General features: G+C 37.8%; 1 protein-coding gene across 1 annotated transcript; it reads left to right on the top strand.

Moving 5' to 3' along the window:
- The first annotated feature begins 60,639 nt into the window (after nt 1-60,639).
- Nucleotides 60,640-139,465, top strand: LOC149822449 (uncharacterized). The gene is made up of 2 exons (XM_089980285.1): nt 60,640-61,528; nt 139,060-139,465. Exon 1 carries the CDS (start codon nt 60,640-60,642, stop codon nt 61,507-61,509), a length of 870 nt encoding a protein of 289 aa, XP_089836411.1. The 3' UTR covers nt 61,510-61,528; nt 139,060-139,465.
- Nucleotides 139,466-144,179: the final 4,714 nt, after the last annotated feature.

Below are 144,179 nucleotides of genomic sequence, written 5' to 3'. Positions count from 1 at the left end.
ATACTTGACCAGCGAGAAGCTGGAACGTTTGAAATACATAACCAACGAGTGTTGGATCTGACCAGCAAAAAGCTGGAACGTTTGAAATACCTGACCAGCAAGAAGCTGGGACATTTGGAATACATGCCCAACGAGTGTTGGATCTTTTGAAATACCTGACCAGCAGAAGCTGGGACATTTAAAATACCTGATCAGCGAGAAGCTGGAACGTTTGGAATATATGACCAACAAGTGTTGGATCTTTTCGAAAATACCTGACCAGCAGAAGCTGGGACATTTGAAATACCTGACCAGCAAGAAGCTGGAACGTTTGAAATACATGCCCAACGAGTGTTGGATCTTTTTTGAAATACCTGACCAGCAAAAGCTGGGACGTTTGAAATACCTGACCAGTGAGAAGCTGGAACGTTTGAAATACACGACCAACGACTGTTGGATCTTTTAGAAATACCTGACCAGCAAAAACTGGAATGTTTGAAATACCTGACCAGTAAAAACTGGGACGTTTGAAATACATGACCAGAAAAAACTTGGACGTTTGAAATACATCAGCTTTTGGAAGATTTTAAATCAGAACTTGAATTTTGGTAGAAGAAAGGATTTTGATCAAAAGATTGAATGTAGAAAGTTATTGGTGTGAGGATCGGATCCTCCAAATGAGCTCAATATGTGATTGAAAAATTTGAGAAATAACCAGTGCGAGGACTGGGTTGTGAAGATGAGCTAGGAAAGTAAAATTTGATGAGAAATTCTGAATTCAATGGACCATCACATCCTAACTGCATGTGGTCTGTTTTCAGGATTTATCTCCTTATCCTGAACTGGGAAGGAAGGAAAGAAATACCTCGTTAGCAGGAGGCATCAGGTTTATCCCTTAACCTGAAGGGGTAAAAGAAATGATGGATTTCCAATGCGAGGATTGAATTCAAAAGGAAGTCCTGGTTGGAACTCAGAACTTCGACTGAAAATAATAAAAGAAAACCCGAGCTGGAACTCGGATTTTCAAAGAAATGAAGGATTTCCAATGCGAGGATTGGATTCAAAAGGAAGTCCTGGTCGGAACTCAGAACTTCGACTGAAAATAATAGAAAGAAAACCCGAGATGGAACTCGGATTTCCAAAGAAATGAAGGATTTCCAATGCGAGGATTGAATTCAAAAGGAAGTCCTGGTCGGAACTCAGAACTTCGACTGAAAATAATAAAAGAAAACCCGAGCTGGAACTCGGATTTTCAAAGAAATGAAGGATTTCCAATGCAAGGATTGGATTCAAAAGGAAGTCCTGGTCGGAACTCAGAACTTCGACTGAAAATAATAGAAAGAAAACCCGAGCTGGAACTCGGATTTTCAAAGAAATGAAGGATTTCCAATGCGAGGATTGGATTCACAAGGAAGTCCTGGTCGGAACTCAGAACTTCGACTGAAAATAATAGAAGAAAAACCCGAGCTGGAACTCGGATTTCCAAAGAAATGAAGGATTTCCAATGCGAGGATTGGATTCAAAAGGAAGTCCTGGTCGGAACTCAGAACTTCGACTGAAAATAATAAAAGAAAAACCCGAGCTGGAACTCGGATTTCCAAAGAAATAAAGGATTTCCAATGCGAGGATTGGATTCACAAGGAAGTCCTGGTCGGAACTCAGAACTTCGACTGAAAATAATAGAAGAAAAACCCGAGCTGGAACTCGGATTTCCAAAGAAATGAAGGATTTCCAATGCGAGGATTGGATTCACAAGGAAGTCCTGGTCGGAACTCAGAACTTCGACTGAAAATAATAGAAGAAAAACCTGAGCTGGCACTCGGATTTTCAAAGGAATGAAGGATTTTCAATGCGAGGATTGGATTCAAAAGGAAGTCCTGGTCGGAACTCAGAACTTCGACTGAAAATAATAGAAGAAAAACCCGAGCTGGAACTCGGATTTTCAAAGAAATGAAGGATTTCCAATGCGAGGATTGGATTCAAAAGGAAGTCCTGGTCGGAACTCAGAACTTCGAACGAAAGAATAAAGGGAGAAGCCCAAGTGAAAACTCGGGTTTTTGACAAGAGATTGAGTTTTGGAAATTTGCCAGTGCGAGGACCGGACCTGGGATTGAGAATGACTGTTGAGGGGACTGAATGATCTGATTGCCCCCTTATCTTGATCGGAGAGGAAATAAAATTTAAAAGAACAAATGCGAAGAGATAGAAATTGATGAGAGATTTTGACGAAAGAGAAGAATCAAGGAAATTTTATGAAAATTATCTTTGTAAAATAATTCTCACAGGTAGCATTGTTGCTCCTATGAGGGGTTTCAGGATTATCCTTTATCTTGAATGGGAAAGAATGAAATTTAGACAAAAGTTGATGAAAAAGCTTTGATAAAGAATTGGAAGAATTAAAACTTAATTTAGAAATAAAACTGATAAAATTGAATGAAGAAAAAGATTTAGCAGAGATTAATGAAGCTTAAAAAGAGAAAGACATTCAGGACTATCCCTTATCCTGAAGAAAGAAGGTCCTCGTAGGATGAGGTTTCAGGTTTATCCCTTAACCTGAAGGGGGGGTAAAAGAAAGAAGGAAAAAAAGAAATACCTCATGGGAAAAGAGGCATCAGGTTTATCCCTTAACCTGAAAGGGTAATTTTTGAAAATAAGAATCAAGGAGAATTAATAAAATGGATAAAAAATGAATAAAAATTGATAAAACTGATAAAAATGGATAAACAAAACGTTGATAGAAGTTGAGAAAAGAATTCGATCCTGCCTGCATGTGGGATCTTTTAAAATGAGAGAAGAATATGAGAAAAATCGTCTTTGGAAAGAAAGATTTTCCGCGAGAGCTGATCTTTTGAAAGGGGATCATTCATGAAAGATCATCATGAGGGTTAATCTTTTGAAGCAATGATTTGAAAATCAATTTGTAGAAAATATGATCAACCCGAGGGTTGATATTGGAATGCAATGATTTAGAAAATATGATCAACACAGGGGTTGATCTTTGAATGCAATGGTTTGAAACCAATTTTTTAGAAAATATGATCAACACAAGGGTTGATCTTTGAATGTAATGATTCAAAGTCAATTTTTGAAAATATGATCAACACAAGGGTTGATCTTTGAAGTGCAATGATTTGAAATCAATTTTTAGGAAAATATGATCAACACAAGAGTTGATGTTTGAATGTAATGAAATCAAATTTTGGAAAATGATATCAACCCAAGGGTTGATCTTTGAATGTAGTGGTTTGAAACCAATTTTTAGAAAATATGATCAACACAAGGGTTGATCTTTGAATGTAATGATTCAAAGTCAATTTTTGAAAATATGATCAACACAAGGGTTGATCTTTGAATGAGGTTGTAATAAAATATATGAACTAAAATTTTCATGATTTTTGAAAGACCCTCATAGGTAATATCATTTCTCTCATGAACGATGTCAGGATTGTCCCGAATTTTGAAAAAGAAATTTAAATGCCCCAATATAGCAAAAGGAAGAAAATATTGAATATCAAAGATATAAAGAAAATCGACATTTCATTGATAAGCAAAAGTTGATGACAGAACTGAATATTTACAAGTATTTTAACTAGAAAGAAGTCACAAAGACTGGGCTGACTTGCCCCTACAAAGCGACTGACAGAAAGGGATGAAAGCGAAAAATTCTTGACATTCTCAATTCTCTGGTTGGTCTGAAAAAGGTCTGGCTGAAACTGCAGGCTGCTCTTCTCCTTCCTCTGGTACCAGAAGCTCTTTATCAATGTAATCCTGCATAATGTTTTTAAGGACGAAGCAGCTCTCCGTGTCATGCCCCATTGCTCGATGAAATTTGCAAAAGCGATTCTTCCATTTTCCTTTGGTGACAGAAGGATCATCCTGCTTTGGGAGCTTGATCATTTCTTTCTCGAGCAGGTATTGGAGAATTCTTCGATCGGTTGACCTAGAGGGGTAAGCTGACGATCATAACCCCAACCCTCATGCTTTGCTTTCTTCGGCTTGTTTGGCTTCTGCTGAGCACTGACCCTTGCCTGGTAACTGGACTGAGCTTGCATGGTTGGGAGATCTGGATGCTTTTCTTCTCCATTTTTGACAAAGAGATTCTTATCAAGGCAATCTTGAACTATATTCTTGAAATCAAAGCAATGCTCAGTGTCATGCCCTGTTACTCGATGATACCCACAGAACTGGTCTATATATTTTCCTATGATTGTGGAAGGGCTGACGACTTTTGGGAGCCTGAGCAATCCACTGGACAACATGTATTTGAGGACTTTGTCGAGCGGTTCATCTAAAGGAGTAAACTCTCGACCCTTGCTCCAATCCTTACGCTTTGGCTCTTCTTGCTTCTTTCCTTTTTGTTGAGGACTGTATTGAAGAGGTCTATCACGGTTTTCACAATATTTCCCAATTTGGCTTTTATGCTCTCTCAAGTTGCTGCCCTGGTTGCCTTGATTGATGCTCCTGCTGGCTTTAGAATTTCCTATATCGATATTGATGCGCTTATTCATGGGGAAAGTGACAGGTGCCTTTTCTTCTGTGGGAGCTTTTCCGCAACTAGCTTCAGCTTGCTCAGATAATATCTCCAGCATCATCTTTTTGAATAACTGATATATCGCAGGATCAATCTCACTCTTGTTGTCTTGAACTCCCTTTCTGACAGATTTTTGAGAATCCATTCCTTACTCTCTCTGCTTGTAACTGGGATGTTAGAGCAGTGTGATCTCTGAGCTTTGCCCGACTCAACTGATAGTGTTGATGCTTTCTGTGGATTATAAATGGGTCTTTTTAGAAAAGATCTAGGAAGAAATTTTAATAAAGGAGGAAATCATAATCTGAAAATGAAAACATCCCATTACGAGGGATCGAGTTGTCACCAAAATTTGCGACAACCGCACTGTTTTTTTGAAAAAGGATAGACACGTAAAAATATGAATAAAGATAAATTTTGAAAAGGACATATCCTGACAAAAGATGTTTTATTGTAAATGGATAGAATATAGAAAAGGAAAATTTTGAAGAATTGCAGGCAGGATAAAAAAGAATTTAGAAGAAATTAAGAGAAGAAAAAGAAAAATACACCTGGGTTTTAAAATAAAGAGGAAATTTTAAATAATATATACCCAGGGTTTTGGAAAATATAGGGAATATAAAATATCATACAATCATTGATATACAAACAAGGATGCACAAACAGCAATCCCTAGAGGCTGACTCTAAATGCAATATTTTGAAATGGCTTGTAGGACCTTAATCTTAACTCTAGGGTTCAAAAATCATTTGATTCCAATCAAGATACGCCGATATACTCGAGCCAAAGCTCGAAGTACGTGGCATAGAAATATTCCTCCGGTTCTAAGGTAATGGCTTCCCAACATTCTTGAGCACCTACCGATATACCTCGGACTTTGGCCCTTAGGTACGTGGTAGGGGGGCGCGAACCCAAATAAGTGGTCCAGTTGTGAGGCTCTCTCCCGAACTATGGTTCAGTGAGACAACCCAGCAACGTGAAGACCGGGACAATATAGGTAAGGGATGTTTTTGAAAACATGTTCAACATGCAAAGAAATCAGATGGCCCTAATGCAAGTCCTAAAGAGATAGATTTAGAATGAAGAGAAGCACACACTTGCATACATTGTTTTGCATTCAATCCCTAGAATTGAGGAGAGTTGTATTTAAGACCTAAGTCTAATGTGAACATGAATAATCTCCTCAATATGGTCCTACCAAACCATACTTAAATCCTATATGCAATGATGTCAGCTTAGGACAAAATCTAGGCCCCTAAGGTTTTGCATGGAAAAGAAGTTGACATATGTAGAATAAAGACTTAGATAATATCAAAGCAAAAAGAAAACGGCATTAAATTCGACCGGACGGAGACGAGTCCCATCACGGTCGCCAAAACTGTGATCATCGCAAAAATTTTCCTCTCGTAATATTCTCTCTCTTCCTTCTCTTTTCCTTTCTAATTTCTTATTTTCCTCCTTTTTGAAGGGAGAAAGATAAAAGACGGAAAGAAAGAGAGAAGAGAAAAGAAAGAAGAGAAGAGAAGAGGAACTCTTTTGCGGGTCTCACTTGACCTTAATTTTAAAAATATTTGAAATAACTCGCCTCCGTTTTTTAAAATATTTGCGGGAAAATTGGGAGACGGGATCCGCTCGTCGGTACGAGGTTCGACCGTTCCTGGCGCCTTTACCAGGGGTAATCGAACCAAGGGTCGAATTAATGCCTTTGGTTTTGCTAAGAATTTATCTAAGAAATTATTCTAAGTCTAAATGCACAATGAATCATGCTTGTGCAATATGCAAAGATGTATGCTCTTTTTTAAAATGTTTTGAAGAATTTCCAAGTGAATCTGATAAAGTGAAGAAATGTTTTCTAACTTAGAACTTAAGATTAAAGTTCTAAGTTTTTAGAATAATCAAGAGCTCGGGAAAATAAATCTGGATTTTGGAAAGTGATTTTGAAGTTTTGAGATAAAAAGAGAAGAAAGGAAATTTTCAAAGTCATAAATGGACTTTGAATGAAAAATAGAAATGGAATTGAATCAGAAGAAAAGATGGAATTGGGAAATCTGAATAACATTGAGAAATGGAATTTGATTTAAAAGTTGAAATTTCAAGATGAAATCTGAATCCAAGATCTGGATTCTGAATAGAGTTCAAAGTTAAATTTTGAATTCAGGATCTGAAATGGGAGCTTGATTTGAAATCTGGAATGAAATGGAATTGGCTTCTAAGAATTGGAATCAAAGTGGAATTTGGGTTTGAAATCTTGAATGGAATTGGATTCAAGATTTTGAATCCAAGATGGTATTTGGATCTAAAATCTGAGATCCAAGATAGGGTTGGACTCTGGATCCTAAATGGAATTGGATCTGAAGTCTGAGATCCAAAGTAGAATTGGATTCTGGATCCTAGAATGAATTTGGATCTGAAGTCTGAGATCCAAGATAGGATTGGGTTCTGGATCCTAGAATGGAATTTGGATCTGAATCTGAGATCTAAGGTAAAAGTCTGGATTTTGGATCTTAAATGGAATTGGATCTGAAGTCTGAGATCCAAAGTAGAATGGGGTTCTGGCTCCTAGAATGAAATTTGGATCCGAAGTCTGAGATCCACTGTAGGATTGGGTTCTGGATCCCAGAATGGAATTTGGATATGTAATCTGAGATCCAAGGTGAATTGGGTTCTGGATCCTAGAATGGATTTGGATCCGAAGTCTAAGATCCAATGTAGAAGTTTGGATCCTGGATCCTAGAATGGGTTCTGGATCTGAGTCTGAGATCCGAAGTAGAAGTTGGATTCATACTTGGAAATCTGGATCCAAGTTGAGATTAGAGCTTAAACTTTGGATTTGGATTCTGAAAAAGTCCAAAGTGGGACCTTTAGTGATGGATCTGGGTTTTGAAAAACCCTGATCAAATTTAAAATTTCAAGTTTTTGAGATTCAAATCCAAACCTTGATTGAAGATAAGAGGATCAGAAGATAACTTCATTGAAAGTGGTTTTTGTATGTGGATTGGAAGTTGGAATATAAAAAACGATTTTGGAATTTCAAAGTCAAATTGGACTTTGAAATTGAAATGAATATTGAAATGAGATAGAATTGGATTTGAATAAGATTTGATCTGAGAAATGAAGAAGGAGAATCACTTGGAATTTTGAAAAAGGAAATTTTGAAAACATGATGCAATTCTATTCTATATGATGAATGAATTTGAATAAGTTGAAATTGGATTTGAAAATTATATTTCATTCTTCAAATGAATTTAAATAAGACTAATGATATAATACACTCCTGACTATGGTCATTGAATGTATTATATAATAGTCATATCTAAATTCAAAATGAAGGATAAAATACCTTTTTGGTGCTTTTATAGAATTTAAAATGAAATTAACCCTCAATATACCCTGACTATGGCCATTGGTATATATTTTGAGTTGATTTTAAGTTAGATTCTAATAAAAGAAGAAAAAATTTTAGGAAAATATGATGAATTTTGAAGACGGATCCGGTGTGGATCCAATGTTATTTTGTAAAAGATAAAAAATGCTAAGTTTTGTCCACACCCTGACTATGGCCATTGATGTGGATCATCAACTTAGTATCTATTATCTTTTACGAAATGGTGCACGTGCCATTCGTGTTTTGCCATAGTGAGAATTTTTTGAGAAATAAAGAAAAATGCATGAAAACAAACAATTCATGATATTTTGCCATGCTCATTCATTCTACCTAAAACAGGAAATATAAATTCTCATTCAAATCTAGCTATTACAAGATGTGAATTTAATTTTACAACTTCAAATGATAACTTTATCCACATATTTCCTGCAAAGATTGAGTTGATACAAGGCAACAAACAACTATAGAAAGATATTGCAAATATTGAATTTAAGCGACAAAATATTCATGCATGCAGTGTATCATGCTGATGGGAAATCAGATATTTTGAGTGCATAAGTGATGCTCTAAACTAATTAGGAAATGGATACTAAAATGCATGTTTAATATCCTAAACTAATGAGAAAATGGATATTATAATATATTAAGCTAATGAGAAGATCTATACATTTATGTATATGCATGCTACTCCTTAGGCTAATAAAAATCTGCCTGAGAATGCATATGTCGTGATATCATGCCATAGATAGGATATATGTGATGTATTGCATCAAAACTGTACATTTTGCAGCGAATCAGATACTGATTTTTCTTGAATTAGCATATCAACTACTTCACGTCATATCAGAAAACTGACATATAAACCGATGAACCACAGTCTTATAACAAACTCTACTAACCTTATAGAAAGATGTGAATGAAGTGGCAATTCCGGTGGACTGTCAGCAGTTGAATCAGTTTCCGCCATCCAAAAGTTTCAGACCCCTATCTCTGTTGGCCATGGATGAGGATCCTCGCCCTGTATGGAAACAGAGTTGTTAAAGGTTGTAATGTATAGTAACGAACATAGAAGTCATCTTCATTTTGAAAGAAGATCAGAGTTTATCAAAGCCAGTTGAACTTCATTCCAGCTGGGTCAACTGGGGTCAAGACACCTATAAGGGTTTTGAGTACCCATCGAACTCTTTGGTGATTCAAACTGTAACTTGAGTTGCCAAGTCCTGGTGTGGTACTCGATCTGGTACAGATCCTTTATATTTTCAGAGAGCTGCTATATGAGAGATCCGATGATTCGGTTTGGCCCAAGCTTCTCAGAGACCTTGAATAGGGGTCACCAAGATGGTTCCTAGAGATGTTCAGTGCCATAAGGCCTTTTCGTATCTCTGTCCCTTCTAGAATTTCATCTTTGGGTGTGTCAGCTGTGTATTACATCAATCAGATCACTATCATCTATGGCAGCACATCATACATTAATATAATAAGCAATGGAAATCAGTGACAACAAAATTCTTGTATGAACCATCAATTCAAAGGATGTCTGCAGTTTGACTAGCGATGATGAAGCTTTAAGAGCATCTGTGGCCGCAGCCACTGTCTTCCTGCAGGGAAGATGTGGGGAGGTGGCAGCTGAGTCCTCGAGTGATGCATCCATCCATGTCCGATACCATCAGTGAATTTTCTAATAGAAAATATGATTTTGATGTCCTGGTTCCAGGCTAAAAATTCATTGAATCAAAATAAATAAATATGGCAACTAAATTAACAAACTATTCCAAATTGGCACACATACCTGTACGCAGATGTAAATGTGGACATGCAACTATGCCTATGTAAGCGTCTGCAGGTGTTGGGGAGCAATCTAAACACATAAATAGCTCAACCATTTCTCCAAAATGTCATTTTGCCGATTACAGAGGAAGAGATCATCAGATTTCTCTGGAGGATACAGGATCCAGCTCGGCTATCAATACCCAATGAACTATGCAAGACCCATCGATCCTTAAAACACACCATCCTGCCTAGCATAACTCTTGTTTGTATGAGATCGGGGTCTTATTACATGCATCTCTGGAATGCTGCTGGAATTGCTGGCAGATCTACTCTTTGTTTCAGCAACAGGGGTCATTTGCCATCATAGGCCAGGGCGGCCACATTGTCCACCATCGAGCCCAAAGGTATACGAATTTCTTGAACTCGACACTTATGCTGCAACAAATATGTCTCCAAAAGGGGATTCAGAATATTTTCCATCACATACTTATCTAGATTCGGCACCATCACCCAGGAAAGGTCAGGAAGCATCATTCTTGATTCATGAGTAAAACCTCAGAAGATCCGATTTTATAGGCCATCTCATATTGTAGACAATGTAAAACAATAAAACCACCAAACAAAGAATACAAATCCAGCCTTGTGAGATAGCATCAAATAAGCAAAGACTCTCAGGCTTGTGAATATATGATTAACACTTGATCGATGATGGATTTATCAAGTTCATGCAATCTTGTATACACAAATGTGAGGATATTACATCAAATATTAGGAATTATCATGTCAATTTACTCACCGTAACTGGATCTCATCATGAGATCAGCCCCTACCTGAGATCAAAATCTTAATGACTGACATTTCTATCAGGCAATGAAGACATAATGTTATGTAAACTAATAAATGGAAACAAAAGAAATGATGAATTGAATATTTATAAAACGAGAAAGGGGTGTTGCTGATAATCTGAAGGCATGGATCCTTCAAAAATGCAGATTATGGATTTATGACAGAGCAAGGGCCATTTTCAAGGTAAATCCAATTCTGCTTTCAGAGCAATGGTAAATCAACTTTTCACGATGGCTCAAAACACAGAGTCATTGACTAAAGAATCGACAAACATTTCGCAAACGAGATGAGCGACTCCCGCAAATCCGATTAATCTTCCATAGCTAAGCACATATTCGGTTTTTCATGGCTCAATAAAATACCCTTTTGCGATTCAGATGCCAACGTGAAGATATTACATCAACAGCGATTATATGATAGATCCAGATCAACACAAGCACGCAATGGGTTTTTGGCAGATAAATAACACATGACGCAGAGGTTTTGCATTGAGGCAACTCAAAGTTTCATGAAATCTAATGGGCAGGTTAATGAAAAAAAGTTTAACGGTTCCTGCTAAATGAGCTCGATTCGATCAGACCAGTGATTATTATAAGAACCATTCCCATTATACAATCTGGGCAGAATTGTCATGAGAGAAAGAAATCTGATCACACATCGTCAAAGCAAGAAATCAACTTAAAAATCAGAAAATGGGAAATCAATAAATAAAAAAAAGGGAGGGAAACACGATATTGAAATATCTTGGATAATCCTGGTTAGAAAGGCGGTACAAAAGCAATAGGAACCCACGTAAAAAATCAGAGAAAGATCAAAAATGAGGTATCTACAGATAGGGATGTAAATGATTGAAATCAATTAAACAAAACAATAATGCATTGTAAAATATTGAATAAGAGGAGATAACGAACTCAAAATTTGTAGGAATCTACATATTCCATCGATGTTGCATGGGGGTGGGTCGATTTGTTATAGACAAATCGATTTCACTTCGTTGCTTTACGAAAGAAAGAAAAAGAAAAGTAAAAAAAAATGAAGATCGAATGAAAAACAAGATGATGTTATGAGAAGGAAAAAGGGGTTTCTAGAGAGAAAAAAAAATCAAAGGGACAGGAGTTACTTACCTGTAAACGCATGTGATTCATGGTCGACCTTCTTCGATCAAATGAACTGAAACTTAGGAAATAAGGAGAAGAAGAAGAGGAGGAAGAAGCATGAAAGAGTGGTAGAGTGGAAAACGGGTGCAGAGAGGAAGAGGGTGCCGGGGTGAGAGACGGATGATGAAGAAAGGGCCCTGCGTGCCCTTTTAAGGGAGGAGAGGAAGGGTTTGTGGTTGTTAGAGATGGGTGGCTCGGGAGGAAGAATGGAGGAGTGCGATGGAGGAGAGATAGGGTTTTGGTGGCTTGTGAATGGAAGCCGAGAAGAGAGAAGCCAGAGTGAGGGGGCCCCTTTTTGCCCTCTTCCTTCCTTACAAAGGTTTGTAAAACCCTAAAAGAAATTTTGCAAAGGAGCCCCTTTGCTTTTCGAGTTTTTTACAAAAAGGGGGCTCCCGAGGTTTTTTGCGAAATTATTTTCAAAAGGCTTGAAATCGTTTTGTTTTTCTCGTGGTTTTTCCAATCTTTTGTTTTTTATGTAATTTTTCAATTTTTTTGTAGTTTTAGAATAAGATCTTAAAGTTTTACGAGAAATCAAGGGTTTGAAACTAATTTTTTTTTTGCGTTTTTGCAAAAATATTTACAAAAGGGAAATTTTTTTTTTGAGTTAAAAGCTATTTTGAGACAATTTCTTCAGAAATGGGTTTGAATCCAGATTTCGAGGAAATATAGATTTAAACACTAGGTTCAGACCCGGAGTTGAATTTGAATATATCAATGTGGAATTTTATTCAGAAAATCTGAAGAATGGTCAAAATTTAGCTTAGGTTTTCTCAGAAAATGAAACCGGGGGCAAAAGGGTAATCTTTACAAAACTTTGAAAAATTTGGGGTGTTCACAGTCGTAGATAGATCTGTGGAATAATAATCAAAAGAACCAGTTTTGGGTAGAACATTGTGGGCAAGGATTCGTCCAGCAATGCATGCACGAGTTTGAAGATTAGTATTTTTAAAAGGAGGGCAGTGAGGTGCTTCTGGAAGAAGAATTTGTTCAAAAACTCTTTCATCATTCAATTCAATAGTGTTGAAAAGAGTGTCTTAAGGTGGAATTTCAAGAATTTCTCCAAGCAATTTCGAATCAAACTCGATTTCAACATCACGAACAAGAGAAGACAAAACTCCAGTTTCATGATTCATTTGTAAATTTGTGTAAAACAAGTGAATAAGAAAATGATAGTGAAGGGTATCTGCACAAGCATCAAAAAGATGTGAAATACTAGGAAATAATTCTCTTATTTTGTAACGAGAAAACAAGTGAAATAGAACATTTCGGCCTGGTAAAATAGGTAGTGCAGAAATTGATCCAAAAGTGTCATAGAGAAGAGGGTTGCGAAGTAATCTTAGTGAAAAACCATGTCTTGAAGTAGGTGTAGGAGGAGGAGAACCTAAACCTTTTGCAGATGCAGACTTCGTGCGAGGCATGGTTACCAAAATGTCGGCTTCCAAATAACGTCCGGCAAGGGAAAAAAGCTTTCCGGCGTTCAAAAACAAAGGACGATGCAGTAGCTGACGGTGAGGAGAGGTCGGCCAAAAGGGGATTCTGGCAATGCACTGTCACGGCAAGAGAGTTCCGGCGTGTTTTTGAAGATGCGTCAGTCACTACAAGATGATTCCGGCGTTTGAAGATTACGGCCACAAGATTCCGGCGTCTGCCTGTTACGGTAAGAAAATCCCGGCGATGATGGAGTCGAACGGCACTCTGAGGGTTTTTCGGAAGAGAGAAAGAGGCAAAAGAGAAAGAGGGGTTTTTGGTTTAAGGGTTTCGAAAAAAAAACAAAAAGGTACGAAGTGAAACGATGCCTTCTTTTTTTAAAAAAACGGGTTTTAAAACAAATCCAAGGGGTGTCGGGTCCCTTCACTTAAAATTTTAAAAAAAAAAATTAGTCGACTAAAACTTTATCGGTCGACTAAAAAAGAATGCGACTTACTCTAAAAATAGCATCAGTCGACTAGAACTATATCGGTCGACTAATATGATGCGATACATTCCAAAATATAAAAACATCAGTCGACTAGAGTTTTATCGGTCGACTAATATAGTGCGATTTTGAGATTTTGTTCAAAAATCAACATTTTTATAAATCCAAAAACGAGCAAATACCTAGTTCTCTCCTAATTCTCATAAAATCTTCATTTTTAAGAGGTTTAGTGAAGATATCGGCATGTTGTTCTTTAGTGGAAATAAAATTTAACGAAATATCTCTTTTTAACACATGATCTCTTAAAAAATGATGTCTAACTTCAATATGCTTAGTTCTTGAGTGCTGAATAGGATTTTTCGAAAGATTTATAGCACTAGTGTTATCACAATAAATAGTTGTTGTGAAGTAGTTTAAACCAAAATATTTTATGGTCTGTTTCATCCAAAGTACTTGTGAACATGCTAAACTAGCCGCTATATATTTAGCTTCAGTTGTTGAGAGTGATACTGAATTTTGTTTTTACTAAACCAAGAGACTAAGGAATTTCCCAAGAAATGACAAGTTCCACTAGTACTCTTGCGATCAGATTTACTTCCTGCAAAATCTGCATCACTATATGAAACTAAATCAAAGGAAGATGATTTTGGGTAAAACAAACCGAAATCTGAAGTATCTTTCAAATAACGAAGAATTTGTTTTACTGCAGTTAAATGAGATTCCTTTGGATAAGCTTGAAATCTTGCACACATACAAACACTAAACATAATATCAGGTCGACTAGCAGTTAAGTATAATAGAGATCCGATCATACCTCTGTAGAGCTTAGTATCTACACTTTTACCATTTTCATCTTTATCAAGAGAAGTAGTTGTACTCATAGGATTCCTTTTTTATTTCGATGAGTCCATCCCAAATCTCTTGAGAAGTTCTTTTGTATACTTAGCCTGATTGATGAAGATTCCTTCTTCAGTTTGCTTTATTTGAAGTCCAAGGAAGTAGTTTAATTCGCCCATCAAGCTCATTTCAAACTCTTTCTGCATAGCCTTAGCAAATTCTTTACAAAGAGAATCATTAGTAGAACCAAATATTATGTCGTCAACATAAATTTGCACAATAAGAATATCTGAATTAAAATGTTTAATAAATAAAGTGGAGTCTACCCGACCAATGAAAAAACCATATTGTTCTAGAAAATTTTGTAGTCTTTCATACCACGCTCTTGGTGCTTGTTTGAGTCCATACAGAGCTCTTTTCAATTTGTAGACCTTTTCTGGATATTTCTCATTTTCAAAGCCTGGGGGTTGCTCTACATAAACTTCTTCATTGATGTGTCCATTTAAAAATGCACTCTTAACATCAATTTGATATAACTTGAAGTTCATGTAACTAGCAAAAGCAAGCATCATACGAATTGACTCTAATCGAGCCACTGGTGCATAGGTTTCATAAAAATCTATGCCTTCTTCTTGATTATAGCATTGTGCCACTAGCCTTGCTTTGTTACGAATGACTTCACCATTTTCATCCAACTTATTTCGGAAGACCCATCTTGTTCCAATTACTGGATGATCCTTTGGTCTATCAACTAGATCCCAAACATCATTCCTAGTAAATTGGTTAAGTTCTTCAGACATGGCTAAAAGCCAAAATTCATCATCACATGCCTCATTGATATTCTTTGGTTCTAATTTAGATATGAAAGCAACATTTGCAATATATTTTTCTAACTGCCTTCTAGTTTGGACACCACTCTTTATTTCACCAATAATTTGTTCATGTGGATGATTAGGAACTTCTTTCCAAACCGGTTGAAGAGGAATATTTTCTTGAGAAGTACTCTCTATCAAGGGTTCTTCTTGAAGTATTGCTTCTTCTTCTTCGCTTAGAGGAATAACCTGCTCACAATTCTCATCAAATGCAACATGTAAAGATTCTTCAATACAAGATGTTCTTTTATTGAAAATACGATATGCTTTACTTCTAGAAGAATATCCAAGAAATATTGATTCATCTGATTTTGAATCAAACTTATCAAGATTATCTTTGGTATTTAACAAGAAACATTTACTACCAAAAATTTTGAAATATGAGATCTTTGGTATACGGTCACAATACAATTCAAAACATGTTTTATGTAAAATTGGTCGAATAAGAACACGATTTAAGACATAACATGTTGTATTAATTGCTTCAGCCTGATGTCTTTTTGCAATCGTTGTAAATTTTGAAAAGATTTTTATATGAAAAACATGTGAAAACCAGACATCAAATAATAAAAACCGGTTCTCACTAGTGGATGAGACCGGGTCGAACTCAGGGAACGAGAATATTTCGTATTCAAGTACACAAATCTAAACTAATCTTTATTGCCGAATTATTGAAATGTAAAAATGTTCAGAAAAGGGAAAAACAACTAACTATTACAACAAATGAATACCCTTCGCAGAGGGCGTAAAGTGCAATATTTACAAACCCAATTAAATTCTAAGTCTAAACTGAAAAGTAAAAATCTTCTATCTTTATACTTCGTGTCACGTAGTCTCTTCTGCTCCAATCTCGTGCAATCCTGCACAATTCAAATGAACACGAGCAGTACAAGAGATCGAAATAGAAATTGTACTAAACAACTTATTTAAATGCTAAAAAAATATTATGACTAAGCACTTTTATGAACTAAATTTAAAATCAAAACTAACTAACAACTAACTCAATTAACTAACAAGACATTAAACTAACTATGAAAACAAAACAAGAAATCAATGAAGGAAACATGAATTAACTATGATAAAAGAACAAGAATTTGAAAACAACATTAATTCCAAGAATTAAAGAAAATAGGAAATTTAATGCATAAAAAAAACTAACTGTAATGTAAAAACATGAATTTAAAGAATGAAACAAACAGAAAATTAGAATGAAAACAAGTGGAAAATTCAGTATTACAAAAACAGAAAATGACTTGAAATAAGAAAATCAGGAAATACGAAACTAGAAACGAAAAGAATTGAAAAAACAAAGATTGAGCTAAAAACAAAACTAGAAAATGACAAGTAAAGATAAAAATTTAGAAGCAAACAAATCCAAAGCAAATGCATACACAAAATTAAATGTCAAACAAGCAAATGAACACAGAACAACAAAATCAATTAAGTGAAAAAGAGTAAACATGAACACTATTAGGAAAAACAACACATACATCAACTAGACAAAAACACAAACTCAACGAAAACAGAAATTATAGAACACGGTTAATACAAAAATTTAAAAACTGCAAAAACAGGAAATAGAAATGAAAATGGAAATCAAAACACACAATTACTGAATTAAAACAATACTGAAAATCAAATTAACGGAAGGATTGAAAAAGTAATCAGCATCCGATCTATCGATTTTTTTTTCTTTCGTTTTTATATATTTTTTTTTCTGTTTTTTTCTTTGTTTTACAGAAATAGCAACCAGAATATGATCTGAAGAAGAATTGAAGAAGAAGAAGATCAATCAGAAGAAGAAGAAAAAGAAGAGGAATTGGAAGAAGAAGAATAATCGGAGGAAGAAGAAGAAAATCTGAAGATAAAAAAAAAAAAATGAAGAAGCTGCAGAAGAAGAAGAAGATGCAGAGGATGAAGAAGAAGAACTAAAAAAATCGGAAGAAGAAGAAGAAGTAGATGAATCGGATGAAGAAGAGGAAGAAGAAGAAGAATAAGAGGATGAAGAAGAAGAACTAAAAAAATCGGAAGAAGAAGAAGTAGATGAATCGGATGAAGAAGAGGAAGAAGAAGAAGAATAAGAGGATGAAGAACACTTAGCACTCACCGTGAACCTGAGGGGTTTGGGGAGAATGTGGCGACCTCCACCACCACTGCCATCGCCGGAATGAGGAGCTTCCACCACTGCCGCCGGCTGGAAAGAAGAAGAGGAAGAGGAAGAAGGAGAAATTAGGAAAAAGGTAGCCACCGGCAATGGTGGAGGGAAGAGAGAAGAGAGGGAATAGTGGGGAAAAGGGGAAAGACGACTTCAGCCGTGAATGAGAGGAGGCGCCCTTTCTTTCCCTGTGTTTGGGGTTTTTTAAAAACAACAAACCGGCTGGAACCGGTTTGAAACAAATGCAAACCGGTTCAAGCCGGTTCGGTTATTTATTTTTTTTAAATTCAAACCGGTTCAGCCGGTTTATTTATTATTTTCTCAATTTTTTTCCAAGAAACCCAAACCGTGTAAACGGGTTGGTTATTTTATAATTTTTTTTTTTAACAAAAACTATGTAAACTAGTTTATTATAAAGTTTTCAAAAATCAAAACTTATTTATAAAGAAACTAAAAAAAAAACTATTCTACTAATTTTTCTTTTCTAAACAAAACAAACACTTAAAATGAAAAAAATATTTTTCTATTATATATTTTTTTTTATTTCATTTTTAATTGCAAACTAAAACTAAACTACTTATGAATATAACAAAAACTAAAATATGTATAAAAATGTAAAAATAAAACTATTTTTCATGCATTTTCTATTTTTAAATCATTTTAGCACATTTACTCAAAAACTAACATAAAATTGGGTTTTTGAAACATTATTTCATAAAATCATGCATATTTAAATGTTAATAAACCCTGAATTATATGCATGATCACAGCCCAAAAATATTTTCGTAAATTTTTATCTTGAAGCATGGTTCTAGCACATTCTTGCAAAGTTCTATTCTTTCTTTCAACAACTCCATTTTGTGGAGCCGCTCTAGGAAAAGCAAAGTTGTGAGATATACCATGTAAATCACAAAAATTTAGAAAAGATTCATTTTCAAATTCACCACCATGATCACTACGAATTTTAATAATAGATGTAGATTTTTCATTTGTAATTCTTCTACAAAGTTTAGAAAATTCTGAAAAAGCATCATTTTTGCTTTTTAGAAAAATCACCCATGTAAACCGAGAATAATCATCTACTATAACAAAAGCATACTTGCTACCATTCAAACTTTGAATTCTAGATGGTCCAAATAGATCTAAATGTAAAAGTTCAAGAGGACGTTTTGTTGAAACTATATCTTTAGTTTTAAAAGAACTCTTGATTTGTTTACCCCTTTGACAAGTATCACATAAGTGATCCTTTTTATATGGTATTCTAGGTAGGCCTCTTACAAGATCATTCTTGGATAATTTTGAAATAATTTTAAAATTAACATGTCCAAGTCTCTTATGCCATAACCATTGAATTTCATTTGAAACAATAAGACATTTTTCATTAAAAGAAGGTAATTCATCTAGATATAGTTCATACACATTGTTTCTTCTTTTACCTTTAAAAATGATCTTTTTAGATTGAAAATCAGAAATTAAGCATAAATCATTTTCAAAAGAAACATGAAAACCTTTATCACATAATTGACTAATAGATATTAAATTATGCTTTAAACCATCCACTAAAAGAACATTTTCTATCAAGGGAAATTTTGGATTACCAATATTACCAATACCTATCACTTTTCCCTTGTTATTGTCACCAAAGGTGACGGTTCCTCCATCCTTATTTTGGAGGGTGGAAAATAACTCCGGCCTTCCAGTCATATGTTTGGAACAGCCGCTGTCCAATATCCATTTGCTCCTTATGTTGTGTACCTACAACAAAATCAGAAAACAGAGCATTTGACCCCTTTCTATTTTCGGGTCCATGAGAGTTAGTCTTAGGAACCCATATCCATTTGGATTTTGGTTTCCTTTGATAATAAATATTCTTTCTATAAAAGGATTTAGAATAAACATTTCTAGAATAATCATTTCTAGATGCATTTCTATTAGAACTAGAAAGTTTAGTTTTATTAACAAAAGGTTGAGAATAATGTCTTTGATTTTTCACCACAAGGTTTGGTCTATTTTGAGTATCAAAGAAGCTATATCCCAATCCGGTTTTATTAACCGAGCATCTTTGAGAACCAAGAAGTTTTTCTCTTGACCATTTGTAAATTTGGTCACTATAGAAAGAAGATCTTTTGACTTTTCTTTAAGACTAAATATTTCATTTTGTAAGAGATTGGTTCTAACTCCAATTTCTTTTATCTCAAGTGCTTGGCAAGAATTTTCCTTCTTGAGATCTTCTATTTCTTGAAGTAACACTTTATTTTGAGAGTCAAGAGTTAAATTTTCAGTTTTTAACTCTTTATTTTTAGAACTAAGACTCTTAAATTTAGCATATAAATCATTAAATGCTTCAAATAACTCATCATAGTCAAATTGACCTACCGAATCTTCTTGTGCTACAAAACACATGTTGGCGACTTCTTCATTTGATTCTTCATCGGAAGAGGAGTCACTATCATCCCAACAGGCTTGAAATGCCTTTTTCTTCTTGAATTGGTCCTTGGGCTTGAATTTGAGAAGAGGACAATCTTTCTTGATATGTCCTGCCTTTTTGCAGTTAAAGCACTTTACTTCATTGGGAATGGAAGAATCTGCTTTCTTTGCCTTTCTTTGAAATCTTCCCTTTTTGATGAATCTTCTTAATTGCCTTGTGATGAGGGCAATATCTTCATCTTCATCTTCTTCAGAATCTTCTGAGTCAGAAGTAGCCTTAAAAGCAAGAGACTTCTTTTTAGGCTCTTCTTCTTGTTTGTCTTGAAGTTGGACCTCATATGCCATTAGGTAACCAACTAAGTCTTCAAGAGTGAGAGTATTGAGATCATTTGCTTCTTCAATAGCAGTGGTTTTTCTCTCCCATTCAGGAGTTAAACACCTTAGAATCTTTCTGACTAAATCCACTTGTGAATATTCTTTTCCAAGGGATTTCAAAGTGTTAGTTATATCGGTCATTCTAGTTACCATGTCCGATATAGATTCATTTTGCTTCATTTTGAACAATTCAAATTTATGAACTAAAGAAGCAATTTTAGATTCCTTTACCTTTGACGTACCTTCGTGAGTTACGAGAAGAGTATGCCAGATTTCATTAGTTGTAGAGCATTGAGAGATGCGATTGAACTCTACCTTGTCAACGCCACAATATAAGGCATTCATTGCCTTGGCATTAAGTGAAGCAGTCTTCTTTTCTTCATCGGTCCATCGACTGAAATCAGTTGATGGAGTTTGGTACTTTTCTGAAACAACTCTCCAGATATCGAGATCCATGGATTGTAGGAATATTGTCATTCTTACTTTCCAGTATCCATAGTTTGTTCCGTCGAAGAGAGGAGGACGAACAGAGGAACTTTCTTCTTTGTGCTGAGATATTGTAGTTGCCATGCTAGATGATGGTCAAATCAAAGTAATAGCAAATCTGCGCTCTGATACCAAATGAAAGTGCACTAGGATTGAGGCAACGAGCACTAAAGGGGGGTGAATAGTGCTTTTAAAAATTTCTGCGGAATATTGAATGATTTTGCAAATCTCAAAGCAAACACACAAAGAACACAAGATTTTATCCTGGTTCGGTCAAACCCGACCTACATCCAGTCCCCAAGCAAAAACCAGCTTGAGATTTTCCACTATCAACTTTGTAAACTACAAGATCACACAGACCATAACCGGTCCCACTTTCAGTAACAATCCCACTGAAAGCAAATAACTCCTTTACACCAAGGAGTCCTTCTTTTTACACAACAGAAATAACAACTTACAATACAACCTATGAGCCTTCCTTTTGAATGCAAATGAGATGCTATTGGCTTCTGAGGTTGTTGAAACACTCTACTCACGAATTCACTATCTCTCAAAGTGATTTGAGTGAAAAACTGAAGTGAAAATATCACGTGAGTGAGAAAACAAATACTTGAATGAATAGGAGTGAAAAGCAAGATTCAAATCGATTGAATTGTTGTTATTGAGTGTAAAATGCACTCATATTTATAGTTAAAAGATTCCATACGTTGAGAGTATGAAAGGGTGTCAAAACGGTCCATTTTGAACGATCAAAACGTTTGAAAAATGAAAAGACACCATTTTTGAAGTTTCAGGAAAACAGCAAAATTAGTCGACTGAAACATCAGTTAGTCGACTAATAGTTAGTTATTAGTAGACTGACAGTTATTGTCGGTCGACTGATCTGTTAATCGAGCCGTTTGAAAATCTGAACTTTTGAAACTTAGTCGACTTGAGAAAAGTTAGTCGATTGATAATATCATCAGTAGACTAAAAAACCTTTTAGTCGACTGTTGCTAAAAACTTCTGAAAAACAAACATTCTGTTCGGTCGACTGATAAAAAGCATTAGTCGACTGCTGCTAAATTTTTCAGAAAATACATGTTCTGTTCAGTCGAATGATAAAACCATTAGTCGACTGCTGCTAATTTTCCAGAAAACAGACATTCTGTCCAGTCGACTGATAAAACCTTCGGTCGACTAATTTGACAAGAATGACTTTTTAGAAAATATGGCGCGAAAGGATTAGTCGACTGATAAGTCTATTGGTCGACTAATAAACATGAAAATTTAAGAAAAGAGTTTTCTAAAAAGATTTTCAAAAGAGTTTCTTTTAGAAAAGTTTTTCTAAAGACTTTTTAGGTGAAATGCAACCTAATTATGCACTCTAAGTAAGGCTCTTACAAGAATCTAAGACTTTTAATGATTTAAACATTTGCACACTAGTCTTCAAGGATTCTTCACCGAATTCTTCAATTTCTTCATAGCCTTAGCTGAAATGCAGTTGATTCTACTTGCTCATCATCAAAACCTTGTACACGAAGTATCATGTATGGCTTCATTGTCGTAACAATTCGAACCATAGATCAATGACATCTAAATGCACCTAAGTGTGGGTTCTAAACCTATAAATGAAGCATTTATGCAATAAAAATATATTATGATTATGAGTAATTTACACATCATCAATGAACAAGTGAATCAACTGCATTTCTGCTAAGGCAGTGAAGAAAGATGACAAGAATTAAAGAATTCAATGAAGAATCTTTGAAGACATATGTGCAAATGTAAATTTCATTAAAAGTCTTAGATTCTTGTAAGAGCCTTACTTAGAGTGCATATTTCAATTGCATTTCACCTAAAAAGTCTTTAGAAAAACTTTTCTAAAAGAACCTTTCATGAAAATCGTTTAGAAAACTCTTTACTTTCATATTTATTAGTCGACCAACAGACTCACCAGTCGACCCACTTTTTCACGCCAAATTTTTCTAAGCTAAAACATGAATTTTATGAATTAGTCCACTAATCGACTCTTAGTCAACCAGACAGAATATTTGTTTTCAGAAAATTTAGCAGCAGTCGACTGAAAGGTTTTTCAGTCTACTGATGATATTATCAGTCGACCACTTTTTTTTAGTCGACTAAGTTTCAAACTTCATATTTTTAAACGGCTCTGTTAAACACATTAGTCGGCCAACAATAACTGTGAGTCTGCTAATATTTGATTTCAGTCGACTAATTACTATTCCAGTCAACTAATTTTGTTTTTTTTAACTTTTAAAAGGCGTGTCTTTTCAGTTTTCAAACGAATTGACCGTTCAAAAATGACTGTTTTGACATCCTTTCATACCCACAATGTATGGGATATTTCAATTATAAATATGAGTGCATTCCACACTCAAAATTATCGAATCCAATCAAATTACATTAAATTACAAAGATCGAATTTTTTGCTTTTCACTCCTATTCGTTCAAGTATTAGTTTTCTCACTCACTTGATATTTTCACTCTAATTTTTTACTCAAATTCCTTTGAGAGACAGTGAATTTGTGAGTTAAGTATTTCAACAACCTCAAAAGCCAATTGCATTCCATTTGCATTCATAAGAAGGGCTCGTAGGTTGATTGTAAGTTGATTATTTCATTTCTCTGTAAAAGGAAAGGACTCCTTGGTTTAAAGGAGTTGTTTGCTTTCAGTAGGGTTGTTACTGAAAGTGAGACCGGATTCAGTCTGTATGTTCTTGTGGTTACACAAGGTTGATAGTAGAAATCTCAAGCGGGTCTTGCTTGTACTACAAGAAAATAGGGGATTAGCGATGGATATTAGCAACAGAATTTTTTCGTCGTTAAATTGCGATGGATTAACGAGAGAAACAAATTCGTCGCTAAGAACCATAATATTTATGAAAATATCGATGGAATAGCTTCCGTCGCACAATCTGTCGCAAATTAGCGATGACTTAGCGACAGAATGTTTGGTCGTAATAATCGCGTATTTTAGCGACAGATTTGGCAAGGGAAAGTGTGTCGTCGCTATCTTGTGACGGATTTAGCGATGGAATAGTTTCGTCGCTACGTAGTTATATTAATTTATGATGGCTTTGCGGTGAATTTAGGCCGTCGCAAAATCCATTGTTAAATGTCGCGTAAATCCCTAATCAGAGCTCTCTTTCTCTTTTCTGTTTTGTTGTTCTCGTCGGCCGGCCTCTCCCTCCTGTCGCCCTATATCTTGCCCGTCGGCGTCTCCCCGGCCCTCACCGCCTGCCGCCCGTCGCTCCCCGACCTGTCGCCCTGCCCGTTGCCTCTGGTCCGCCGCCTCCCGATTGGCGTCTCCCAGGTTTTCCCGATAAAGGACACATTTTTCTGATAAAAGGGGCGGATGCCCCTTTTAGTTTTTCCGGCAGGGGATCGGCTCCCCTGCCTCGTTAGTATTTTTTGGCAAGGGAGGCGACCCCCTGCCGCGTGTTGTGTTTTCCGACAGAGAGGCGACCCTTCTGGCGCATTTTTTGTTTTTCGGCAGGGGGTCGGCCCCCCTACCTTGTTAGTATTTTCTGGCAGGGGGGTCGACCCCCTGTCGCGTGTTGTGTTTTCTGGCAGAGGGGCCAACCCCCTCCCGCGTGTTATGTTTTCCAGCAATGGGGCGACCCCCCTACCGCGTTTTTTGTTTTCCGGCAAGGGGGGTGCCCCCCTGCTGCATTTTTTGTTTTCCGGCAGAGGGGGCACTTCCTGTCGAAAAAAATAACTGAGGCAAGGGGGCGACCCCCTGCCGCATTTTCTGTTTTCCGGCAGGGGGCGACCTTCTTGTCTTGTTGTTTTATTCTGGCAGGGGGTCTCCCCCTGCCCCTTTTTTCCGTTTATTTTTTTTTTTCCGGCAGGGAGTTGCCCCCTGCCCCTTTTTCGGCATGTGGGGCGACCCCCTGCCTGTTTTTTTTTTCAACAGGGGGTCGCCCCCTACCCCTTTTTTTGGCTGGGGGGAGACCCCTTGCCTCTTTTTTTGGGGGCAGGGGGTCACCCCCTGCCTCATTTTTTTATTCAGACAAGGGGTCTCCCCTGTGTCTCTTTTTTTTTGCAGTAGTGGGGCGACCCCTGCCTCGTTTGTTTTCTCAGCCAGGAGGTTGCCCCCTGCCTCATTTTTTTATTCGGGCAAGGGGTCGCCTCCGTGATCCTCTGGTTAGGGGGAGCGGGGCGACCCTGCCTCTTTTTTTTGTGGCAGGTGGTCGTATCTCCGGTCTCTATTTTTTTTTGGCAGGGGGCGACGGGTCGTGGTTCAGGAACCTGACGCTCATCGAGTTCCTAAACTACGTCATCACCCTGTGCCTCCCGCTTCGGGAGATGATCACTGCCTCTGGAGTGTCTTCATTTTAACACAGTGTGATTTCATTTTAACACAATATCTCTTGCAGATTTCTCAACGTATCCCGCTTGTGCTCCGCCACCTGTGGTAAGTAATTAACAAAAATAATGCAAATCGGGTAAATACCCATGGTGAATAAGTGATGCAAGAGCTTCATATGTTATTTAATTTATTGGATGCAACACTTTATTGTTCATACACTCACTTAGTTGTTGATATCTAGGACTGCTTTGTTGGAGTTTGGAGATCATGCTGAGCAAGATTTTAATGTACGAGAATAGAAGTGTTCTTATTTTTAGAATATGGATTTCATGCTAGGCATGGTAGTAGTTAGCGAGATATTGAAGTGTGTTTACTGCAGGTACATGTTTGATATTTTTTTTATATGAATGATTTTCATGTATTGCAATATTTTATGTGATTATATTCATGCTTGCATGTAGTTAATTTCAATTTAATTATGACTTCCATGTGAAATTGTATAATGATAGTATGCTTCAAATTAATGCATAGAGTTATGAATAGTTTTGCACATGAAAATATTAAGTTATCAATGCATGCATCATAATTCTTGTGATTGTATGACATTATATATTGCATGATAAATTTGATATTTTCTTCATCATAGCATTTTGATGGTTCTCTTTTAACTGGTTAGGATACATTTCACAATATCATATGACAAAATGACTGCAAACCGTGAATGGATATACCGTAGGGTAGTTGACAATGAGTTATCGCATGAATATATGGATGGTGTTGAAAGTTTTATTGAATATGCAACTGCAAATGTCAGTACAGTGGATCCCACAGGTCGGATTAGGTGTCCCTACAAGATTTGTAAGAATAATCGATTTGTAGAACCTCATGGCGTTAGACATCACCTATACAAGAAGGGTTTTGTGAGTGATTATCAGAATTGGACGTTTCATGGAGAAGAATTTAGAAATAATTTTGATGCACGAGTGAATGTGGTGCATGATAATCCATATATGGATTTGATATTTGATGCCGCAGAAACAGAACTCGGTTCTGCTATGGGTCCTAGTGATGTAAGAAGTGCAGTAGATGAAGAATCACCAAACGATGCAGCTAGTAGATTTTATGATTTACTTAGAGATGTTGATGAACCACTTTAGAACAGTTGCAAGAGTCACACTATCTTGTCTGCAGTTCTTCAACTAATGAATTTAAAGTCCGAGTATAATTTGAGTCAATCATGTTTTGATCGTTTGTGCATGATTGTGAAGAGTATGTTGCCCAAAGATGAGAAATTGCCACAAAATTTCTATCGTGCGAAAGTTATGGTCAACGCTCTAGGTATGGGGTATAAAAAGATAGATGCTTGTCCAAATCACAGCATGTTGTATTTCAAGGATCAGGAAAACAACATATCATGCCCGTCATGTGGGCATCCTCGGTTCAAGCCAAAGACAAGAGGCAATGGTAGCACGAGATCAAAAGAAATTGCATACAAGTCACTCTGCTACTTTCCTATCACTCCTAGATTGTAACAATTGTATATGTCTTTAAAGACAGCTAAACACATGATATGGCATGCAAATAAAGTTCGACATGATGAAGACAAGATCACGCATCCTGTTGACGCCAAAACTTAGAAGCACTTTGATCATACTCATCAGAACTTCACAATGGAGGTGAGAAATGTTAGACTCGGTCTATGTACAGATGGATTTAATCCATTTGGGGGTAGATCAACTTCATACTCATGTTGGCCAGTATTTGTAACTCCATACAACCTTCTACCAAGCTTGTGTATGAAGCGTCCAAATCTTTTCTTGTCTCTATTGATCCCTGGTCCGACCTCACCTGGCCAAAATCTTAATGTATATTTAAGGCCATTGATTGATGAACTAAAAGTATTGTGGGATGATGGTGTTACCACATATGATGCCCAAAAAAAACAAAATTTCAATACGAAGGTCGTTGTTCTATTGACAATCAGTGACTTCCCTGCATATGGTATGTTATCTGGTTGGAGCACACATGGGAGGTTGGCATGTTCATACTGCATGGAGGATACAAAATCTTTTAGATTGACACATGGAAGGAAGTCGTGCTGGTTTGAGTGTCATCGTCGATTTCTACCCATCGACCATCTGTTACGATGATAAAAGAATGTGTTTCGAGCAGGCACAACTGAAATGGAAGGTCCAGCCACAAGATTGTCTGACATGGAGATTTTAAAAAGACTGTGATACTTTCCAGATATATTAACAGATGCTCGTAGTCTGACGCCCTTCCTTGGATTTGGGAAGAATCACAATTGGACAAAGAAATCTATTTTTTGGGAACTACCATATTGGCCGACCCTAATGATACGACATAATTTAGATGTGATGCATGTGGAGAAAAATGTGTTTGATAATGTATTCTATACAGTAATGAATGTTAAAGGGAAAACAAAGGATAATTCGAAGGCACGTATGAATTTAAAAGTAATATGTATAAAAAACCAGAATTGGAACTGAAAGAGTATAATGGTAAAGTACTAAAATCAAAGGCAAGGTACGTGCTTGGACCTGATCAAATAAAGCAGGTATGTCAATGGTTGAGGCAGTTCAGATTTCCAGATGGATATGTTTCTAACATTGCTCGTGCTGTGAAGATTGATGATGGACAGTTATATGGGTTGAAGAGCCATGATTGTCATATTTTTATGCAACGATTGATACCCCTAGCATTCCATGTTTATGTTTGTGTGTAGGTCCGTCATGGTGATGTTAAAGATCAAAGAATATGTGATTTACAAAATGGTCCAACCAAAGTTGTGCAATGTTACAATGGGTACATCGTAAATGGTTATCGATTTCATACAAAAGACTACGGTATAAACAAATCAATGATTAATAGTGGCGTGTGTGTCAAGGGTAGCAGCTACGGTGAAAATGAACATGATTACTATGGTGTTATAGAGGAAATAATAGAATTGACTTACTTAGGCATAAATAATAGGGTAACTTTATTCAAGTGTCATTGGTTTGATCCAACTGCAACAAGAGTCGACAAAGCCTCAGGCATTGTGGAAGTGAATCACAAATCAAGGTTTGGAACATATGAACCATTCATATTAGCTTCGCAAGCTCAACAAGTTTATTATACTTCATATCCGAGTACAAAAAAGTTAGATAGAAATGAATGGTGGGCAGTTTGCAAGGTAAAGTCCAAACTATACCCTAAGTATGATCAGTTACAAGAAGACAAGATAACTGAAGAGAGTGATTACTATCAATCAGATGATATCTATGACTTCTCTTATGGACACTATATTGCGCATGATATGCATGTCATATCACCATTGATCGATGAAACATTTTAGAAGAATGTGATCCAAATGATATACCAAGTGGATGGGCAAACAATGAAGAAGAAGATGAAGAAGAAGAAGATCATGAAGAAGATGAAGAAGAAGAAGAATATGAAAGTCAAACAAGTGATGAGGAAGAATTATCGAGCTAGTTAGAAAAATCTTGTAATATAAACATGTATTTGAATATATTATTGCAATACTAGATTTGAATGATTTGAATGTTGTGAATGTATTATTGCAATATATGATGTGAATGATTTAAATGTTTTGAATGTATTATTGCAATACTTGATGTGAATAATTTGAATGATTTGAATGTATTGCAATACTTGATTTGAATTATTTGAATATATTGAAATACTTGATGTAATTGATTTGAAACAATTTGAATGTATATTTTAACATTTTTTATTTGTTAGAATAAGGTTCGTGGAGGTTACAGTGGTCGATCACCCAGTGGTAGTAAGTCTCAGCCTTCATCTTCACGGGCTCCTTTGATAGGTATATCATTTAACTAATTAGATACTTGATTAGTTGAAATGTGCATTCTGAGAATTTCTAACGTATTTTTTTAAAGATGATGTTGCGCCTATACATGACCCACATACACCAGTTGATCATAAAAGTTAGTGTTGTCGTCGCGAAATTTTTTTCGTCTTCCCTTCCTTGCAGAAGAGAAAGAGGGAAAATGCTTCCGCGATTCAAACTTGACCGGATTTTGGAAATTGTTTTGAAATACTCGCCTCCGTTTTTTAAAATTGTGGGAAAATCCATGGGATGGGGCTCGACCTGTCGGTACGAGGTTCGACCATTCCTGCCGCCTTTAATAGGGGTAATCAAACCAAGGACCAAAATTGTGCTTGACTTAGTGAAATTATCAAAATTGTGTTCTATCCTAAATGCACAGAGAATTCAGGCATGTGCTATGAGATTTTGGAAAATGGAAGTTGGAAAAACATGATGTATGCTCAGAAAAAGGTTTTGGAGTTGGAAATAGTTCTAAGGCAAATGATGGAAATCCATTTCTCAGAAAAACTCATGTGAAAGAGGTTTTGAAATCACGAGAAAGTTCATAAAGATGTGGGAAAATCATGAATAGTTGAAAATCCTGGGAAAATAGAAGTGATTCTTGAGAAAAATGTGAACATTTGAAAAGGGAAACACTGCTCAGGAAAACTCGGACTTTGAGAACTTTCTTAGGAAAATGATGGAAAATTTATAGAAAAAACTCATTTGGAGAAGAAAAACTGAACTTGGGAAATTGAAATCCTGGGAATCTTACCTTTGAAATACTTGGAAATCGATTTTGATCTTTGAGAAAAGTGAGACTTCTTTTGAAAATCTTGAGAAAATAACCTTTTCCATGGAAAACTGTGGAAAACTTGGCTTTGGAAAACCGATTTTGGGAAATCCTCAGAGTTTCTTGAGAAATCGATTTCTTGAGAATGAAACTTTCTTAAGAAAATCACGAGAAAACCAATGATTTCATGATGCAAATGATATGAGTGAATGAATGCACTTTGAAAGATTTTCTAAGAAATTTGTTGGAAAAATGTGCATTAAGTCAAAATAAATCCTTCACATATTCTGACTGTGGCCATGAATATGTTCAGAGTTTAATTGATTTAATACACAATACTTTTAAAAATTGGAAACATGATGTGCATTTTAAGATAGCCTAAGAGTGTAGGCTCAATGTGACTAGTAGAAAGATGATGGATCTGGGTCTCGTCCATATTCCGACTAGGGCCGTAAATATGGACTCCACCGAGTTCATCAACTCCCTAAGAGTTGGTGCACGTGCCATTCGTGTACATCCATAGTGCTTTTGAAATAAAATGCATGAATCATATAAACAGGATATTGCATGAATTCAAACTATATGATATGCATCATAGTCTAAGTAGGAAATTAAATTTCTTATTCCAAAGTCTACATTATTACATCACTAAATAAATGAAATAAAAGAAATTGCAGACTTCAGCTCATTCTTTTGAATGTCTCTGCCAAATCTTGAAATGGGGTTAGCTCAAATATGTGAGTTTTTCCAAGATGTTCCAATAATATTATGAAATTATTGGACTTAATTGGATATAAACTCTATTCTCATGCTTCCTTGATATTTGAAATAATAAAAATGCAAGAAATTCAGTAGAAAATAGTTTGAAATTCGAAATGGTGGTCAAAATGACCAAAATACCCCTAATTATAAAGTTATACCTTTAAAATCAGGGGTTTTTTTTTAAGGAAAACTTTGTAAAATTGAGATTTCGAAATTCGAATTGAAACAAATGATGATGAAATGCAGTATGAGACATTATGAAATGCTGCTAAACACATTAGGACTGTAAAATCAGAATTTGGCATTTTGCAATTTATCCAAAATAACGAATTTCGCTTGTTTTTCGCTTGGATCCGGGTCCCGCGGGGCCCTGTTTTGATGATTTGGCTAAATCAAGCCTCAAATGAATTCCAAGTTACACCAAATTCGGTATGAAGCATCTACCTACTCTGATAAACAGCCTAGAATGCTAAAAATCAAGAAATGATATGATTTGAATACTAAAATTTAAAGAAAGTCCTAAAAATGGTGGATTTCGCCTACGGACCCGAACCAAATGCAATGCTTAATATGATGATTCAACATTTACACCATAAAAACTTCTGATATTTTGCAGACTGCTAAAGGACCCGAAATAAAACATTTTTGGTTTTTATAGCCTCGGGATTTGAGCCATGGTGAGTTCGGTAGCAGGGATATGGTTCTGACGAAGGTAAAATCAACCTAATCTAATATAAAATACTAAACAAATATAAAACAGCCATGGAAATTTCTGATATTTAACAGCGCTACTCACGACACCTACAGGGACAACTTTCATGTTCATGACTTTGGCAATTGATCAACATAAACACAGATAAAAATATAACTTTTTCTGCCTAAATCAACAGAACAGAGAAATGTGACAAAAGAGAGGACTGTCAAAACAAAATCCAAAACAGATATCACAACTGTCCTAAAAATCACCAGCTTTCAGATGAAAATAGAGGACATCTCGGACATAATATTCATTTTTTACATATTTGGATTTGGATCAATACCCAAAGAGAACCCATCGACCTAAGTCGATCCAAAGTTTCAGAGGCCCAAATCAGGCTCTGACACGTGTCCCAAACTCTCGGATTTTTCTCAGACATTAAAAAACATCATAAAAATCTGAGAAAATCGTGTTAAAAACTAGCCATCCTCTCGAGTTCATAACATATTTCGTATCTAAAATCGGATCTCCCATGAGGGCGATCATGATTTTACAAGTCGGAAATGAAATTTTAAAATGCATCCCGAGTAACAAAACCCGACTTACCATTTTGAAGGTTTACTGCAGTAAACAAACTCAAATGCTTTCGAATTTTTGGCACATTTCTAGGGACACCTAAGGGCGCATTCCATGATTTTTTTAGAATTTTTAACGAAATATATATGCATGAAATGACGTGTGGACTGACTGACAAAAATAGAGAGCTACCGAAATTGAGCAGAATTGAAATAAATGTTTAATTAAACCTAATTAACCTATAAAACATGCTAAATTAATGAAATAAAATGCAAATTAAATTTAGCTAAATGCATGACTGCTAAAAATCATCAAGGAAGCATAATTGAATATTTTTATATATGTCGTTTTATGAGAATAGCTCGATCCATCCCTCGGATGAGCTCTTTCTTCAAACGACAACACGAATCAAATCATAATGAAATCGATTGGAATAGGGGCTTACCTTGTGTTCTCCTGCGGTTTTGGAACTCCCGAAATGAACGACTACCTTGACAATGGGCTCCAGAGGGGCGTGAATCCAGAGGAAACCAAGAAAGAAAGAAAATGGAATTCTGAAGTTCAATTCTCAAACAGGGCTCTCTCTGAGCTGGGCATGGGCTAGGGTATTTGTAGAAATTTTGGAGATTTTCAAAATTCAAAGACAGTGAATCTAGACCTTCCATGTGGCGACATCTCAGGGCATGCCATTTTGATTTTTTGAGAAAATAAAAATGAGAATTTTGTGAGTGAGACACCTCGGCAGGGGAATTTGGAATTTTTCAAAAAGCTTGCTTGATTTTCTCTGTAGGAGTCTCCCAAATGGTGCCACCTCAGAGGATGTCCTCTTGGAGTTTGAAATTCAAAGCTTGGTTTTCCTGGAAGAAGGAGAGATTGCCATGTGGCGCCACCTTAGGGTGGCTCCACACTGCCATGTGTCAGAAGGTAGGAGCAGAGGAAGCAGAAGATGCCACCTGAGAGGGGTCTGAATTCTACTTTTTCTGATGAAAGGAGAGACTGACATGTGGCGCTACCTCAGGGTGGCTCCTATAGTGACATGTGGCAAGAGGGAGGAAAATGAGGGAAAGGGACATGGAGCACCATCTCAAAAATTGAATTTAGGGAGGAGACTTCAGGATTTGTGCCACCTCAGCCTGGAGTTTGAATATTTGAATTGTTGCTTTTTCTGAAGAAAGCCAAGAGTGACACGTGTCCTCTACTTTTTCTGAAGGAAGCTAGACATGACATATGTCATCTACTTTTCTGAGAAATGGTAGGGGGAAGACATGTGTCATCCTACTTTTCCTGGAAGAAGCAGAGATTGACACATGGCAGAGGGAAGAGAAGGAGGTCCAAGCCATGTGGCGCCATCTTAGACAGACTGAAAAAGGTGAAGTTCAGGATTTGTGCCACCTCTAGAAAAATTTGAATATTTGAATTCTAGTTTTTTCTGAAGAGAGCAGGAAATGACACGTGGCATCTACTTTTTTTTAGAAGAGCAGAGAATGACACATGTCACCTGCTTTTTCTGAAAAGAGTAGAGGATGTCATGTGTCCTCTGCAACAGACAAACTTCAAATGGCGCCACCTCAGAGGAGACAAGCCTACCTTTTCTGAACAGGACAACACATGACACTTGGCATCTCAGGGTGATCTTTGGAATGACACATGGCGCAGGGTGAAGATGGTGGATGCTGACACATGGCATGGAATGAAGAGGGGGTCTAATGACATGTGGCGGCTTCTTAAGGTAGCCCCACGCTGACACTTGGCAGATAGATGAGAGGAGAGAGAAAAGACAAGTGGCACCAATCCAGGGGACAAGGCTCCTATATTTTTTGGGTTTTTTCAAAATTCAGGTTTTTCAAAAGAAAAGCTTGTGTGACACCACCTCAGTGTGGGTCCCACATTGCTTCTTTATTGACATAAGGACAAGACAGTAAAACCTCTTTTTGGAATTTTTAGAAAATCTGGACTAATTGGTAAAACAGAAATTTTGAAAAGAGTTAGCCCCTGTAGGGCGATTTTGTAAAAGGAAGATAGTTAAAATAGCTGACAAAAGGCAAAATCTGAGTTGAAGTGGCTGAAATCCATATTGAAAACTATCCAGATCATTTTCTTGAGGAAATATTTTGAAATTCAGAGCCGTGGGGGTAAAATGGGAAGAATTGATAATTTTGAAGACCCAGGGTTTTGAAATCAGTTTTGAAAAGAGTTGAAACTCAAATCTGGATTGAAAATTTTGAAATCAAGAGTTCTGAACCTCGAAATGACATGTTGTGCAGTGCAGTGCTATGAAATGCTCATGCAATGATATGCAATGCTATGTCTTATGCAATGGAATCTTGAACCAAGACTTGGAGATGCCTGTCTCCTGTCAGGAATAAAATTTTGAACATCTGAGCTAAAATAGAGAAATTTTGAGAGTTGCAGATGAAATTTAGACTTTTGCAAGGTCCGGGCTCAGAAAATGACCATTTTGCCCTCCGACGATTTCAGAGGCTGGATGATGGTGTTTGGTGGAAATGTTGGAGAGGTGAATGAAAATTTGGGGTGTTTACAGATGCCCCTCTTTGCTACTAAGTCAGTTTGTGGCCGAGCTTAGTGGCAAAGAAAAACACACCAAATTTGGGCTATATAAAAAAAAATGCCACAGTTAGAAGGATCTAACTGAGTATGAAGAAATTAGCTTGAGGAAGATGGTAGATATGAAGCGAAGAATGAAGAGAAAAGATTTGCTCTATGAGAGCAAAGTTCAGGTTTTTGCCCTTAACCTGGATGGGACAGAAATACCTCGCTTGGAACGAAGCTCAGGTTTGACCCTTAACCTGATTGGGGGATGGAATATCTCATCGAAATGAGACTCAGGTTTATACCCTTAACCTGATCGAGCGAAAAATGAAATACCTCTTTGATTGAGGCTCAGGTTTATACCCTTATCCTGATCGGGCGAAAAATGAAATACCTCTTTGATTGAGGCTCAGGTTTGTACCCTTATTCTGATCGGGCAGAAAATGGAGTACCTCTTTGAATGAGGCTCAGGTTTATACCCTTATCCTGATTGGGCGGAAACCGGAATACGTCTTTGAATGAGGCTCACGTTTGTACCCTTAACCTGATCGGGTGGATGGAATATCTCATAGAAATGAGACTCAGGTTTGTACCCTTATCTTGATCGGGCAGAAAATTGAAATACCTCATCAAATGAGGCTCAGGTTTATACCCTTATCCTGATCGGGCGAAAAATGGATGGAATCTTCAAAGGAAGAGACCATGATGGAACCTTCGGATTTTGCACAGTAAATCCGACAGGGGTTTTGCAAAAGGAAGGAAAATGGGGTCCCTAAAGCTTGAAAAGGGGTTGATCTTGGGCGTCTCATTGCTGAGACTAAAATCAACTTTTGAAATTGCCTTTTGCGAGAAAATGATTGGTGGTTCGACCTCGAACCAAAATGGGACTGTCTATGGTTGGACAGTGGGGACACAGGGAAGTGTGCAAATCTGAGAGCTCATGCTCTCAAAGAAGGGAAGGAATCAAGTCCTTAGGAGGGATTTAAAATTGGTGTCAGGATGCATCGAAAACGAACATCAAGCTCTCACTTCACGTCAAGATAGCTAGAAAATATTGTCAAAATGTTGGAAATTTTGTTGTTGATTCAAAATTTTTGAAAATGTTGCACATGGTTGCAAAGATATTCTTTCTTTTCTACCCAAAGCATTACCTCCAAACAAGGTTCACTTCGTAGAATCGAAATTGGAAATTCAAATTGCTTGCGATTGACCTTCTTCAAGGAAGCTATCAATTTCCTTGATATGAACAGGAAAGCGAATTTGATATTGTGAAAGCAGTTGATGAAAGAGTATTGATAATAGAATTTTACAAGATTAAAGAGGATTCTTGATAGATTTGGCAGTTTGATATCCTGAGAGCTTCTCTCATGATAATCTTTCTGCACTCTTTTGGCTCTCTTGAGTTTTTTGCTACATTCTTCTTCATTTTGGAGATGTTCTTACTTTTTCTCTCTTTCTCTTCTCTCTTTATCTCTTTTGGGAGGGTATGTCACAAACTCCTTTAACTTGGAGATGTTTCGATCCTTCTTGGACGATGGGTTTGGAGATCTTTGGATGATAGCTGAAATTAAATATCTTTTAGGGATTGTCGAAAGGTTCATCGTATCTGCCTTCATCTCGACAGTGCTTTGGACTTTCCCTTGAAGGATCCGTCACAAACTCCGTCATCTTGGAGATGTTTCAAATCTTCTTTGGCCCCGAGGGTCTACTCGCTTAATTCTCCTTCATCTTGACGACAATTGAGAGATCCCTTTTGCGGATATTTAATTGCAGCTTGAGGAGACAGGTCTTGGGTAAATGCTCTCTTTTTCTAGCGCTCAGGATATTTTCACTGCCTCGTCTTTACAAGAATAGCCTTTAAAGATGCGCCATTGACTGCGATCAATATCAATCATCTACGACTTTTCAATAACATTGAATCTTCTTTTCTGGCCATATCGAGGACTTATCCTTCATCCTTTTGGTTGGCCAATAGAAAGAATTTGAGTTTTGAATCTCTTTTCGCAGAAGCTTCACTCTTTTGGAAGTAATGCTGAAGGTAAACTGAAATAAAGATTTGTGCAATAAAGATTCTGAAATCAACAATTGAATGACAAATTGACAAAATTTTCTTGAAATCCTTGGTGAAAGTGAGTATTTGAAGTCCGGCTCAATACATCCGTGACGAAAATTCTCCTCTCTTTTACCCAAAGGAGGCGACTATTAGTTCACTGGGAACAATATCAGTTCAATTAAGAACGACCATCGGTGAGAATAATATCAGTTCAATTAAGAACGACCATCGGTTTATTTGGAACACTATCAGTTCAATGAAGAACGACTATCAGTTCACTGGGAACACTATCAGTTCGATGAAGAACGACTATCAGTTCGCTTGGAACACTATCAGTTCAATGAAGAACGACTATCAGTTCGCTTGGAACACTATCAGTTCAATAAAGAACGACTATCAGTTCACTTGGAACACTATCAGTTCGATAAAGAACGACTATCAGTTCACTTGGAACACTATCAGTTCGATAACGAACGACTATCAGTTCACTTAAAACACTATCAGTTCGATAAAGAACGACTATCAGTTCACTTGGAACACTATCAGTTCGATAAAGAACGACTATCAGTTCGATGAAGAACGAGAACCATTATAGAGAGTTGGATCGCTTCTATGAATGGTTTCAGGATTATCCCCTTATCCTGAACGGGGAATAGAAATGGGATGACCTGGCGGTCGAATTTGAGAATTTGAAAATTGGAAATTGGGTGATCCGGAGGTCGAAATCGAAGAATTGAATGACTCAAGGATTTGAATTGGAATTGGTGGGCAAAATATCAAATTTGAGAAATCGAGTGACCCTTGGATCAATGCAGAAGAATGAATGGCTCAAGTCAGAGCTCGAATAAAGTAAAGAGATCACGAGTCGGAACCCGGATCAACAAAGGAAAATAAAGAGCTCGGATCAGAGCTTGAAAAAATAAAGAGATCTCGAGTCGGAACCCGAATCAACAAAAGAAAAATGAAGAGCTCGAGTTAGAGCTTGAATAAGGTAAAGAGATCACGAGTCGGAACTCTGATCAACAGAGAAAATGAAGAGCTTGGATCAGAGCTCGAATAAGATAAAGAGATCTCAAGTCGGAACCCGGATCAACAAAAGAAAATGAACAGCTCAAATCAGAGCTCGAATAAGATAAAGAGATCTAGAGTCGGAACTCGGATCAACAAAAGAAAAATATGGACCATCTTGAAAGTTGGAGTTTGAAAGAAAAAGAAGCCTGAATCGGAATTCAGATTTTCAGAGGAGAACCCGGTTAGGGGATCAAAATTTTGCAAATCACCATTGTAGGGACTGGATTTTTGAAAAGAGGATTCTATCTGAAGAATTTTGAGGGAAAATCAACAGAGATTGTAAACTGGAGATTGATGATTAAGATAGGAAATCATTCATAGTCTCAGGATTTATCCCTTCTTCTGAATGGGAAGTGAATTGGGTGCATAATTAGTGCAAATGAAATGCACATGCACATGAAATGCAAATGAAGTGCAAATGAATGCAAAATTAATGCAAATGAGTGCATATATATGCAAAATGAGAGATTGGTTTATCCTGCCTGCATACAGGATGTTTGAAAACAAATTTTCAAAAGATGCCCCAGTGTAACTGAGAAGAGGGAATAAAATTTAAAGAAGGTTCTCTGCAAGGCAAAGACAGGATCAAATTTTGAGGAAAATTTTTGGATTTTTGGAGGAAAATATTGAGGAAAATATGGTAGACCATTGGAAGAGTATCCCATTACTAGGGATTGAGTCGTCATAAGGATTATGACAATTGTGTTGTCATCCCTTTGAAAGAGAAATAAACAACAGAAAATGTGCCTTGTTACCTAGGTGAGGTCGTCAACCATGAGGAAAACACCATTTTTGAAGGAAAGAAATATCTCTTGGAAAAACAATCCGCAAACGGATTTAGAATAAGGAGAAGGCAAAAGGGAAGGTGGATAAACAATTTCTACCGCAATAATCAAGGTATGCATGAGGAAAATAAGGTGAAGAATTTTGCAAATAGACAAAATGATTGAAAATTCAATAAGAGAAAACATATGATTTTTGAAAATTGCAGGCAGGATAAAAATGCAGTGGGAAATTCGAGATCCAGTAGAACGGGAGAATGGAAAATCACCTGGAGTTTTCAAAGAAATTGGATATTTGGAAAAATCATCCAGGGTTTTAGAAAATAAAAGGAAAAGGTGAGAAATATGGATATTTGAAAAATATTTTTGGGAAAATGTAAGAAAATAGAGGTAACATACGAACAATCACATCCTGCACAAACATTTATGCACATACAACACTCCCTAAAAGGCTGACTCTAGATGCATCATTTTGAAAACAGCTGTAGGATCCTGATCCTAACTCTAGGTTTAGATCAGCTTTGTCCAATCCAGTTATGCCGATATACCCGAATCGAAATCTGAGGTATGTGGCATATAATTTCAACTCCGGTTCTAAGGTAAGGTTTTCCAACATCCTTGAGCGCCTACTGATATACTTCGGACTGTGGCCCGCGGTACGTGGTAGGGGGGTGTTAACCCAAGTAGGTGGCTCAGTTGTGAGGCTCTGTCCCGAACTAGGGTTCTGGAAGAGAGCCGAGCAACGTGAAGACCGGGTAATGATAGGTAATGCAGATTTTGAAAAATGATCACATGCAAGAAATAGAGGGCTCTAAGTCCTATAGAGATAGATTTTGAAAACTTTGAAGAAGCATACATTATTTAAATTCAGATCCTGAATTAAGGAGAGTTGTATTTAGACCTAAGTCTATGTGAGCATGAAAATTTCTCCTCAATCTGGTCCTACCAAACCATGCCTAGTCTATATGCAGTCAATGTCAGCTAGGTCAGAATCTAGGCTCCTTGGTTCGCATGATATCAAAAGTAAAGAAGCTGACATTTTGTGAACATAATTTCGATAATTGAACTAAGTCAAGCACAATTTTGACCAGACAAGGACAGGTCCCATCACGATCGCCAAACTTGTTGTCGTCGCGAAATTTTTCTCGTCTTCCCTTCCTTGCGGAAGAAAAAGAGGGAAAATGCTTCCGCGATTCAAACTTGACCGGATTTTGGAAATTGTTTTGAAATACTCGCCTCCGTTTTTGAAAATTATGGGAAAATCCATGGGATGGGGCTCGACCTGTCGGTACGAGGTTCGACCATTCCTGCCGCCTTTAATAGGGGTAATCAAACCAAGGACCAAAATTGTGCTTGACTTAGTGAAATTATCAAAATTGTGTTCTATCCTAAATGCACAGAGAATTCAGGCATGTGCTATGAGATTTTGGAAAATGGAAGTTGGAAAAACATGATGTATGCTCAGAAAAAGGTTTTGGAGTTGGAAATAGTTCTAAGGCAAATGATGGAAATCCATTTCTCAGAAAAACTCATGTGAAAGAGGTTTTGAAATCACGAGAAAGTTCATAAAGATGTGGGAAAATCATGAATAGTTGAAAATCCTGGGAAAATAGAAGTGATTCTTGAGAAAAAGGTGAACATTTGAAAAGGGAAACACTGCTCAGGAAAACTCGGACTTTGAGAACTTTCTTAGGAAAATGATGGAAAATTTATAGAAAAAACTCATTTGGAGAAGAAAAACTGAACTTGGGAAATTGAAATCCTGGGAATCTTACCTTTGAAATACTTGGAAATCGATTTTGATCTTTGAGAAAAGTGAGACTTCTTTTGAAAATCTTGAGAAAATAACCTTTTCCATGGAAAACTGTGGAAAACTTGGCTTGGGAAAACCGATTTTGAAAAATCCTCAGAGTTTCTTGAGAAATCGATTTCTTGAGAATGAAACTTTCTTAAGAAAATCACGAGAAAACCAATGATTTCATGATGCAAATGATATGAGTGAATGAATGCACTTTGAAAGATTTTCTAAGAAATTTGTTGGAAAAATGTGCATTAAGTCAAAATAAATCCTTCACATATTCTGACTGTGGCCATGAATATGTTCAGAGTTTAATTGATTTAATACACAATACTTTTAAAAATTGGAAACATGATGTGCATTTTAAGATAGCCTAAGAGTGTAGGCTCAATGTGACTAGTAGAAAGATGATGGATCTGGGTCTCGTCCATATTCCGACTAGGGCCGTAAATATGGACTCCACCGAGTTCATCAACTCTCTAAGAGTTGGTGCACGTGCCATTCATGTACATCCATAGTGCTTTTGAAATAAAAGGCATGAATCATATAAACAGGATATTGCATGAATCCAAACTATATGATATGCATCCTAGTCTAAGTAGGAAATTAAATTTCTTATTCCAAAGTCTACATTATTACATCACTAAACAAATGAAATAAAAGAAATTGCAGACTTCAGCTCCTTCTTTTGAATGTCCCTGCCAAATCTTGAAATGGGGTTAGCTCAAATATGTGAGTTTTTCCAAGATGTTCCAATAATATTATGAAATTATTGGACTTAATTGGATATAAACTCTATTCTCATGCTTCCTTGATATTTGAAATAATAAAAATGCAAGAAATTCAGTAGAAAATAGTTTGAAATTCGAAATGGTGGTCAAAATGACCAAAATACCCCTAATTATAAAGTTATATTATTAAAATCAGGGTTTTTTTTTTAAGAAAAACTTGGTAAAATCGAGATTTCGAAATTCGAATTGAAACAAATGATGATGAAATGCAGTATGAGACATTATGAAATGCTGCTAAACACATTAGGACTGTAAAATCAGAATTTGGCATTTTGCAATTTATCCCAAATAACGAATTTTGCTTGTTTTTCGCTTGGATCCGGGTCCCGCGGGGCCCTGTTTTGATGATATGGCTAAATCAAGCCTCAAATGAATTCCAAGTTACACCAAATTTGGTATGAAGCATCTACCTACTCTGATAAACAGCCTAGAATGCTAAAAATCTTGAAATGATATGATTTGAATACTAAAATTTAAAGAAAGTCCTAAAAATGGTGGATTTCGCCTACGGACCCGAACCAAATGCAATGCTTAATATGATGATGCAACATTTACACCATAAAAACTTATGATATTTTGCAGACTGCTAAAGGACCCAAAATGAAACATTTTTGGTTTTTACAGCCTCGGGATTTGAGCCATGGTGAGTTCGGTAGCAGGGATATGGTTCTGACGAAGGTAAAATCAACCTAATCTAATATAAAATACTAAACAAATATAAAACAGCCATGGAAATTTCTGATATTTAACAGCGCTACTCACGACACCTACAGGGACAACTTTCATGTTCATGACTTTGGCATTTGATCAACAGCAACACAGATAAAAATATAACTTTTTCTGCCCTAAATCAACAGAATAGACAAATGTGACAAAAGAAAGAACTGTCAATAAAAATCCGAAACAGATATCACAACTATTTTAAAAATTACCAGCTTTCAGATGCAAATAGAGGACATCTCTCACATAATATTCATTTTTTACAGATTTGGATTTGGATCAATACCCAAAGAGAATCTATCGACCTAAGTCGATCCAAAGTCTCAGAGGCCCAAATCAGGCTCTGACACGTGTCCCGAACTCTCGGATTTTTGTCAGACATTAAAAAACATCATAAAAATCTGAGAAAATCATGTTAAAAACTAGACATCCTCCCAAGTTCATAACATATTTTGTATCTAAAATCGGATCTCCCATGAGGGCGATCGCGATTTTACAAGTCGGAAATGAAATTTTAAAATGCATCCCGGGTAACAAAACCTGACTTACCATTTTGAAGGTTTACTGCAGTAAACAAACTCAAATGCTTCCAAATTTTTGGCACAATTTTAGGGACACCTAAGGGCGCATTCCATGATTTTTTTAGAATTTTTAACGAAAAATATATGCATGAAATGACGTCTGGACTGACTAACAAAAATAGAGAGCTACCGAAATTGAGAAGAATTGAAATAAATGCTTAATTAAACCTAATTAACCTATAAAACATGCTAAATTAACGAAATAAAATGCAAATTAAATTTATCTAAATGCATGAATGCTAAAAATCATCAAGGAAGCATAATTGAATATTTTTATATATGTCGTTTTATGAGAATAGCTCGATCCATCCCTCGGATGAGCTCTTTCTTCAAACGACAACACGAATCAAATCATGATGAAATCGATTGGAATAGAGGCTTACCTTGTGTTCTCCTGCGGTTTTGGAACTCCCGAAATGAACGACTACCTTGACAATGGGCTCCAGAGGGGCGTGAATCCAGAGGAAACCAAGAAAGAAAGAAAATGGAATTCTGAAGTTCAATTCTCAAACAGGGCTCTCTCTGAGCTGGGCATGGGCTAGGGTATTTGTAGAAATTTTGGAGATTTTCAAAATTCAAAGACAGTGAATCTAGACCTTCCATGTGGCGACATCTCAGGGCATGCCATTTTGATTTTTTGAGAAAATAAAAATGAGAATTTTGTGAGTGAGACACCTCGGCAGGGGAATTTGGAATTTTTCAAAAAGCTTGCTTAATTTTCTCTGCAGGAGTCTCCCAAATGGCGCCACCTCAGAGGATGTCCTCTTGGAGTTTGAAATTCAAAGCTTGGTTTTCCTGGAAGAAGGAGAGATTGCCTTGTGGCGCCACCTTAGGGTGGCTCCACGCTGCCATGTGTCAGAAGGTAGGAGCAGAGGAAGCAGAAGATGTCACCTGAGAGGGGTTTGAATTCTACTTTTTCTGATGAAAGGAGAGACTGACATGTGGCGCCACCTCAGGGTGGCTCCTACAGTGACATGTGGCAAGAGGGAGGAAAATGAGGGAAAGGGACATGTAGCACCATCTCAAAAATTGAATTTAGGGAGGAGACTTCAGGATTTGTGCCACCTCAGCCTGGAGTTTGAATATTTGGATTGTTGCTTTTTCTGTAGAAAGCCAAGAGTGACACGTGTCCTCTACTTTTTCTGAAGGAAGCTAGACATGACATATGTCATCTACTTTTCTGAGAAATGGTAGGGGGAAGACATGTGTCATCCTACTTTTCCTGGAAGAAGTAGAGATTGACACGTGGCAGAGGGAAGAGAAGGAGGTCCAAGCCATGTGGCGCCATCTTAGACAGACTGGAAAAGGTGAAGTTCAGGATTTGCGCCACCTCTAGAAAGATTTGAATATTTGAATTCTAGTTTTTTCTGAAGAGAGCAGGAAATGACATGTGGCATCTACTTTTTTTTAGAAGAGCAGAGAATGACACATGTCACCTGCTTTTTCTGAAAAGAGTAGAGGATGCCATGTGTCCTCTGCAACAGACAAACTTCAAATGGCGCCACCTCAGAGGAGACAAGCCTACCTTTTCTGAACAGGACAACACATGACACTTGGCATCTCAGGGTGATCTTTGGAATGACACATGGCACAGGGTGAAGATGGTGGATGCTGACACATGGCATGGAATGAAGAGGGGGTCTAATGACATGTGGCGGCTTTTTAAGGTAGCCCCACGCTGACACTTGGCAGATAGATGAGAGGAGAGAGAAAAGAAAAGTGGCACCAATCCAGGGGACAAGGCTCCTATATTTTTGGTTTTTTTCAAAATTCAGGTTTTTCAAAAAAAAAACCTGTGTGACACCACCTCTGTGTGGGTCCCACATTGCTTCTTTATTGACATAAGGACAAGACAGTAAAACCTCTTTTTAGAATTTTTATAAAATCTCGACTAATTGGTAAAACAGAAATTTTGAAAAAAGTTAGCCCCTGTAGGGCGATTTTGTAAAAGGAAGATAGTTAAAATAGCTAACAAAAGGCAAAATCTGAGTTGAAGTGGCTGAAATCCATATTGAAAACTATTCAGATTGTTTTTCTGAGGAAATATTTTGAAATTCAGAGCCTTGGGGGTAAAATGGGAAGAATTGATAATTTTGAAGACCCAGGGTTTTGAAATCAGTTTTGAAAAGAGTTGAAACTCAAATCTGGATTGAAAATTTTGAAATCAAGAGTTCTGAACCTCGAAATGACATGTTGTGCAGTGCAGTGCTATGAAATGCTCATACAATGATATGCAATGCTATGTCTTATGCAATGGAATCTTGAATCAAGACTTGGAGATGCCTGTCTCCTGTCAGGAATAAAATTTTGAACATCTGAGCTAAAATAGAGAAATTTTGAGAGTTGCAGATGAAATTTAGACTTTTGCAAGGTCCGGACTCAGAAAATGACCATTTTGCCCTCTGGCGATTTCAGAGGTTGGATGATGGTGTTTGGTGGAAATGTTGGAGAGGTGAATGAAAATTTGGGGTGTTTACAGTTAGGAGCCAACACAGGATGCAGGGTCTTCTCAGTCTGGCACAAGAAGACTCATTCGAATAGTGTATATCGATAATCGACCATAAGTATTTCGTTTTCAGTTATTGCATATCTTATAAATATTGTATATTGATATTTACTATGTACCAATTCATGTGCAGCACGAGGTTTGAGCCACAAAAAGTAGTATGCGATATTAGAAATTCACTACTTCAACATCTACCAAGCCCGGTCGCTCAATGGAAAGAGTATCCAAAAGAGGTGATAGACAGATTGTAGTTCTCATTCACGATATATAGTTGTTTGTTATAGTTAATGTGTTTCATATTTAATTTTTTGTTATAGTCATGTCTACTAACTTTCTGAAAATATATATAGGTTTTAAATCGCTTCGCGATTACGGTGGAGGAACATGATGCAAGGAAGGTGTGGCAAAAGGTGGTTGTCAATCGATTTGCAGACATGCTGCACAATATGAAGACTGCAGGCAAAAAAGCATCTGACGGAATAGATGATTCATTACAGTGGAAGGGCCATGGCCCTATTACTATCAGGAGAGATTATTGGGAGGGAATGTGCGATAAGTGGATGGGGGATGCATTTCGAAACCGCTCAGCGAAGGCTACACAAAATTGAGCGAAAATGCCTAAAGCCCATCTACACACAGGTGGATCTAGGACTTTTGAGAGCCACCAGAAGAAAATGGTAACTCATCAATATATATATATATATATATATATATATATATATATATATATATATTGTCAGTTTTATAAGTATTGTTGCAAACCTGTTAACTAAATCTTTTATCAGTTCACTTTACAGGAAGCAGAAAAAGGAGGCATTGTGTCATACAAGGATGTGTTTGTTGAAACACATAAACGTAAAACCACGAGAGAGTTCGTATCAGAGAAGGCGAGAGCGACAACAGTATGTATTTATTTTATTAATAAACATTGTAATAGACAAGTTACTATGAATTACGTTATCACAAATATTGTAATTCTTAATTATTAATTCATATTCTAATCATTACAGTGTAGGAGTCATACGAGCAGCAAATGGTACAGCGATATGGCGATGACTCCACTCAGCATCCGCCTTTTGATCCTGCAGCATGAGTGACTGCAACCGGTGAACCCAAAAAGGGTCGTGTGTTCGGGTTTGGGAGTCACATGAACACCACACCAGTCGTTGCCTCCAGCAGCTCGGGCCCACAGAGTTCTCCCGCCAGCATCAACTCTCAACGTCCAAATGACCCTGTTATGTCTTGGGATGGTGTTTGTGTGATCATCGCAAAATTTTTCCTCTCGTATTCCTTCTCTTTTCCTTTCTAGCCTCTATTTCCCTTTTGAAAGGAAAAATAAAAGACAGAAAAGAAAGAAGAGAGAGAAGAAGTTTTTTGCAAAGGTCTCACTTGACCTTGATACTTGAAAAGATTTAAAAGATTACTCGCCTCCGTTTTGAAATATTTGCGGGAAAAAGGAGACGGGGCTCACTCATCGGTACGAGGTTCGACCGTTCCTGACGCCTTTACCAGGGGTAATCGAACCAAGGATCGAATTTTATGCCTTTTTGCTTTGCCTAAATATTATGTAAGAATTTATTCTAAGCCTAAGATGCACAAAGAATCATGTTTGTGTAAATGCAAAAGATGTGTGCATGTTAAGAAGAATCTTTTTAGAAATCTTGGATTTATCCAAGTGGTTTTTGAAATAGGTTTGAAGATATTTGGAGAAATGATTTGAAGGGTCAAAAATTGATCTTGAAAAGTTGGATTTTGAATATAAACTCAAAGTTTAGAATAAATTTGAGTTTTGAAAAAGATAACTCGAAATCCTGAAGTTTGGAATCATATCTGAGATCAAAAGACTTGAAAAAATGGCTTTAGGCTTTGTTTTTTAAGAAGGAAGATTGAAGATTGAAGATAAAATTGAAATAGAATTTTGAAGGTGAGAATGGAATTTGAAATGGAGATTGAATCTGGAAATTTCAAAGTTGAATTGAACATTAAAATTTGATTTTGAATATTAAATTAAATTTGAAATTGAGTCCTGATCCTGGAAATGAATTTGGAATTTCAAAGTTGATTTGAACTCTGAAATTGTATTTGGATTGGAAATTGAATTTAGAATATAGGAATGACTTTGAAATCTCAAAGTCAAATTGGACTTTGAAATTGAAGTTTGATTCTTTGAAATAAAATAGAATTTAAGGATAGAAAGGAGATTTTTGAATTTACCAATGAGAATAGAAGATTGATTTGAGAGGTGAAGAAGATATTTGAAGAATATATCTCAAAATCACTTGATTTTGGAAAAGAATGTTTTTGAAAATATGATATAATTCTAACCTAAATGATGAAAAGAATTTGGAATTTGATTTTGAAAATCATATCTCATTCTTTAAATGAATTGGAATAAGATTGAAAATATAATACATCTCTGACTATGGTCATACGATGTATTATATGATAATCGTACTTAAATTCAAGTGAAGAATAAAACACATTTTGGTTCCTTTATAGAGTTTAAAATGAAATTAACTCTCAATATATCCTGACTAAGGCCATTGATATATATCTTGAGTGAATTTTAATTTACACTCTAATAAAGGGAGAAAATATTTGAAAATACAATGATTTTTGAAAAAGATCTAGTGTGGATCCAGTATTATTCCATAAAAGATGGAAATCCTAAGTTTTGTTCACATCCTGACTATGGCCATTGATGTAAATTGTCAACTTAGGATTTAATCACCTTTTATTAGAATGGTAAACGTGCCATTTGTGTTCCCATTTATGAAATTTTGCAATAAAGGAGGAAGAATGAGATGAAACACATGATTTTGAGATCTATATGCACATACATTCTATTCTAACACTAAAAATGTAAATTTCCCATTATAATTTAGCTATTACATCATTGAATGAATTAAAATGATAGAATCCTAATCCAAGAAGGAATTTGATGTATTACATCTTTTCTGCAAAACAGAGATAGCACAGAATGAAAAATTCTCTAAAAACATACAGGTGACTATAGTTGTTCTAACGAATGATACCTATGCAAAGTACCCTACTTATGTTGAAATGAAAACGTATGCACTTAAACATAATGCCTATACTAAATGGGAAATGTATATCATGAGTGATATGCTAAAATACATACACACATATATCACAAGTGGTGTGTTCATGAAAGGAAAATTTGTATATGCGTTTCCTAAATGACAGAATTATGTTAATGAAGAAGGGAAAGTATGGGTTTTAGAGTGCATTAGAAATGGAGAAGAGGTGGAACAACACTGCGCTGTGAAGGAATGTGGTGAAGTGAGGAAAGACTGTATAGCAAGCAAAGAAGGTGTCAGTGGGGGTTTAGATGGATATAAGTGCAATTGTGCGAAATAGTGATGAAGATGCTAATGAAAATGTAGTCAGCAACTGTATAATGAAGTAATTCCCATGTTGTGAAGATGGTGACAACAACTAGGTAGTGAAATGGAGGAGGATGAATGAATATGAGGTTGTAGTGTTGACATATACTACAAGTGGATGATGGATGTTATGTGTAAGTGAGGCTACTGATGCAGAGATGAATGTGGACATTGCTTTAATTGTATCAGGTAAAGGAGGTGGTACTAGTGTGGTGATAGTTATAGTAAATACAGGAAACAAAGGGGTGTTGGGGGATGAAGATAACATGTATAAGGTATATACAGGGGATAAGTATAAAGAACGTAGGTGATGAAATGATGTTGGAAGTATAGCTGGAGATATGATGCAGGGAGTGGATAATGTGATGGAGGATAAGGTGCAATGTAGAAGGTAAATGGTGTGTGTTGGTGATCGGTAAGGTATCATGGTGGATGAAGATGGGGTATGTGCAGGGTGGTATAGTTGTGCCAATGGAGACTGCTACAGAAGGTAGTGGTAGTAATGAAGGGTGCGGGGAAAGTAGGTATATAGCAAGGTAAGTATGTGATAAGTTGTGAAGATGTCGTGCAACTATGTGTAAAGCTGGAGGTGGTATGGAGTACATGCCCATGATGGCAACAGGTAGGTATGAAAATGAAAGCAGGGGATGGGGGCGCTATGGCAGATGGCGAGGCGAATGGGTGTATGATTAGCAGGAAGGTGACAGATGGGTTGCCAGTGTGAGGGTAGTGGGTTGGGTTGCAGGAATATGATAATGATGTGACCATAGCCCATGGGTTGTGATTAATGCTAAATGGAATAACAACAGCCCCTGGGTTGTTGTTGATACAGGTGAAATATTATTTGAGTGCCCAGGAGGTGTCAGCATCTCGTGAGATGCTAAAGATGCTGGATAACAGGTGGACCGACTGGTGAATAGTATCATTTGCAGAAAGATGCAAATTTCTGTGGGGTTAAATGAAGGTTGTGGGATGAACAGTGAAATTAGCAGAGAGATAGATGGCTGCTGAAATGGGCATATGCAAGTGGGGTAAGGGCATGGTACAACAGGCCGATCAATGAACCAACCCCTATATAGTGATCATGCAGCAAACCAAAACTTGTTAATGACCTCTAAATTTAAGACATAGGTATACAGGAGGGAATTCGATCATTTCAGAGACTTCAACAAATTTTCTTCATTTCACATTTCAAACTCATACCTGACATAGACCTACATCTATTAGAATGCATGCAAATAGTGTATAGCTAATTTGGATGTAAAACCTAGGGCAGGTACCTGAATTTAGAACAGGAATGTATAGAACAGGGATACCTACCTGGCTGGAGTAAAAAATTTAGAGTCCTCAGATGCTTATTGCCCAATGATATAGACCCCGATAACGTTGGCTTGACCAAATTTATTGGTGTTGATGAAGAGGAGAAGCTTCCTATCTGGAACTCACTTTTGTTGTTTCATCCTAGGAACTTTATCAGAACATCATCTCCATACCGTAGCTTGTTTCCCGAAGCTTTGTATACCCTGCGACCTCCCTTGTAAGAACCAACCAATGCATCCAGACCATCAAAGGTATAGCAAACAATAGTAACCAGATGCTGATGGTATGATAATAGAGTATTCCAGTGGATGAAGGGTAGCATAGAAAAAAAATGCTCCAGCAATGATGAAATGATCTTCATGATTCCTGCAATGGCAAACTGATTCCTGCAGAAGATAATGTTATTAATAACAAACAACCAAAGGTAAAGATCTAAATCGACCCCTGTTCAGAAATTCATGATCCATGAGTGATGGCCTTTGTCATACAAGAGGAACATTTAAGTAGTAGCAATGTGATGTTGGGTTACGATTTGATGGACGACATACCAGAAAATGGATGTAATGTATGACCTTTTTGGGATGTATAATATATGCTACAGGATTTAATAAAATGAATAAACATGTACTGATGCATAAGTGACAAGTTGGGTATCATTATAAGTTGTGGGAGAATCTTCTATGTTCTAATTCCAATCCCCTGCATGAAATTATAGCAGGAAAACAATTTGAGATCGACTCCATCTAATCCTTAATATCTTTTGGATGAAAGGTCATCCATATTCTTGGTACCTCCGACCACTCTTCTGTTGCAGCATAGATGTTTACTGATTATATTCCCTAAATCATGCTTCTTAGGTCTGAAAAGGGAAACCTTCTTGCCACTCCTTCTGCAATTTCCGCATCTCTAGAGCTCCTGCAAATATCTCAAGAGAGGGCTTCCTAGATAGCAGGCCAAGCACGCCAGACTTGATATAGCAATGTTGTGCTTTGTCAAAAATATCGAACTCTGATTGAAAGAGAGACTGGAGAAACCAGACCCAACTAAAAAGGATCATGAATGACATTACCACGATAACATGCATTAAAAGGCCGAATGAGCTGAAGTGTGTAATAACATAGCATTTGAATAGAGAGCTGTAGAGGTATATTAGATGACTGAGTGAAGATTCTATAACAATCACACAGAAATTTCAACAACCACCCTGATTGGATGATGCACATGTGCTAATTCATATAAAACATACACGAGGGAGGTAGAAATGACAATAATAAACAAAATTTGTAATAAATCAAAAAGGGATAAAAGAATGGAAGATACAAATTCCTGTTACAACAAGGTTTAATCATTTGTTATGATGGAAAATTCTAGGAGAATTACAATGTTAGCTTAATCCAAATGCAAATAGCCAAATAGAAACAGGAAATCGAATTTCCAAAACAAAGATGACAATATAAACAGGAAAAAGTTCACAAAAAAAGGAGAACAATGGAAACAAGAATCAAGAATCAAGAATCAAGAATCAATAGAAGATTAGGATTGGACTTAGATGAAACCCGAATGCAGGGGCTGAACATTGATGCTAGGCAATTAGTGACACTATATGGGTATTGGGCGAACAAACACATGCCGGTGTGAAATATGTATTGATCTATGCTACCAACTCATGGCCAATCGGCCTTTGCTATCCACTCGCGCCAAATCTACCTTTGCTCCATGCATAGACGATTTGATTTGATCGAGCCATGGATTCAGAGAAGGATTTTGGGTCATCGCAGAGAGAGATATACCATTATGATGCAGAATTCAAATATGCAGGGTGTGTATGGCATGTACGAGGGGCCAATAACAAACCACAAGGGAGGATTACATCTAAACAACATAAATGCCTATTTAAACTCATATAAACTGAGGAAAATTAAAATGAATTACAAAGAAAACAAAGAGAAAATGTTAGAATCTAAGGATTATAACATAAACAAGAAATCAAAACGCAGATAAAATTGAAAACTACATGAAAATCAGATTGAGATTCAAAAGAACTATATAACCTTAGTAAATCTGATAGCATGAACAGAATAAGAACAAATAAATTACAAAACAAAAAGAAAATGTCGGAGTCAGTATACTCCTTTTATTTTTGCACAGGGGTGGTTGATGTTGCACAGGCAAATCAACACTACTAGAAGTGCATAGATGGTGTCAAAAACAAGGAAAACTTAAAAGAGAATCAAAGAGAAAGCACAGGAAAGGAAATGCTTACCGGATTGTTAATTGAAGCAGAAGAGAGGCTTTGGCTCTTATGGTGAAGCTTCCTCAATCGACCAAAAGGGGAGGAAGGAAAAGGGCAAATAGGAAGGAGAAGAAGAGGAAAGGGGAAGAAGAAAGAAGGGCAGGAAGAAGAGAAGGCCGGGTGGAGGGGTGAAAGCGATGAAGGAGAGAGGACCCATGCGGTTGGTTTTTATAAGCTGAGAAGAAGGATCGAGATGGGCTTCTACGGTTAACGGAAATCCGTTGAGAACATTTCAAAAAGGGTCCTTTTAATTTTAAAAAAAATTCAAAAGATTGTTTATTCATAAAAAGGGGTAAGAAAATGGGTTTTTAGCTAAAGAGAGGTTTTAAAAACTGTCTTTTTCCAAGTTTTTTAAAGAAAAACTCCGAAAGCGTAAGGAAAACATGAGAATTTTTTTTTCAAAGACAAGATATTTGAAGTATTTTTGCAAAAACTTTTATTTTGGGATATAAGAATTTTTAAAATAAGGTTTTTGAGAAAGGAATTTCAGAAATGGCTCTGGGTCCAGAAATTTTGATAAAATATTGGAATTCGGATTTTCAATTGAGTTCGGACCCTGAATTGAGAAAATCCTCGAGAAAATAGGAAGAAATTGATTTTTTTGATTTTTTGAAGAATAAGAGATCCGAGATCAGAATCGAATCTAGATATCCAATTTGGATCAGAAATTGGGTCAGACATGAAGATTGAGTCTAGATTCCAGTGAATCCGAGAAATGAATGAAAATTTTGATTAAAAATTGACCCGATTATTCAAAAGATGGGCTCAAGGGTAAAAAGGAATTTTTTTATATTTTTTGGAAAATTTGGGGTGTTCACAGTCTATCAGCGTCTTGAGGACAAAATGCAGTACTTTTTAGATGAAGCCATTTCCAACATTGTCCGTAATGAGTTGTGCAACTTTTTTCAGGACAGAGGAACTTCGTCTGCATTCAACATGAGCTCCAGTGCCTGGCAGGTATACTGTTTTTTTACTGCCTTAGAACACATATGAGCATGATAGAATCACATATGAAGTTTTTTTTACTGCTTTATAACACATATGAGCATGATAGAATCATGTATAAAGTTATTTTACTACCTTAGAACACATATTAGCATGATAGAATCACATATACAATTTTTTTACTGCCTTAGAGCACATATGAGCATGATATAATCACATATAAAGTTTTTTTACTACCTTAGAGCACATATAAGCATGATAGAATCACATATACAGTTTTTTACTGCCTTAGAGCACATATGAGCATGATAGAATCACATATAAAGTTTTTTTACTACTTTATAACACATATGAGCATGATAGAATCATGTATAAAGTTATTTTAGTGCCTTAGAACACATATTAGCATGATAGAATCACATATATAGTTTTTTTACTGCCTTAGAGCACATATGAGCATGATAGAATCACATATAAAGTTTTTTTACTACCTTATAACACATATAAGCATGATAGAATCACATATACAGTTTTTTTACTGCCTTAGAGCATATATGAGCATAGTAGAATCACATATACAGTTTTTTTACTGCATTAGAGTACATATGAGCATGATAAAATCACATATACAGTTTTTTGCCTGTCTTAGAACACATATGAGCATGGTAGAATCACATATACAGTTTTTTACTGCCTTAGAGCACATATGAGCATAGTAAAATCACATATACAGTTTTTTTACTGCCTTAGAGTACATATGAGCATGAAAAAATCACATATAAAGTTTTTTGCCTGCTTTAGAACACATATGGGCGTGGTAGAATCACATATACAGTTTTTTTACTGCCTTAAAGCACATATGAGCATAGTAGAATCACATATAAAGTTTTTTTACTGCCTTTGAGTACACATGAGCATGATAAAATCACATATATAGTTTTTTGCTTGCCTTAGAACACATATGAGCATGGTAGAATCACATATACAGCTTTTTGACTGCCTTAGTGCACATATGAACATGGTAGAATCACATAACTGCCTTAGTGTACATATGAGCATGGTAGAATCACATATACAAATTTTTTACTACCTTAGAACACATATGAGCATGATAGAATCACATATAAAGTTTTTTTACTGCTTTATAACACATATGAGCATGATAGAATCATGTATAAAGTTTTTTTACTGCCTTAGAACACATATGCGCATGATAGAATCACATATAGAGTAGGCTATATTTTAGTATATTTTGTTTATCAATACTGACATTTCTTTTCTCGTGTAGGTTGATGGCGATAATCAGCGTAGTAGAGCTAAAGGGAAGGATAATGACACTGAACAAGAGGACGCATAAAATCTTGGCGATGATTAGATTTATGTGTTGAATTTGTTCTACCTTCTTTCTATTTCAAAAATGTAAATGTTGAATTGTAAATAATTAGAACTTGCGAATTTTAAAGTGGATCGATTAATTGTTTTAGTTTCCTTTTATATGTATTCTGATGTGTACTTTGTTTTTTATTCACAGAAAATATAAATTGTATCACGAGAAATTTTTTCTCGATATTTAATTTTCAAATATTTTTTTTATTTTTTTCCTTTTTTTGCGATAGATTAGCGACGGATACATCCGTCGCTAATTAGTATGGGCGTTGAATTCAACGACGTATTAGAGACGACGATAAATCCGTCGCCAAACCAAAGCCGCAGTTTAGTGAAGACGGACTTACGATGGATGTTGGCATTCGTTATTCCGTCGCAACTTAGCAACGGAACTGGCGACAGATACATTCTGTCGCTACTTAGCGACGGAATGAGCGACAGATATATTCCATCGCGAATTAGCATCGAAAAAATCGTGATGAAAGCTATCTGTTGCTAATTCGACGCTAATCCGTCTCTAAACAGGTTAGTGACGGATTTAGGTCATCGCTAATCCGCTAGTTTGTTGAAGTGTTGGGGACTGAATGTAGGTCTGGAAGACCGAACCAGGATAAATTCTTGTGTTCTTTGTGTGATTGCTTTGCAAATCTCAAAATCCTTCAAAATTCCAAAGACGTTATTTAAAAGCACTATTCCCCCCCCCCCCCTCTAGTGCTTGTTGCCTCGATCCTACAACACTTTCAAAAGATACAGAATTTTTTTTTATAATTGTTACCACGTGTGATCTGACATGTGTAAAAATTTTGTCCTTAGATTCTACATATTCTGGGAATTAAAAAACTGACACTCATACATGTCTTAAATAGTCCTGCAAACCCGAATAGATTTATGATCTTGGTTTGTAGTGGGCCTAGCTCTCAAACTGTACCACTTTCGAGCCTCGTTTTTGTTCCGAGACTCCTTCTACATGTGTAGAAGACTCTAAAAAGATTAGGCAGCCTTCAAGTTCACAAATTGGGAGTTACGAGTCCAACACAGAAATCGGCTAAGTCCAAAACATAAATCTGATTTCAATCACTTAGTTCAAAAATTCAAAATGCATGTTAAATAAGCAACAAAAATAAAATGACTCGCTTGCATGTAAATTTACATAATCAAACATGATACAATTATGTTTAAGCTACGAATTAACATTAGATGATCATGTTGTAAACAAGATTATGAGCCATTTAACCCAGTATTACCTGATTAGCTTGTGGTTCACATAATTAACTATAAAAATCAAGTTTTTATTTATGAAAGCATGTTAACCAATAACTAAACATATTTTCAGATATATTTAAGAATTTTACAATCAACATACAATAAAAATAACATGCTGATATCAGAAATTAAAAGAAAAGAACTTAAAGAACATAATAATTCCCTATATGCGTTTTTTTTCAAAGAACTGATCAACCCTAACTTTGTTAGAGGCTGATATAGACCAGCTCTAATAGAATTCCATGACTGATCCATGTCCTCCAAAAACCCTTTTCGAAAACAACTTACAAATACAAAAATTGTAAAAATTGTAAGGGTTTTTCTCTAATATATCTCTTTTTTTTTTTAAAAAAACTCTAACAGATCAGTCCTAACTTCGTTAAGGACTGATGTGGATTAGTTTTCATAGGGTCATATGATTGATACACCTATGAATCAGTCTCCTCAAAATTGTTTTTAAGAAACCTTGTGTTTTTACATAAATTTTGTATTTTACTCAAAATGATTTTGGGTCTTCATACTTCCAAAATTTGTATCAGTCATAATGAAAGTTATGCCTGATATGAAATCTGAAATATCAGTACTAAACTCTTTAGTATACTCATGCATACTGATCCTAAGCCTACATGTATGAGCATTGGAATCTTTTACCTCAAATCATCGAAACCAAAATCAAAATCTGAAATGTGTGGTAACATAGTTTGAACAGGCTAGTCAGATCTTATGGCTGGTCCTTCTTCTTCGCAACAATACCTCCACTTCAATAGAGGTCGACACCCTTGGGGGGAAGAAGGAAGAAGAACAAGAGGGAGAGAGAACCAAATTTGGGGGGAGAGGGAGAAGATAGAGAGAAACTACAGAAGGAATAAGGTGGTGTGTAACCCTCTCTTTTTTTATGTACCTTGGGATTCCTAAATCCCTTTAGCCCCTCTTTATTTTTTTTTCTCATCCCATTTCCAGCCACTTATTTCCTAATTCCCATTCCCAAAAAGAATCCTAGGCTTATTTGCTATTTTAAGAAATTTTAAAAACTTTAGTCTTAGGTCCTAAAAATTATTTTAGTATGTTTTAGATTAGTATTAGGCTTGCCTCATATAGAGGTTCTAGCCACATCAAGAGGGGTCCACTAGAGGGGCATCCCACTCTAGGGATGCTTCTTTCGAAAAAAAAAACTTAGAAAAATATCTAAGTTTAATCCTATAGCTAATCGCCTAAATTTTTAATTAGAAAACTTTAAGATTTTAGTTGACTTTAAGTTCAAGGAGGTTTTTATTAAAAAAATTCAGAATTTTTCAATGTAGGAAGGTGCCACATAGGATGGACCCATATAGGAGGATGTCCCACCCTATTAGACTCTTACAATTTCATAAATTGTAATTGAGTTTCAATATTCCATTCCACAAAGTTTTCTATTTAAATTCCATATAGATTTCTATTTTGGATTTCAAATCTAGTTGAGATCCAATTCAAATTAAGTAAACCCACACCACATCCATATTCATACCTAATTACTCAAATCCAAATCCAAATGAAAATCCATATTCACATAAAATTGCACTAGAATTAAATTAATTTCTAAGTGTAAATAAAATCATAATTAACTTTAAATTCAAATTCAATTTTAAACCTTAATTCATTTATGATTCAATTTAACGTGTTAATTCAAATTCAAGTTGGCATTAAATAAATTTCTAAACTTCATCCAAATTAAATATAAATTATATTTTTAATTATTTATTAATTACCAAAAAATAACATGTAGTACAAAATCTTCTTGTGATCCTCTTCCACGGTGAATTTATATTCATTAGGAAAGTCATTATTAACTCCAATTTTCTCAGCTATGGGTAGGCATGCTAGTTGATTGGCTATAACTTGGCCTTTGATTAATTTTTGGGAAATATACTTCTGATCAAATTTCATATGTAAGACCTATCATCTTGCAAATCTTTCAGTTAGGTTAGGTTTTTAAAGACCTATTTGATTGGATCAAATCTTCATAGAACCCTAAGTTCACATGCTAGCATATTATGTCTTAATTTCTATGTTGCCCAAAAAAGAGTTGGGTATATTTTTTTCAATCTATTGATTTTTTTTTTATAATCTACAAATGTCTCACTTATATAATATATAACATATTCGGTCTTTTCATCATCCTCATACTGAGCAAGTAGGCATCCTTGGGTACCTCATTGAGGTATAGGTATATGAGCAATGACTTACTTATAGTTGGAGGCTTTAAGAGAAGTGGGTTGATGAGATATTGCTTAAGTCCATCAAAAGAGTTTTGACAATCTTCATCCTTAACAAACACATTACCCTTCCTCAGGAGTTTATTGAAAGCTTCACACTTAGTGGCTAGGTTAGAGATGAACCTTATAATAGCCTGGATTTTTTTTAGGAGGCCCCTCAACTGTTTGAGATTGATGGGTGGAGGTATGTCCATGATGGCCTTAATTTTGGTTGGGTCTATTTTAATGCCAACGTTTGCTAACAATGAAGTCAAGAAGCTTACCTGACTCAACATCAAAAACACACTTTTAGGAGTTCATCTTTAGTTTATATTTTCTTAGACATTCAAAAACCTTTCTCAATGACTCTACATGATCTTCCTTAGTTCTAGATTTGACCAAAATATCATCCACATAGACCTTTATGCAATCATAAATTTGGCCATGAAAGATAACAATTATAGCCCTCTCATAGGTTGCCCCAACATTATTTATACAAAAATGCATGACAATATACCAAAAGGTGCCCCAAGGCATGGTCAATGTGGTCTTGGGTTGATCAGTCACAACTAACTTGATCTGGTTGTATTTTAAAAAACCTTTTATGAATAATAACATCTCATGTCCAATGGTACTATCTCTATGAGGTCAATAATTGGTAGAGGGAAGTCATCTTTAAGTGCAACCTTGTTAAGGTTACTGGAGTCTATATAGACTCACGCTTTGCCATTTGGTTTAAGGATGGCAATAATATTGGTCAACCACTCTTGATAGTTTATCGGTCTAATGAATCCTACTTTTAGTATATCTTCTATGCTGTCTTTGACTTGCAACTCTACCCTTTGGTCAATTTTCGTAAGCTTCTTCTTAACAGGTTTAGCATTAGGACGCAAAATAAAGCAGTGTTTGGCAGGTTTCAGATTTAAACCCGACATGTCTTGGTATGACCATGCAAACATATTCTTATACTAAGTTATCAACATAACTAAAGTTTTTATCTCTTTTGGACTCAGTGGGACTCCTATACTGATAGAATGGGGGTTTTCTAGGGTGCCTATAGTGACCTCTATACTTTCCTCCCTAACTATTGGAGAAGAATTTTCTTGCCTTTTGAAAAAATTTCTAAACTCAAAAGGCACAATGATACCCTCCAATGGCTCTCCCCGTCTATGGGGTGCTCATGCTCCGCTTTGAAGAGTTGTTCTAAAGTAAATTCTTCATTTTTATGTTTCAATTCATTTTATAAATTTTTTAAGATGGAGATAATTTACCAATAGTTTTTTCTACCTAAAATGATTCATTAATGTGCATACCCTCAAACTTGACCTGATTAACTGGAACATAAATCTCATAGACTTGAGGTAACATTGACTTATCATTAAAGAATTTAAAATTCATAATCTTATTAGCAAACAACTTATAATTTTTTGCATCCTCAATTTGTGTTTAATTTCAAGTGCTGGCCACAGTTCCTTAGTTGTACCAACTTTCGAGTAGAGATCGAATAAGGTGTCCTAGAGTGCATTCATGATGTGATCATGACACATAGTCATTCTTTTTCCATTTCCTCTATGTCTAGTTCTCAACAATGTTCTCATTCTTCTAGACACACCACCATGAGCATGTACACCACATTTGAAGTTGTGCAACAATATGAACCCTATATTATCATCTCTTAAAATTTGTGTTATTAAAATGGGATAATTTAGGTAGCTCCTTATTTTCAACCTTCATCATTGTCATTTTGGAAAACTATCATGCTATTGTAAAATTATTTACTCAGTGGGTAAGGCAATTGAGCTTGAACTAGATACACTCGGAGGCATGAATTACACACACTATCTTTCAAGCTATAGTTTTTTCACTTAGGATCAAATCCTTGGTGTAATATTATTAGTGCAACTTTGCTCACATGAAACAATCAAGCTTTCGCCTATTCGTAAAGGTCAACCATAAAATTTGAGAGTTCTAGAGAGCATGTGAGAGAGAACATTGGGCCCCAACCCCAACAACTAGCAATAAAGGCTGTGGGCTGGCCAAACAACTAGCCTTAATGGCTCAATTGGCTAGTCAAATGAGGTACATGGCTAGACATGGTCAATAGAAAAAGAGTAACTTTGGTCCAAAATGATCCTATTAAGGTAAAAAAAAAAGTTCAAAACTTGGGTTGCAGTCAACGGTCAACAAGGAGGAGTGCTAAATAGACCATTTTACCATAAATGCATCATGCAAAGAACATTGGATAGGTCAGGTTAAGGTCAATAGTGTTTCAACGGGTTTGACAGGCTCTTGGTGTAAAATCAGCTCAAACAGTCAAATGGACCAGGTTAAAACTCTTAACCAGGTCAATCTAAGACTTGGGGATAAAATCACTGCAAGATCCAAAAAGTTTGGTCAAAGTCTAACAAAGGCAAGTTGTGCCGTGCCGAGCCGAAACCTAAACCTAAGTTCAAACCCAAATCCAAAGCCCAAAATCAAAAGACTAAGCTCTAAAGTTAATGACTAAGATCCAAAGTTCAAAGTTCAATTGACATACCTTTATTGAGGCATTGCCCGTAAATACAACTCTACACTATTTGAACCCAAGTTATCTTAATGTGGGACTTAACTTTTAAAAATAAATGAACACCCATCAACTTAGTAAATATAAAAAAATATGTAGATAATCCTAGGTTCTAACTCAATAGTTTTGAGACAAAACCCCAACAACTTATAATAGGACTAGAAAACAAGACGAGCTGCTTTAGACTCGTCTCATGTTTGGCTCGTAAAGAACTTGTGCAAATTCATAAGATAGGCCCAGCAGGCTGGATTTGAACAATAGGTACTTAGCTTTGCTCAACTCGCATAAGATCATTAGTTATATTTTAGATATATTTTATATGTATTTTAATGTAATGTTTCTTCTAGCAACGAAACAATGCATCATTCCTATAAACACGTGACTCGAACTCCACTCGTTTAGCTCAGATTAATTATTAACTCTAACTCAGCTTGTCTCACCAGAAGAGTGAGCCAAGCCTGAACACTTCGAGCTTGTCTCGTAAAGCTCGTTTACCAGCACTATCCCGACCCGATTCACTGATCGAACCCATATTATGAGGTCCAAACCTGAATTTTGTTGGATCCGATCCGTTGCAAGGCTATAATATAATAGTAAAGCCTGTAACCTACGCAATTGGCAAAAGAATAGGGTAAAGGCCGCGAGAGAGATGGGCAGGAACAGCGACGACAGTGAGGGAGACGATGACTTGCTCTACTTCTGTCGCCACAATCCCATCCTCCCACCACCACAATCATCATCATCATCAGCAGCATGTGCATCGTCATCCAATCACAACTCTAGCGGAAGTGGAAGTGGAAGGGGAGTAGTAGTAGTAGTAGTAGTAGTAGTAGGAGGAGGAGGAGGAGGAGGAGGAGGAGGAGGAGGAGGAGGAGGAAGCGGTGGCCTCGCCCCCTCGAAATCGACGGTCTACGTCAGCAACCTGGACTACAGCCTCACCAACTCCGACATCCACACCATCTTCTCCACCTTCGGCAAGGTCGCCAAGGCCACCGTCCTCAAGGACAGGGCCTCCCGCCAGAGCAGGGGCGTCGCCTTCGTCCTCTTCGTCTCCCGATCCGACGCCCTCAACGCCGCCAAGCAGATGCAGGGCAAGGTCCTCAACGGCAGAACCCTAACCGCCTCCATCGCCGTCGACAACGGCCGGGCGCCCGAGTTCATCCGCCGGAAGGTCTACAAGGACAAGAGCCGGTGTTACGAGTGCGGGGACGCCGGCCACCTCTCCTACGAATGCCCGAAGAATCAGTTGGGCCCGAGGGAACGGCCGCCACCGTCCAAGAGGGCTCGCCGCCAGCAGCACCAGCAGGAGCAGGAACAGGAACAGTTAGGGGGCAGACCTGAATGGGACTCGGATGATGGAGCTGAGGCAGAGGATGATGCCAAATTCGAAGACGACAATTGGGCGTCCGTCGTCGATCCGAGAAGCCCTGAGGAGAGAACGGCTTGTTTTGAGAATAAAGTTACCAAGACCAGCAAGAAATCGAGCTATTTCAGTGACGAAAGCGGTGATGATGACTAACATTTTTTTTTGGCATAAGGTGCTTGCCTGTTATACTTCTATCTCCAATTTCCTTCAATTTTATTTTGGTGTTTTTGTTGGAGATTCCGATTGCTTCGTTAATAAAGCGCTTCTTATTATGCTTTCTAGTTAGATCCTGTTGTTGTTCGGTTAGGAAATTCACAACTTTGGATGCTGATAGCTGAAAATGTTAGATGAACACTTCGATTCTTTACCAACCTGAATCATTCATCCTCTTTCATGCTGTTGTGATAAAAGAGCCCCAGTAGCGGTCACCGGTTAGTGAATCTGCATATCAGTTGATGTTAGGGAAGAAGATGAAATTATGGGAAACTTAAGCATATAGGTGTTTGTTGTTGTCACAATTTCGGCTTAAGTTGCCATCCTTTTACAAATGATCAGTGATATATAAGGTTTTCTGTGCCTTAAAGGCATAGATAGATACGATCCTTTAAGTTTAGCTATAGCAGAAACTATGATCAAATAATACTTGTCTGACGTCTATGTAGTCCGTGTAGATACCAATTGTTGTATGATATAGCTGTAAACTATGTTGTTTATTACATTATATTTTATTTTCAAGTAAAACATAACAGGAGTATTTGTGCTAAAATTGCCACTTTGAGATGAATCAATCTACAGGGAAATGGTTCTTATAAGTTGCATGCTTTGCCTCTTCTTTTGTTGTTGCTCTATAATTCACATTGCATGAGAGTTTAGGACAACAATCTCTTTGAAAATGTAATTGTCTCATAACTTGACTCTGGATCCCAATATTTCTTCCTTGTCTCTTCTTGCTTCTCATGTTCTCGTCTTTTTCTCTACCTTCCTACCTGCCTTTGATCAATAGACACAAAAATCGAATGTTGATTTAAGGAACATATATATCCCTATTGATATCCATTTTATTTTGCTGTCATTCTTCTGGACCATTAATCTTGGATTTTCTTTATATAATCTTTGACGTCATTTATTTCCAAAAAGATAAAATAAAAATTTGAGTTGTTAACTTTCATTTTTATTCCTCTTTCATATGTCTTATCTACTTTCATACTTCAAATCCAACCATGGCTTCAACATTTTATCCTTTTTTTCTTGATTAATTTTGGCCTGGTTCCAACAACTCTTTTTGTTTTCAAGAAAATTAAAAGAGCATTTATTTATTCAAGGTTGTAGCCTGGTCTGTGTACAATTTCCTGGATTTGGACTTCTTATATTTAAGGAAATTCAAAAACAAAAGAGAAGCAAGAAGTCATTAATCAAATAAAATATTAACCATGGCATGATATGTTACCGACTTAGGGTATGCAAGCCTGATTTAGGAGCTATGATTTATTGTGGTTTTATTATTAGTTTTAGGTGTAATTGTGTTAGTCCCACATTGGCCATTTTATGATGTACTACTACTTCTCCTCTTCTATATAATTTAGTTGGGCCTTCACATGAGTTTATTTCCAAGGAGAGCACAAAGAAGGTGTAGCTCATTTACTCGTTGCTTGCCTTGTCCTTTCTAGGTTTCCTAGGTGATGTGAAATTTATTTACTAGAAATTTTATGATTATTGTTCTTCATACTTGTTAGTTATTATTGCTTTTGATGTTTCTATGTCTATTGTCATCAAAGAACTATAGGTGATACTCATCCTATTTAGGGATTATATCTTGCTTATGCTCAACTTTTCTTGGGATATTATAGGTACCATTGTTTGATTATGCAAAAAATGATCATACTACCCTTGAGAATATTGATGTTTCTCTGCCTAAACACAAATTGTCGCAACATTCCTCATTTACTCAAAAGTTCATTTGTAGTGAATTTGTGGGCATTTGTAATGATTTTACCCTTTTGCTGAAGACTGCCTTGCGACAGTCGGAGGTCATTGTCGCTGAACATCGACAACAATACTTATTTTTAAGGACTTTTCAGCGTACTTGATACTCATCTATCATCAGTGAAGGTCACCATCGTTGGTCATTGGTAGTGTCACTCCTCTTTTTGGCCATTTACAATGTTGGTGATACTTGTCTATCATTAGTAGAGGTCACTGTAGTTGAACATTGACAACACTCTTTTTTAAGGACTTTTCAACTTACTGGATACTCATCTATCATCAATAAATGTCACCATCGTTGGACATTGGTAGTTAGACTCTTCTTTTTGGCCATTTACAATGTTGGTGATACTTTGTCTAGCATTAGCAGAGGTCACCATAGCTGAACATCGACAATGATGCTTCTTTTTAAGGAACTTTCAACGCACTTGGTGCTTGTCTATCGTCGTGAAGGTCACTATCGCTGGATATCGGTAGTGACACTCTTTCCGATCATTTGCAATGTCGGCGGTACTCGTCCATCATCAATAGAGGTCACCATTGTTGAATATCGATGTCAACACTCATTTTTAAGAACTTTTCAACATACTTGGTGCTTGTTTATTATCAACGAATATCACCCGAATAACACTGTTTTTGTACACCGGTAGTGACACCTTGATTCATCGACACGTATAATGTCGGCGATATTCATCCATCATTCGTGGAGGTGACCATTGCTAAACATCAGTAGCGACACTCATTTTTAAGGCCTTTTCAACATACTTGGTGCTTGTCCATCACTAGTGAAAGTCACTGTCGTTGTTACTCGACAAGCGATATTTTGCTTTTCCTGTTTGGTAGCGATTGCCACTTAGAAATTATCATATAAAAGCAAAAAAGTAAAAAATATCATGTATTTTAAAAAGTTGAAAATGTGTTTTTAGCACCATCATTGGACATTGGTAGCGAAGGTCATCATTGCTAGATATTGATAGCGATACTCTTCTTTCCGACCATTTACAATGTCAGCAATGCTCATCTATCAGCAACAAAGGTTACCATCTCAACAACACTTCTTTTTAAGGACTTTCAACACACTCGATGTTTGTCCATCATTAGTAAAGGTCAACATTGCTAGACATCGATAGTGACACATCTATTTCTGTGTTTGGTAGTGACTATCACTTAGCAGTTATTATATAAAGGCGAAAAAGTAGAAAAGGTGGTGTATTTCGAAAAGTCAAAAAGGTGCTTCAACCATCAGATCAAAATTGTCAATAGTGATCTTTGTTGGCGATGGACGAGCATTGAGTATGTTGAGAAGTCCTTAAAAATGAGTGTCGTTGCCCATGTTTAACGATGGATGAGTATTGCCGACATTGTAAATAGCTGGAAAGAGTTGTGTCATTACCAATCAAGGTTTTAAAACCCGTGACTCGGAACTCGACTCGTTCTTTATTGACTCGTGACTCGGCGGGTCAACTCGGTGACTCAGACCGGGTTTTGTTAAATTTTGATTTTAAAAGAAAACACTATATAAATTATCATTTAAACATATAAAAGTTTGTAGAATGACTTAATTACTAGTGTAATTGATTAATAAGTAAAAAAACATCAAGTAAAACTATATCTAACTTATAATTACTCATCTAATAGCAAGAAATCAAACAACCAAGCAAAACAATAATTCAATATTTCAATAGAAACAAGCTCTAAAGTAAAGTTAAGTTAAAAACTTACAAGAGTAAGAGTAAAAACTAAAGTAAAGATAATCATACTTGAGCAATCTGCCAATGCATGTCAGCAATCAACTTTCGCATCTCAGCAATAACCATACTAGACCCATGGCCATATAACAAAATTACAAAGTTCACAAGTATAAAGTTAATTATCATAACACAATGACAAAATCAAATTTCAAACATCCAAAATTGATCCACTTTTACAAAATATGATATCTCAATTCTCAAGTCAAGAGTCAATGGCTCAAATCTCAAATACAGGCGAAGTGCTATTATTTGGAACTTCATTTGAATCAATTCTTGAGTTGGAAGTAGAAATTAATGGCTGAATTGCAGTACTAGTGGTTGCATTTTCCCTTGCATCTTCATCTTCAACTCCATCACCACCTTCATCATCAATAAGATTAGCTTCTTCAATGTTTTCAACTTCCATCTCCAAGTCTCTTAAGAAATCCTTCATTCAATAAAATATGACACATTTGAGTTAACATGCAATAGAGAAAGACAAAAAACTAAATTAAAAAAAAAATTAATCAAGTTAAAATATCAAACAAACTTTTACCTCATCTCCATCTAAAACTCCTTCTTGCATGACCCATTCATCCATTGGTGTTTGCAAATATATATTGTCCAAAGAAATTGGGTCAAGACGCGTTCTCTTTAATTGCTTTTCTCTCAGATGTAAATTATAATGAACAAACACTAAGTCATTAAGTTTCTTTTGAGCTAATCTATTTCTTCTCTTAGTGTGAATTTGATCAAAGGTACTCCAATTTCGTTCACATCTAGATGAAGAACATGTTTGACTAAGTATACGAATAGCAATTTTTTGAAGATCGGGGGCACATATTCCATGCATTTTCCACCACATTGCTGCATAAAGCCAAAACACACAAAAATGAAAAGTTGATTAAAGAAATATTCTTTTGCACAACACAACAATAATGTTAAAGATAAATCACCTGGCTTATGCTCATCTCTATTCATAACAGCTATAGAAGTACCAAAATCTGCACTTGCGTCTTCAAATAACTCAAGTTGCTTGCATGCTCTTACTCTAGTTGAAATATTTGGCTCCAACTTCTCAATACATTTAATTAAACCACGCCTTACTTCAGGATGCTTTGTGAATTACATGAAATAGTGCAAATAGTCAAATACATTAAATTGATAATTGATAAAAGAAAGTTCATATTCAAAATTTAAAATAATTAATAAAAAGATATAAACAAATAAATACCTTAGAAAATTGTGGACTATAGTGGTATTTGGGATTAAGATAGTATGCTGCTGCATGAAGAGGGTGGTGAAGTTGATTTTCCCAACGATTGTCAATTATTTTCCAATAAGGTTTATACTTTTTCTCCTCATTGTCATGAATTTCTTTTATAGCCTCTTTGGCTCTATCCATAGCTTCATAAAGATAACCCATTGTAGGATTTTCTTCTCCATCAACCATTCTCAAAACTTTGACCAGAGGTTCTATAGTTTTAACAATTGATTCTATGACTCTCCAAAAATTACTATTCAATATAATATCCTCCATCTCTTTCCCCTCAGCAAATGATGAATATTTAGAATTGTTCCATTCATCTGATGCCATCATTTTTCTAAGACCACTTCGATGTTCTAGCAAAGATTGAAGCACGATAAAATTAGTGGCAAATCTTGTAGTAACCGGTCTTAGAATTTCTTTCTTATTAGAAAATTGAGTCCTCATTAGGTTCAAAACAAAAGTATGATTGTAGATGAACTTCGTGATCCTTTTTCCTTTTTCCTTTTTCCACACATCCAGCTATGCTTTTTATCTAAGACAAATCTTCAAGCATGATATCTATGCAATGAGCTGCACAAGGAGTCCAAAATATGGTTTTCCTCCTATCCTCCAACATCTTTCCAGCTGCTTGATAGTTGGCTGCATTATCTGTGATTATCTGCCATTTTTTAATTTCAAAACATTATTAACATACTAGACAAATTATAAATAGCAATGTTCAATAGAAAATTACAAAAAGAACAAAATGATATGCCTGAACAACATTCTCTGCACCTACTGTTTTCACCACTTCATCAAATAATTTTAATAAATTTTCTCGATTCTTCACGATACTTGTTGCATCAACTTATTTCAAGAAGTAAATACCCCTTGGACAATGAACCAAAAAATTTATCAATGTCCTTTGTGTTGCATCTTTCCAACCATCAGCCATAATAGAACAACCCATTTCAGCCCAAGACTCCTTGTATTCTTTGAAATAATCATCAATTTTTTTAATTTCTTCTTGTAATAATCTTCCAGAAATCTCAGATGAAGAAGGCGACTTCGATCCCATTCCTACTGAGGAACAAACTTCAATCATTTTCGTAAAATAAGGAGAATTGGCTGCGTTGAAAGGAATGGCTGAATGATAAAAAAATCTCGCAATAGCTGAACACAAACTATCTCTAGCTTTTCTATCCAAAGCTGCTTTTATTCCAAGTTGTTTCATTGATGGAGACCCTGCCTTCACTTGAACAAAAGCATCAAGATTAGACTTTTGGGCATCATTCATCAATTTTTTCCCTTTTATATATCTTTTCTCAGTAGACTCATCACTTTCATCTGACAAGTCCATATCATTATCATTTACTTCAACAAAGGAACCAATCTCATTTACAATATTTCTCTTATATAATTTGTGTTCCTTAAATGACTCCAAATCCTTACGATTTTTTTTTCTTACAGATTCTTCGACTTTGTCGCATGGTTCCACCTTTCCTTTAATACCAGCAAGATGATACTTAAGTCTATTAATGCCACCACTCATTTGTTTTGTACACCAAGTACATTGTACCATCTTCTTTTTCTTATCAAGTGGTAAACCAAAATCCCACACAGGGTCCTTTCCTTTGGTGAATGTTGTTGGAGTCCTTGAAGATCCTTCTTCTGACATTTCTTTGATGATTTGATAAATCTAAACTGTTAAATTTGAAAAGTTAAAAACAATGATACGGTTAGTAGATTATGTACAAAGTTATGATTCCACACAGGGTCCTTGACTCCTTGTCATGCCATGTTTCCCTTGACACATTGCAGAAATCATGTACTTTTAAGATAGACAAGAAGAACTGCTAGAAGAACAAAGGGTTACATGTGACATTTAGATGATATTCCGGCGAGATCAGAGAAAAATACAAAACAGGAAATTATGGAGGAAGAATACAGGAAATTCAAGAAATTAACACATAGGAAATTAAAAAGAAATTACAAAACAGAAAAATCAGTAAAAACAAAACAAAGAATTAACAAAACAGAAATTGAAATGTATTGAAAAACAGACAATGCATGTAATGAAAGACAGGAAGTTCAGTAAAATGAAAAAAAATGATACTTAGCAAAATGAAGAGCAAAACTCAGTAAAATAACAAAACAAAAAAATAAAATTAGTAAAATGAAAACAAACAGAAATTCTGGAAAACAAACTACAAATAAAAAAAACCAAAATATGAAATTACCGAAACTAAAACAACAAATGCAATTAGATTGAGACTAATGATACACAGAAATGAACATACGACAAATAATGAACTGAAATAAAAAAAAACCACCAAATTTGAAATGCAGGTAAAAAAATTTTGCAGATATGAGAAACTGCTCTAATACAGGATGAACAAATGATTCAACAATGAGATTAAACAGAAAGCAATTAATGCAGGGAAAATGCGGTTAAAAATGAAAATACAAAGCAACAGAAATGACATGCGAAAATGAAAACTTAGACGAATGTTGTGCAACTCACCAGGCGTACGCCTCAGGTACTGAGGCGTACGCCTCAGGTACTGAGGCGTACGCCTCAGGTACTGTCAACGCCTCGCTTCGCCTCAGTGTGCATACAACATACATACCTTCACAAATCTCTCCGAAAAAACTTACTGTTCACCGTCGGAATATCGCGCGGCGACACACTGTTTTTGCTGGAGAATATGCGTCGGATTTGCAGCGACGCCTTACTGTTCACCGTCGATGTGTTTGCTTCGTTCCCAAAAAAAATAACGATACATACCTTCACAAATCTCGTCGGAAAATCGTGCCGGAAAATCTCGCCGAAATATCGCGCGACGACACACTATTTTTGCTGGAGAAGATGCATCGGATTTGCAATGACGCCTTAATGTATTTAATCGATGTGCTTGCTTCGTTCCCAAAAAAAAAATAACGATACATACCTTCACAAATCTCGTCGGAAAATCGTGCCGGAAAAACGCACGACGTCGCTGTTACTGTTCACGCCAGAAAATCCTTGCCGGCGTCGCTGTTCATGCCAGAGCTATCGTCGGATGGATGAAAACTGAAGAGTCGAAGACCTCGACTTCTCCTTTCTTCAGTCGAGAGTCTCGAGATTGCTTGAAAACTGAAGAGTCGAACCCTAAAGACCCTTTAAGGGTTTTCGTTAAAAGGTATAGTTTTTTTAATTTCAAAATTGCCATTTTCATTAAACCAGCGGGTCTTCAGTGACTCGTGACTCGGTCCGAGTCGCTCGAGTCAGAGCGATCCTTCCAGCGAGTTTTGTCAAGGCAAAGGTGGCAGAACTCGCCCGAGTACGCCATGACTCGTGACTCGGCCGAGTCATCCCGAGTCAGCTCGAGTCAGGCACGAGTCTTGGCAATCCGAGTATGCCTAGCCAGGTTGACTCGCTGGAGGGCCGAGTCGAGTCAACGAGTTGACTCGGCGAGTTTTTAAACGTTGTTACCAATGTCTAGCGATAATGACCTTCGCTGGTGATGAATAAGCATCGAGTACGTTGAAAAGTCCTTAAAAAGGAGTATCGCTGTCGGTGTTCAACGACGCTAACCTCCGTTGATGATGGACGAGTGCTGTTGATATTATATAAATGGTTGAAAAGAGAAGTGTCGTTTGTCAAGTTCCAGCAACAATGACCTTTGTTGATGATAGATGTGCATTGAGTACATTGAAAAGTCTTTAAAAATGAGTGTTGTTGTCGATGTTCAACAATGATGACCTTTGTTGATGATGGACGTGTACCGTCAATATTGTAAATAGTCGAAAAAAGGAATGTCACTATCGGTGTGCATCAATAATGACATTTGTTGATGGTGGATGAACATCGAGTATGTTGAAAAGTCCTTAAAATGGGTGTCGTTGCTGATGTTCAACAATAGTGACCTCCACTAAATATGTTATAGCGGCAGTCACAAGGGCATCTCCAAAAGAAGGGTAAAATTATTACAAATGTCTATAAAATCACTGCAAATGAACTTTTAGGGAAGGATGAATATTGTTGTATTTTGTGGTTAGACAAAAATATCAATATTCTTAGGGTAGTACGGTCCTTTTTTGTTGATTATGTGGTGCACAAATATGTTTTTGCTCTTTTGCCCTCTATAGTGGAAAATGTTGTTATGTCCTTGTTAATAAGATAATAAGATGAGGGTGTAACTTTTCCTCGCCAGGAAATCGAATTCGGTGAACTTTCTTTTGACTTGTAGTGTACATAAAAAACAACTTAGGCTATAGGGCTGTCCAATTATTTGGTGAATTGCTTTCATATGAACACGACAATTGTGATGAAGGTCAGCTCCCCACTCCAGGGTGAGCAGCCTCATGATGCCACTCATAGCCTTGGGGGAGCCCTTAGGGAGCTCCAACAAAGTTGAATACAAGACTTTCTTGGGCCAAAGTAGTGGAAGGGTTGTCCATGGCTTCAGACCCCAAACTATCGTCTATTAGTCTGGATGAGGGAGCAAAAGAGACTATAAGGATTCCAACAACTAGATATGAGTGCATGTTGAACCCTTATAGGTGGACTGTTGTTGCGGGCTTCTCGGGGGAAAAATCTAAGGCGCTTGGAGTTTCAGTTTGCCTTTCAAGAACTTCGAAGAATATGGCCCTTGATATCATTCATTAAGTTTTCCATCCTTCCAAAGGGATTGTTCATGATTCGTTTGGAAAATGAAGGGGACATGCAACTTGTGCTCAAAAGAGAGAGCCTGGCGGGTAACTGGGAAAACATTGTTAGCTACTAGATGAGTGCCTGGTATCATTCATTAAGTTTTCCATCCTTCCAAAGGGATTGTTCACGATTCATTTGGCAAATGAAGGGGACATGCAATTTGTGCTGAGAAGAGAGAGCCCGGCGGGTAACTGGGAAAACATTGTTAGCTACTAGATGGGTGCCTGGTATGGAACTCAGTTGGAAGAGACCCTTACAGGGCCCATTTGGATTCAGCTCCCAAACTTGTCGATCGAACTATGGACGAAGGACATTTTTGAGAAAGTGGCAAAGCGCCTGAGAGGGCAGCTGTTGGAGATTGATGCTATGACTCAGAGTCTAGATCGCTTGGCTTTAGCCAGAATCAAAGTGGGACTTCCATTAAATTTCTCTTCGGTGTTGCATTTGATGTAGCAATAGAGAATGGCAGGGAATTTAAGATGGAAGTCATTTATGAGGGGAAGATTAGGTATTGTGTTAAATGTGGTGTTCAACCTACCACAACATTGCATCCTATTCCTCATTCAAACTATCCAAGGAGAAAGGAGCTTAGCTAAAAGATTGGGTTCAAGTTAAAATGCATAGAAGAATGGGTATACAGCAGAACCAAGCCTCTGGTTCTAAAAATCAGAATAAATTTTAGGTATTAGTACATGCAGAAGAGGAAGGTATCTCTCAGGAACAACAGAATGACGGGTAGCCGAAATGCAAGGGCAGGAGAGACAAATACAGTTTCTAAGCTTGAAAAACGGGTAAGCAGGTTTTCAGGAACCAAGAAAAAGGAAGGAACAAATCAGTTCAGGAAAATGATGCAGGGAAGTCTGCGATAGAAATATGCACAAGTGGTGAGGGGCGCTCTTCTCAGAAAGCTCTGTTTCCTACTCCTATTCTGAAGGTTCCTCAGGCTCTGTCCTTTGGGCTGCCTTTCCCTCCTCCCCTAGCTTCAGGGCCTATTTTTGTAGTTAAAGAAAAGTTTGGATTTTGCTAGACTTGGACTTTATCAATGCTCCTCCCGTGGGATTTGAATTTAGCGCCTTTCACTGCAATGAGATTAGATCAAGATTAATGATGGATGGTACTCCGACTTCAAATTGAAGATCAGCCACAACAGGAACAGGAGTGTAGTACCACCACCCCAGAGTATTCTTATGGTGGGGAAACCAAGTTTGAAAAGGCCAAGAGGGAACATAAACCTTCCTATGCTCAACGACCTGTACGAGTAATTTTCAATAATCTAGAGCAATCAATCCAAGAGGTTCGAATCCAGAAGAGAAGGCTAGGGACAGGGATAGTGAGTCCCAACCAGATTGATCAGGAAGCTGAAAAGGACAGGATCCAAGAAGCTTCTGGTAGTGAATTAAAGGTCAAGAATCAACCAGTCACATATTCAAATGAGATGCATGGTGTGGAATGTGCAGGGTCTCGGTTGTAAGCGGGCTTGACGTAGAATAGTGGAAGAGCTCCATAAGTCGGCGATGGAACTTGTTTTTCTATTGGAAACAATTGATTACCTACCTGTAATTGAACGTGATTTTTTGAGGTATTTGATCATGGGTAATTTTGTTGATTCTGTTCATAGCCATATTCTATGCTTGTGGAATCCTAGTGCTGTGAAGGTGAAATTGCTTCATCTTTGGCACAATCCATGACAATATTGGTCAAAATTGCTCATGAGAAATCTACACTCACAATTTGTATGTGGATCGTATACAGCTTTGGTTGATCCTTTTCAACCATCAGTTGGAGGCCCCTTGGCTTGTTTTAGGTGATTGGAATGTGACTCGCTCGTGAGAGGAACATATGGGCTCTCAAGGACATCAGATCAGATTGAATGAATTTAATATTATTTTGGACACATGGCTTGGAAGAGGTGAAGAATGACGATCAGAAGTTCACATGGCACAGTAACCAATTGGTGGGTCAGTTTTGGGCTAGCAAAATAGATCGCACATTTGTCAATGATATGTTTTACTTACCTACCCCCACAACTATGGACCAAAACTTGTGTCAGATCATAATGCGTTTAAGATAATCCCTTCTCATGTCACTTCTCACAAGGTTCCCTTTAAGTTTTTTGAATTTTGGATTAATGTCTCAGAATGTGAAGATGAAAAAACTTGGGAGAACCCTGTAGTTGGGTGCCCGACTCGGCTTGCGGAGGTGAAGAAATATCTCAAGCGTTGGAGTAAATATGCGATTGGGTGCCTTCCAAGGAGGATAAAGGACATCAAGTAGTAGCTAGGGAAGTCCAGGATCAAGTGGATTTGAGGAATCATGCAACCCTCTAAAAAGAGATATCTCTTACAGTAGAACTTCAAGCCTTGTTGGTCATGGAGGAGTCTTATTGGATACAGAAGTCTCGATGCAAGTAGCGGAGTTAAGGAGATGAAAATACGGCATATTTCCATGCTTTAGTGAACAACCAAAATAAGAAGAGACATCTATCTATAATTAGAAGATTGGATGGTTCTTATGCTTACACTCAAAAGGAGAGCCACCAAGAGACAACTGTTTATTTTCATAGCCTTTTTGAGAGCCGTCCCACCTCATCCCTTTGGTCTAGCAAGTATGATGGTATAGTAGTGTTGGAGGAGGAGAACGAGATATTGCTGAGGCCAATTTCGGATGTTGAAGTGAAGACAACGATTTTTGATATGGATGACAGTTGCTCTAGGGCCAGATGGTGTTTCTGGCAAATTCTTCCAAATTTATTGGGGCATCATTGGAAATGATGTGTGCAAAGCCATTAAAAAATTCTTTAGAAGTCATCTAATAGTGAGCAGTATTGATTGTAGTAATATCGTGCTTATTCCCAAAGTGGAAGGAACGATGGATCTCTACCAGTTTCAGCCAATTAATTTGTGTAACTTTGTGTATAAAGTCATCACAAAAATAATGGTGGAGCATGCAGACCATTTTGCAGAGAATTATTTCAGAAAACCAAAGGTAGTTTTTAAAAGGTCAAAGTATTCAAGAAATATATTAATGGCCCATGAAATGGTAGATACGATGGCCCATAAGAAGAGTGTGCTCTTCAAAACAGACCTTGCAAAGGCCTACGATAGTGTTGATTGACACTTCTTAGAGAACTGCCTTCACTTTTTTGGAGTGGATCCATTTGATAATGCTGTGTGTTAACCCCTATGTTTTTGGTGGTGGTCAATGTTGAGCCGAGGAACAATTTAAAAGTGGTTGGGGGTTGAGGCAAGGGGATCTGATTTCCCCATAATTATTTTTGTTAATAATGGAGAGGTTAATGAGAATTGTCCCAAGAAGAAAAGGCAGGCCATATTCTCCCTTATCAAGTTCAAACTTAGGGTGGGGCCACACGTTTTTTATGGATGATGCTCTTTTTTACATCCGAGATGCCAAGGACTCATTTGCGAAGTTCATTCAGCTGATCCATGGGTTTGAAAGTGAATCTGGTTTAAGGGTGAGCCAAGAGAAATCCTTTTTTGTCCCCTTTAATTTACAAGGGAGGACGGTGGAGGAAATAAAAGAAAAAGCATGTGGCAGGAGGCCAAACTTCCAGTGAAGTACCTGGCGCCTTTAAAAGGTGCATTAAAGAACCAGCATTGTGAGCCTCTTGTCAACAAATTTCGAATTAGATTGGAGACGTGGAGTAGTTGGTTGGTTTCTATGGTAGGTCGGTGCACCCTCATTAGATCAGTTTTGGCTACTTTTTTGCTACATTGGATGTTATGTTTTTTGGTGCCAAGAGTAACAATTGATAAGATGGAATAAATTATGTGAGGTTTTTTGTGCTATGATGTGGACCACAACACCCACCCTCATCTCCTTAATTGGGATAGGGTGTGCAAGCCAAAGGAGGAAGGGTGACTGGGTTTGAGGAGTCTTAGAGATCAAAATTATGCATGTCTGCTAAACTCAGCTGGACTATAGTCACAGGACTTTCCACCCCATGGCTCAAGCTGATCAAGGTAAAATACTAAGAGTCAAGAAGCCGGGCAGTTAAGGCTCTGCAGGGTGAAGTGTCCAAGTAGGAGCCTAGTAGAGAGGATCAGTTCGTGTGGCAGAAATCTTCCCATTTCTCCACTAAGGCAGTTTGGCAGGTGAATAGAGATCGAAGTTCAGAATTTACTTGCCATAGATTCGTATGGTGCAAATGTCACTACCCTAGAGCAGCAATTATATTGCTCTTTGCAGTCAAGAATCGGCTATGCTGGGGTTTCCATTACCTAACAGGTGCAGCCTACGCTTGTTCTGAGGAAACTCTCACTCACCTCTTCTTTCTGTGCTCTGTGGTGCGCCCCGTGTGGCAAGCAGGTAGTGAGGATGTTTGGAAGACACAGGATTCCTGTTCAAGACATGGAACTTGAACTACTGAAGTGGGGTCAACAAAAATTTAGTGATAAGCTGGTGACAGAGCTGGTTAATCTGTTTTAAAATCATCATTTGGCAGGTATAGAGCAGAAGGAATGCAATAATTTTTTACAACAAAAGCTATCTGAAAACAGTAGTGCAAGAGGAATTTTTTTTCCGAGTGAGCAAAAATCATACTCAGTCCAATAGTTTGCAAATGTAGAGGTGGTGTCAAGTGGAGGAGACCAATGGAGGGCTGGATAAAACTAAATGTATATAGTTTATACAAAAATAGTTGGGTATTAGGATATACAGTTCCCAATAGCTCTGGCTATTTTTTGGCTGCCTGATGGTTATTGGGGAGCAGGAAGATATCAGACAGGGAATGGAGCATTTGGATCAGGTTGCTCTGCACATGTTTAATGAGGCGAGTTTTGTTATTTTCAAAGCATCAAGAAAAAATTTGGTTATGCAACTGAATCCGAGGTTGGAAGGTAGAGGTGGCAGTGCACCATTCCCAGAACTGGTAGCCTCCTTACTCTTCAAATTGCAGAGATTTAAATGTGTGGGTGCCTAAATTTTGTAATGAATTGTCTTGTGAATTGGCCAAGGTGGCCCACTTGAACTAGGAGCGCCAATGGAAGGACAATCCTCCAGATTGGCATCCAAGTGATTCTAGGATGTAAATTTTGTAAAGTGATTCAATATACAACTTGCCTATAAAAAAAGAGATGATAAGATGAGTAGTGCAACCTTGTTATCATGTGTTGGTCGTGTCAAATATCTTTGTTATGCATCTCCATTTGCATGCCAAGAAGTCTGTTGTTTGATGTTCACATGGCTGCTATGTGAAGCTGATGAAGAAACAATTCACTGTTTCTAATTGTCTCTCTCTGTTAAAGCAATTTTTGGAATATTTGACGAGCTAGGTTGGGGTCCTTTCTTTCCATCTTACCAAGATTATCAAAAGCAGCAAGTGTTCATAGCTTATGGGTCTTGTGGCTCTTGCCCAACCTGGCCTAACCTAGGAGGCCCATGTTTCTTGTCAATTAAGTCAGTTACAGAATGAAAATTTACCATTGGGAACGTCTGATGGGCTAGCTTTGGATTCTCTCTTGCAAGCTTGCCCATTGGCAAATTTAAAGCTATGCCTTTCCGACTAAGGTTAATAGCAGACACTTGACAGCCTAAACACAATGGGTGGAACATGAAAAGCCTTGTTTTGCATTCAAGAAAATGGGCTGAATGTAAAACATTACATGAGAACTGAATAAAATCTTGATAAGAAAAAGAAACTGTTTATCTCATCTCTTTAATTCTGATGCAGCGAGACACCGGCCTTCACGTGAGCTTGAATGTGGAGTTGAAGAGCACGACTCCCACGTCGTTCAATGAACTGACAGAGGCTCAAATAATAACACGCCCCCCCCCCCCCAGAAACACAGTGGTATGAATCTTTATTTTTATTTCATTAGAGATCAATCGAAATAATGAAATCAGTCTTAACAGGATACAATACGAATAACATTAAACTAAGAAGGAACAAGGGATGAATGAAGAATGGCTGACAGAAAGAAAAGCAAAATAAAAGACAAAGCTGCTGCAATATTTTTATCTTCTCTGCGCACAAAACCCTAGGAGAGGGTATTAATAGGCTGCGGGTGGACCCGGGTCTCAGGTCCAGTCATGGGCCCGAGACGTGCCCTGAATCCTCCTTCTGCTGGATGGGGCGTTTGGATCCGCGCTCGCCTGGAGTAAGTACGCAGCATGTCCCTGCATCGGGTCACCTTACCTGCGACCGGATCCAGCTCCTGGGTCCGACCGTCCATCCTCTGCAAGTGGATCGGGTTCTTTGGCCGAGTTCGGGTCATGTGGTAGAGATCCCGTCGGGTCCTGCTCTGCATCATTCTCCCCTGGTTGAGAAGAAGTCGGTTCTGACGACTTGTTGTCGCCACAGTAAGCATATAGATCAGACACATTGAAGATGGGCGAGATATGCCAATCATCAGGCAGTTCAAAGAGGTAGGCATTCGGGCTCAGTCGTCGAAGAATCTTGAAAGGACCATACTTCTTAGGACTCAACTTACCATAGGTACCTACTGGAAAACGCTCGGGTAAACCTATACTAACTGATCGACTCGAAACTGGACATCACGATGACCTTGGTCTACGAAAGCTTTGTAGGCTTCGTAACTCTCAATTAGCTTGGCTCGAACTTGTTTGTGGATATCACACATGTATTCAATGACATCAAATGTATCTGGGGCTGGATCAGGGATATTAGACAGGTGCTAAGTTAACTACATAAGTGGGTGACCGCCCATAAACCACTTGGAAAGAAGACTTGCCTGTAGACCTGTTGATGGAGCTGTTATATGCAAACTCGACTTGAGGCAATACTAGGTCCCAAGTTTTGACATTTTCCCCTACTAGACTCCGTAACAAGTTCCCTAAGGTGCGGTTCACAACTTCGGTTTGACCATCAGTTTGTGGGTGGTACGCACTACTGAACTGAAGCTTGGTCTTCAACAAGGCCTATAACGATTTCCAAAAATGGCTTATAAAACACGTGTCACGATCGAAGGTGATCGTGTGGGGTAAACCATGGAAACGGGCGACGTCCTTGAAGTAATAGGAAGCTACTAATGAGGCGTCGGTGGTTCGCTTACATGGGACAAAATAGCCATTTTGGAGAACCGGTCAACAACGACTAAAATTGAATCAAAATGACGCGGGGTTTTGGGAAGACCCACGATGAAATCCATGGACACGTGCTCCCACGGACGCTCAGGGATGGGTAACGGAGTATAGAGACTACTATTCTAACGATGACCCTTAAACACTTGACACACATGATAACTTTGAACGAACTGGACAACATATTTGCGCATTTTGGGCCAAAAGTATCGTTCATCTAACAGAGCGAACGTCTTATAATGTCCAAAATGCCCAGCTAACCCCCCTTCATGTAACTCGGAAATCAACTGAAGCCTAAGAGAGAAATCAGGCACACATAACTTGTTCCCGCGAAAGAGGTAACCATTATGAATACTAAAACGGTGGTCGACGGTGCGATCAGAGAAGAGACACCCTTCCCAGGCTTGCTGGAAAGCAGGGTCTGTCGGGTATAACTCCTTGTACTGCTCGAACCCAAAGACCTGCACTGACATAGTTATCAGAAGGCTGTTCTTCCTACTAAGGGCGTCAGCCACCTTATTCAGAGTACCGGATTGATGGCGAATCGTGAAGGTGTACTCTTTATAGAAACTGACCACTTGGCATGATGAACACTCAACTTCTTTTGACTATTCAGATACTTCAATGCCTCATGATCCGTGTACAAGACAAACTCCTTATAAATGAGATAATGCCTCCAATAACGAAGGGCTTGTACAACGACATAAAACTCAACGTCACAAGTGGAATACTGGCACCTGGCCTGAGTCAGCTTCTCACTAAAGAAAGCAACAGGTCGGCGATTCTGACTCAAGACGGCACCAATCGGGGTACTAGTCATTTTTTCTTTGATGATCGTAAAGGCCTTTCCCGCGGCAGGCGTCCAATGGAAACTAGTACCCTTTAGGCATTCCGTGATAGGGGCCATGAGGGTGCTGAAATTTCGCACAAAACGACGGTAGAAAGTGGCTAACCCATGTAAACTATGAATCTCTCCTATAGTTCTTGGGGTAGGCCAATCTACGATCGCACGGACTTTCGCAGGATCTGCCTTAACTCCATCAGATGACACAATAAAACCTAAGAACACGACACTAGACGTCATAAACTCACACTTTTTGGTATTGACGTAGAACTTTTCGCTCCTTAAAATCTCTAGGACCCGACGCAGGTGACTCAAATGGTCAGACAAAGACGAGCTATAAATCAAGATATCATCAAAATACACAATGACAGACTTTCCTATACAGGGATGCAACACTTGGGTCATCATATTCATGAAAGTACTTGGGGCATTAGATAACCCAAATGGCATGACTACTCATACAATCCATCACGTGTCTTGAATGCCGTCTTCCACTCATCCCCCTCCTGGATACGAATCTGGTAATACCCGCTTTTTAAATCTATTTTGGAGAAAATGGAAGCACCAGACAACATATCAAACATATCGTCCAAACGAGGGATAGGAAAACAATATTTGACAGTGATGCGATTGATCGCTCGACTATCGACACACATGCTCATGGACCCGTCTTTCTTAGGAGTGAGCAGGGCAGGCACTGCACAAGGGCTCACACTCTCACGAATAAAGCCTTTCCGGAGCAACTGATCAATAAGGGCCGCGATATCCACGGGAACGGGCAAGGGCGTACTCGTCGACGACTTGGCCACAAGGGCATAACAATAACCATCCTCCCGACAATGGTCTAAGAAAGACCAGTAGGATAGGCCTGCAAGTCGGGAAACTCGCTCAGGCTTATCCACCATGGGCAACCCGGTCTCCCTGACGGGAAGAAGGACTATCTTATGACCCTTAAATATGAATGAGTACGTATTCCTACGGCTATCATGAATGGTCTTGCGGTCAAACTGCCAGGGATGTCCCAAAAGGATGTGGCACGCGTGCATAGGGGCACGCGTGCATAAGGGCTACATCACACCACACCTCATCGTGGTAGTGTTCTCCCATGAAAAATCAGACTAAACAACGCTGAGTGATGGGGACCTCGTTTCCCTTCTTGAACCAAGCCATCTTATAGGGTTGTGACAGTTTCTCGGTTTTTAGGTTCAAGGTAGACACTACACTCTCGGACACCATATTCTTGCATGCTCCTGTATCAATGATAACGTCGCATGCGTGACCCTCACAGTTGCACCAGGTTCTAAAAATATTATTCCTCAACCATTTTGATGGGGCCGACTCTCGGGGTGCAGTCAACACATGACGGATGAACAACAAATTTTCGACGTTACCGTCGAACTCTATAACTTTCCTCTCGTCATCCCCCTCAATAAACGACTCACCCTCACTCTCACTATCGGACATCGACTCGACAATACCCTCTACGAAGTGTGTATTCTTGCTCATGGTAGGGCTCTTGGACGCAACATGACCTAACTCCTGACACCTAAAACAACGAATAGTAGACTCACTAGACTTGGCTTTGGATCTAGTGTGGTAAGCGGGTCCAGACTGGTCGAGTTTGCTAGGGTCAACTCTAGGGGTGGACTTTGAGTCTTCCTTCTGAGCTCTATTGGTTGGGAAACTCGACTTGGGTCGACTAGACTGGTTACTACGGGTGGTCCTATATTCCTGTCTCCTCTTCCACTTTTCCTCCACATTCATGGCATAACTGCTTGCCTGATCTATTGACTCGACTATGATACAACTAAAGTCATCAGAAATGGCAGAATGAAGACCAAAAATGTACCTCGTGACCTGCTGGCGGACGGTCTCCTCGATCTGCACTCGTAGAGAAAGACGATGGAACTCAGCAGTGTACTCCGCCACAGTTCGGGTGCCCTGACGCAAGGTGAGGTACTCTTTGTAGGCTCGCTCAGTGTGATCTGACGACATGAACTGCATCAACCTCTGCATCTCTTCCCACGACTGCACGCGCTCTAGTCCCTACCGCTCCCTCGACCTCTGCAGCTCAACCCACATGTCTGTGCTAGTCCTCTCAACCGAGTGAAGGCTAGAGAGACACGACAGTGCTCAGCTACATCGTGGTAGTCAAAGAAGAACTAAACCGCATAAGACCAATCGAATAACTGCTCTGCATCGAACCGACCTGCAAACTCTGGAAGCTCCAGCTTCACCCCGTACGTGGAGGGGCGCTCTGGTGCTCTCTGCTGACGGGCCTCCACCATGCCTGCGGGGTACTCGTTCCAGAAAGTATCATCATCCCACACTGCTTCATTATTGCGGTCCTGCTCACCTGGCGGCTGGTGCTGACGTACTCCGACGGGTGGTCGGCACTCAGGTCGCGCCGGTCCCTGCTGAATCTGCCTCGGTCTGGCTTGCCCGTGGACGGGAGCCATCTGCTGCTGGCGCTGGGGCACTGGGATGACATGAGGTCCAAAGTAAGGTGGATTGGTATGTTGGGTCTCGGGATCTAGGTGGGTAGGAACGGGGTAATATGGATCTGGATTAAGGGTCAGATTGGGGCAGGGGCAGTGGATTGGGTTTGGTATTGGGTTTTGGATTGGGGCTGTGTTAAAGACCTGGGTCTGGTAAGGGTACTGGTTTTGGGTAGTGTAGTGTTGGGATGAATCATCCGATTGGATCTGGATCGGGTCTATTTCTAAACTACTCGTCGGACCCAGATTTGGATAGGTTGGATCGAGGATTAAGTTGTGGGGATAAAAGGCTTGGTTTGAACTTGATCCACGATCCATATGATTATGGGTCTGGTTTTGACCCAGCTCAAATTCAAACTGGAGCTCCGTCCGGGTTCGATATGGGTTTGGGTCGGTATGGGATCCATTTTGTGGGTCAAAACTAACGGGTTGGGTTTGGTTCGGGGCGAACCGCGAACCAAACCCAACTGGGTAGGTTGGGTAAGTAGGTTCAGAACTCGGACCCGCTCCCAGGGACCCAAAGGATGGTCCACGAGACCCAGACCCGGGCCCCATGTTCACGAACTCGGGTCTGGACTCTCTCGGGTCCAGACCTGTCTACACGGCCCCCCTACTCTCGCTCATGGGTTTGCCGCCTTACGACTCTCACGCGCGGGCTCAAGGGGGAAGGTCACAGCCTTCCCGGGTCGGATAGAGGAACCCGGGTCCTCAACAGTGCCCAACGGGACGTCGGGACCCTTCTGGTCCGACCCACCTTGTGGCACGAGCTCCCCAGCGCGAGGCCACGATTCCAGGCCTGGGACAGGACCCAGCGTAACGCTGTGGTCCTGCAGCTCGAGCCCAGCCTGCAATGCAGTCGCAGGGACTCGCTGCCACGACTGGGGTGCACTTGTACCTTGATGGTTTGGTGTGAGAGAACCCGAAACTGGGTGACCCACGGTTGTAACAGGGTCAAGTTGGAGAGGGTGTACCGGATGAAAACTGTCGCGACCTGCATCCCTGTGCAGAGTCTCTCCAACGTCTTCCCGTCGCGCTGCGAGGTGGGGTGTCAACGAGGCTGGATCGACAACGACAATATCATCGGGGTTGTTTGCGCGTGCCTAATTGGTTCAATAGCACCGCATGCGCGTCTACTTTGGATTCAAGGTCACCCATCCGCGCTTCGACCCCGTCCATACGCTTCGACAGACCGATGATGTCCTTACTTACGCGCGTCATACCCTCTTGAACTTTGGTCATCATGGCCATCAACTGCGCCATTGGATCTTCGTTGCCGGTCGCCTCCCGTTCCTTTCCAGTCGTCGGATCGCTCCTCGCCTATTGACCCATGTCGTTGTCGAAGGAGGAAAACCCTGGGCTCTGATACCACTTTGATCCAGCGAGACACCGACCTTCATGCGAGCTTGAATGTGGAGTTGAAGAGCACGACTCCAACGTCATGCAATGAACCGACAGAGGCTCAAATAATACCCCCCTGAAACAAATGGTATGAATCTTTATTTTTATTTCAGTAGAGATCAATCAAAATAATGAAATTGGTCTTAACAGGATGCGATACAAATAACATTAAACTAAGAAGGAACAAGGGATGAATGAAGAATGGCTGACAGAAAGAAAAGCAAAACAAAAGACAAAGCTGCTGCAATATTTTTATCTTCTCTGCGCACAAAACCCTAGGAGAGGGTATTAATAGGCTGCGGGTGGACCCGAGTCTCGGGTGGCTGGACCCGAGACGTGCCCCGAATCCTCCTTTTGCTGGATATGTGGCGTTTGGATCCGCGCTCGACTCGAGTAAGTACGCAACACGTCCCTGCATCGGGTTCCTGGGCCAAGTTCGGGTCACGTGGTACAGACCCCGTTGAGTCCTTCTCTGCATCAAATTCTCATGTCAAACTTCTATGGTTTCCAATCAACCTTTTCTGTTTTTCATGGGTCTGGGGATGATTTGGTGTGAAATAGGATAAAAGAAGTTTTATGGCTTGATGCCAAGTTCTGTAAGCAAATATTGTCATTTGTTGGAAATAGCGTCAAAGGTCCTATTGGAAGTGGATTTTTTTTCAATATTTCTCTATATTATGTGTATTCATTGGTTCCTTTTTGTTGTATCATCCAAATATATAATCTGTAGCAAAGTTACCGGAAGCTTCTTGGGTAGGTGGGAAGTGCGGTTCCTAGAAACTCATTTCGGAAGTGCGATATTGTAATCAAACAACAAGGAAAGATGCACAAGAACACAATGGGCAATAAGCCAAAAACACAACCCACTATGGGCAATACAAAAGCCACTATGGGCAATGCAAATGCTCTAAGGCACAAGAGAGTGAGAACAAGAGAGAGCAAACACATAAAAAAAATTGATTTTATTAATAGAAAAGCTCACAAGCAGCTTGCAAATACAATGGGGATGAACACCCATTTAAATAAATACAAGAGGTTAGAACTAGCTGTTAGGAGTGCTTAACTGACTAGTCCAACTAGTTGTTGGACTAGCCGTTAGACACTCCCAACCGCTAGTTCAACAACCAAAAAAAAGAATAAAACAATAAAAATAAAAACAAAGAAATAAAATAGAATATATTATTATCTATACACTATGTAGTATATACTCATTAGTATTTACTAACTAGTATATATATATATATATACACACATATATACTATGTCACATAGGTGCGGGTGCGGCGATGTGGCACTTTAAAAAAACTTGTGTGGAGGGTGCGGGGAGGGTATATACATATAATTTTAGTTTTAAGTTAACACTAATGAAATAAAAACAATTATCATATCATCAATTCATCATACATAAATTCATGCAATAAATCAAATTAACAATATACTATTTATCATGCATAAATTCACTATTTTTGTCGTTAAAACAAAAAGTATAATTTTTATTAAAATAAATTCATAAAATGATTAGTTGAACTTAGAACCCAACCCAAGCTTGGGTTCGGCCCTTGCGCCAACGAGGGGAGGAGGAAGGAGAAGGAAGAAGAAAGAGAGGAAGAGGAGGAGAAGGAAGAAAAAAGAGAGAAGGAAGAGGAGGTAGAGAAGGAAGAAAAAAAGGCGGAGGTGGCGATGAAGGGAGGAGGAGAAGAAAAAGAGAGGAGGAAGAGGAGGTAGAGAAGGAAGAAGAAGAAAGAGACTTACTGTTGCTATCGTCGCCACTGCTATCGTTGTCGCCATCGTCGGAAGAGGAGAGGAGTTGGAGAGAGCGAGGAGGAGGGATCGACGGGGAGGGGAGTAGTCGTGCCCTAAACACCCCTCCGATTTTTTTTAGTGGACCAAAATGGACTTGGTCAAAGTTGACAAAGTCCATTTTGGACAAATATGACCCAGGGTTTACTAACCGCACCTGGTGCGGCAAAACATGAATTTTGCCATGTGCGACAGGCTCTTTGGCGAGTCCCTGTGACATAACATATATATAATTCTATATATATCTTTAACACTCCCCCCTCAAACTTACGGTGAGATCACCGAAAGTTTGCTAAGGAGGAAAAGAAATCGCGGTAAAGGTAGGGCTTTAGTAAAAAAACCCGTGATTTGATATTTCAATGGTACATAGGGCAAAACAATAGTTCATTTCAAGTGCTCTTCTCGAACGTAATGGCAATCCATCTCGATATGCTTGGTCCGTTCTTGGAACACACGATTGCTGATAATGTATAAGATGCTTTTGTTGTTACAACACAACTTTGAAGGTTCTGAAGCATCAACACCCATATCTCTAAGCAGAGACTTCAACTACATGACTTCAGTTGTTGCCATAGCCATCTCTCTATATTCAGCTTTCGTAGATGATAATGATACCTTATGTTGCTTTTGACAATGCCAAAATATAGGAGAATCACCTAGGAACAAATAAAAACTAGTAGTTTAGTGTCCTTTGTTGGGATTTTCCTCCCAATCTAAATCAGGATTCTAACACCCTAAAACTTTAACCCAAATTTATGACAATTTTTTTTGAAACACAATGAAAATAATAAGTTCGCTTTCGGTCAAATGTCTCGGGCACGTCACAAGTATTCATTATCATAGATCACATTCACGACACAGAAATAATCATAGATCACTATAAGCATTTTTTGGCACAGAACAACACAAGTTCCACATGAAATAAAATGTAAAAAATATAATAATCGTGTTTCTCTATTTATTATCTTACGGGTACCCGCATGCCAAGGCAATCGTAACAGAAGAGACCACTCGGGGGTTTATTATGCTATGTATTTTGTTAACTCGAGTGTGTAACTGAAACTGAAATCCAAAGGGAGCAGTATAATAACCAAGAGAAACTCCCAAAGTCCAAACAAAATATGATGCATTCCTGACTTCTGCAGAAGAATATGCATCTACCACCTAAGACAAATTGTTAGTGTAAAACCCGAAAAACAAACAAACTTGGATTCGGGTCGGATCCAGACCCGAATCCGACTCAGACCCAACCTGAGGCTACCGCCTCCCTCGCGCCTTCTAAAGACAATGAGGCAGGGGAGAGGTTTCAAATAGAAACCCCCTTTCCCCTCTCGCTCTCTAGTTTCTCTCTGTACACTCTCTCCCCTGACCGCCTCTCCCACTCTCCTTGCTTTTGCCGAGCAGCGGCCTCCGGCGACACACGCACGTCGGCGACCTTCCCTCCAGGTACACACTCTTTTTCTCTTCTCCTTTTCCTTTCGTCTCTCTCTCCCTCACTTCTCCGTTTGTGCAGGGAGGGGCTGAGCCACCTCCCTGCCTGCCTCAATCGCAAGGGAGGGGCAAAGCCCCCTCCTTGCTGCCTTAAATCGCAGTGGAGGGGCAGAGCCCCCTCCTTGCTGCCTTAAATCGCAGTGGAGGGGCAGAGCCCCCTCCCTGCGATGTGTTTTGCGAGGGAGGGGGCCAACCCCCTCCCGATGCCTTTGTTTATAGGGGAGGGGTCGAGCCCCTCCCTGCGTGCCGTATTTGGCGGGGGAGGGGTCGAACCCCCTCCCTGCGTCTCCTTTTGGCAGGGAGGGGCCGAGCCCTCCCTGTGCTCCCTACGGCCAAGGGAGGGGTCGAACCCCCTCCCCGCACCATCTTTAGTAGGGGAGGGGACCAACCTCCTCCCTGCACCCTCGTTGTTCAGGGGAGGGGTTGCGACCCTCCCAACACCTTCCAGCGACAGGGAAGGGGCAGAGCCCCCTCCCTGTACCCCCTGTATGCAAGGGAGGGTCTAAGCCCCTTCCTTGCGTACTCTTTGGCAGGGATGGGGCCAAGCCCCTCCCTATGCACTCGTTTTGCAGGGGAGGGGCCGAGCCCCTCCCTGCACCCTCAGTTTGGTAGGGGAGGGGCTGAGCCCCCTCCATGCGCCTTCTCCTTCTAGTAGGCAGGGGCGTTGCCCTTGCCTCCGCTAATTTTGGCAGGCAGGGGTGAAGCCCCCTGCCTCCCTCTTTTTGATCGATGGGCAGGGGCCTCACCCCTGCCTCTCCTTCTGCAGGCCTGCCTCCCTTGTGGCTTTACCCCTGCCTCTCTTCCACCTTGTCAGGGAGGGGCACAACCCCTGCCTACTCTCATTTTCGGAAGGCAGGGGCGCAACCCCTGCTTCTGCCTGAACCGTCGACAGGCAGGTGTGCAACTCCCTGCCTCCCTGTTGTTTGCTGACAGCAGGTCAACAGGGCTCGCGGCCCCTGCCCCTCTTTCTTTCGCGTTCAGCAGGTTTGCAGGGGCACGATGCCCCTGCCTCTGCTTCTTTCACGTCAGGACAACGGCAACGCCCCTGTCGTCTTAACCTTTTTTATTGAGATAGCATGTTGATGTCTTGCTTTTGCAGCTCGTACGACAAATCCTGCTCGCACCCCTCGACCCGACCCGTTAATCGCTTATACTCGCAGATGCCAACAAGCTCGCAACTCTCCAAGGTAGGGGAAGATTGCACGGAGGACTTGGACAATTGAATTGAGTTCAATTAACTAAAAAAGACAATCAAATAAATATATATGCATATATATATATTTATATGAGTATGCATTTAACTCAAGGACGCAATTTCGCGATTCTTTTCCTTTACTTTCTGTCATGTCTTTCTTTTGTCGCGCTTTGCGCCCCGACTTTGCGTTTGCACTCCTGCTTACAGTCTTTCCTTTGTCGTCGCGCTTTGTGCCCAGGCTCTTGTTTTTGCAAATATTTTTTTACTGCCTTGCCATTGCAGATGACGCTCAGGTTTTCGCTCATTGCATGTGTTATGAAGGCATCCTGGTAGAGGATGCAAGGGGCATTTACCACTCTCCCTCTTGCGACAAGAGTTGAGTCGGGAGCTTAACGATACATCCTCGTCTAAGGAGAGGGATCTTGGCTTTTCGAGTGAGCAGTCCTGCAAAGTAGACTTGAGAATTTAGGGAGTTGCGCAAAAGCATCAAAGACTACTCAAATCAAAGTATTTGGAAGGATGTGATTGGCTGGTTCTATTCGTTTATTCGACATATCTTGGGTAACCCCGAATTGGGGCTTGTGCGAACTTCTTAGCGGGGGTTCTGTTGAGAAACCCGTATCCCGTTCATCGAGGCCGGTATCAAGTCATGTAGATACCACGATAGTGGATGAGATTCTAGAAAATCGCATGCCAAATGTTGGCACAAGCTGTTGGCTGTTTCAAAAGATAAATAATGTCAAAAGTAAAGTTTGAGAAACATTACATCTTTGTGAAACACTTTTGTTAAGGCTCCTATTGAGGAACTATACCCCTTTCATCCTAGATTACTTGTAGTCATGCAATACACGCTAGTACTGCGATGATCGGATGAGACGATCGTGCAACCTCGAACAATGCTAAATGCACAATGCTGTAAACACATAAAAATGAGATCGCCTTCACAGGTAAGATGCTCATTTGGTCAAAAGACCAGAGCATATAGAATGAGTCATCAGTTAATTTACCCCTGACGCACTCATTGGCTTCTTGTAGTCTTGTCAAGGGAGAGGACAGAGTGTTACACACTCCAATGGACAGGTTGTTAATAACCACCTCACGGACAAAGATTCAGCCTCCCCAGTCATTGGAATTAGGGAAATGGACGATCATACATTATCCTAGGTGGTAGATCTCATGAACTTCTGCAGAAGTTGGATGTATCCGTTGCCAAGTACCTGCATTTGGGGAATCCTCTCTCGGCTAAAGCCGTCCCCTTAGGAGCAGACTCAACTAACTATTTGGGTTATTGAAAATAGAATAACAGACGGCCAAACTAGTCTCAGTTGTTTCTACAATTTGTCTGCGCGTAGCCGCAGGCCAGTAATATCGAAACATAAAGTCTGTTCACACTGGTTGATGGGTCACGCGACTTGCTTGTTGCGTGGTAGTTCACAGCTTACGATCAAATGAATCGTCATACTGCGTTTTGATAGTTGCACTGCTTACTTTGAACTGCTTACCTGCTTGAACTGCTTACTGGTTTAAATGTTGATCCGTTTTAAACTGCTTAGCATGCTGAATTAAATGCTCTTAATTCAGTTTTCTGTAGTCTCTCTTGTCCACCTACTAGTTTTTCGCGAAACTAACCCATTCTATGGGTACAAGTGATGATTAGGTACACCACGGGCGATGATAAGACGACTTCAAGATTTTCTCTTTTTGCTCTTAGTTTGCGTCTTGGACGTTTGCGAGTTTTGTCACGGATTTTCCTTTGGATACCCGAATTTTGTACTATTTGGAAACTTCTTTAAATGAAAGTGGCTTTTCCAAGTGTTTTGCAAGTAACATGTGTAGTGAGTTTTGGTTCTTTTAGCTAACGTGCCCAAAGTTGTCAGCTTGCCTTTCTAAATTCAACAAAAAAATTATCTTTCGCTGATTACATAAAGAAACTCTAAAAGGAAAGAGATTTTCTTCTAGTCTCTTGCCTGTTTTATGAAAGATTCGCAAGTTTGAAATTTTGGTCGTTACAGTTAGTTCGGCCGGCTAACTCCGAGGATTGGGGACCCATGAGCCATTGTCGCTCAAAGCATGATAATACCATTGTCCCTGGAGTTTTGTACCACCTACCCTCTCTAAGGTAAGCTCGAGTCTGAATGGGTTATTTGTTTTTAATTTAATCATCAAGGGTTTTATTACCTGATCCCACATGTGCCCAACAAGTATTGCACCCAATGACTCAATGGTCCAAATACCTACATAGGGAACAAACTACACTGCCGTAGTGGTATGAGCCCAAAGATACCTACTCTAGGTAGGACATCAATCCTATTTATTTAAGTTAACCCATTCAGTGTGCCCCAGTACCTTGTCGAGTAACAAGCGCCCCAGTGCCTTTAAACCAGTTTGACAATATCTCAAGTTATGTGTGCATGTACATAAATTTTATAAGTTAGCGCCATTGCAGCACCCCGCTTGTCTATTTAGATTCATGCGTAATCTCAGGCGATTCCATGTACATGATATGTTGCATTCCTCTTAAGTCTATGCTTGATTTACTTTATGCTATAAGACTGGCTGGTTGGAAGACTTGAGGTTTATGGTTTGGTGGCCCGAGTTCTGAGCATTGGATAAAGTAAAATTTTAAATTTATGAACTTTATAGACATATTTGATTTAATATATAAAGTTCAGTTCAGGCTTTAAATTTACTCTATCTGAAATGGTTGATGGGTTGTGAATATTAAATTTGTAATGCATCCCTGGTCTATGAGAGGTTTTTGGCAATTGTTTAATTTTTTTTTTTGCATTTTTTGAAGGTCAGTTTGGGGTCGTTACACAGTCGCATCACAACCTGAGTACATATGGCACCACACGAACCTGAGGCTCACCCAGGAGCTAAATCTGTGCATGCTCCATTTTTTTTGTAGCCACAAGTATATAAATCAATCCAAATGTTGTGCATAATTATCATGTCATTATAATGTTTCAATTATAAATAGCCCATCTACTGTTACTAACATGATGCACACATCACTTGCTTAACATACATAATATTAACATGCATCAAACATTTTTATATACCATCATAGGAATAACATATCCATAAGCCACATATCCTAGCATTACAAGCATTAATAAAATTGGGTGCGCAGTAACCACATGCTACATACACATCGTATGTATGCATTATCTGATAGGCGTAGCATCATGTGCATTTAATCCAAAACAATTTATGCTGAAACTCTTATTTCAGAACTTTACATGATACTTAAACATCAACCCAATTCTAGGTACTTAAAATTTGATTTTCTGTATATCTTAATTCAGTCAAACAATATAAATACATGAAACAAAATCACAGTGTACCTGCATTCAATCCAAGCATAGGTATAAAAAGAATATAATTTGACTTTTTACTGTGTACCTGAATCCAGCACAGTCGCAGGGCTTAAATAAGTTTGCTGTGTATCTGAATTCAGCACACACATATATAGTTAAAAACTAGTTTCTATGTGCCTGAGTCAAGCACACTCATAGTCAGTTAAAAATCAGTTTTTGAGTGACTTAATCTAGCACACTTTATAATCAATTAAAGTCAAATTTCTGTGTGCTTGAATTCAGCACCCTTATAATCAGTTAAAAACCAGTTTACTGAATTCAGCACACATATAATCAGTTCAAACCAATTTATGTGTGTTTGAATTCAACACACTTATAATCAATTAAAAACCAGTTTCTGTGTGACTGAATTCAGCACACTTATAATCAGTTAAAACTAGTTTCTTATGTGACCGACTTCAGCACACTTATAATCAATTAAAGACATGTTTCAGTATGCCTGAATTTATCAGACTTATAATTACTTAAAGACAGGTTTCTGTGTGCCTGAATTCAGCACACACAGTCAATTTTAAATAAGTTTCTGTGTGCTTGAATTCAGCACATTTATAATCAATTAAAAACAGGTTTCGGTGTGCCTAACAAGTATTGCAAGTTAGTGTTCAAGGCCTCAGCCGAAGTAAAAAAATAAATAAAGCAACGCTGATTCATATCAGGTGTATCAGACTTGATTAACCAAACTTTAAAAAGGCTGAAAAGTCCTGTAATTACAGGTGGACAGTCAAGTCTCACACCGAGGGTGGACAAAGTAAATGAATGCTGGCTAAAATAAATGTTATTAGACCTTATTAATATGAGTCAACATAAAAAAAATTTGAAAGGAAATACTGTTACTACAGAGATTTAGAACACCAGCCAAGGTTAATTTAATGAGGATTCATATTTGAATGGGTCGGTAGTCATTAGCAGATCTAACAATGTAGTCATTAGCAGATCTATAACAATTTAGTCATGACAAAAATAAATTCATAGATGACAATTCAGACTCGTGCTAAAATTTGAAAGAGTAACCGATGCTAGTTTATAAAAGAATTTATCAGGCTCTGGAAATTAGATTACAACAACGATTTTAAGATCTCAAGCACAAATTCATCAAGGAATTTAACACAGATCCTTGACAGGATGTATGTACTATCGCTAACAGAAGTAGGAAACTAGAAATGACAGAACACAATTTCTATCAGCAATCTAAAGTTCAAGCCAAAGATCGACAAGTAGATTAATGCCTATTCTAATCAGAGATTCTCAGATTTTACTTAATAGAAAAATGTTTTCCCTCAAAACTAAAAAAATTTATACACCCAACCAAAGCCCAAATGTATGGGTGCTATACAATGGCTGAATAGTCAATCAGAACCATCATAACAGGCCTATTAGCATCTTTCAGAAAGAATTCCAAACCTGTTGATAACCCTGCTTTCACGCAAAACCAATCCTACTAGAAAATCCCTGGTATTGACGATTGAATGCATCAAAATACTTGTGATTGTTTTTGGTTGCTGATGTGTATCATTCATACACACCATGGCAACCTTTGAATGCACACAACACAACCATAGGGACCCTACCTTCATCTGACGCGATGACTCCCTTGTATACGCAATCGAAGAGGCGTTTAGGTGGGGTGATGGGTCGATCTCCTCCCAAATCGTGGTTCCCTCTGAGGTTCGACTGTAACCTCTACGTAGTAGCAACACCCTTCACATTGACAACCTCCTTAGGGCCGTGTAGGAGGGAGAAGAGGGAAGTAAAGAGAGATGAAATCATGAGAGGGAGGGAGAGATGAATTCACGAGAGAGGGAGATCAGATTTAAGAGAGATCAAGAGAGATATAGGGAGCCACGAGGGGGAGAGAGAGAAATTGTGAGAGAGCGAGTTAGAGAGGGATGGGGTCGAGTGAGAGTTAGAAAGGAAGATTGTGTGAGAGAGGGAGTTAGAGAGGGATAGGGTAGATTGAGAGTTACCGCTCCTCGTTCAAGATTCTGCTTGACGAATGAAGCCCCTATTGGAAAGGCTTTGCTTTTTGGCAAAATGCTCTTTACGTAAAGACTAAGTCAATTACGTATGGCCTGGCTATGACCCAGGGTTTCTGCAACCTTGATGGATGCAAGATACACACAACGATGCGCATCCATTTCTCGAGTTAAGCGTAACGATTTTTCGCCAAAGAAGGGAGATGCCGCTGAAATGGATAAAAGAAACACACGCTTTTTCCGAATGAAAAAAAAAGAAATGGGGTTCAGGTTCCTTTTTTCTATCCAAGGGCGTGAATGGGGGATTCCACAAGAGGTGGTTTTCCCCTTCCTACTTTTCAGCCCACTTTCCTCCTTTTTTAACTTACCATCTTTCTTTTTTCTCACTTTTTAACCTTTAGTAACCCCTCTTTTACATTTTTTTTGTTAAGATTTACGTTATATCTTTTACAAACCTATTTAACATCTTATTTATGTCATAAACATATATATATATATATGTTTATATATTAAGTAGGGGTGACACTCTACTTACTTGGTATGCAGTTTCACCAACTCGCTCCAGAACCTTAAATAGACCTACATACCAGGGACTCAATTTTCCTTTCTTGCCAAATCAGAATACACTTTTAGTTGGTGACACTTTTACAATGACCTCATCTCTTACTTCAAAAGTGAGTTATCTGCGTCGTCGGTCTGTATAACGCTTCTGTCGGCTTTGAGTTGTCCGCAACCTATCCCTTATCATCTGAACCTGCTGCGTATAGTGTTGTAGCATGATCGACGATTCTATGGATTGCTCGCCTGCCTCATTTTGATACACTGGTGATCTACAGGGCCCTCCATATAGAGCCTCAAAAGGAGCCATTGCCAACGCTCGCATGATAGCTATTGTTGTAAGCAAACTTGGCCAATACCACATGCTTATCCCAATCGCCCTTCCAATCCAGCATACATGCTTGTAACATATCCTTCAGACTCCATACGGTCCTTTTTGATTGCCCGTCGGTTTGGGGATGAAAAGCGGTACTTAGCTTCAAATTTGTACCCAAGGCATGTTGTAGCTGCCTACAAAACCGAGAAGTAAAGCGTGGATCCCGATTAAATATGATCGAGACCGGTACTTTGTGCAATCAGATTATTTCTTTAATGTATAAGTCCGCTAGGCTCTCTAAGGATTGACTGATTTGGATGTGCAAAAAGTGAGCCGACTTGTTAAGTCTGTCAATTATTACCCAGATGGTGTCATGTTGTCTACGGGTTTTGGGTAAACCCACCATGAAAACCATGGTAATCTCTTCCCACTTTCATTGCGGGATCTCCATTTGCTATAATATTCTGCCCTTCAATATATAATTGGCAAATCCAAGCCAATAGATAGTGCTATATTAAGCCATGAAAGTAATGGACTCACAAACTAAAAAAACTTAATCACTCATCTTACCTTGCGACCTCCTGCATCATGTTGTTCCACTAATACCCCTGTTGTAAGTCTTTAAACATTTTTGTACTCTTCGGGTGTATGGTGTACTTTGACTTATGAGCTTCATTCAACAATTCTTCTTTCAATTTAGGGTTATTAGGGACCTAAAGTCTCTTTTGCATCCAAATACTGCCATCTTTCTCGAGTATGAATGAGGAATCCTCCTGTTGTGTAAGTGTCTAAAGTTTTTCATACTGAGGATCCTTGTTTTGGCTCTCAATAATCCTTGTAAGGTTCTCAGGGTGATCAATCAGACTGGATAGCTTGATAGTCCCATGTTCGTCTGCAAAGGGCTTCCAGTCCATAAAATATTCTACTAATCTCCATCCTTTCCCAACCAAACTGGCCAAAGTACCGTCCGCCTTGCAGCTAAGAGAGTCCACTACGACGTTTGCGTTTTCTGGGTTATAGGAAATGGTAAAGTCATAGTCTTTTATGAATTTTAGCCAACGCCACTGCCACATGTTCAATTCCTTCCGTCAGAACAGATACTTAAGACTTTTGTGATCTGTAAATACTTCAAATTGTTATATGTATAGGTAATGTCGCCATATCTTTAGGGCGAATACCACAACTACCAATTCCAGGTCATGAGTCAGATAGTTCTGCTCGTGGATCTTCAGTTGGTAGGATGCGGATGCTATAACTTTATCATTTTGCATTAGCACGCACTCCAAACCTGTATCCGAAGCACCCGTATATACCATAAAGCCCTGACTAGACAACGAGGTTAAGACAAGGGCAGTCGTAAAATTTTTCTTTAGAATTTGGAAGCTTTTCTCACACTTATCGGTCCACTCAAACTTGACTCCCTTCCTGAGTTTGGTCATAGGCAAGTCGATTTGTGGTAATTGGATCCACTTCTTCAGAATCCAAGATCTTTTTAGATTTTTGGATCCGTATGGGCCTATCCAAATCCATACAAAGATCCAATTTTTTTGGAACCTGAAATTTAACATTCAATATTTGAGATCCAAATTTTAAAATCCAAAATGATACCAGAGAACCAATCTCTGAGATCCGATATCATAGATCATATCCAATATCAAAGATCCAAATAAGATATCAGGGATCCAATATCAAATATTTGAATAAGATATTTGGGATCCAATATCAAATATCCAAATAAGATATCACAGATCCAAATAAGATATCACAAATCCGATATCAAAGATCCGAATAAAATATTTGGGATCCAATATTAGATTCAAAAGTAAGAATGTCCTCATATAACATACGGGCCATATAAAAAAATCAAAATTCATGTTTATTTATGTAACAAAATTCGCAGGCTTTACAAGTATAAGCAATAAGATTTAAAGACGAGGAGAATAAAAAAACCCTTAATAGATAGTATTCTTTATATATCTGACTATTACTAACACGAAACCTCATGTAGACCAAAGTTGACACGTTGAAATCGACTTGTAGTATGCACTACATGTGTAATGTCTGGTCGAGTAATAGACAAATAAGTTAATGATTTAATAAGCTATAGGAAAGGTGTTGGATCATCTAGTACAATCCCTTCTTCAGCTCTCATCTTGGCATTAACTATTTTTGTTGTGCCAACATTTTTGTCATTTGTGATTCCCGAGCGAGCAACAATATCAGTCCCAAACTTCATTTGGGAATTGGGACAAAATGTATCCTCCTGGTGAGTAAGCCACTTTAATGCCTAAGAAATATCTCAAAAAATCGAGGTCAATCATATCAAAAGTTTCTTTAAGCATAAATTTGATTTGTTCAACCTTTCTTATCACTCTCAATGATGATCATATCATCGACATATAATAGTATAACGAAGGTGGAACCTGTAGATCTTACAAAAAGAGCGATGTCATAGTCTATACCATATTCTTGGGAACATCTTTTTGCAATTAGCTTAACTTTATATCTCTCTAATGTTCCATCACTTTTGATCTTTATTTTAAATGCCCACCTACATCCTATAGTCTTCTTTTCCTCGGTTAGTGGTTGAATTTTTCAAGTTTGGGCTTTATGTAGGGCTTCTAATTCTAAGTTCATGGCTTCAACTCATTCTTTTACGTCTTTGACCTCCCTATAATTTGAAGGTTTTACGTCTTTGACCTCCCTATAATTTGAAGGTTCACGATATGAATGAATAGCCACAAGACAAGCTCTATAATTGGGTGAAAAAGACTCATTGGAGACAAACCTATTCGGGGGTCTACACACACTCGGGTTTCCTAAGACTAGGTTCTTCTATCTCAAGGGATTGGTTATATTTATCAAAAGCACATGGATGATAACATTGAAGTTCTCGGGTAGGTTCACTAACATTGCTTGACTCATGAATAAGTTCTACATCAATATCATTGAAAACATTATCATCAACATTCTCACTAGATTCTTAATCCACAACTTTATCATTATGTTTAGGTAATAAATCAAACAAGAAGGCATACTCAAGATCTTCCTTAGTTTCTTTAACATCAAATCCTTTTTCTTTTTAAGAAACATAGAGTTTATCAATTTTTAAATCATAGCATCTATAGCGTTTTTTGGCGGCATATCCAACAAATACACATTCTATGGCATTGAGAGAGAGTTTGTCATGTTTTTAAAGAAGTACAAAACACTTGCATCCAAACACCCTCAATTTTTTAAATCTGGACTAATTTTAAAAAGTTTTTCTATTGGGGATTTGTTTTCCAAATTTGATGAAGGCATTCTATTTATCAAGTATATCGTGGTGAGAGTGGCTTCAACCCAATTTTTTTTGAAACTCCTTTTGAAATAAGCAAAGTTCTAGTAGTTTCAACAATATAGCGATGCTTTCTTTTGGCAATTCCATTTTGTTGAGGTATTCTAGGACAAGATTTTTTTTACAATCCCATGAGTCTTCAAATAAGTTTGAAATTCATTAGATAGAAATTCTCCACTTGAATCATGGCAAAATGTTTAAAATATTGTTGTAATTGATGTACATATATATAATATATATGTATATACATATATATCTCTAGATATACATATATATAGATATGTATTTTAAGTGTTTGTAATAGTAATACCCTCTAGGGGTATTGTGGTAATTTGACCCTTATAATAGGATCTGCCATTAGGGGTAGAAATGTCTTATATTTTATTTTTCTTCTTTTTATTTTGTATCTTTTCTAGGTATTGCCTAGGTTAATATTGTCCTTGACAATATAACCATTAGGGGGCTCCCCAACGACTAAAAATCTAGCTGTTGGGAGCTCCTCCAAAGATGTCAATGTTAAAATATATGTAACTATATATATATAATACCCGATAGGGGTATTATCATCTTTTCACATAATTGTTTTAGTAAACAACTATTTTATTTTTTTGTATTTTCTTTTGTTTTATTTCTTTTTATTTTTATTTTTTGTCTTGTCTCAAAATCCAAGCCAAAAGGGGGCTCCCATAGAGTCGTTGGGAGCCCCCAACGATTCTATGGGAGCCCCCTTTTGGCTCTCCTTTTTGAGACCCTTTGTGGGTGTATAAATAGGGGTGAACCCCTTTGTATTCTTTAAGCCTTAGTGCTCTTTATTTTAATAGAGTTTTTATATTGTTAGTATGTGCTTTTCCTAAAGCTTGTGTATGTGTTGTCCCATAGTGGACTTGGCTATTATCCTCTTTGTGTATTTGTCCATTGTTGGACATTGTGAATGCTTTTAAGATTCTTTATTTTTCTACATACTTCATTACATGGTATCAGAGTCATTCGATTCTTAAAAGGAGAAGCGTGAAATTCATCTTCACTTTTTCGTATATCTTCTTCGTACACTTTGGTGGCATCATGGAGACCAAAATCGACCTATCCTTCAAGCTCAATGGAAAAAACTATATGATGTGGGCATCGACAATGGAGAACGTCAAAGATAAGAAACTTTGGGGTTATGTAATGGGTTCTATTCCGAAACCTCAATTTGGAGCTCACCAAGATCGAAGGAGGCCAAGAAAAGGCTCTTGAGGGAGATGCTCGCCTCAAAGCCATTGAAGACAACACGCCAAAATCCTTGCTTGGTTCATGAACAATGTCGAACTCAAGGTATGTGCTAATATAGCTAAATTTCGCCGAGCCAATGAAGCTTGGTTCTTTATGAAGGGTATGTATACCCAAAAAGACCTTGCAAGAGCATATTTTTTGCAAAAAAAAATTAGAACCACCAAACAAGGTGATTCTAGTATACAAGATTACTATAGTCATTAAATCCACTATGGGATGAGTTGGCTCTTTTAGAGCCAAAATGGGTAGCTATGGAGGATGTTGAAAGATCGATTGTTCTAATTTTTGTTTGGGTTACGTTCCGAATTCGAGCAAGTGAGGTCATCACTCCTCCATAGATCTATTTTTCCACCAATAGAAGATGCCATTGCAGAAATCACACAAGAGGAAACTAGGTTTGGCATGAGTAAGAACATCGATGAAGTGCTTGCCATATCTAAACCCGGCAACAATGTCAAAACCTATAAACCACCTCATTTTGGAAAACATGAAAACAATGGTGGAGGAAGGAAGATGATTATATGTCATCATTGCTATGAACCGGGTCACATTAAACCCGCTAGACCAAAGCTAAATGGGACATTCAAGCCTAAGGTGGCTTCCCTCGAAGAATCTACCACCAAAGAAGATGAAGGCAAGAGTGACGACATCAAAGAAACACTTAGTCAAATATCTATGGTGCTATAACAAATTCTCAAAGCTATTTCCTCCACATCGGGTGCGGCCATTGTGTCTACATCATCACCCGATACGTATTCTTGGATTTTAGACTCCGGAGCATCCTTTCATATGACCCCACATGAAAATGCATTAATCGATGTATGCATCAATTCAAAAAGTTCATGTGTTTCTAGTTTCTACGGCCGATGGAACTTTTTTAAAAATCATAAGTACTAAAAATTCTCAAAACCTTTTTGTTCCAAAAGTAAGAGTAGTTCCAAAGTTAAATTTGAATCTTTTTTCGGTTTCCCAAATTGCCGACTATGGATTTGAAATATCTTTCTTATTTAATGGTTGCTTTGTGCAGGATCTCCAGTCCGGGAAGCGGATTGCACAAGGCCATAGGAAGGAAGACCTCTACTATATGGATCATCTAAACCTTCCTATAAATTCTTTTTGTACTTATGTCCAAGATAAAAACATTGAAACTTGGCATAAAAGACTTGGACATCCAAGTTATTTTAAAATGTATCTCTTTCCATTTGGAAACAATTTTGTAAGGAAAAAGACATTAATTGCAAAGATTGCATTTTTGAAAAAATGAAATCTATTCCATTTCCAACTAAAACATTTATTTCCATAAAACCTTTTGAATTGGTGCACTCGGATGTTTGGGGTCCATCTTCGGTCATGTATAAATGTGGTTACGCATACTATGTCACTTTTATTGATGACTTTACTCATTATGTTTTGATTTATTTCTTCAATCATAAATAAGAAGTATTTTTCTTCTTTAAAAAGAGAGATAGGGGTTGTTGCATCGATTGTAAGGTTATACCGGGAGAAAGTGTAGCTACACAACATAGAGTCTTAATTTTAGTCTTAGAATTAGACAATGCCGCAAAAGGAATAGACATAAGATAGATCCTAGAATTAAGTGGTGGGCACTGAAAGGAGCTAAACAAGGAATGTTTGTAGAGCAGGTAGTTAAGGATGTTGATTGGTGTCTCGAGGATGATTCAGAATCAATGTGGAGTAAGATAGCGGGTGGCATGAGAAAGGTGGCTAAGGAGGTATTGGGTGAGTAAAGGCGGTGTACCGCTAGGTAAGGATACATCATGGTGGAACGAGGATGTCAAATCAGCTATTAAGGTTAAAAGAGAGTGTTATAGAAATCTAAGTAAGAGTCGTGATAATGAGAATTTGGAGAAGTATATGATAGCAAAGAAGGAAGCTAAAAAAATAGTTCGGAACGCTAAGGATAAGATATATAAGGAGGTTTATGACAAGTCGGATACCAAAGAGGGCGAGAAGGATATTTATAGGCTTGCAAAGATGAGAGATAGAAAATCGAGGGATCTGAGTATGGTTAGATGTATCAAAGATGAAACACAAAGGGTTTTAGTCAAAGATGAGGAGATTAAGGAAAGATGAAAAGATTATTTTGATAAGCTATTTAATGAAAGTCATGCTCAGGATCTTGAAGACTTCTCCATTCTTTTTCATGAGGTGAATCGTGACTTCATGCGCAAGATTAAAAAGAAACAAATTGCAGAGGCTTTGAAGAAAATGAAATCAAGAAGGGCAGTTGGCCCAGATGGTATACCTATCGAGGCTTGGAAATGCTTGAGAGAGAGGTTTAGAATGGTTGACAAATCTTTTTAACAAGATTTGACGGACAAACAGGATGCCTAATGAGTGGAGGAAGAGTACTTTGGTACCTCTATATAAAAATAAGGGTGATATACAAGATTGCACAAACTATCGTGGTATAAAACTCATGAGTCATACTATGAAACTTTGGGAGAGGGTGATTGAGTCTAGGTTGAGGAAGGTTGTCATGATATCGGAGAATCAATTTGGTTTTATGCCTGAAAGATCGACTATGGAAGCTATACATCTTCTTAGACAATTTATTGAGAGAAATAGAGAGAGGAACATAGATTTGCATATGGTTTTTATTGATTTGGAGAAGGCATACGATATAGTACCTAGGGACGTTCTCTGGTGGACAATGATGAAGAAAGGTGTTTTTCTCACATTAGTATAATTAAAGATATGTATGAAGGAGTAGTAACCAATGTCCGCACTTGTGGAGGGGTGACAACCAATTTTCCTATAACGGTTGGGTTAAATAAAGGACCTGCTTTAAGCCCTTTCCTATTTGCTATAGTGATGAATGAGCTTACGAGATCAATTCAAGAAAATGTGTCGTGGTGTATGTTGTTTGCTGATGATATTGTTTTGATTGATGAGTCTAGAGTTGGGGTTAATGCTAAGTTAGAATTATGAAGACAGACATTGGAAGCAAGAGGTTTTAAGTTGAGTAAGAGTAAGACAGAATACATGGAATGTCGGTTTAGTAAGCAACGAAGTAGTGATGGGAGTGTAATGAAGCTTGGTGAGCAGGAAATACCGGTGGATGATTGTTTCAAATATTTGGGATCTATCATTCAAAAGTATGGAGAAATTGATGGAGATGTAAATCATAGGATAAAGGTTGGGTGAATGAAATGGAAAAGTGCAACTGGAGTATTGTGTGATCATAGAATGCCATTGCGGTTGAAGGGAAAGTTTTATAGGACGACTATTAGGCCCGCTTTACTATATGGTACAGAATGTTGGGCTGCCAAGAGACATCATATTAAAAAAATGAGTGTAGCTGAGATGCGTATGCTGAGATGGATGTGTGGAAATACAATAAAAGATAAGATTCGGAACGAGGAGATACGTAAGAAGGTAGGCGTTGCACCCATTGAAAATAATATGAGAGAGAATCGTTTACGGTGGTTTGGACATATTCGACGAAGGCCTAATGATGCTGCAGTTAGAAGGATGGAGAAATGAAAAATTATATTAGTTAAAAGAGGTCGGGGTAGGCCTAGAAAGACATGGATGGAGGTGATAGGAAAGGATATGAATGCTTTGAACCTCACCGAGGACATGGCATTGGATAAAAATGATTGGAGGAGAAGGATTCATGTGGAAGACCCAGAATGATTTTTTTTTTGGTTCATATCGCCGACCCCAATTGTTTTGGGATGAATGCGTAGTTGTTGTTGTTTGTTGTATCACCTTTTAAAACATGATCTCGTAAAAAATGATGTTTCACTTCAACTTCTTAGACAATTTATTGAGAGAAATAGAGAGAGGAACATAGATTTGCATATGGTTTTTATTGATTTGGAGAAGGCATACGATATAGTACCTAGGGACGTTCTCTGGTGGACAATGATGAAGAAAGGTGTTTCTCTCAAGTACATTAGTATAATTAAAGATATGTATGAAGGAGTAGTAACCAATGTCCGCACTTGAGGGGTGACAACCAATTTTCCTATAACGGTTGGGTTACATCAAGGATCTGCTTTAAGCCCTTTCCTATTTGCTATAGTGATGGATGATCTTACGAGATCAATTCAAGAAAATGTGCCGTGGTTGTTTGCTGATGATATTGTTTTGATTGATGAGTCTAGAGTTGGGGTTAATGCTAAGTTAGAATTATGGAGACAGACATTGGAAGCAAGAGGTTTTAAGTTGAGTAAGAGTAAGACAGAATACATGGAATGTCGATTTAGTAAGCAACGAAGTAGTGATGGGAGTATAGTGAAGCTTGGTGAGCACGAAATACCGGTGGATGATTCTTTCAAATATTTGGGATCTATCATTCAAAAGTATGGAGAAATTGATGGAGATGTAAATCATAGGATAAAGGTTGGGTGGATGAAATGGAAGAGTGCAACTGGAGTGTTGTGCGATCGTAGAATGCCATTGCGGTTGAAGGGAAAGTTTTATAGGACGACTATTAGGCCCGCTTTACTATATAGTACGGAATGTTGGGCTGCCAAGAGACATCATATTCAAAAAATGAGTTTAGCTGAGATGCGTATGCTGAGATGGATGTGTAGAAATACAATAAAAGATAAGATTCAGAACGAGGAGATACGTAAGAAGGTAGGCGTTGCACCCATTGAAAATAAGATGAGAGAGAATCGTTTACGGTGGTTTGGACATATTCGACGAAGGCCTAATGATGCTCCAGTTAGAAGGATGGAGAAATGGGAAAATATATTAGTTAAAAGAGGTCGGGGTAGGCCTAGGAAGACATGGATGGAGGTGATAAGAAAGGATATGAATGCTTTGAACCTCACCGAGGACATGGCATTGGATAGAAATGAATGGAGGAGAAGGATTCATGTGGAAGACCCATAATGATTTTCTTTGTTGGTTCATATCGCCGACCCCAATTGTTTTGGGATGAAGGCGTAGTTGTTGTTGAAAGAATTTCATATGAAAATACAAAATCAATTTCAAAGTAATATATTCATTCTCAGATCCGATTCCGATGGAGAATACTTGTCCAACGAATTTTAAAACTATTTAAAAAAAAATAGAATTTGCATAAAAAATCATGCTCTAAAACTCCATAACAAAATGAACTCGCGGAAAGAAAACATAGACATTATAGAAACCGCTAGAACATTACTTATTTCTAAAAATATTCCAAATTTTTTTTGGGTCGAAGCCGTCTTAACTTCAAGATACTTAATCAATCGAATGCCTTCTTCTAAATTAAAGAATGTTTCTCCTTATGAAAAACTTTTTAAATTTCCCCCCGACTTCAATCGCCTTTGCATCTGTGTTTGTAAATGCTTTGTTCTCTCACATAAGAGAGATAAGTTGTCTTCAAAGGCAATTGAATGTGTTTTTTTCGTTTATGGGGAAAATAAAAAAAGCTATAGGTGTTTTGATTTAAAAAATAACAAACTATATGTGTAATATCGCGTATTTTCGTACTTAGTCATTTCATGAGATTTTCGAAAATTTAGCTAAGTCTGGAAGAAAAATCGTTTGAGGCTCAATTTTTAGACTGATGTCTTTGAGTCTGGGCTTGACCCGGATTCCATCGACAAGGTCGTAACGAGCCAATCGAAGCGAGATAAAGAGTTTTATTTTCGACCTTTAAATTCAAGCGAAATTCAGGTTATTTTTGGGCGAAATTCAAAATTTGATATTCGTGTAATATGTCGTTGGATGCGTCTCGGAATTCTGAGCGCAAGGACATTTTATTTTCTTTGATTCGGGCTACGGTTGGTCCGAAAATCTTGTTTTTCTAAGAATTGAGCAGTTTGTCGAAACGGATCCGGTTGGATCCATTGCATATGATCCGAATTATTATGGATTTGGATCTTATTTAAGACCTACTTAAACCTGAATTTAATCCTGTTCTTGATCCATTTTTGTTTTGGGTATGAGTTTGGATTTTTGGAATCCGGATCCGGATCTAAATCTAAGCCCCACGATTTTTCCAGTTTTAAATTGAATATAAATCTTTAATTTGGGATTTAATAAGGTAGGGAGCCTTTTGGGTTGATTTGACTATTTTTGAAAGTTTTAAAATAATTTTTAATTAGTTAATATTTAATAATTAATTAATTAATGTTAATTCCGATTTTTATTTAGGGTTGAGTAGGACTCCTTAAAACAATCCTTATTCTTACTTAAGAGAGAGTTTTAAATGAATTGGAAAGTTAAAAAAATAAAAAGTCAACAAAAGAAGTTGAAAATTTTTTGGTAACACGAGAGAGAGTTCCAAAATTTTTTGAAACCCTCTCTCTCTCCAGCCCTTTTAGAAAGGGCTGGAGAAGGGGAACGTCACCCCCTCTCCCTCACTTTATAAAAAGAAAAAAAAAGGAAAGGGGAAAGGAAAGAAGAAGAAGAAGCCTTCTTCTCCAACAGCCCCCTTTTCCACCATCATCTTTATTTTTCTCCAGATTTTACGAAGGTACGGGTTCTCTCTTTTGGATTGAATGAGAAATCGAGTGCCGATTCGATTTTCCGTGCAATATGTGGTGTAAATCTACGATTAGAGAGTGAATCTGTATGCTCACTCTAGAACACATGGATGAGGGTCCATGGTTTCTCTTCTTGAAGTGTGTTTTTGATACTTTTCATATTTTAGTAATGGTAAATTTCTGTGCATATTGAAACATAATTTTTGTTAATGGTGTAAGTGTTTTTCGTTAATGTTTCTTTTGATAGACGTTGGTTCCCATGATTGATACATATAAGGGACTGTCATGTGCATGCACTCTGGTGGTTAATTGTCTAATGCATACACTTAAAGCCACGTATGCACCCAAGTGCATACAGGGTCCTTAACTCTGAATGTGCATGCATACTACAAGTTTAATAGCATGCATTTATTTACTTATGAAAAATAATTTTTTTTCTTATGGACCCTACGATGATATATATATTTTTTATGGCATGTTTGGACTGTGCAGTAGGGCCCAGCCGAGTGAGCTCGGCTGGGCAGTCCGCTAGAGTCTTGGGCTGCGTGTGTGGTCTGGTTTGGCCATACTTTGACATACCATAGGCCCAACTGAATCCATTCAGCTGGCCTGGCCTGTTAAGCCCTTGAGGTCCAGCCGAGTGGCTCGGTTGGGCAGCCTTGTGGGCCTTGCAAAAAAATAATAATAAGAGTCTTTTTGTCATTGGGGCTGTCAGCAAGGCCCTGACAGCGCACACATACCCGAACTAGGCCTGTGCATGCTGTCAGGCCCAGCCCACAGTCTCGGCCGGGCCTGTCTCGGCTAGCCCAGGGGTGGCAGGGACTTGCCAGGCCCAGTTGAGCCTTGGGGCAGAACTGGGCCAGCCCCGATAGTCTGCTGATAGGCCTGGGCAGGGTCTGTCCGACTCAGACCCAGTCGACGAAGGTCGGTTGGGCCTGATCTGGAGCCCAGCCGATTGGGTCGGCCGGGTGGAGACCCCTTGTAAAAATAATTATATATATATATATATATATATATATATATATATATATATATATTAATCCAACACGGTGTGTGTGTGTTTTCAATCCGGGGAAAATTAAATCACATACCAACAGATCTTTTTCGTTGATTTTACTATGAAAGCATATACTTTGATTTTTTATCTGCATGATGAGCATAACCTTTCATGCAGTGTTATTAAAAACGCGCCTCGCCTCAAGGCAAGGGCCTTTGTGCCTTGAGGCGCATGTATAAAGCACAATACCCCTGAGGCGTGCACCTCATAGGCCTTGAGGCGCACGCCTTGAGGCGAGGCGCGCCTCAGACCGAGGCGCACACCGCCGCTGTCATTGCTGGCTTGAACGTGATGCGTATCATCAACGAGCCCACCGCCACTGCTATCGCCTACGGTCTAGACAAGAAGGCCACGAGTGCGGGCGAGAAGAACGTCCTCATCTTCGATCTCGGCAGCGGTACCTTCGTTGTCTCTCTTCTCACCATTGAAGAGGGTATCTTCGAGGTCAAGTCCACGGCGGGAGACATCCATCTTGGTGGGGAGGACTTCAACAACCGGATGGTGAACCACTTTGTTCAGGAGTTCAAGAGAAAGCATAAGAAAAATATTACCGGCAAACCCAAGGCTCTCAGGCCACTAGGATTCCCAAGGTGCAACAGTTGATGGGAAGGAGCTCTGCAAGAGCATCAACCCCGATGAGGCCGTCGCCTACGGTGTTGCTGTCCAGGCCGCCATTTTGAGCGGAGAGGGCAACGAAAAGGTGCATGACCTGCTTCTTCTCGATGTCACCCCTCTGTCTCTCGGTCTTGAGACCGTTGGCTTTGTCATTGGGGAAAATTTTGATACGCGTGTTTGACAGTGAAAAAGATAGTGAAAAATATATAATATGTTGAAATCACCGCCATGTCTAACTCGATTTCACCTAATTCTCGTTCGTCTTTGTTGTGTCTGGATCCTTAGTCTAACCCTTACTGAGCCATAATGTATTCAGGTTCCCAGAGAGTCAGACTGGACCAGATCTGGATCTGATTGAAAAACTAGGCATACCTTATCAAAGCTCCTTTCCAATCAGGTTGAGCCAATAAATTCTATTTGATCTGCTTGGCTCATTCTAGGTTTGGGCTTGGTCAGATTAAGAGGAGAACCACTCACTACAAGAAAGTTCAGAGTGATCCAAATCCAGATCCGACCCAAAATCAGCGGGTTTAAGAATATTGATGCCATGCTTATATCTTATGAGAAAGAAGCTGAGATGGGAGATATCTGAAATGGATGCACATATATTTATCAACCCCAGAAGGACCAATCTGGGAACACGATATCTTCTGTGGCGTCGTCCCCACAATAATGAAACAAGGGCGGCGACACAAGCCCTTTATCTACATAGTCCCGTCTCGGGACCACCGGGACATCGCCACAGTTGAACATGAGATCCAGATCTTGAATTTTGCCTGAATACTGACGGAGGAGCTGAAGGATGCCCCATATTGTGAACACATCCCTGGTCTGGAACGATCTCCGGTAGTCTCCACGTACACCTTCCCGGCGATCTCCGGTATGTCTCCAAGTATTCGGGGCAGGCAGGACCCGGCGGGAATTCCTTGAATGCTGCAGGAGTCGGATTGGGTTTTCAACAGGGCATTGCAGTAATTTTTGGGTTGCAGCAGTCCACTTCAATGGGTTCCGTAGGACCCGGTTGCTTGGTGAAATGGATTGCACAAATTCATACAAAAACAAGGAACATATGTAAGAAGTAGTGTCACAAATCTCATAATTTTCTTGGCAAAGAAAACACAATAATTTTTGACAAAAAATTGTTTTATAAAAATTCGTTTGTTTTTCTGCAGTTCATGCGCAGAATAATTCGTTTGTTTTTCTCATATTTTTTCAGTATTTATTTGAGATTTTTTATTTCCTGTTGGTTGTTGCTTCATCAATAAAGTTTTTATTTATTTATTTATAATTTTAGATATTTTTTATAGTTTTTTAAAGTTTTTTTTTAAAAAAAAACTTTGAGGCTTATGCTTTACGCCTCGAGGCTTACGCCTCGCCTCAGATTTTGGTGGAGCGCCTCGCTATGCCTCAACGCTTTTCACAACACTGCTTTCATGGGCTATGTCTATGTATTGTGTTGAGTGCAAATTAATTGAAACATGCCTTGACAGTCTTATGTGAACTTAAGGAAAACTTGCATTGACAGGTAAGAGCAAACATAATGAAAATATGCATTGACAGTCATATGCAAACCCAATGAAAACATGCATCTACAGGTAAATGCATATTCAATGAAAACATCTCATTGACATTCATGTATATACTTGATGAAATTATGCATATTCAAACGGAAACATGCATTGGCAAGTATATGAACACTTAAGGGAATTATGCCTTAATGTGAATATGTGTATGCAATGCAAGTGTGCAATTGACATGAGTATGCGTAATGAAGGCAAGTGTCACTAGCATGCATTTGTCACTAGCATATGAAATGAAATAAAACATGCTTATGAATATTTTTGTGCCATTTGCATAGCTAAAGAGTTGAGTATATGAATGTGCATTTAGAAGGCATGTAATTTGTGTCATAAATAGCATATTGCATCGATGATACAAGTGGATCATCGCAGGCCTGGAGAGCCTTGAGCACTAGATATTCCTTCTTTATTTACTGTTAAATGCATCGCAAAAATCATATTTATTTTTATTGCATTGTTCTATGTGTTTCCACGGGCGGGACTCCCGTGATGGCTCTCGCAGGGGTAGATGCGAGTTGTTGCCTTTGTTTGCATGCTTAATTGCAAATTAAAGAAATGAGATAATAATAAATTAATAAAAATAAAAGAACAATGTAATGCACTTTCTAAGATGTCTCGTCGGGAGTACGGGACTCTTAGAGATTCGGTTTTGGGGGACTACGAGGATACAAAAACTCCGTGTGCATTGTTGATTTACCCCTGAACCCGATATGGAGGTTCCTTCTCTTGACCACGGTTTTAGACAAAGTCCGCCACTTTGCCTAGGGATGACGTGTAGATACAGTTGTTGTTTTGGTATACCAAGAAAAGTGGCACTTGTGGATGAGTGGTCCCTAGTGTCCCCGACATTAGATGGGTGGTCTAATATTTCGAAGGCTGTTTCGGTCGAGTGCTAAGTTTGAAACCCAGTAATAAAATACAAATTGTGTGCTAAGCTACCTTGGGAACCTAACTTGACCTTGGGGATTTTACTCGTTTGGTGTATCCGCAGACAACAGTAATTAAAAAGAGAAACTTAAATTGTGAGCATTTAATAAGGACATGCATATGAAAAAAAAATTCTAATAAGAGGTAATTTACTCGTGCATTGCATTAAAGCCATGCATATTTCTGCTATGCATTAAGTCATGCATGCTTACCTGTTCCCTTAACTGTTAAATGTTGGTGAATGCTTAATATTATTCTCTAATACATGTTAAATGATTGTATTGCTTAAATTGTGATATTTGTTATTTATTAAATGTTCTCTTATGCTTAATAATTGTCTCTAATGCATGAATGTTTAATCGAATTACGAATTTGTCATAATTGCATACCTCTAAAATATTGCATGAATTCTTATCTGTATTCTTCATGCTCATTTATTTCATTAGAGAGATTTGTACGCAGAATTCTTTGAATTTCTGACACCGTATTTCTGTGGTTTTTCGTAGCCGCAGAGGATCAGTAAAACAACTCGCTTCTAGGAGAGCTACGAGTGCTACATGTTTGCTAGACAGCTTCACAGAGTGACAGCGTAGTTCAACTTTTTCTTTACTTTCCCTTTACATTCAATTGTTTATGTACTCTGAATTTCCTTATGTAATTGTCTCGAGACCTATAATTAATTATTCAATAAAAGTTTGGTTTGGTATAGTTGATAAATGTAAGATCTCTTGTGGTTGGTTGGGTTATCCAATGGTGAGTGAAATTGTAAAGTCCCCGGGTCTCTGAGAATGTTTCCGTAATTGATTTAAAAAAAATAAAATAAAAAATTCGTATTTTCAAGGGGTATAAGTTGGGGTCGTTATGATATGTTTCAAAAGACGTGACCTTTTTACAAGATGAAAATGGATTTGAAAAACTAGATAAACAAAATGAAATTCACTACATGTTTTTAGATGATATATGTGATGATTCTACGAATCTTCTTGAAAGTATAGATGATACGTGTGATGTATCCAATATTGAAATGTCACCACACAATGGTGATACTAATAATGAAAATATTCATGTTTATACTCGAAGAGAACAAGAAATGTCTATTAGTGCCTTGGAGAAATTTTCTCAACTTACCAAATCCTTAGAAGAGACCCCCGTTAGGCGATCTTCTAGAGAATCAATTTCACCTAATAGGTTTGTGTCATATGAGTCTCTTGCACCAAACTATCGGGCATGCTTGATAACCTTACACTCATATTATGAACCCACTCATTATAATCAAGCAAAAACTCTACCTCATTGAATTGAAACAATGAGATAGAATTAAATGCTCTAAAAAAGGCTAATACTTGAGAAATAGTCAAGCTCTCTCCACATAAAAAACCTATTGGATGCCGATGAGTATTTAAGGTTAAAACAAAAAACGATGGATCCTTAGAAAGATTTAAGGCCAGATTAGTCGCTAAGGGATATTCGCAAGAATATATAATTGACTACAAGGAAACATTTGCCCCTGTAGCTAGAATGACAATTGTTAAAACCTTAATAGTTGTCGCATCAACCAAAAAATGACCTATATATAAACTCGATGTGAAAAATGCATTCATAAATGGAAATCTAAATGAAGTATATATGGATCTACCACCTGGAGTTAATATTGGACAAGGTCAAACTCTAAAACTTTTAAAAGCCCCATATGGTCTTAAACAAGCTCTTTATATGATCGATTTAGTGATATCATGATCCAATTGAGATTTCGTTCATGTTATACTGACACTGCTCTGTTTGTTAAAAGTGCATGTACTAGTATTGTTATCTTATTACTTTATGTTGATGACATGATTATCACAGGAAATGATCAAATTAGTATTATTAATGTTAAAAATATGTTAAAAGATAGTTTTGACATGTCTGATTTAGGTTTCCTTAGATATTTTCTTAGCATTGAAGTTGCATATTCTCCCTGAGGATATATACTGTCATAGATGAAGCTTGCTGCAGATATATGTACTAAATCTAACATTTCAGATGATAAAAATGTGGAGACTCCAGAAGTAATTAATGCAAAATTAAAATTGGAGGATGAGGTTCTTCTAGAAGATCCCACACCCTACAGACAACTCATTTGATCTCTCACATATCTGACTATCAACAGACCAGACATCGCTCATGCCGTTCACTCTGTTAGCCAATTTCAACATGCTCCTACAACTGTGCACATGAGTGCCCTGCTCCGGGTCGTTCGATACATCAAAAACACCATAACTAAAGGGCTATTTCTATCTTCTTTTTTGGATTTACTTGCTTATACTGATGCAGATTGGGGAGGTAACTCTAATGATAAAATCTCAACTACTGACTTCTGTGTTTTTTTAGGAGATTCCTTAATTGCTTGGAGATGCAAGAAGCAACATAAAGTCTCGCTATCCTCTACTGAAGCTGAATGCTGGGCTATGACAACTACTACAATAGAACTTGTTTGACTTCGAAGTCTTTTCAAAGATATGGGGGTTAATATTACTGGTGCTTCAAAGCTATGTTGTGACAACAAAAGTGCCATCTACATTGCCAGGAATCACACCTTCTATGAGCGCACCAAACATATAGAGATGGACTGCCACTATGTTCGTGATGAGTACTTAAGAAGAACAGTTACTCTGCCATATGTCACATCAGAATATCAATTAGCAGATTTTTTCACTAAAGCCCTTCCTGCTCCCTGCTTTATGTTTCTTCTCGACAAACTTTCGGTCATCTCTCTGTAAAGTTTGAGGGGGGTGAAAGTGTTGTAGGATCGATGCAACGAGCACTAGAGGGGGGGGTGAATAGTGCCTTTTAAACTTCGTCTTTGAAATTCAAATGAATTTGAATACTGCAAAGCAATAACACACAAAGAACACAAGAATTTTATTCTGGTTCGATCTTCCAGATCTATATCCAGTCCCCAAGCAAAACCCGCTTGAGATTTTCATTATCACACTTGTGTCACTACAAGCTCAAACAAACCAAAATTGGTCCAACTTTCAACAACCCTGCTAAAAGCAAACTTCTCCTTTAAACCAAGGAGACTCTGTCCTTTTACAGAAAAATTGAAATAACCAACTTACAATCAACCTACGAGCCTTTCTTATGAATGCAAATGGAGTAGAATAGGCTTCTAAGGTTGCTGAAATACTCAACTCACAATTCCACCAACTCACAGAAAGAATTAAAGTGAAAAACTAGAGTGAAAATACTCAGTGAGTGAGAAAACGAATACTTGAATGAATAGGAGTGAAAAAAAGAATTTGATGTTTTTTCTTGATGATTTTGAGTGTAGATGTCATTCTTATTTATAGCTAAAGATTTTCATACGTTGATGGTATGAAGGGTTGTCAAAACAATCAATTTTGAACAGTCAAAACATTTGAAAAATGAAAGAACAAAACTTTTAAAAGTTTCAGAAAAACAACTATATTAGTCGTCTAGAAGGGTTATTAGTCGACTGAACTCAAATATTAGCAGACTGACTGTTACCGTCAGTCGACTACTGTATCTAGCCGTTTAGATTTGAATTCAGGATTTTTGAAACTTAGTCGACTAAAGAAAAGTTAGTCGACTGATGAAAATCATCAGTAGACTGAAAAAGTTTTCAGTCGACTCTTGCTAAATTTTTCAGAAAATCAAACATTCTGTCCGGTCGACTAAGAAAACCTTCAGTCGACTCCTGCTAAACTTTCCAGAAAATGAACTCTCGGGTCGGTCGACTAAGAGTGGATTAGTCGACTGATCAGAAAATAGACATTTTGTTTTGAAAAACAGGCGTTAGAAAATTAGTCGACTAATGAAACTTATTGGTCGACTGATAAACCTGAAAATGTGGGTAAATAGTTTTCTGAAATGATTTTCGCCAAGGGTTCTTTTAGAAAAGTTTTTCTTTAAGTGTTTTTAGGTGAAATGCAAATAAGATATGCAATCAAAGTAAGGCTCTTACAAGAATCTAAGACTTTTAAAGAGATTTACATTTGCACACTTGTCTTCACAAATTCTTTAACGAATTCTTCAATTCTTTTCATCTTTCTTCATTGCCTTAGCTGAAATTCAGTTGTTCATCATCAAAATCTTGTACTTGAATTATCGTGTACAACTTCCTTGTCTTAACAATCTCCCCCTTTTTTATGATGACAAACTAGTCACAAATAGAGCATTACTTAATCAGAGAGAAAACTTACTCCCCTTATCAATATGCTGTGAAAACATAAGTTAGCATAATATCAACATTTATCAAAACACATTCTTCTCATGTATATTGTTTTTCAACTAGTCACAAATAGAGCATTACTTAATCAGAGAGAAAACTTACTCCCCCTATCAATATGCTGTCAAAACAAAAGAAGTTAGCATAATATCAACATTTATCAAAACACATTCTTCTCATGCATATTGTTTTTCTTCTCTCCCTTTGTCATGATCAAAAGGAGTAGGTGGAGTCAGAGAATAAAAAAAATGCAGATACAAGTTCAAACTATTACAACCCAAACAAAGTTCAAGAGAAGTGTTGCTTGAGCATCTCCTTGATTTCAGTAATATCAGACTGAATAGATGAAAGTTGTCGAGTAACATTTTCATGAAATGTATGTTGTTGAATTTCCAAAGCTTCAATGCGTTTGAGAATTTCATCATCATCTTTTTCAGTAGAGAATCTCTTCCTTTTGCCTTGAGATGGAGGCGATAGAGGGGATGGTGATGGTTTAGGAGATCCAGGGAATGAAGGTACTAGGGAGGAAAGTTTCATTCGTTTAAAAACAGTTTCATCAAATATTTTCTTTTGAGTAATAGACTTTTCATTATTCAGAGGCACTTTGAAATATTTAAAGATTCAAGTAAGGATTAAGCCATATGGAAGAAAAGGTTTTTGCTTCCATAAAGTAGTAAAGAAGACATGTGCCCAGTTTGCATATATATTTCCAAATAAGACATATAGAACAGTAGAAAGATCAGTTGAAAAATAATCAAAAGACCCTGTCTTTGGAAGGACATTATGAGCAAGAATTCTTCTTGCAATTCAAGCGCGAGGTTGAAGGTTTGTATTTTTGAAAGGAGGACAATGAGGAGTGCCTGGAATCAGTATTTGTTCAAAAATATTTTCATCATTAAGTTCAATGGAATTGAAAAGAGTTCCAGAAGATGAAACATTAAGATTTTTTTCAAGAAGTTTGTAGTCAAATTCGATTTCAACACCTCTAACAAGAGAAATAAAACCGGTATCGTGATCTATTTGCAAATTTGTGTAAAACAAATGGATCAATAAAGGATAATAATCATGATCGAAAGAAGCATAAAAAAAATGTGAAATAACTGTAAATAATGCCTTGAGATTATATTGTTTATAGACATGAAAAAAAACATTTCGACCGGGTAAAATCGGAAGGGCAGATATAGATCCAAACCTATCATACAGAAGAGGATTTCAAAGAAGGTTAAGAGAGAATCCATGTCGTGCCTTAGCTGTGGGTGTGGATGAGGAAGGGGAAGCATGCCTGAAGGCGGTTTTTTGATGAGGCATCGTCGTCAAGAAAGAGGAAACGAAGATGGAACCTACAGAAGATGGCATTGCCATAGTGAAGGATGAGACACTGTGAGGAATTTGGCATTGCAGAGGTTGTCTGGTGCGGCAAAGATGGTTCGACGAGTGAAAGAAGGGGCACCGAGTCACCGAGGGTTTTTAGAAGAGGGGAAGAGGCAATAGAGAAAAAGGGTTTGGCTGCTACAGAGGGGAAAAAAAAACACACGGGCGGGTTTCTGAGAACATAAGTCGACTGCCCCCATTTTAAAACACATAAGTTATCGGGTCTGTTTTTTTTTTTTTTAAAATAACCAACTATCGATCGACTAATCATCAAATGTCAGTCGATTGAAAAGTTCTGTTTTGAAAATTTTCTAGAAAAAGCGAAAATTTCAAAAACAAATTATAAGTCTAATAATGAGCAAATGCCTAGTTCTCTTCTAATTCTCATAAAATCTTCATTTTTGAGTGGTTTAGTAAATATGTCGGTATGTTGTGCATTTGTGGGTATAAAATTTAAAGTAATATCACCTTTTAAAACAAACTCCGCCTGTGTATAACTGTTTAGTTATACACTGTCGGTCCCAAGCCCGGATAAAGGAGGAGGGTTGCGGTAGGCCTGTGACAGCCAGCATAAAAACTTACTCATACCCTATGAATATGAACCAATATGAGAATTTCGTTGGGGCGTTCCCTACTGAGCGACGCGCTGTACTCTATAGGCCCGAAGGCAGTGATAAATGGTCAAGGGTTGCTAGGTCGTCGCCCGGAAGCGACGCGTCACACCGGCGCCCGGGTGTGGTGTCAAATAGGCAAGGGTTCCCTCATTTTGTTGGACGGGTGGGGGTAAAGAAGTTAGTCCAAGACCATAAAATTAGGTTAGCCACTTGGAACATAGGGTCTTTAACTGGTAAGTTGGTAGAGTTAGTAGATGTTATGTGTAGAAGAAATATTGATATTTTATGTCTACAAGAGACCAAATGGGTAGGTGAGAAAGCAAAAGTGATAGAACCTTGGGGATATAAGATTTGGTATACAGGAATAAATAGGAATAGGAATGGAGTAGGGATTGCTATGAGTCATGAGTTTATAGATAATGTAGTTGAGGTCCGTAGGAAGGGTGATAGGATTTTACTTATTAAATTAGTATTAGGTACGGATATTATTAATATTATTAGTGTTTATGCACGTCAAGTAGGTTTAGATGATTCCATTAAGTATCAATTTTGAGAAGATTTAGATGGAGTAGTACAAGGGATATCTTATGGAGAAAGGCTTTTCATCGGCGGTGACCTTAATGGGCATGTAGGCATTAGTAGGGATGGATTTGAGAGTATCCATGGAGGCTATGGTATAGGAGAAAGAAACGAAAGTGGAGAAAGGATTTTAGATTTTGGTTTGTCCTATGATATGATCTTAGCAAACACTTGGTTTAGGAAGAGAGAGTCTCACCTAGTAACATTTAAAAGTAGGGTTAATACGAGTCAGATAGATTTTTTTCCTACTTAGAAAGAGAGACAAGGGTTGTTGCATCGATTGTAAGGTTATACCGGGAGAAAGTGTAGCTACACAACATAGAGTCTTAATTTTAGTCTTAGAATTAGACAATGCCGCAAAAGGAATAGACATAAGATAAATCCTAGAATAAGTGGTGGGCACTGAAAGGAGCTAAACAAGGAATGTTTGTAAAGCAGGTAGTTAAGGATGTTGATTGGTGTCTCGAGGATGATTCAGAATCAATGTGGAGTAAGATAGCGGGTGGCATGAGAAAGGTGGCTAAGGAGGTATTGGGTGAGTAAAGGCGGTGTACCGCTAGGTAAGGATACATCATGGTGGAACGAGGATGTCAAATCAGCTATTAAGGTTAAAAGAGAGTGTTATAGAAATCTAAGTAAGAGTCGTGATAATGAGAATTTGGAGAAGTATATGATAGCAAAGAAGGAAGCTAAAAAAATAGTTCGGAACGCTAAGGATAAGATATATAAGGAGGTTTATGACAAGTCGGATACCAAAGAGGGCGAGAAGGATATTTATAGGCTTGCGAAGATGAGAGATAGAAAATCGAGGGATCTGAGTATGGTTAGATGTATCAAAGATGAAACACAAAGGGTTTTAGTCAAAGATGAGGAGATTAAGGAAAGATAAAAATATTATTTTGATAAGCTATTTAATGAAAGTCATGCTCAGGATCTTGAAGACTTCTCCATTCTTTTTCATGAGGTGAATCGTGACTTCATGCGCAAGATTAAAAAGAAAGAAATTGCAGAGGCTTTTAAGAAAATGAAATCAAGAAGGGCAGTTGGCCCAGATGGTATAACTATCGAGGCTTGAAAATGCTTGGGAGAGAAAGGTTTAGAATGGTTGACAAATCTTTTTAACAAGATTTGACAGACAAATAAGATGGCTAATGAGTGGAGGAAGAGTACTTTGGTGCCTCTATATAAGAATAAGGGTGATATACAAGATTGCACAAACTATCGTGGTATAAAACTCATGAGTCATACTATGAAACTTTGGGAGAGGGTGATTGAGTCTAGGTTGAGGAAGATTGTCATGATATTGGAGAATCAATTTGGTTTTATACCTGGAAGATCAACTATGGAAGCTATACATCTTCTTAGACAACTTATTGAGAGAAATAGAGAGAGGAACAAAGATTTGCATATGGTTTTTATTGATTTACGATGGAGTACCTAGGGACGTTCTCTGGTGGACAATGATGAAGAAATGTGTTTCTCTCAAGTACATTAATATAATTAAAGATATGTATGAAGGAGTAGTAACCAATGTCCGCACTTGTGGAGGGGTGACAACCAATTTTCCTATAACGGTTGGGTTAAATAAAGGATTTGCTTTAAGCCCTTTCCTATTTGCTATAGAGATGGATGAGCTTACGAGATCAATTCAAGAAAATGTGTCGTGGTGTATGTTGTTTGCTGATGATATTGTTTTGATTGATGAGTCTAAAGCTAGGGTTAATGCTAGGTTAGAATTATGGAGACAGACATTGGAAGCAAGAGGTTTTAAGTTGAGTAAGAGTAAGACAGAATTCATGGAATGTCGATTTAGTAAGCAACGGAGTAGTGATGGGAGTATAGTGAAGCTTGGTGAGCACGAAATACCGGTGGATGATTCTTTCAAATATTTGGGATCTATCATTCAAAAGTATGGAGAAATTGATGGAGATGTAAATCATAGGATAAAGGTTGGGTGGATGAAATGGAAGAGTGCAACTGGAGTGTTGTGCGATCGTAGAATGCCATTGCGGTTGAAGGGAAAGTTTTATAGGACGACTATTAGGCCCGCTTTACTATATAGTACGGAATGTTGGGCTGCCAAGAGACATCATATTCAAAAAATGAGTTTAGCTGAGATGCGTATGCTGAGATGGATGTGTAGAAATACAATAAAAGATAAGATTCGGAACGAGGAGATACGTAAGAAGGTAGGCGTTGCACCCATTGAAAATAAGATGAGAGAGAATCGTTTACGGTGGTTTGGACATATTCGACGAAGGCCTAATGATGCTCCAGTTAGAAGGATGGAGAAATGGGAAAATATATTAGTTAAAAGAGGTCGGGGTAGGCCTAGGAAGACATGGATGGAGGTGATAAGAAAGGATATGAATGCTTTGAACCTCACCGAGGACATGGCATTGGATAGAAATGAATGGAGGAGAAGGATTCATGTGGAAGACCCATAATGATTTTCTTTGTTGGTTCATATCGCCGACCCCAATTGTTTTGGGATGAAGGCGTAGTTGTTGTTGAAAGAATTTCATATGAAAATACAAAATCAATTTCAAAGTAATATATTCATTCTCAGATCCGATTCCGATGGAGAATACTTGTCCAACGAATTTTAAAACTATTTAAAAAAAAATAGAATTTGCATAAAAAATCATGCTCTAAAACTCCACAACAAAATGAACTCGCGGAAAGAAAACATAGACATTATAGAAACCGCTAGAACATTACTTATTTCTAAAAATATTCCAAATTTTTTTTGGGTCGAAGCCGTCTTAACTTCAAGATACTTAATCAATCGAATGCCTTCTTCTAAATTAAAGAATGTTTCTCCTTATGAAAAACTTTTTAAATTTCCCCCCGACTTCAATCGCCTTTGCATCTGTGTTTGTAAATGCTTTGTTCTCTCACATAAGAGAGATAAGTTGTCTTCAAAGGCAATTGAATGTGTTTTTTTCGTTTATGGGGAAAATAAAAAAAGCTATAGGTGTTTTGATTTAAAAAATAACAAACTATATGTGTAATATCGCGTATTTTCGTACTTAGTCATTTCATGAGATTTTCGAAAATTTAGCTAAGTCTGGAAGAAAAATCGTTTGAGGCTCAATTTTTAGACTGATGTCTTTGAGTCTGGGCTTGGCCCGGATTCCATCGACAAGGTCGTAACGAGCCAATCGAAGCGAGATAAAGAGTTTTATTTTCGACCTTTAAATTCAAGCGAAATTCAGGTTATTTTTGGGCGAAATTCAAAATTTGATATTCGTGTAATATGTCGTTGGATGCGTCTCGGAATTCTGAGCGCAAGGACATTTTATTTTCCTTGATTCGGGCTACGGTTGGTCCGAAAATCTTGTTTTTCTAAGAATTGAGCAGTTTGTCGAAACGGATCCGGAGTTGGATCCGGTTGGATCCATTGCATATGATCCGAATTATTATGGATTTGGATCTTATTTAAGACCTACTTAAACCTGGATTTAATCCTGTTCTTGATCCATTTTTGTTTTGGGTATGAGTTTGGATTTTTGGAATCCGGATCCGGATCTAAATCTAAGCCCCACGATTTTTCCAGTTTTAAATTGAATATAAATCTTTAATTTGGGGTTTAATAAGGTTAGGGAGCCTTTTGGGTTGATTTGACTATTTTTGAAAGTTTTTAAATAATTTTTAATTAGTTAATATTTAATAATTAATTAATTAATGTTAATTCCGATTTTTATTTAGGGTTGAGTAGGACGCCTTAAAACAATCCTTATTCTTACTTAAGAGAGAGTTTTAAATGAATTGGAAAGTTAAAAAAATAAAAAGTCAACAAAAGAAGTTGAAAATTTTTTGGTAACACGAGAGAGAGTTCCAAAATTTTTTGAAACCCTCTCTCTCTCCAACCCTTTTAGAAAGGGCTGGAGAAGGGGAACGTCACCCCCTCTCCCTCACTTTATAAAAAGAAAAAAAAGGAAAGGGGAAAGGAAAGAAGAAGAAGAAGCCTTCTTCTCCAACAGCCCCCTTTTCCACCATCATCTTTATTTTTCTCCAGATTTTACGAAGGTACGGGTTCTCTCTTTTGGATTGAATGAGAAATCGAGTGCCGATTCGATTTTCCATGCAATATGTGGTGTAAATCTACGATTAGAGAGTGAATCTGTATGCTCACTCTAGAACACATGGCTGAGATATATAAGGAGGTTTATGACAAGTCGGATACCAAAGGGGGCGAGAAGGATATTTATAGGCTTGCAAAGATGAGGGATAGAAAATCGAGGGATCTGAGTATGGTTAGATGTATCAAAGATGAAACACAAAGGGTTTTAGTCAAAGATGAGGAGATTAAGGAAAGATGAAAAGATTATTTTGATAAGCTATTTAATGAAAGTCATGCTTAGGATCTTGAAGACTTCTCCATTCTTTTTCATGAGGTGAATCGTGACTTCATGCGCAAGATTAAAAAGAAACAAATTGCAGAGGCTTTGAAGAAAATGAAATCAAGAAGGGCAGTTGGCCCAGATGGTATACGTATCGAGGCTTGGAAATGCTTGAGAGAGAAAGATTTAGAATGGTTGACAAATCTTTTTAACAAGATTTGACGGACAAACAAGATGCCTAATGAGTGGAGGAAGAGTACTTTGGTACCTCTATATAAAAATAAGGGTGATATACAAGATTGCACAAACTATCATGGTATAAAACTCATGAGTCATACTATGAAACTTTGGGAGAGGGTGATTGAGTATAGGTTGAGGAAGGTTGTCATGATATCGGAGAATCAATTTGGTTTTATGCCTGAAAGATCGACTATGGAAGCTATACATCTTCTTAGACAATTTATTGAGAGAAATAGAGAGAGGAACATAGATTTGCATATGGTTTTTATTGATTTGGAGAAGGCATACGATATAGTACCTAGGGACGTTCTCTGGTGGACAATGATGAAGAAAGGTGTTTCTCTCACATTAGTATAATTAAAGATATGTATGAAGGAGTAGTAACCAATGTCCGCACTTGTGAAGGGGTGACAACCAATTTTCCTATAACGGTTGGGTTAAATAAAGGACCTGCTTTAAGCCCTTTCCTATTTGCTATAGTGATGGATGAGCTTACGAGATCAATTCAAGAAAATGTGTCGTGGTGTATGTTGTTTGCTGATGATATTGTTTTGATTGATGAGTCTAGAGTTGGGGTTAATGCTAAGTTAGAATTATGAAGACAGACATTGGAAGCAAGAGGTTTTAAGTTGAGTAAGAGTAAGACAAAATACATGGAATGTCGGTTTAGTAAGCAACGAAGTAGTGATGGGAGTGTAATGAAGCTTGGTGAGCAGGAAATACCGGTGGATGATTGTTTCAAATATTTGGGATCTATCATTCAAAAGTATGGAGAAATTGATGGAGATGTAAGTCATAGGATAAAGGTTGGGTGAATGAAATGGAAAAGTGCAACTGGAGTATTGTGTGATCATAGAATGCCATTGCGGTTGAAGGGAAAGTTTTATAGGACGACTATTAGGCCCGCTTTACTATATGGTACAGAATGTTGGGCTGCCAAGATGCGTATGCTGAGATGGATGTGTGGAAATACAATAAAAGATAAGATTCAGAACGAGGAGATACGTAAGAAGGTAGGCGTTGCACCCATTGAAAATAATATGAGAGAGAATCATTTACGGTGGTTTGGACATATTCGACGAAGGCCTAATGATGCTGCAGTTAGAAGGATGGAGAAATGAAAAATTATATTAGTTAAAAGAGGTCGGGGTAGGCCTAGAAAGACATGGATGAAGGTGATAGGAAAGGATATGAATGCTTTGAACCTCACCGAGGACATGGCATTGGATAAAAATGATTGGAGGAGAAGGATTCATGTGGAAGACCCAAAATGATTTTTTTTTTTGGTTCATATCGCCGACCCCAATTGTTTTGGGATGAATGCGTAGTTGTTGTTGTTTGTTGTATCACCTTTTAAAACATGATCTCGTAAAAAATGATGTTTCACTTCAATGTGCTTAGTTCTTGAGTGCTGAACAGGATTTTTCGAAAGATTTATAGCACAAGTGTTATCACAATAAATTGTAGTTGTGGAGTAATTCAAACCAAAATCTCTTAAGGTTTGCTTCATCCATAGTACTTGTGAACGTGCTAAACTAGCAGCTACATATTCCACTTCAGTAGTTGAGAGTGATACTGAATTTTGCTTTTTACTAAACCAAGAGACTAAGGAATGTCCTAAGAAGTTACAAGTTCCACTAGTACTCTTACGATCAGATTTGCTTCCAGCAAAATTTGCATCACTGTGTGAAAATAAATCGAAGGAAGATGATTTCGGGTAAAACAAACCAAAGTCTGGAGTATCTTTCAAGTTTCGAAGAATTTGTTTTACAACAATTAAGTGAGATTCCTTTGGATTACCCTGAAATCTAGCACATATACAAACACCAAACATTATATCAGGTCGATTAGAGTTAAGTATAATAGAGATCCAATCATACCTCTGTAGAGCTTAGTATCTACATTTTTACTATTTTCATCTTTGTCAAGAGAAGTAGTTGTGCTAATAGGATTTCTTCTTGATTTCGATGAGTCCATCCCAAATCTCTTAAGAAGTTCTTTTGTATACTTAGCCTGGTTGATGAAGATTCCTTCTTTAGTTTGCTTTATTTGAAGTCCAAGGAAGTAGTTCAATTCGCCATCAAGCTCATTTCAAACTCTTCTTGCATAGCTTTAGCAAAATCTTTGCAAAGAGAATCATTAGTAAAACCAAATATTCTATCAACATAAATTTGCATAATAAGAATATCTGAATTTAGATTTTTAATAAATAGAGTGGAGTCTACCCGACCGATGGAAAAACCAGTTTTTTCTAGAAAACTTCATAGTCTTTCATACCAAGCTCTTGGTGTTTGTTTGAGTTCGTACAAAGCTCTTTTTAATTTGTAGACTTTTTCTGGATATTTCTCGTCTTCAAAGCCTGGAGGTTGTTCTATAAAAACTTCTTCATTGATGTATCCATTCAAACATGTACTTTTAACATTAATTTGGTATAACTTAAAATTCACGTAGCTAGCAAAAGCAAGCATCATTCGAATTGACTCCAATCGAGTCACTGGTGCAAAAGTTTCATCAAAATCTATGCCTTCTTGGTTATAGCCTTGTGCTACTAGTGTTAGAATTCCACCTTGTTACCTGTATTGAGAAAGAAGAGAGAGAGAGACGAAGAAAAGGATACAAGAGGGGGTTGCGGCTGTCACGATTTCTATATTGAAATCGTGACCTAAAACTGTGCATTTATATTTACATTATAGAGGTATGGATCCGAGTCTGGTGTATCCAGACCTGATTAATAAAAAGGGTTACATGGCTCAAGTTCTCTTGTACATAATCTTTACATGGATCGGGTCGAATCCTATCGGGTCGGAACCTTTGCACCTTTTTCACCCCCCCCCCCCCCCCTCCCAAGTTGATTATGGTTTTGGACCATGAACAACTTGCTTTTAAGCATCCAAAAATGATCCTTTGTTAACCCTTTGGTAAATATGTCTGCAACTTGTCTTTCAGTACTGACAAACTCAGGCTCAATCTCTTTTTCTTCAACCTTCTGTCTCACAAAGTGTTGGTCGATCTCAATGTGCTTGGCACGACTATGATGTACTAGATTGAATGACTTGTTGATAGCACTTTGGTTGTCACATAACTGTTGGTTGTTTATCTTTATGTTTGGATTTAGAAATAATGCTTGATTGTTGTGCACTATCATCCAAATCTCTCCAACGCATGTCTTCTAATCTTAACGTATTTTCTTCTACAATAGGAAGTTCTTGATTGATATCCCATTTTCGACCAGGTCCTTCTTTGTAGCGATTGTTGCACCTTTTTATAACAAGAACATAAAATATAAATGGTAATAAATAATCAATGATAGAAAAAGAGAAAAAAAATACCAAAACAAAAGTACAACATGATTTAATCATACCTGTCAATCAATCGAAGATTGAAATGAATATACACCAAGGTATCAATACGATCTTCATTGGGCCTATTTCTTTTAACATTGTGAATGTAACTATAGGTGCTTCACACTCTTTCTGCAGAAGATGTGCTAATAGGTTGAGATAAAACCTTAATGGCTAATGCTCTCAACTCAGGTGCATCACCACCACAAAAACGTCACCAATTAAGCATCGACATTGTAGGATTCAATGCATTTATTCTTGCTGTATTTCGGCTAAATCTTTCACTTCTTGATGCAAAAGCCACAAGTTGTGACCTATAAAGTGTAGAGAGTTTCATTTTCAGCAGATATCACTTCAAGCGCTAGCATTGCACCATCTAAGATATCATTATCCTTTTCTGCAAAAAATGTTTAGTAACTATAACAAGAAAATGCAAATGAAATAAAAAAATAATTAAATCTTTAAACTTCATTAAATAGATAGAATAAAATGTTTAACAAGAGAAACTTGTTTGACTCCTCCTGCTGCTGGGATCTTGAGATACTCTGACTCGTAATATTTTGGAGTAAGCATGTGGGTTAGACTGCGGAGAGGCACATTCATTCTATCCCATCTATTTGAGACAATCTTATGAATATTTTGATATAAATCTGGTTGTCCTTTTAGATTATCTTTGATTTCCCCCAACATGTTGTCCATGCCTTCATACACTTCACCGATTATAGGGCCTTCCCGATCACAAAATTTAATCATCTTATAGATGGGTTTTGTAATCAATAATGCTAAACGAACAAAATCCCAATATTCTTCATCAAGAACAGTTGTTTCTGTTGTAACAACCATTTTTTTCATAGTTTCATTCGTGCATAATTGCTTCCATTCGCTCCATCTATCTGAAATTACTGTGAGCCTCAAGCTCTCCCTCAGATCAAGCAAGTGCTTCAAAATAGTATAATGTGAAGCAAACCTTGTTTTTGCAATATTTATTAACTCTATTTTTTCATTGCTTCTAAAGATTGCTAGTGCTTTTGAATGATTTATAATATACTTCACAATTTCTTTACTCTGCAAATATGTTTCTCTTAACCATTGAAACTCATGTGCCAAATCCTTGAAGATCAAATTAAGTGTATGTACAACCCTAACCAATGAAACTCATGTGCCAAATCCTTGAAGATCAAATTAAGTGTATGCACAATACAAGGTGACCAAAAAATATATTTATACGTTTGTTTTAATTCTTCACCTGCTAACTTGCAATTTGTTGCATTGTCTGTAATCACTTGCACTACATTAGAAGGCCCCACAAGTTTAAATCCCGTCTTTAAAAACTTGGCAATGTTTGCAGCTGATTGTTGCACATTAGAAAAATCGCTTGCATATAAGAACATCAAGCCAAAACAGTTTGAGGCAAATATATTTATCAAGTGTTTGTTCTTGATACTTGTCCAACCGTCTGAGACAATGGAAACTCCAAACTCTTCAAACTTTTCTCGAAATTCATTAAACTCTCTGTGAACACACTCTTTCTCACTGTCAAGCAACGTTGTTCGCGCTTTTTCATATTATGGGGGTTTATATCCAGGCATTTTACTAACTGCAGATATCATCTCTTCCCAATATGGTGATCGAAGCACATTGAAAGGTATGCCATTTGCACACACAAATCTGATAATTTTGTGATTTACATAATCTCTTTCTACCTTTTTAAAGGTATCACGAATATCGACTGTTTTTCGGCTTCCAGTAGATGATGTAGTCATACTAATTGGCTTCTTCGGATTATCAATTCTTGATCTCCTCAACTCAAATGCACTTGATGAAACCTTCACTCGACGAACTTGCCTCTTAATTTCTTTTGCCAATTCTGCATTTTTTGCAACTGCATGACAAAAGGCAATCCCAATACTTTGTCCCTTTGGAGATCCCATGAGATGTGCAAAAACTCGAGTATATGACCCATGATAAATATTTTTGCAGTGCCTGCAGATAAAAACCTGGGTTCCACCTTGCTTTCCTTGCCCACTCTTCTTTTGTTTCAATACATGGCGCCATAGTACTGTTGTTTTATGCATGCTAAGTGGTTCATCATCTTGGTCATCTTCAGAATAGTAGTCATTCAAGTCATATTCTTCTTCATCTTCCTCATCAAAACAATTTTTGTTTCTGTCCTCAAACTGATATGGACAAGCATAAGACCTCTTGCCCTTCTCAACACCACTAGATGATTCATGCTCCAAATTGTACAAAGAATCATCATCGTCATCATAATTATCGTGATCATAGCTTGGGATTGTCATTAATGAAGCAAAGAACATGCAAATATACCTGCATCATAAAAGCATAAGAATCAGCCTAAAACACTTTAAAAAAGCTATTATGAACAACAAAGGATGGAGAGTGAAGAACACAAATCATTACTCATAATTTACCAATTACTAAAACAAATAAATAAACATCATTTAAGGAGGTGAAAGATCTATGATTCTATAATATACTATGATAAAGCAGACAAAATTAAAAAAAAAAGAAAGTTCTTTCAAAAGTTTGCATTTATGAAAAAATGTTAAAGAAAGATAACATAACAACGAAGAAAAACAAAATTCATATTGGCCGACTATTTCTAGCAATAATGATATTTATTTAAAATTTTAAACAACTAGCTGCAACATACTAGTTGCCCCACTCTTCTGATAGAGTAGCCGAGCCTGGGTGTGCCCACGCTCGGTATATCAAAGAATTCATACTTAATAGGGATGATAAGCTCAATCATGCTTGGTATACATTTTGTATAATATGTTTTTATATTATAACTTATATATTTTTATAATATGAATTCAAGAATTTTCCTATAATATATTTTTTATATATTAATTTATACTTATAAGTATCTCTTTTGTTTCTTTTATCATGCTTGGTACACTTGATCAACATGTAAGTTCAGAATTCACATAAAGCAAAGTCACTTCAAGAGATCAAGGAGAGAATGAAACAAGATCAAACACCATAATGAAACCATAAGACAACTTGTGGAGGAAGAACATGTTTTTCATTGACTTTGAAATTGAAAACAACAAATCAATAATCCATATATATCCAACAGTAAAAGAATAATAAAAGTGATCTAGTCAATCTCTCGTCAAAATGACTTAAAACCTACAAGAATGATAAAAAAATACTACATTAACCCTTATTCCTAATACATAATTACACCAATACTCTACATGAATATGTCAATTTGAGGAAAATTAAGAAGCAAAAGGTTGATTAAAGATGGCTATTCCACATATGACATGAAATATGCAAATCCTGACTCAGGATATTACCATGAACAAACTTTACCATGCTAACACCATGTAATTTAGCCATACTATTCATTTACCGATGCACATCTTTTCACTCTTCAAGAATTAATACAGACAATTTCAATGTGCTTGTTCTTTCCATGCTATATTAGAATGATGGAGATGTAACATAGCACGATTTTCATAATACAACAAAAACTCGTGTGCTGATGGCGTGATACCCATCTGCAGTACCTGGTGCTACAACATGTTACAGGAGTACTCCAACTTAATCCCATATCATGTCCTCTTGTAATAGAAAATTTCATAAAAATGGTACCCTGGCAGCATAAAAACTCTAAGGGCTTACCACTGAGGTGGTATCCCATGTGGTAAACGGGTCCTGTGCCAAGCTGAAAGCTGAAATCCCTATGCCTCGTGGGGCTTAAGAGATGGTTAGGGTCTGCGACTCTGCCTAACCCCAGCTTGCCTTAAAAAAAACAAAAGAAAAAAAAAACTCTGAAGAGTCTGAACGAGAGTCACCATGCTTGGCTTGTGAAGGGGTTGCAGTCGTGCGATGAGCGTGATAGAAGAGATGGAGAGAGTGAGAGGAGAGCGTACCTGAACATAAGGGGGGAGGGGGAAAAAATCAGAGTCATGGGAGATGGAGAGAAGAGATGGAGGGAAAATGGATACGCGTACCTGAATATCCCCATCGTCGGTCGGTGGAGGTCGGTGGACGTCGGAAAAGGTCGCCGAAAGTTTTGAAGGTCGCCAGTCGGTGGCCAAAATCCTGAGAGAGAGAGGGAGGAAGAGAGAGACTCGGAAGAGGTGTGAAAAAAAACCTAAAGCCTCTTTTATGTTTTTTTTTTTCGCGAGTTTTTTAAAATTCCTATTTTGCCCTTAATAAAAAACTTTTTAAAAAAAAAAGGCAAAATAGTAATAAAGGTCACTCGTACCCCCTGTAATGGGGTACGCACTTTCTAATACTTAAGTGCGCTTTCCCGTGCATTTCGGAAGCATCGCGTTTTGCGCTTCCGAAGCGCGTATCGGGGAAGCGCGCTTCCCCTCAAGCATAGGCGCTTCCGGTAACTCTGATTGAAACTATGAATAATGAATTAGAATCCCTGGAGAAAGGAAAAAACTTGAAAGATTCAATCATTACTTATAGGAAAGAAAACCATAATGTGTAGGTGAGTCTATAAAATTAAAGCTAAATGTGATGAAACATTAGAAAGATACAAAGCTAGGTTAGTGGCTAAATGTTATAGTCAAGAATATGAAATAAATATTGATGAAACTTTTGCCCTAGTTGCTAGAACGACTACAATTAAAATACTTATTGCTATAACATCTATTAAAAAATGGTTTATTTTTTAAATGGTTTTAAAAAATATTTTTTAATATTAATTTTAATAAAGAAGTGTATATGAAACCTCCACTTGAATTGAGATTGACACAAAAAAGTTCTTCCCCTATGCAAGGCCTTGTATGGCCTGAAGCAAGCCTCGAAGGCTTGATACAATCATTTTAGCAATGTGATGGTTCAACTAGGTTTTAAATCCTGTTACACTGATACTACGTTGTTTGTTAAGGCTGTTGATGCATATATTGTAATTCCACTTCTCTATGTAAATGGCATGATTATCACAGGAGGTGATAAACAAAGAGTTAGTCATATCAAAGAAGTCCTCAAAGCCAACTTTGATATGACAAATCTTGAATTTCTTCGTTATTTTTTGGGTATTGAAGTAGCTTATTCACTGTTCTCTATTGACGGGTGAATTTGAAGAAATTTCTATTATTAGATTAGGTGATTTACTAACATGTGAGGTTCTATATGAGAGGTTTTGTGTTGTTCATTGTCTTTTGTCATAAACTTGTTTTTTGTTGACATTCAGGGATAGTGATGGAGAACATCCGGATCACCATCACATTGAAGAGGAGTTGGATGTGAATCCAACTCTACAGACTCGATCTGGAAAGAGGTACCCTAGAAGATCCAATCCAAATCTGGACCATTCAGGTCCAAATGAATCTCAAGGGTAAAATTGTCACTATACATATCTTATTTTATGAGAATTTTGATTTTTATCTTTTCAGAAAATACATTTTATATTGTGATTCCATTTTTGTGAATGTTGGAATCATTCTTGTATTTTTTATTTTATTTTATTTTTTTAGGTGCCAGATTCTACGGATCCGCATAGTTCTAGTGTCCATTAGGATTTATTTTGGGCACTAGAGGGTGTATGAGGATAGTTGGGTAGTTTTTATAAATTTTTTGTAGTTTTGGATTTGGATCAAGTGCCATCCATTGAGAGAGATCTAATTTACAAGTATTGGATCTTGCAAAAGATCCAATACTACTCATGATTTGATCCATATTGGCGCCCTTGGGGTTGAGCCAATGTCGACCCACACTCTTGCACTTTAAAACCATTTTCAGAGGGCATGTAAGGTGAGTTATGAGTCTCCAAGAAAATCGTGAAATACGGTTATGAGCTCCTTTTGAAAAATTGTATAAGCTTTAATATATTTTGACTGTTGGCAAGAGAGTTAAGGCAGAGTTTAAAAGCTAATTCTAAAGTAGATCACCCATTGGTCAGGTTGGAGGTGGCCTTGGAACCCTCCTCAAGTCATTAACTAAGCATGAGCTGAGTTCTATAAGCCCTTTGGAAAAGTCATGCAGGGGGCTTTTTATTCTCTTAAAGAAAAATTGATGAGAAAGAAAAATGGTGGAAAACTCCATGGGAGTCTTCTATATCTAGACGAGTTTGTTTGAAGATTGCTGCAGCCAGACCATTATGCAAGTTCTTCCTGCTGACCATTATGCAAGTTGTTGTTCCTGCTGTGTGGGTTAAGTTTTTATTGTTGTGAAGAACGTGTGAGCCATTTGTTGCTGTCCAAGACCCTACTGCCATTTCTAGTGTGTTGGAATTGTTGCTGCTCTCAGTAGTCCGAGAGAATTGTGACTAATACTGTGACCATCTGCTGTTTCTCACATTGTTGAAGAAACCCTCGGGAGGAACTGCAAGTTGTGGGTGTGCTGCTACTGTGACCCACTTCATTCCCAGCGTTCATCTCCGTCCATCGTTCCTGCTGTCCATTCCCATCAGATGTCTTGAACCAGATCATGTCACTGCTGGGCACGACTTATTGGTGTCATAGTGAACTACTGAAATACAGCTAGAACCATTTGTCTATTGTTTGAAAATCAGGTTTGACTAGAACTTCAATATATTCAAGTTTGTTGCACTTCTTGTTCGAAAGAAAACATTTTCTAAAGAGTTTTTTTGATTAGAGAATCTTGCTTAGACAGATTTGTTTTTGGTGTGTTGATATTCCTTTTGCTTAGACTAACCGAAGGGGTAAGGCAGAAGGGAAATCTCATTGTAGAATTTACAATTTGAAGTGATTGTCTATGCAGGTCGAACTTTAAGCATTAAACTAAAATTGGCCTAATATAATTTTGGTGCTTGAAAGAGTGTATGAATGTGTTATTGATTATTGGAACTCTGTCAAAGAGGATCAATCTTCGTTGTTTTGAGCATAACTCTCTGATTCAGATTCAAAACTCTACGTGTCATAGCTTGTTGGAAATCTATTGAATACGCTTACAAGTTTTGTGTTCTGCCCGTTTTCTGATTCTAGAGTTTATTCTGAAACCTAATTCTTGTTTCATTGGAACTGCAATAATATTTTCTAAAATTTTGTGTTCAGATCTTCAGCAAATTCCGAATCATCCTAGTTCTGGTCTGTCCTAACTGGGTTGTTCCAAGAGTACCAGGTTTTAAAATTAGTCAATTGTCCTCTTGTCAGAGCTGTTTCTCGACCACCTGTGGTCAGAAAATTGCAAACTTAGGTTCGTTGGAAAGACAAAAGTGTAACCATTATTTTCCATGTTGTCACCATTGGTAGACTTGCACGTAATTGTCTAAACGACTCTGGATTGAACCTTATCGGAATATAGTTTACCTGTTTATAGCTTTTGCATGTGCGGATACATTTGGTTTTTGGATCATGGACCAACCCGCAGTCGGTACCACATCATTTTTCATATCAAAGCTTCGTAGTAGGATCCATTCTGATCCTAAGGTGTTCTTGGGTATTTCGCCATGTCTGGGCTTATCACATACTAAATATACAGTTGAGATAATAGAAACATCAAGACTTACTGATGAAAGGCGAGTTGATACTCCAGACGTTATCAATGCAAAGATGAAAAAAGATGATGCAGGACCTTTGAAAGACCCAACTTCATACAAACAAATGATTAAAGCCTTAACCTATCTTTCTATTACTCGACTTGACATTGCATATGCTATTTATACTACTAGTCAATTTCAACATTCTTTCACTAATACACATGAGTGTTATAATGAGGATGGTTAGATATATTATAAATACTGTTAATCATGGTTTATTTTTATCATCATTTTTCCCATTAAAAGTAATTGCATATTCAAATTCTGATTAAGAGGTGTGAATGATCAACGTTCAATTACAAGTTTTTGTGTCTTTGTACGTGACTCCTAAATTTTGTAAAAGTACATGAAACAACAAAAGGTGTCCCTATCTTCTATAAAAGCAGAGTATTGAGCCATGACAACTACTACTTTTGAGTTGGTGTAGTTGAAACAGTTGCTGAAAGGCTTGGGAGTCCACATAACAGAACCCTCAAGATTATGTTGTGACAACAAAAACGCAGTTTATATTGCGAACAATCACTCATTCTATGAGAGAACCAAACACATAAAAATGGACTACTATTATGTTAGAGAAGAATTCTTAAAGATCATTACATTGTTGTATGTACCGTCTGAGTATAAACTGGCGGACTTTTTTACCAAAGCACTTTCGTCTTCGAGGTTTCACTTCTTTGGCAACCTCTCGGTCGTGACACCGTCAGTTTGAAGGGGGGGGGTGTTAAAATATTGTTGTAATTGATGTATATATATATATATGTATGTATGTATTTTAAGTGTTTGTAATAGGTAATACTCTCTAAGGGTATTATGGTAATTTGACCCTTGTAATGGGATATTCCCATTAGGGCCATAACTACCTTCTTATTTTTATTTTTCTTATTTTTTTCTTATTTTGGCTTTTGTAGGTATTGTCAAGGGAAATATTGTCCTTGACAATATGACCATTGGGGGGCCTCCCCAACAGCTAGAAATCTAGCTGTTGGGAGCTCCCCAACAGCTAGAATGGGAGCCTCTCACTCACTTGTGTATAAATATGGGGCATATTGCTCTCTTGTAACCAATGCATTCTTTGTGCATTTCTCACTTAATAGATTTATTTTTAATGTGTGTTTTCTTAGCTCTTAATGACCCTTGTGATTGAACCCATTTTTGGGTTGTGTTTAGCCTCTTGTGTGAGCTCTTTTTCATTTCATTACATTTCATGGTATTTGTTGAAAGAAGCACCAAACCCTAGGTAGAGAGATAGAGATAGAGGGAAAGATAGAAGAGAGAGAGAGAGTGAGAGGGAGAGACGGCTGCACAGAGAAAACACTGCATACATTCATTAGGGCTTCTCTCTATGTTAAATAGAGAGAGGCTAAAAAGACTAATTACATCTAAGCCCTTTATGACAAAATAATTTCAAATAGCCTCTAATATAAAAAGACTTAACTTAAAACCACCTATTCTCAACACTCCCCCTCAAGCTGGAGCATAAATATCAATCATGCTCAGCTTGTCACAACATTTTGAGAAATTCGGTCTCGCCAGGGCTTTGGTAAAAACATCCGCTACTTGATCTTCGGAAGATACATGATCAGTGCAGATAAACCCAGCTTGAACCAGGTCACGAACATAGTGACAATCAACTTCAATATGTTTAGTCCTTTCATGAAACACTGAGTTGTTGGCAATATATGTAGCAGCCCTATTGTCACACATCATCAACATAGGAAGGGATACTTTCTCCTGAAGCTCGGTCAAGACTGATTTTACCCACATAATCTCAGTTGTTGTCTGGGCCATTGCCCGGTATTCAGATTCAGCACTCGACCTGGCTACAACGGTTTGTTTCTTACTCCTCCAGGTAACAAGATTTCCTCCCACAAACACACAAAATCCAGATGTTGACTTCCTATCTTCGACAGATCCTGCGTAATTTGCGTCAGTGTAGGCAACCACATCCAACGATGGATTTCGCTTAAACAACAGACCTTTACCAGGAGATGACTTTAAATACCGAAGAACCATCATAGCTGCATCCCAGTGAACTTTTGTAGGTTTGTCCATGAACTGACTGATTTTACTCACGGCTAATGAAATGTCAGGTCTAGTAACAGTCACATATAGCAACTTACCCACCAAGGATCTAAAGCTGACACTATCCACATAGTCAGACTTCTCATCGAACATGTGAGTTTTGGGATCCATTGGAATATTAGCTGGCTTAGCTCCTAGCATTCCAGTCTCTTTTAATAAGTCCAACACATACTTTCTTTGAGACAACACTAAGCCCTCTTTGTTTCTTGCAACCTCGATACCCAGAAAATATCGAAGGTGACCAAGATCTTTAGTAACAAAGTGCTTCTGAAGATGATCTTTTGTTGCAGAAATATCTTGGGCACTGCTCCCTGTTAATATGATGTCATCGACGTATACCACCATAACAACAATTCCAGTACTGGTTTTCTTGATAAACAAGGAATGATCTGAAGCTGACCTGACAAATCCAAAGCTCGACATTACCTCAAATAATTTGTGAAACCATGCCCGCGGACTCTGCTTGAGGCCATAAATAGCCTTCTTCAACTTGCACACCTTCTGACACTCCTCCTGAACCTCGAACCCTGGAGGTTGTTGCATGTAGACAGTTTCATGCAAATCCCCATACAAAAAGGCATTCTTGACATCCAACTGAAACAAGGGCCATCCATGGTGCACAACAACAGAAAGAACAAGACGAATAGTGCCAAGACGAGCAACTGGGGAGAAAGTTTCAAAAAAGTCAACCCCATAAGTCTGAGTGTAGCCTTTTGCAACCAACCGGGCTTTGTACCGTTCAATCGACCCATCCGAGTTATACTTAATGCTATATACCCATTTGCAGCCTACAATATCTGCATCTGTGGGAGGATCAACCAAGTCCCAAGTGTCTCGAGACCATAAGGCATCCATCTCATCACGTATAGCCTGCATCCAGTTGGAGTCGACTAGAGCTTGATTGTGATGAAGCAGAACAGAAGAGGCAGACAGAGCATAAATAAAATTCTTCATAGATGCCCCAAGATTAGCTTCTGATACAAATTGCGTGATGGGGTAAAGAGTGCACTGTCTCTTTCCCTTGCGCAGAGCAATGGGAAGATCAACATCAGATGTAGGGGCAACAGTTTGCTCAGAAATACTTACCTGAGGAGAAGGAGGTGATGGCGGCATGGAGGTAGGAGGCACCCTGTGCGTGTATACTATGGGAGGGTTTCGGAAGCGAGACACACCTGACACTGGAACCAAGGACTGAGGAGGAAGCGACTCTAACAGAAAGGGAGGAATCGGCAGAGGAAGGATATCACCAAGGCTCTCCTGTAGTCTGGGAGTAGTACTTAAAAAATAAGGAATAGACTCAAAGAAGGTAACGTCCGCACTAACATACTCTTTATGAGATATAGGGTCGTAGCAACGATATCCTTTTTGGTTCTTAGGATACCCAAGGAAAACACATTTAATAGACTGCGCAACAAGTTTATCTCGATCCGGACCCAGCTTATGCACAAAACACACACATCCAAAAACTTTAGGAGGGATAGGGAAGAGAGGAGCCTCTGGATGGAGAATTTGAATAGGGATCTGGTCTTCTACAGAGCTTGATGGCATGCGATTTATCAGAAAACCAGCTCTCAGAACCGCATCGCCCCAGTATGAAGCAGACATATTGAATTGAATCATAAGGCACCGAGCAACATTAAGGATTTGTCTATGTTTCCTCTCAGCCACTTCATTTTGCTGGGAGGTATGGGGGCATGTAAATTGAGGTTGAATCCCATTACCAGAATAGAATTGAAGTAAGTCTTTGGATTTGAACTCAAGAGCATTATCAGTGCGAACAATTTTAACACATACATCAAATTGAGCTTTTATCTCGGCAATTAAAGATTTAAGAATGACAGGACCTTGAGACCGATCTTTTAACAGGAACACCCACGATAGCCTTGAGAAGTCATCAACAATAACTAGATAATAACGACATCCTACTCGGACCCCACACATCGACATGAAGAAGATCAAACAATCCTTGACTTGACAAACTCTGACTAGTAGGGAAAGAGCTTCGACAATGTTTTCCCAATTGACATGTTTCACACTGAAAAGAAACTGAGGGAGGTATATGAGGAATGACACAATGAAGTTTTGTCACTGGAAGGTGACCCAAACGATGATGCCACAATAGAGGACTTGAGGATGATGTACCAGCTGAATAGGCCGAAACTTCTGGTTGGTGTAGGTAATACAGACCACCTTCCTCATAGCCGCCACCAATCTTTCTCCTCGTCAGCAAGTCCTGAAAGGTGCACCCCATAGGATCAAAAATCACTCTACAATTCAAATCTTTTGTCATTCGATTGACGGATAGTAAATTCTGTGGAAACGAAGGAGCATGAAGAACATGCGACAATTGAAGAGTAGGAGTAATAGACATGCTTCCCTGCCCTACAATTGGGGAATAACTACCATCAGCAAGACGTACCCCTTTTTGACCAGTCACAGGTTTTAAACCCAAAAAATTACTCGAATTTCCACACAAGTGACCAGAGGCTCCAGAATCAATGATCCACCTATCACCTTGACCAGATAGGCCATCACCTGCCGAGCACACAACCTCCGCAACAGAAGACTTCGAAGTGGATGATCGTAAAGCAAGGAGCTCGTCATATTCAGCCCTGCTAAGTGTTACATAATCCTTGGAGGAATCTGCATCTGATTTAACCACTTGAGCCATAATATAAACTAATTGGCTAGATTCACAAAATCAAGGAGCAACCACACGCGCACACCCACAATCAACTACGAACCCGACTATATCAAGTTTTGATTTCACCAATGAAATCTGAGAAAAGCGACTTGCTACTATTCAGATCCAAACTTAAAACAAATTTAAAGAAACTTGACCAGCACCTTCCACCTCAACCGCGGATGGCTATTGGTTGCAAATCAAGATCACACATCCAACACGATAAAGATGTGTCTGGTTTTCAGACTATCACACATTAGTTTTCCGCGACTACACAGTTTTCCACACCAGAGATAAAATCTGGACAGGCTTCAAGTAACACAAGGAATAGCGTGTGTTATCATCACGCATCAGCCACTAAGACAACCAGTAGCAGAACTCAACACAAAATCCCTCGACAAAAACCAATTCCCACAAACAAAATAATTTTCCCACACTGCAGGGAATCACGCCTGCTGCTTAAAAAAAAATTCTGCAATAAGTTAACTTTCACAGCACACACTTTCCAACCAAACAGATCACGACACAGCAGGGAACACGGCTGCTAATATTCATCTTCTGAAATCTAACAACAAAATAGAATCTGAGATAAACTCACCATCCAGATTCACAACTAGCGATAACTTGAGCACGCAGAAACATAGGCCTTCAAAGAACTCGGCAACAATACAGTGCAGAAACCATGATACTCCCAGCCATATACTCACAAAAACCACGACAATAAACGAACTCGGCAACAATACAGTGCAGGAAATTACAGCATCATGGCAGAGATAAACACAACAAGGACTCACGGCAGGGGATCACGGCATCATAGCAGAAAATCAGGGCAGAAAACCACGATCCACCCGCCACAGTCAACTTCCACGTCAATCTTCAGCAGATCCGATCTCCACTTGATGGGTAGCAGCTGGCGACTTCAACCATGACAGAAAATCGAAGACTTGATTTTCTTTCCCAAGCCTTCCTTGATCACAACAAACATACCCAGATCTGAGTAAGATCTGATTCCTCCCCCTTTTTTCAGATCTTCACCCTGTACACAACGAGTTCTGGCACCCACGACCATTGGGTCTTCATCCACCTTCCAGATCTGGCTTCAGATGTGAGTCATGACCTCCAGTCAGATCCTCATTGTCGTGACTAGGTCTGACTACAAATCTGTCGCCAGATCTGATCTTTACCAAGAGGCGCTGATCGCTGATCAGCAGAGGAGCGATATCCACCAAGAGGTTTTATGCAGATGCTGATATTGCTTGAAGGAAACTGAGATTGGAGTTCAGGCACCCAAGATCACACGTGGCTCTGATACCATGTTGAAAGAAGCACCAAACCCTAGGTAGAGAGAGAGATAGAGGGAAAGATAGAAGAGAGAGAGAGAGTGAGAGGGAGAGACGGCTGCATAGAGAAAACACTGCATACATTCATTAGGGCTTCTCTCTATGTTAAATAGAGAGGCTAAAAAGGCTAATTACATCTAAGCCCTTTATGACAAAATAATTTCAAATAGCCTCTAATATAAAAAGACTTAACTTAAAACCACCTATTCTCAACAGTATTCATAAACCATAAGAAAATTTGAGCATTAGTCGCCTTTCAATCCTCTATTTTATCTTGGTATTCCTTCAAGGCCTTTTCCTTTTCTTCTTTGGTGAGGGATTTTATTTGTTCTCCTTCTCTTCGTGTAAGTTTTAGTTAGGGTTCAGTAATGGTTCCATTTACATATCCCCATAATTTCTTTTCTTTGATGTGGTTTTCCATAGTGGTTGCCCACATCAAATAATTGGATTCATTGAGTTTGAAAGAGAATGGAGTCCTTTTCGGTCATGATCATGAGCAATGAAGGAGAGAAAGCTTGTATTTGTGACCACCAAGAATGTGAGGACACAATCTCACGAACCAACAAGTAACACTATCTTTAAGCTTCAAGAGCTTGTGGCTTTGATACCATGTAATCAAACAACAAAGAAAGATGCACAAGAGCACAATAGGCAATAAGCAAAAATGACAAGCCACTCTGGGCAATACAAATGCACTAAGGCACAAGAGAGTGAGAACAAGAGAGAGCAAGCACACATAAAAAATATGATTCTATTAATAGAAAAGCTCACAAGAAGCTTGCAAATACAATGGGGATGAACACCCCTTCAAATAGATACAAAGGGCTAGAACTAGCCATTAGGCACTCCCAATGGCTAGTTCAACAGCCAAAAAACAAAAAATAAAATAATAAAAAGTAAAAACAAAGAAATAAAAAAGAATACATTATTATATACATTATATATATATTATATATACACTATGCATATATGCTTATTAGTATATATTAACTAGTATATATACGCATATATAATTGTATGTTTACATTTAACAGATACTTCTCGCTTTCAAAACTTCATGGGAATTTCCATTCTCCCACACTTTTTCTATGCTTTGCACATGCATTGTCCATAATTCCCTACATGCTTCCTATATGCCTCTCATGTTTCTTTTAATGTTTTCCGTGTGTTTCCTCACACTTTCACTCACTTTGCATGTACTTTCTTTAAATTGGTAACCATCATTGTTAGATTTTAACAAAAAATTAATTCTTCTACTGAAAAATCATGAAATATAAGAATAATCAATTTTATTTTAGTTTTTATTTGTTGCTTGTTCAATTCCTATTCAGTTCTCATATTGCTTCCTTTTTTATTCCTGTTTTGCTTTCAAATTAATACATCGATTCTTATAAATTTTAAAATGTCTCGTTTCTCCCTTTTGCTTCCTGTATCGTTTCCTGCCTCCGCTTCCTAGTCTGACAACCTTGGTCTGTAGTGCATCCATACTTGTAAGATGTACCAGTTTCTTCATGAAATTGAAATATTTGGTGTTCCCTAGCTGCTTTCTATCCTAATTGTTTTTTCTCATATTATTGGTGGTCCTTATATTTATATATTGAATTTTCGTCAGTGTTTTTTATTTTTATCACCATTTGCCCATTTTATCTTTTGATAATATGTCTATTATAAAGTTACTGGACGATTTTGTGGGGATGTCTGATAAATATGGTCTTATACATCTGCAAATGATTGGACGTATTTGATTGATATGAAAAGAAATAAAGTTTTCAATTTCACTATTTCTTTTGGTTTTTCTCTTGAACGTTTGATATTTTTACATTTATATATCCTTCTGCTGTGTTTACGATCCTTAATCATAGAAAGTAGTATGGGTTCTCTGTAAAAGTTGATCAAATCAACAAGACAGTTTATAGCAAAGATGATTCACCTCTGGCACTTTTAATAAATAAAATTCTTAACCATTTTTTGCAGGTTCTGATAAGGAACATCTGAAAATATTCTGATTCTTCACCATTCAGATGCAAAAAATCTCACATGGCTAGTGGGAAAGAGCGTATCTTGAGGAAAGTTAGGATTTGATCACCGAAGCCTTGTGGTGTCCGATTGCATAATTTGAAGCAATGTCACAATCAGGTCTATGGTGAATGGTCCAGTTTATGGCTTGGAAACACTTTCATGTTTTTATGTTACAGAAGAAAACTTTTGTACCATAAATCTATTAAATGATATCACTTACGAAGTTTCATTTTATCTAGTGGCTTAGGATTTGTGCAGTTTGGCATTGGCGGGCATTTTATCACGTGTTGGATCACAAAATCTGTCCATATCATGCCTCCCAACTTTGTACATGGAGTCTATCCTCTAACTCTGTATATTTGAGTTTGTTATCATGCAAAGTCCAGTTTCGATAATATAGTTTATGAAACTTTGCTAAAGAATTTTATTAGCTTATGTGAATTTTGAAATCAAATTTGTCCTTGACATGAGAATGAAATTCCTAAGCGTTTTGATGCAGAGATATGTAATTTGTTGATGCTTGATATAATAGTGGACAGTTCATCAGCCAGATCATAGTGATATAAGATAGTTCATCTAGGAAAACAAGAAGAAAATTATACAAGTGATATGGCATTTTTTCCATTAGGATCTACAGATTTTACACGTTATGGCAACTCTCGATGTGGATGGGTGCAATTCCAATACACAGTCCTCTCGTATGGTTGGATGAATATGATTAAAACAACCATCTCCTTTGTTATCATATACTCAAGAACTTGCTCAAGTGATTTCTCTAAGGAGGTAAATTCACGGTCGTATCCCTAACCGTCGTGCTTTGGTCTCTCTTGAGGCTTTGATTCTAATTGGATGCTCGAGGGAGGGCTGTCATTTTGACCGGAGCGATCATCTTTGTCTGTCCTGTCAATATGGTTCTTTCTACCACCCCTTTTGTTTTTGCCATTGTTGTTGTTGGAGGAACTGGTAGAAAAGGTGAAGTGGGTTTTCTTTTTCACATCTTGACTGCTTCCTGCCAAGATGATGTTGTCATAGGTTCCGTTCTCTAATCCCAGTCGTCTTTTCACTTTTGCAGCCACCGAGAAGCAACCTTTTTGTCATGTCCCAAAACCGGCCCAAGTGTGACTTTAGGTTGTTCATATTTGTCTATAAAAGCAAGAAAAAAATGAATATTTACAAAGCATTCAAATAACGAAAAATGACTGCATTGTATGACAAAAATGACGTGTTTCTTGAAAAACTCTATAAATTTTCAAAATCCACCTGATGTCCAAAATCACAAATGTTTGGCTTTAAAAAGATCATTTTAACCTCCACATAGCGAACCTCCTAAGGTTCACGCGATATATCAGTATGTTCCTCGAGAATCACACCCTCTCACTAAAAGGTAAATTCATATGATTTTTTTTGTATACCTCACAAAGTTCACATAACTATGTTTGCAAACTTTTTGTAACTCAAACCTACCAAAACTTCATAAATATAACACTAAATTTGCATATATTATATGAAGTTTGCATGAATATATCTATGAACTTTCAGTAGCTGAAATCTATAGAAACTTCATAAGTATTTTACTAAATTTGCATATATAGTTTGAAATTCGCATAGGGCCTTGCGAATATCATTTGAGTAACTGATCATCAAGAAGATCCGCAAAAAAGTGGCAATCTACGCATATAATGTGTTGTAAAGTTTTATAAAATTCACATGCTCGTTGAATCATATATAAAGTCATTTTTGTTTCTTTTCTCGCTTGTTTATGAAAAAAAAACTTAACCTTTTTTTCTCTATAATCCTCTATATTTTCTCCCTTCTCTTGCGGCGATTCTTGTGAATTTTTTTTGTTGCATTCCGACGAGGTTGTGGTATCCTTCACATTGACTTTTCAGGTTAGGTCAAAAGGTGAGTTCCATAGCCCCTTGCGTATTTGTGCTATTTCATTCTAAACTTTTTATTTTGTTTGTAGATATGAGCATTTAATAACCCATGCATATTTGTAAGTGGTTGATGTTATGGATATTTTTTGTATATTTTCTTGTATTTTATTTAATATTTGTCACCATATTTATTGTTTAGTGTTTACTATGTTTAGTTTTTTTTTTTTTACAATATGTTAGATGCTTTCCAAAATGTATATTTGTTGAATTGCTTCTTTGTATTTATCTAAGTTTTTTAATGAATTGCTCCAATGTCTTATGTCTTTTATGTATATCTTAGGTAGTTTGCAATAAATACTTATTAATATAAAGGAAAACATGGCAACAAAAAGAGATCTAAACTTCCATCCCTACCACCAAGCAAGAACTCAGTTGTGCTGCTTGAGGTATAGTTAATATCTCGAGTAATATGTGTAACACCCTAAAATTTTTAATTTGTAAAATTTAGAAAAAAATAATTTTTTTTGCAGTTAATCATTTTTAAGAGTTTAAAATGATAGTACAACAAAATAATTTATTAAAAACATCAAGTTAGCGAACTCTGGGCAGATTACAAACGATGTATCCAGCAAATGAATTGGGTCCCCAAATATTTTTGATTTGGGACAACAATTCCACATAATCATTCAGACCCATAATGGTTCAAACCAAAGAGTTAGATCAAAACAATTTTCTACAAGAGTCCATATACAAAACACCAAAATGTGCCAGGAGTAAATAGACAAAGATAATGGATTCTTGCATCGTCGTGTCAGTACGCCATCGCCTATAGCAGTTGACTATTCATCACCAAAAATGATAAAAGGTCAGACTACACTAGCCCAGTAGGTACAACAATATCACATAGTTGTAAAGAACTAATATATGTATGAAGAACAATCATGCATATATAGTTGTGAAAAACTAATACATTTGCCAATCGATGCTTATACATGTTTAATCTTTATTTGCATACTTGAACTCGCAGTTATGTGATTCAAGCTACGAAAATTGATAAGTTGTATGGGCTTTACCTTTTCTTCTGGCAAAGGATGATCAATACTTGTAAACGACGTCTCATCTTTAAAAAAATATTTTAGCAAAATTCGGGTAAGTCAATCATTCCCCTCCATATATTTTTATTAACAATTTTTTACGATCATGATGGGACACCATATTTTTTTTTATTTTTGTAGTTAGAATTGCATTTTCAAGAGAATTTGAGCTCTAATGAGCACAAAATCTCTATTTTCTGGTTTCTTTTTGTGTTTGGATGATAAAACCCCTCTTTGTCATCTGATAGTTTTTTGTCGTTCATCAATGTCTGCCGTCTACTTTTTTGTTGTCTGCAAGCCTCTATCTGTAGACTCCACCGTTTGTTCCTTTGATTGGACAGGGACTGTTGTCCGACCAGTTGCTGTTCGATATCTTTTCATTGGCCTTTTTGTCATCTGACAATATTGTTATCGTCTGCAAGCCCCAAAATCAAAGGATTTTTCGTCCAGTAGCATTATCATCTCAGGCTTTGTCGTCCAATACTTTTGTCGTCTGCAAACCCTGATATGTGAGGTTTTGGCATCTGCCATCTCTGTAGACCCTGACGTTTGATGAAAACCCGTAATTTAGGGTTTGCTGTCTGATAGCATTGTCGTCACAGGCTTTGTTGTCTGCAGACCCCAGTCTGTAGGGTTTTGTCATCTGCCACCTTTGCAAACCATGCCATCTATCAAAAACCCCTAATTCAGGATTTGTTGTCCAGTAGCATTATCGTCCTATAGCTTTTGTCATCTGGTAGCCTTGTAGTCCGGTAGCTTTTTCGGTCTGGTAACTTTGTTGTTGTTGCCTCTATATAACCTTTAGATTTTCTTTTTTGATAGATTTTTTTTAAAGTTATTTTTTTTAAGTTTCCTTTTGTATTGAATATAGGTCATTTTGCATTAGACTCATACATAAACATTAGGTTTAGGCCTATCATATTTTAGAAACCCTTACTAGAGATTTTCGTGCCACATAAAAAATAGAAAAATACAATCATCGGCAAGTTAGGGTTTGTTTGACATCTTATTTGGATTTCTTTTGTGTGCTCTTGATTTTATCTATCCCTTAAGAAAAGAGCCCCTCTTCTATTGAGAAATTTTGTAAAAGCCTATATTTTATTATTTGGATCTTCAGATCTTACCACTCGTACCTTTAAGTTGTTTGCTTGGGTATATCGGTGGTACCATTGGAGCTGGATAATCCACATTAGTACCCTTAAGTTGGTAGCTTGGGTATATCTATGTAGATCTGAAAGAGAACCCTGAACCCTAGAGGTCGAAGCGACCTCATAGATCCGTAGATACATTTTTTAAGGAGAACTAGGGTACCCATTATTTTTGAAAAATCTATCATTACTTGTTTGGGCCTGTGTGAGCCAATTGCTTGGGGATACCTGATCCAAAACTCAAAAACTATAAATTCAGTCCATCCCAGATGAACCACCTCTGAAAAATCTCACAAATGCGATGTCACCCCATATGATGCCAAACATCATATTCGATAAGGATCCAGAAGAAAGGACCCATATTGATATTCTTGAAGAGTCTATGGACGATCAAAAAAAGAAAAAAGTCTCAATGTTTCACAAGTCCAACTCACATTGGTAGTCTTATAAGTCTTATAAAGTCCCTCAGGCAAGTTACGAGACAGGTAGTTCCAACACAGACGAGTCTACCAAAAAGCGAATCCCAAAGATCTCGCATTTCAAAGCTTGACCCGAAGAAATGGACCCTCATCAATATCATAAAAATCTCTATGCGAGTTACGAGAGAGACGACTCTATCATAGGTGAGTTCATCAGGAGACAAACCTCTAGTACATCACATTTGAATGCTCAGTCCAAAGAAAGGGATGTGCTAGCGCAAGCAAGACAAAATATGAAGAAGATAAAAGAAAAGTGAGAGAGATTCAATCGAGAGAGATTTTTCCCAGAGTCCACTTGTTTGGATGCATCCTATACTTTTGCAGAAGTAGTTGGATCTATCACTTAGGAAATTTTTTGGTAGACATGTCCTCCTAACTCTGATGACTAGGGATGCCGAGTCATTGTCATTCGAGGAACATAGTTATTTTGACAATAATGTCCATCAGAGTTTGTACCTTCTATCCTCTCCAAATAGA

Source organism: Nuphar pumila, chromosome 11, assembly GCF_984573655.1.
Source record: "Nuphar pumila chromosome 11, dmNupPumi1.hap1.1, whole genome shotgun sequence".
Lineage (NCBI taxonomy): Eukaryota > Viridiplantae > Streptophyta > Magnoliopsida > Nymphaeales > Nymphaeaceae > Nuphar > Nuphar pumila.
The sequence above is the reverse complement of the archived record's forward strand: the minus strand, read 5'-3'. Positions and strand labels throughout refer to the sequence as shown.

Excerpts from the sequence above, each read along its gene's own strand:
- LOC149822449 (XM_089980285.1), top strand. The coding sequence starts at position 60,640 with ATGGGCAGGAACAGCGACGACAGTGAGGGAGACGATGACTTGCTCTAC.